The 121,575-nt window shown below is 44.0% G+C and overlaps 1 protein-coding gene across 9 annotated transcripts; it reads right to left on the reverse strand.

The window, feature by feature from the left end:
* Window positions 1-35,216: 35,216 nt before the first annotated feature.
* Window positions 35,217-107,913, reverse strand: SLC2A5 (solute carrier family 2 member 5). 9 transcript variants are annotated; one of them, XM_056542981.1, is made up of 13 exons: window positions 107,886-107,913; window positions 69,059-69,159; window positions 65,438-65,536; window positions 61,843-62,003; window positions 57,539-57,663; window positions 56,970-57,122; window positions 53,996-54,121; window positions 42,261-42,448; window positions 41,534-41,644; window positions 39,984-40,085; window positions 36,489-36,564; window positions 35,770-35,897; window positions 35,217-35,687 (listed from the first exon to the last, which is right to left on the reverse strand). In XM_056542981.1, exons 1-13 carry the CDS (start codon window positions 107,896-107,898, stop codon window positions 35,448-35,450), a joined length of 1,623 nt encoding a protein of 540 aa, XP_056398956.1. In that variant the 5' UTR covers window positions 107,899-107,913; the 3' UTR covers window positions 35,217-35,447. The 9 variants fall into 9 exon arrangements, with proteins under 9 accessions (XP_056398956.1, XP_056398958.1, XP_056398957.1 ...); XM_056542983.1 differs by lacking the exon at window positions 107,886-107,913 and adding an exon at window positions 106,104-106,324; XM_056542982.1 differs by lacking the exon at window positions 107,886-107,913 and adding an exon at window positions 105,732-105,838 and having other exon boundaries at window positions 57,024-57,122.
* Window positions 107,914-121,575: the final 13,662 nt, after the last annotated feature.

Below are 121,575 nucleotides of genomic sequence, written 5' to 3' on the forward strand. Positions count from 1 at the left end.
TCATCTAAGATGGCTTCCTCCTTCATCAGACTGGTCTGGCTCCGCCTCCTTCCTCTTAGCTTGGCTTGGCTTACATCAATGGTCTTGCTTCATGATGTCCTCCTCGTCCTCCATGGATGAGGCTTCCTTAATGATGATGCCTTAATGATGCTTCCATAATGATGCCTTAATGATCCTGCACCCTATTGACGCAGTCTTCTTAAATACCATACTTATGGGTGTGTTCTTTACATATGTGGGCGTGGTTATACTATGCCTTATATCCATAAATATACTTATCTCTATATATCTCCTCCTAGTGGGTTGGATTGAGTATATCTTTAACTAATGTGTGTATACATTATGTCACGCTTAACTTACATACTAATTGGACATTAGTACCCTTCCTAGAATAGTATAGTGTGTTATGCATACCTCAGCAATTCTATCTATAGTATCTAGCTATAGCTTAACTGTTCCTAAAGGTCATGGCATCCATTTTAGGTTTTGACTCTTGTCAGCCATCTTGTATACCCTTGCATAAGTTATATTGTATATTAATCATTTTAACACCATTCAGGAGAATGAAAAAGCTAGGTTAGAAATTGTCACCTAGCTTTTCTGGGCTCCTGAATGGCATATCTGCTTACCATAGAATAGACAGATATGACTAAAGGTTATAGGTAAATCTATCTATAATAGCTGAGCTATGATAAGCAGGCATGCCATTCAGGAACACAGAAAAGCTAAGTGACAATTTCTCACCTAGTTTTCCATGCTCCTGAATGGCATGAACGCCTATAATAACTGAGCTTTTATAAGCAGGCATGCCATTCGGGAGCATGGAAAAGCTAGGTGATAAATTGTCACATATCTTTTCTATGTACCTGAATGGCAAGTCAGTTCATGACTGGTGGTGGTACCTTTTTGGGGGACTTCAGAGGCAGAGAACAATGACCGCCGGCGGGACCTCAGCCACTTTCACATTTTTTGACGGGCGTGGGCCAGGCAGGAAAGCAGCACATACCATCCTCTGTCTGACAGGGGGGAGGAGCGTCCTACGATACCGTGACGTGAGTCCCGCTGGTCAGGAGGTTACCCAGCCCATGTGACCACGCAGACAGGGGCGGACTGACAACACTCAGGGCCCTCGGACCAAATAAAGTAAGGGCCCCCTGTGAGGCTCCGCCCATGGCCACATCTCTGCCACGCCTCTATCCCACCCAAATCCCTCCTAATGCCTCAACCTACACACAAAATAAAAGAAAATATATAACAAGTTAACATAGGTAAGATAATTTTCCATGACCAAGAATACCAGAATACAAGGAGGAAATATATACCATCACACAATAATACCAGTATACAAGGAGGAAATATATACCATCACACAATAATACCAGTATACAAGGAGGAAATATATACCATCACACAATAATACCAGTATACAAGGAGGAAATATATAGCATCACACAATAATACCAGTATACAAGGAGGAAATATATACCATCACACAATAATACCAGTATACAAGGAGGAAATATATACCATCACACAATAATACCAGTATACAAGGAGGAAATATATACATCACACAAGAATACCAGTATACAAGGAGGAAATATATACCATCACACAATAATACCAGTATACAAGGAGGAAATATATACCATCACACAATAATACCAGTATACAAGGAGGAAATATATACCATCACACAATAATACCAGTATACAAGGAGGAAATATATACATCACACAAGAATACCAGTATACAAGGAGGAAATATATACCATCACACAATAATACCAGTATACAAGGAGGAAATATATACCATCACACAATAATACCAGTATACAAGGAGGAAATATATACCATCACACAATAATACCAGTATACAAGGAGGAAATATATACCATCACACAATAATACCAGTATACAAGGAGGAAATATATACCACCACACAAGAATACCAGTATACAAGGAGGAAATATATACCACCACACAATAATACCAGTATACAAGGAGGAAATATATAGCATCACACAATAATACCAGTATACAAGGAGGAAATATATACCACCACACAATAATACCAGTATACAAGGAGGAAATATATACCACCACACAAGAATATCAGTATACAAGGAGGAAATATATACATCACACAATAATACCAGTATACAAGGAGGAAATATATACATCACACAATAATACCAGTATACAAGGAGGAAATATATACATCACACAATAATACCAGTATACAAGGAGGAAATATATACCATCACACAATAATACCAGTATACAAGGAGGAAATATATACCACCACACAATAATACCAGTATACAAGGAGGAAATATATAGCATCACACAATAATACCAGTATACAAGGAGGAAATATATACCACCACACAATAATACCACTATACAAGGAGGAAATATATACCACCACACAAGAATATCAGTATACAAGGAGGAAATATATACATCACACAATAATACCAGTATACAAGGAGGAAATATATACATCACACAATAATACCAGTATACAAGGAGGAAATATATACCATCACACAATAATACCAGTATACAAGGAGGAAATATATACCACCACACAATAATACCAGTATACAAGGAGGAAATATATACCATCACACAATAATACCAGTATACAAGGAGGAAATATATACCACCACACAATAATACCACTATACAAGGAGGAAATATATACCACCACACAATAATACCAGTATACAAGGAGGAAATATATACCACCACACAATAACTTGATAATACCGCCATACTGTACTGAATAAAACCACTATACACAGACTAGTATTCCCCCACACAGTGCCCATATAGCGAAAGTTACCAGCTGTACAAAGGGTCTGTATACCATATAAGTGATTATATACAAGACCAGGGCTGCCATCAGAAATGTTGGGGCCCCTTACACAACTCAAGGCCCACCCCCCCCCTCTGCCTACTAACTTCCACATTATCTATAAAAAAAAAATATATATTTGAAAACACAGGACAAGACAAACAAGAGCCCTTTAGTTTAATGAGGAAGAAAAGAGGAATATACCCAGACCCCAGTGACAGTATATACCCGGACCCCAGTGACAGTATATACCCGGATCCCAGTGACAGTATATACCCGGACCCCAGTGACAGTATATACCCGGACCCGAGTGACAGTATATGCCCCTGCCCATCAGGACTATCCAATATGTGGGGCAGAGGAGCAGCCGGTGCCCTGGGGAGAGTACACTGTATCACTGGGTACACTGGTATATTGGGTACACTGGTATATTGGGTACACTTGTTTATTGGGTATACTGGGTACACTGGATCACTGGGTACACTGGTATATTGGGTACACTGGTATATTGGGTACACTGTATCACTGGGTACACTGGTATATAGGGTACACTGGTATATTGGGTACACTGGTATATTGGGTACACTTGTATATTGGGTACACTGGTATACTGGGTACACTGGATCACTGGGTACACTGGTATATTGGGTACACAGGTATATTGGGTACACTGTATCACTGGGTACACTGGTATATTGGGTACACTGGTATATTGGGTACACTGTATCACTGGGTACACTGGTATATAGGGTACACTGGTATATTGGGTACACTGTATCACTGGGTACACTGGTATATTGGGTACACTGGTATATTGGGTACACTGCATCACTGGGTACACTGGTATATAGGGTACACTGGTATATTGGGTACACTGTATCACTGGTATATTGGGTACACTGGTATATTGGGTACACTGGTATACAGGGTACACTGGTATATTGGGTACACTGGTATATTGGGTATACTGGGTACACTGGTATACTGGGTACACTGGTATATTGGGTACACTGGATCACTGGGTACACTGGTATTTTGGAAACACTGAGATATAATATAGATATTAGATACATAGATAGATCAGTGTTTCCTAACCCGGGTGCCTCCAGCTGTTGCTAAACTATAACTTTCAGCATGCCTGGACAGCCACACGCATGCTGGGAGTTATAGTTTTGCAACAGCTGGAGGCACCATGGTCAGGAAACACTGAGATATAAGATAGAAATAAGAGAGATATGAGATAGATAGATAGATAGATAGATAGATATAAGATAGATAGATAGATATGATATAGATAGATAGAAGATAGATAGATAGATAGATATGAGATAGATAGATATAAGATAGATAGATAGATAGATAGATAGATATGAGATAGATATGAGATAGATAGATAGATATAAGACAGATAGATATGAGATAGATAGATATAAGATAGATAGATATGAGATAGATATAAGATAGATAGATAGATATGAGATAGATAGATATGAGATAGATATAAGATAGATAGATAGATAGATAGATATGAGATAGATAGATAGATATGAGATAAATAGATAGATAGATATGAGATTAGATAGATAAAGTGTTGCAAAACTAAAACTCCCAGCATGTCTGGACAGCCAAAGGCATGCTGGGAGTTGTAGTTTTAAAACTGCTGGAGGCCCCCTGTTCAGGAAACATTAAGAAATTGCCCATTTAACTCCCACTGACCCCCCAAACAGCAATTTTCCCTTCAACCTTTTCCTCCTGGAAAATTACCTGTTGTATGGAGGGCCGCAGCAGTGGGCAGGGGAAGTCTTCCTGTTCATCTTTGGTACAGGCGGGTGATGTAGTTAGCAATGGAGCAAGAGGCAAAGCACCTGCCTGCTCCAATAGGGCTGCAGCCTGTACACAGAGGAGTGTGGGGGGAGGGGGAGGAGCATCCCTCGGCTCTCTTCCCAGAGATGCATTGCAGCCACGGCCCCTGCACTCACCTTAAAGGGCCGGAGGCTAACTATTTAAAAAAAGGATATAGTGCTCTGCAGGCTGGCCCTGCTTCTTACTTACGGCCCTGGGTGACCCAGGGCCATAAGTAAGAAGCAGGGCCGGCTTGGGACAGTGCAGGGCCGGCCCTCTTTTTCTGTTAACATATTTATCATGGGCGCCGGGTGGCCTATGCGGGCCGCCTGTGCAGGCTGCTGGACCTATTTTCATGTAGGGGCCTGGAGCGGCAGCTCCATCCGCCCCTATGTTAATCCAGCCCTGCCCCCAACCCAAACCTGCTGTACACCAAAGTATATACTTATAGTGGATAAATAAAAAATACATTAAAATATAGAAAACAATATTTATTATAAAATAAATATTTGGTATAAATATGCTGAAACTTTCTGAGAAGATAGTTTGCTTGGTTGCACATTGCTATGAAGAGTATGGAAGGTGTCAGATGGGCGTCCTCTCCTGCACAATTCTGGATGAGGTAAAGTTTGGATGAGGTAACATCTGAACACCAGTATACAGTAAGTAGAAGAAACATAGGCAGAGCAGGCTCTCCATACAAACGAAGGTGATCCTTCCTGAAACATATGGTAAATAGGTATGAGAGCCATTAGTGGATAATCTATAGCGGCAACAAAAACAACTAAAATATTATCCAAACGTATGCCGACATACTACTGGCAGCATAAGCTTTCAGGAGGCAATTGGAAGAAGAGTCAGGAAGGGTAATATAGCAGGGCTCTGTGGTCAGTCCGGATATACCGAGAGGGAGAAAGAGGAACCGAGCAGGACAGGAGAGATGAGGACAAAAGAATAGCGGGAGGACAAGGGTATAGGAAAGAGGATAGGAAAGTGAGAGAAGGCACAAAGTGAGAGTACATACCTCGTGAGCTGAGCCAGCACGATCCACCTGGATGAGGTAACGTTTATCCCAAACTGGAATCTTGTGTTATATGGAGCCAGGACACCCGATGAGTCTTCATGAGATCCTCATATGTCAGGAACCTTAGATGGTATAGATGTCAGGAACCTCAGATGTCAGGAACCTCAGATGTCAGGAACCTCAGATGTCAGGAACCTCAGATAGTATAGATGTCAGGAACCTCAGATGTCAGGATCCTCAGTTGTCAGGAACCTCAGATGATATAGATGTCAGGAGTCTCAGATGTCAGGAACCTCAGATGGTTTAGATGTCAGGAACCTCAGATGTCAGGAACCTCAGATGTCAGGAACCTCAGATTGTAGACATGTCAGGAACCTCAGATGTCAGGAACCTCAGATGTCAGGAGCCTCAGATGGTTTAGATGTCAGGAGCCTCAGATGTTATAGATGTTATTGGGAAACTCTAGTGATGGTAATTGAGTTCCCAATAGATGTTAAAAAAAAAAAAAAAAAAAATGGAGATACAGCTTCCTCAGGCTCAAGAGACATCCCTCATCACACAGGACCCATCTGGCTCATACGTGAACTGCTCAGGATCAGGACTGACGTCCGTCATAATGCAGTCCCCGTCTTTGTCGAAGGTGAACTGTGGAGAGTTCAGCTGTTGCAGTCTTCTCGCCCTCAGCTGTATTCTCTTCTTCACCGCTCCGATGGTACGCCTCCCAGACTCCATTCTCGCCATCTTTTCGCCTCCTCTCTGACTCCCACAAGACTCCATAATTTTTCTCTTCATAGCGCCGCTATGAAGACTCCTCACACTCAAAATGAGCAACCCACACAGTTTTCAGGCAGCGCGGGCCCTTTTACCACGATGCTTCATTATGACATCACATGTGTGACATAACATGACATTACTGGCTGTGTTATGCCTCTAGTTGAAATCATGAATGTGTATATGTGTAAATGTAATATGAATTTATGGTAACTAAATTTCCATATTGGACGGGGCCCTTCATTCCTAGGTCTATAAGGGGCCCCTGATCACTTATAATGGATTATTCTTCCAGCTGTATGTGCTGTGTGTCCTGCACTGTTCGCTGGATTATATTGCCAACTATCATTTAGAGCCTGATGTAAATGATGTACAGCAGCCAAACCTCAGCTTCTTCTGCTGCTTTACTTTCATTTGTCAGAAATTGTCAGAAAATAAATAAGAAAAAAACAAAAACTTCTAGTTACACTTACAGTAAGGACATGCTGGCAGTTGTAGTCGTGCAGCGGGGGAAGGTGATGAGCTTGTCACCCGCCTGCACATCTCCTGCTCGTGCCGCATGACTACAACTTCCAACATGTCATGTGACACGGGAGGGAGATGTGCTTGTCTCCTGCCTCCGCTGCACGACTACAACTACCATGTCCTTACTGTAAGGGCATACTTCAGACAGGCCTATAACAGTCTCTAATTGGCCTCAACATATCCCCAACATATCCTCAATATATCCCCACACCTATTGTTTGAATAGTTATTGTGTAATATTATGTCTGATACTTGTCTTTGTACCCCATAATTGTAAGTTCTGCAGAATCTGTAGGCGCTATATAAAGAAATAAAATAAAATAAATAAAATATAAAGCAGATAGACCAATGTACTATAGTACAGTATTTTGTACACAGTCTTATTTAGAAAAAAACCTAGGCTCGCCCTATTGTAAGCAAAAAGAAATCCCTAAATCTCTTGAAATCTACATTTTTTTAAAAACATGTTTTTATTAACATTTTGTGAATATTACACATACGCAAACAGGGCATAAAAGGCCTTAAAAGGGTTCTCCGGTGCTTAGACATCTTATCCCCTATCCAAAGGATAGGGGATAAGATGCCTGATCGCGGGAGTCCTGCAGCTGGGGACGCCCGTGATCATGCACGCGGCACCCCGTTAGTAATCAGTCCCCGGAGCGTGTTCGCTCCGGGTCTGATTATGCTCGACCGCAGGGCCGGCGGCGTGTGACGTCACGCTCCGCCCCTCAATGCAAGCCGACGGGAGGGGGCGTGGTGCCGCGTGCATGATCACGGGCGTCCCCAGCTGCGGGACTCCAGCGATTAGGCATCTTATCCCCTATCCTTTGGATAGGGGATAAGATGTCTAAGCACCGGAGAACCCCTTTAATGCAAAAGGGAAGCATAACAAATATTCAGTAGGAAAACATAGTAGGATCCCTAGGTAACAGAACGACCCCCCCCCCCCAACAAGTTCTCAACACTGATCCCCTCCCCATCCACTCAACCCCCCTATCCATCCTCGCATTGGCAGAGCTGATTATAGCAAAGAACGGCCCCAATTCGTACCAATGTAGTGCACCCCTGCAGTGAATGGCGGGACCACGGGTGTTGCAGTGAGAGTGGTGGGATCAGATGTTTTTAACCCCAGGGGTCGGATGGTATTAACCCCTATGTGTTCATAACGCCAGTGTGGTTTTCGGGTTCCGGAGCACCACACGCCCGGATTCTCCGCTATCCCATGGGCTAGTAGTGAATAAAGAGTCCACAACCAGTTGATGGTAAACAGAGGCTTTACTGAATAGAAGACAGGTGTAATTATCTTCACAGCTATGGCCAGAATTCCCAGAGAGGTGGCCAGTACCCAGAGGACCTCGCAGCTTGCTGGACCAATACTTAATAATGGAGGAATAAACTTAACTTGTAATTAGACTTGACTTGTACTATGTGCAGGACTTGACTAACTTCAGTGACAGCAGACATAGACTTGTAGACTTACTGGAGAGTTGTAGCTTTGTGGTATTCCAGATGCTGAACACTTGACTCTAAGGCCTCTGGTAGCTGCTTCAGCAAACATAGTAACACAGGGGGAGACTTATCAATACCTGTGCAGAGGAAAAGTTGCCCATATCAACCAATCAGATAACTTCTTTCATTTTGCAGAGGCCTTGTTAAAATGAAATAAGAAATCTGATTGGTTGCTATGGGCAACTGGGCAACTTTCCTCTTCACAGGTTTTGATAAATCTCCCCCATAGTTCATAAGGTTGAAAAAAGACCAGAGTCCATCAAGTTCAACCTATACCCCTAATAAGTCCCTACTGAGTTGATCCAGAGGAAGGCAAAAAAAACCTCATACTAGAGGTAAAAATTCCTTCCTGACTCCAAATATGGCATCAGAATAAATCCCTGGATCAACATTCTGTCCCTATAAATCTAGTATACATAACCAGCGATGTTATTATTCTCCAAAAATGCATCCAGACCCTTTTTGAACTCTTTTACAGAGTTCACCATGACCACCTCCTCTGGCAGAGAATTCCACAGTCTCACTGCTCTTACAGTAAAGAACCCCCGTCTGTGCTGGTGTAGAAACCTTTTTTCCTCAAGACATAGAGGATGCCCCCTTGTTATAGATACAGTCCTGGGTATAAATAGATCATGGGAGAGATCTCTGTACTGTCCCCTGATATATTGATACATAGTTATTAGGTCGCCCCTAAGTCTTCTTTTTTCTAAACTAAATAACTCTAATTCTGATTATCTTTCTGGGCACTGTAGTCCTCCCATTCCCCGTATTACCCTGGTTGCCCGTCTTTGAACCCTCTCCAGCTCCACTATATCTTTCTTGTACACTGGTGCCCAGTACTGTACACAGTATTCTATGTGTGGTCTGAATAGTGATTTGTACAGCGGTAAAATTATTTCCTTGTAGTGGGCATCTATGCCCCTATTGATGCACCCCATGATTTTATTAGCCTTGGCAGCAGCTGCCTGACACAGTCACTACAGCTAAATTTACTGTTAACTAAGACTCCCAAGTCCTTTTCCATGTCAGTCGTCGCAAGTGTTCTCCCATTTAATACATAATCCCAGCCCGGATTTTTCTTCCCCATGTGCATTACCTTACATTTATCAGTGTTGAACCTCATCTGCCACCTCCCAGCCCAAACTTCCAACCTATCCAGATCCATTTGTAACAGTGCACTGTCCTCTATAGTGTTTACCGCTTTACAGAGTTTAATATCAGGGAGGCCTAATAACTATGTGTAAATATATCAGGGGACAGTACAAAGATCTTTCCCATGATCTATTTATACCCAGGACTGTATCTATAACAAGGGGGCATCCTCTTCGTTTAGAGGAAAGAAGGTTTCTACACCAGCACAGACACGGGTCCTTTACTGTAAGAGCAGTGAGACTGTGGAATTTTTTGAGAGTAAGAACATTGCTGGTTATGTAAATTAGAATTATAGGGACAGAACGTTGATCCAGGGATTTATTCTGACTGCCATATTTGGAGTCGGGAAGGAATTTTTTACCTCTAGTATGAGGGTTTTTTGCCTTCCTCTAGATTAACTCAGTAGGGACTCATTAGGGATATAGGTTGAACGTGATGGACTCTGGTCTTTTTTCAACCTTATGAACTATGTTACTATGTTATTATTCAACCCCTCTACAATGTCATTAATAAATACATTAAATAGAACAAGACCCAAGACTGACCCCTGTGGTACCCCACTAGTAACAGTCACCCAATCAGAATAAGTACCATTAATAACCACTCTCTGTTTCCTATCACTGAGCCAGTTACTTACCCACTTGCACACACTTTCCCCCAGTCCAATCCTTCTCATTTTATGCACCAACCTTTTATGTGGAACCGTATGAAATGCTTTGGAAAAATCCAGATATACGACATCCAGCGATTGCCCCTGGTGCAGTCTGGAGCTCACCTCCTCATAAAAGCTGATCAGGTTAGTTTGAAAGGACCAATCCCTCATAAAGCCATGCTGATATGGGGGTCATACATTTATTTTTATCAAGATATACCAAAATAGCATCTCTTAGAAAACCCTCAAACAACTTACCTACAACGGAGGTTAAACTGACAGGCCTATAATTCCCGGGGTCACCTTTTGACCCCTTTTTAAATATTGACACCACATTTGCCATGTGCCAGTCCTGGGGAACAGTCCCTGTCACTATAGAGTCCATGAATATTAAAAATAGGGGTTTGTCTATTAAATTACTTAATTCCTTTAGAACACAGGGGTGAATGCCATCTGGACCTGGTGATTTGTCTATTTAGATTTTTTGTGGCACTGTACTTCTTCCTGGTTAGACAGGTGACCTGTACTGCGGAGTTTACCTTATCTCGCTGTATTTCACCTGGCATTTCATTTTCCTCTGTGAATTCAGTGGAGAATTTGTTTAATATATTTGCTTTTTCCTGATCCCCGGTTATAATTTCTTCCTCATCATTTTTTAAAGGGCCTACACTTACATTTTTGACCTTTTTGCTATTTATATAGTTAAAGAACATTTTGGGGTTAGTTTTACACTCTTTGGCAATGAGTCGTTCTGTCTCTATTTTTGCAGCTTTTATCAGTTGTTTACATATTTTACATTTTTCTCTATAGCTTTTTAATGGTTCTTCACTGTTGTCCTGTTTTAGTAGTTTAAATGCTTTATTTTTGTCATTTATTGCCCCCATATTGGTTTTCTTATATTTCTGACCCTTTTATTCCCATAAGGTATATACATCTTACAGTGAGAATTTAAGATATTTTTAAAAGTCTCCCATTTAGTGTCAGTATTGTTATTATTGAGGACATTATCCCATTTTATATTGTTAAGGGCTTCTCTGAGTTGATTGGACTTTGCCTTCCTAAAGTTCATCGCTTTTGTGGCCCCTCGAGAGATTCCCTTATTGAAGAACAAGCTATAATGTATTATAATGCACAAAGAAGAAATAAACGGCACTCACAAATCTTCAGGTAATCTTTATTACTTCATAAATGGAGCCGCAGGCAGGTGGAACTCAGCAGTGGGCAGGGGGCATGTGTGTGGAACGTTTCGTGCGTGACGCACTTCCTCAGCCAACGCTAGCGATAATGATCACTATTTCCTAGGTGCCCTTCTACTTGCACATTAATTACTCTGTCAGGTAATATTAAGTCTAGTAGGGCGCCCCCTCTGGTCAGACCCTGCACCATTTGGGACAGATAATTGTCTTTAGCTATAGTCAGAAACCTGTTTCCTTTATGAGATTCACAGGTCTCAGTCTCCCAGTTTATATCAGGATAGTTAAAGTCCCCCATTATTATCACATCATTCTGATTTGCTGCCTTGTTTATTTGCCTCAATAATTGATCTTCTGGCTCTTCCATTATGTTTGGTGGCTTATAGCAGAAGAATTTTTTTATTTTTATCTCCATATATTTCTACCCATAGTGACTCCACATTATCATTTCCTTCCCAAATATCCTCCCGCAGTGCGGCCTTCAGACTGGACTTTACATAAAGACAAACTCCTCCCCCTTTCTGTTTTGTCCGATCCTTCCTGAATAGACAATAACCCTGTATGTTGACCGCCCAGTCACAGCTATCGTCCAACCAAGTCTCTGTTATATCCACTATGTCATAATCCTCAGAAATTTTCAACTCCAGTTTTGTTGGACAGACTTCTGGCATTAGTCAACATGCAATTCAATGGTGTATGTTTTTTTTCCTATGATGCCTATCCCTATTAACTATTCAAGCCCTTCCCTCCGTTCCACCCCCAGGTACATTATCAAGTCCCCCCCCCCCTCTATCTACACTATCTTCCCACTCTATGTTGTAGGTCCCCCCCCCCCCCCAGTCCCTAGTTTAAACACTCCTCCACCCTTCTAGCCATCTTCTCCCCAAGCACAGCTGCACCCTCCCCATTGAGGTGCAGCCCGTCCCTACAGTAGAGCCGGTATCTGACTCTTTCTCCATGAACCAAAACCCCTCCTTCCTACACCAGCTTCTGAGCCACTTGTTTACCTCCCTAATCTCCTGCTGCCTCTCTGGTGTGGCTCGTGGTACAGGTAATATTTCAGAAAATATTACCTTGGAGGTCCTTGCTTTAAGCTTGCGGCCTAAGTCCCTGAAATCATTTTTAAGGGCACTCCACCTACTTCCATCATTTTTAAAGAATTGGATGTACTCTCTGGGAGTACATGTTTCAACAAATCCTATATGCATAACATAACATGTGACAAGATTACTCACAGGTTCTTGAGTCCTCCACAGGTCCTGCATACTATCTAGACATTAGAATCCGCTCTTAAAGGTGCATACACTACATTTATTAAATTAACAAGAGAACAAGGGGAGCACCTGCAGGGGAGCCCCCAGGTCACTGAGGGACCCAACCTGACAGGACCTACAGGTAGTACAGGACCATGTACCTGTAGTGGGACATCACAATAACAAAATGAAAGGTCCCCTCAGGTGCAGCAATTGTACAAGAGCAGAATGCTCTATGATCAGAAAACCTCCCCCAATCTAAGGAGAGGAGAGTACCCTCAATCTACCCAGAGACCCCGATACGGCCCATGTGAGGTACCGGAATGTGGAAGTGAATGGCTGCATCAGTGATGTTAAAGGGGTTATCCCGGAAAACACTTTTTTATATATATCAACTGGCTCCAGAAAGTGAAACAGATTTGTAAATTACTTCTATTAAAAAAATCTTAATCCTTTTAGTACTTATGAGCTGCTGAAGTTGAATTGTTCTTTTCTGTCTAAGTGCTCTCTGAATACACCTGTCTCGGGAACTGTCCGGAGTAGAAGCAAATCCCCATAGCAGACCTCTTCTACTCTGTGCAGTTCCCGAGACAAGCAGAGATGTCAGCAGAGAGCACTGTTGCCAGACAGATAAGAACAACTCAACTTCAGCAGCTGATAATTATTGGAAGGATTAAGATTTTTTAATAGAAGTAATTTACAAATCTGTTTAGCTTTCAAGAGCCAGTTGATCTAAAATAAAAAATAAAAAATTCCTGGCATACCCCTTTAATTCAGCGTCAGTCAGGAATGCCAACATAAAAGTCCAGAGACATGTATCGCTTAACCTGGGAAATAACTTCCGAGGAGGATGGCATTTGTGCTGTTAGCCAGTGGGCCAATAGGCAGTGCTTGGCCTCCAGCAGGATGATATGTAAGAGCAGAGTAAGCGACACATTCTCAGGAGCAATGTGAAGAACAAGTGATGGAGAATCTGGCAGAGAAACCTTGAGTGTGCAGAAAAGAAGAAGAAATAGGCCAAACCAAAAGCTGTGGGATTTGGCACGTCACAAGCCCATGAAGTAGGTCAGTGCGTAGGGTGCCACAGTTCGGGCAGTGTTCCAGTCTGTCCGTTCGGTCAGGTGTTCTAAGGGTAAAACCATACGTCGCGGGGTGAAGGATATGGAGTTGAGTCTCCCTCCACCCCTCATTCACCACAGCTTTTCATACCTTGGCCCAGTCATCTAATATGGGAACCGTCAAATCCATCATGCCCAGTTTTTCTTCCCAATATTGAAATAGCGAGTTCTGCACGGTCTCACTCCCTTGCCGTTGTAGATGGCGATAGTGAGTGACAGGGGGAGGAGGAGGAAATAAGGCTGTCAAAGGAGGTGGTCACCCCTTCCCTCCAGAAGTCAGTTAAACAGGGATTAAGAAAAGCCATCAGTTGGCAATACGAGAGATAATGACCTCCATGCAGGCCATACCGTTCTCTCAGCTCCATAAAGAAAAGGTACGGCTGCTCAGACAGACTTGCATAATCCCCCGCCACTGTATAAACAATCTGCTGTCTTTCCCTAACAGGAACTGGGGATGGGACCATAAGGGCATGTGTTTGGAGAGGGAGAAAGGCCATTGCATTAGCCCCCGACATTGCTTACATAAAACTATGGTATCCCTAAGCGGGAAACTCCTGCGAACTGTGATAGGCAGGGATGCAAATTTAGTGTGCAAGATTCCTGCGGGGGACCATGGTGAGACTATATGGGGACTCTAAAGTTATATTGGAATACCCCGACTACTCCCTTAGCCAATCTATACAATGCCTATAAAGACAAGAGAGGTTATAATGTCGAACATCAGGGAAACCTACCCTGCCCTTATTCTTTGGTAGCAAAAGTTTGCTGAGAGCAATGTGCAGCCGTTTGTTAGCCCAAAGAAATTTAGAGAAAGCTGAATTAAGCAGCTGAATGTCAGACCATTTTAGAAGGACCAAGGTTGTCTGCATGGAATATAGTAGCTTCAAGAAGTTCAACATCTTGACCAGAGGACATCTGGCTAGCAAGAGTAGAGGTAGAGAGGTCCAGCGCCGAAGCTTATCAGCAGTCTTGTGCAGCAAAGGAGTGAAATTAAGGGAGTAAAAGTAAGATGGTGTTCGTCCTATCCAAATACCCAGATATTTAAAGGAGACCAGAGTGACAGTAATGGGCATCGGAAGATTCCTTTCAGAAAGAGTGGCAGCGGTAGGGGTGAGATCAAGGAGAACGCTTTTAGAGACATTCACCTTGAAACCCAAAACTTGTCTGAACTCATTTAGGCAGTCAAAAACTCGGGCCAAGTCTCTCCTGGGGTTAGCTAGGAAAAGGAGTAAGTCATCTGCGAATAACACATGAGAGACTTCGTGGCCCCTAACCCTAATTCCCTCCGTGTCTCTAGTTTCTAACAGTTGTCTGGACAACGGTTCAATTGCCAAGTTAAAAAGGAGGGGGGAAAGGGGACAGCCTTGGCGGATACCTTTCCATGGGAGGAAAGGGGAAGGGGTCAGAGAGGAAGCCAGGAGTGTGAAGATGGGCCACAGGTGAGGAATAAAAAGTTTTTAGATATGTCAAAAAGGGGCCCCCAGAGCCCATCGTACACAATTCCTCCCATAACCACCCCCAGAGAACATGGTCAAAGGCTTTTTCAGCGTTGATGGATAACATTGCCGCTGTGGGATGGTAGTCTGGGTGCAGATGGATGTAGTCCAGAACCGACAGGACCATCCTAATATGGGATACTGCAGATCTTCCTTTTATAAGTCCCACCTGAACCAGGGAAATCAACCGTGGCATAATGGTTGCCAATCTATCGGCTAAGATTTTAGAGTATAATTTAAGATCTACGTTGATCAGAGATATGGGCCTGTAGCCCCCGCAGTGTTAAAAGGTCTTTCCCAGGTTTGGGCAGGACTTTGATGTAAGCAGTATTAGAAGAGGCCAGAATAGGAGTGCCAGTCATGTACGAATTGAAGAGGGCAAGCAGGTGAGGAGAGATCTCAGATGAGAGGATTTTATAGAAATGCCAGGAAAACCCATCTGGGCCGGGTGCCTTGCAGGCTTGCAAACCCCGAATCATCCTAGCCAATTCCTCCTTCTGAATCGGTTGTCCCAAGAGATCCCTCTCCTCTGCTGTAAGAGAGGGTAGAGATCCTGGGCAAAGCCAAGGCCCGGTATCCTCCCTCACTTCTGGGGAATCTTCATATAGATCACGGAACTAGTGTGAGAGGATTTCAGTAATCCACTTGGGATTCCTGTATAACACATTCTTGGAATCCTTCAGAGCCGGGATATTTCAAGGTGGGAATGCTCCTTTGACTAATCTCGCTAACAAGCGCACAGGTTTATTGCCGAACCGAATTAGGGAGGCCTCAAAGTGAGACCTCTTTAAATTATCACGTCTTTCCAGCCAACCATCATAGGAGGACTTGGCGGCCACCCACTCCCTTCTTGATTGCTCATTCGAATGCGCAATTAACTTTGTGTAAGCCTACTAGAGAGTTGTGCCCAGTACCTTGAGTTGTGAGGAGATCTTTTTTTTCAGAGAACTGGTGTAGGCCAGAAAAGTTGGGGGTCATCCACATGGGCTGCATTATTATTAGAGAATTCCCACCACCAACCCTTTAGGAGAGCCTGGAATTGTTCATCCTTAGCTAGGCTAGAGGTGAACCTCCAGAAGAAATCGGAGCCAGGTGGTATAGTTGTCGGTCAGGTGAAGTAGTAAAGGGGCATGGTCGGAAATAACTAAGTGTTCTATGGAGATGCTGTCCACCCAGTACATTAAGGAGTCAGTCACAAAACAGTAGTCCAGTCTAGACCATGAATAATGACTAAAGTCCCTCTAATCAGGATGGAGAGCCCGCAAAGTGTCTGTCAATCTCCCTTATGCACTTTTATGAACTTTTGAATTAAAAACATGTTGTCAGGATTCGGCAGGCTGGAGGTGGAGCCTCTGTGTCAGAGAGGGATTGGCGTGGACCGTGTCGGTGGACCGGTTCTAAGTTGCTACTGGTTTTCACCAGAGCCCGCCGCAAAGCGGGATGGTCTTGCAGCGGCGGTAGCAACCAGGTCGTATCCACCGGCAACGGCTCAACCTCTCTGACTGCTGAGATAGGCGCGGTACAAGGGATTAGACAAGAGCAAGGTCAAACGTAGCAGAAGGTCAGGGCAGGCAGCAAGGATCGTAGTCAGGGGCAACGGCAAGAGGTCTGGAACACTGGCTAGGGATACACAAGGAACGCTTTCACTGGCACAATGGCAACAAGATCCGGCAAGGAAGTGCAGGGGAAGTGAGGTAATATAGGGAAGTGCACAGGTGAACACACTAATTAAAAACCATGCGCCAATCAGTGGCGCATCGGCCCTTTAAATTGCAAAGAACCGGCGCGCGCGCACCCTAGGGAGCGGGGCCGGGCGCGCCGGGACAGCACAGACGGGGAGCGAGTCTGGTAAGCGGGTCGGGATGCGCACCGCGAGCGGGCGCGTCCCGCATCGTGAATCGCATCCCGGCTAGGGACATTATCGCAGCGCACACGGTCAGCGGGTCTGACCAGGGCGCTGCGAACAGGAGAACGCTGTGAGCGCTCCGGGGAGGAGCGGGGACCCGGAGCGCTCGGCGTAACACATGTGTTGATGCCTGCGGATCAAAACATCCCTGGAAAACCCAATAATAGGGCTAAAAAAAATCACCATGAAAAATAGCTGTAAACTCTGAGTATGAATTCAGTCTTACAGCGGCCATGGGGCCAAAATCTCAAATAATTTTTTTCTAATTTATACACCCCCCCTCAGCCCACTCCTATTTAATTGGCAGGACACTGCATATGGCCCAGTCTTCCAGTCTTTTGACTGCGAGCGCATCGTAGGTGTGTTTCTTCATCTGTTTACACTGGTGGTGTGCAGCATCCATTGCTACTGTGGCCCAGAGTCCACGACCCAGAGCCTGGGACTCAGATGCCTGCACTGCTGCTCTGCAAATGGGCCATTCCACCTATGGGCACTGGCGTTGTGGCGATGATGGTTGACACTAGAGACAAGCGAATTTTTGAGTGTGGAGGCGGAAGCTGCGTGACCTGTCCAAGTTTCTGTTGTGGCTGTGCAGGAACCACATTCACCCAGTGGGCCATAAACGACATATTTTCCCTGACCATAGCTACAGCTCCCCACGTCAGCCCTGCCGTGCACTTTGGTACACACCGATAGGCTCAAGGACTGGCCCACCTTCACTTTCACAAAATTGTGCAGGGCTGGTACTGCCTTCTTTGCAAAGAAATGATATCTTGGGACTCCACCTCGGCTCGGCACAAGCCATCAGTTCTCTGAAAGGTGCAGAGTCCACCACTTGAAAAGGGAGGGACTGCAGCACCAGCAACTTAGGCAGGAGTACATTCAGCTTGTGCGCCGTTGGATGAGTGGGCACATACTGTTGTCTCTTGGACATGGCTTCACCGATGGATTGCTGGCGGAATGACTGAATTGAAGTAGGAGGAGCAGAAGCATCTGGAGTGACAGAAGATTGGTATGAAACACAGCTCCACGGTTGGCTGAGGTGATGGAGCCTTGGGTGGCTAAAACAGGGAGCAGCGTGCCACTGGGTGATGCAGCAGGCTGGACCACCATAATCGGAGCCACGATTCTCCCAGGCCGCTTTATGGTGATGCTGCATATGTTGACGCAGGGCCATGGTGCCAACATTGGGACCCTGTCCTCGCTTCACCTTCTGCTGACATGTGGCCATGTTAACCTCCTCCGGATGCTTGATGAAAAACTGCCACACTGCCGAGTATCTGATTTTCCCACCAACAGTCCACACTGACTGCTACTGCCGCTGACTCCAGGAACACCTGTTTCACTACATCCCGGGAAGCTAGGCTGCCGCAAAGCAGGTGGTCTACCCCGGGCACATTTGGCTCCAGACTTTCCACTTTTGCAACCATACTGACTGCCAACCATGCTATCACCTTGCTGGCTCAGCTGCTGCCTCACGGGCAACCTGCAACCCTCTTCTCCTGATTATGATGAAGCCCCTTCTGCACCCGGCTTCATAATCATCGAGTTGTGTCTGCATGTTACTGATTTCCTCCTCATGTTCCTTAACCGTGTCTGCTTCAGGAGCCTGAACGCTCTCAACACCACCTCCCATGCCACTCTCCTCATCACTACTTGTCCACCTAGCAGAGGAATCGACTGATGTCTCCTCCAATTCTTGGATGGGCAGTAGCTGCTGACTGTCCTCTGGATCGTCCTCACTAAATGGTGGAGTTGAACCCACAGCATAAGATACTTCTGTGGGGGAGGGAACAGCATAGGACTGAGGCAATGGGAGGACAGGGACTGCTCCCGGGCCATGCCAACTGAAGGTTGTGTCTGAGGAACCCACAGACTGTTGACTGGGGGTGTCTGATATCACTTGTGATGAAGTGGATGACCGTGTTAACCAATCGATGATGGAAGATGGGTTGCTGGTCGAGACACGACCGCTAGCTGATACCGGGAGCTCAGGCCTGTCGCTGTGACTCCTGCTGCCACTTGCCCCTAGTCTGCTGTGACCTCTGCCTGATGAATTTAGGCCTCTGCTACTCCTTTTTGCACATCCTCGCAATTCTCTGCCTGACATATTTAGTGCTTATATGAGGGGAGTACAATACGCTCCACTATGCTTAAAAAAGTATGTGTACAACATCAGCCAGTGAGTACTTTTGCCTGGCCTTTCACAGTATCTAGGCCCTTAAGACTTTAACTTGAACAAAATAGTACACCACTTAGATGTACGTATGTGGTATGCACTTATGAGGGGAGGACAATGCGCTCCAGTACACTTAAAAAAGTATTTGTGTACAACACTAGCAGTACAGACCAGTGCTGCAGCACACAGTTGCTGTACTACACCCACAAATTGCAGTTTCTCTCTCTATCTCACTACACTACACAAATTACACTTTCTCTTTCATTCTCACTCCCTTCCCTATCATCAAGCAGGATTTGTGCTTGAGCTGAATCGCTGCTGTTCTTGCAACCCACTGTGCAACACACTGCTCTCGGCCCCTCTCTGTAATACAACGCTGTAGTGACTGGGAAGTGAATTGCTGCTGGAAAAAAGCTTTTCTGGCCAACACATAGCACTGTCTGTTCCTCTCTCTCTCTGCAATGAAAGGCTGAAGTGACTGGCCACAATATGGCTGCCGATTATATAGGGCTGTGACATCACAGGGGTGACTGTCTGCTTATAGGCTGCATGCTGCATGTGATTCAAGGTCATCTCGCCTACTCTCGTTCCCGCCTTCCCAGTATTCCTTGCCCCAGAATTCCTTGCTCCTCACATGTGGATCTGACATTTTAGATGCCCTGGAGCCTGGACCACACTAAATGGAGTTTAACCCCTTGGGGATGGAGCCCATTATAACCCTAAGGACGGGAGCATTTTTTGCAAATCTGACCACTATCATTTTGATGAAAAAATTGAAAATGTTGCATTTTTTTTAACTTTGAAGCTCTCTGCTAATAAGGAAAATGAATATTCCAAATAAATTATATATTGATTCACATATACAATATGTCTACTTTATGTTTCCATCATAAATTTGACATGTTTTTACTTTTGGAAGACACCAGAGGGCTTCAAAGTATAGCAGCAATTTTCCAATTTTTCACAAAATTTTCAAAATCGAAATTTTTCAGTGACCAGTTCAGTTTTGAAGTGGATTTGAAGGGTCTTTATATTAGAAATACCCCTCAAATGACCCCATTATAAACACTGCACCCCTCAAAGTATTTAAAATGACATTCAAAAGGTTTCTTAACCCTTTAGGTGTTTCACAGGAATAGCAGCAAATTGAAGGAGAAAATTCAAAATCTTCATTTTTTTACACTGGCATGTTCTTGTAGACCCAGTTATCGAATTTTTACAAGGGATAAAAGGAGAGAAATCTTCCTGAAATGTGTAACCCAATTTCTCTCGAGTAAGGAAATACCTCATATGTGTATGTCAAGTGTTCAGCGGGCGCAGTAGAGGGCTCAGAAGGGAAGGAGCGACAGTGGGATTTTGGAGAGTGAGTTTTTCTGAAATGGTTTTTAGAGGGCATCTCGCATTTAGGAAGCCCCTATGCTGCCAGAACAGCAAAAAAAAAAAAACACATGGCATACTATTTTGGAAACTACACCCCTCAAGGCACGTAACAAGGGGTCCAGTGAGCCTTAACACCCCACAGGTGTTTGATGACTTTTTGTTAAAGGACAACTGCAGCACAATATACATTTATATACACTTACAGGATAGGGGATAAGTGTTTGATCGCGGGGGGTCCGACCACTGGGACCCCCCTCGATCTCCCTAACGGGGCGCCGCCATTAGCGCTCATAGTGAGCGCTGAAGGCGCGTAGCGTTGACCTAGAGGTCGACGGTGACGCCACGTCTCCTCCCCGTCCCAATACAGTTCTATGTGGGAGACGGGGAGGCAGGAACACTGCCTCCCCGCCTCTCCCATAGAGATGTATGGAGGAGGCGTGCCTGCCGCAACATCATGCTGGCACGCCCCCTGCACGGGAGAGCCACGGCATAGCCGCGGCCCCGTACAGGAGATCACAGGGGGTCCCAGCGGTCGGACCCCCCCGCGATCAAACACTTATCCCCTATCCTGTGGATAGGGGATAAGTGTTAATTACGCTGCAGATGTCCTTTAAAGTCGGATGTGTAAATGAAAAAAAAAATTCACTAAAATTATGGTTTTTCCTCAAATTTTACATTTTTACAAGGGGTAATAGGACAAAATGCCCCCCAAAATTTGTAACCCCATCTCTTCCGAGTATGGAAATACCCCATGTGTGGACGTCAAGTGCTCTGCTGGCCCACTACACTGCTCAGAATAGGAGCGCCATTGAGCTTTTGAAGACAGAATTTGGTTGGAATAGAAGTCGGGGGCCATGTGCGTTTACAAAGCCCCCCTTGGTGCCAGAAGAGTGGACCCTGCTCTGTGACCCCATTTTGGAAACTACACCTCTCACAGAATTTAATAAGGGGTGCAGCGAGTATTTACACCCCACTGGCGTTTGACAGATCTTTAGAACAGTGGGCTGTGCAAATGAAAAATTACCTTTTTCATTTTCACGGACCACTGTTCCAAAAATCTGTCAGACACCTGTGGGGCATAAATGCTCACTGTACCCCTTATTACATTACTTGAGGGGTGTAGTTTCCAAAATGGGGTCACATGTGGGGGTGGGGTCCATTGTTCTGGTACTATGGGGGCTTTGTAAACACACGTGGCCTTCAATTCCGGACAAATTTTCTCTTCAAAATCCCAATGGCGCTCCTTCTCTTCTGAGCACTGTAGTGTGCCAGCAGAGCACTTTACATCCACATATGGGATGGGGTTACAACTTTTGGGGGGCTTTTTTTTCCTATTTTCCCTTGTGAAAATGAAAAATTTTGGGTAACACAGGCATTTTAGGGAAAAACATTTTTTTTTTTCATTTTTCCATCCAACTTTGAAGAATTTTCATTAAACACCTGTGGGGTGTAAAGGCTCACTATATCTCTTTTTAAATTCCGTGAGGGGTGTAGTTTCCAAAATGGGGTCACATGTGGGTATTTCTTTTTTTACGTTTATGTCAAAACCACTGTAAGATCACCCACCACTGTGCAAATCACCAATTTAGGCCTCAAATGTACAGAGTGCGCTCTCACTCCTGAGCCTTGTTGTGCACCCACAGAGCATTTTACGCCCACATATGGGGTATTTCCGTACTCAGGAGAAATTGTGTTACACATTTTGGGGGTCTTTTTTCCCTTTTAACAGTCAAACAAAGAAGCTTTATTGTAAAGTACAAGACAGCCAGACATCATTCAGTACAATTCGATAGAAAAAGTACAAAAAATTACATCCTATCGGACGACGAACAACATAAACAGAGCAATCAAGTCTGCGCCAACAATACATAAGTGCACAAATGGGCTGCTTGCACAATAGAGCAGTAATAGGTACATAGAAATGGGCGACACTCCTCCATGTTAATACAGAGTAAAACAGTGTGACATCGAGGGGCAATAAGAAGAAGAGATCCACGGATCCCATACAGCCTCAAACCTTTCCACCGTATCTTCCCTAATGGCGGACAACTTTTCGTTTAACATGATAGTATTAATTCTATGAAGCACCGGAGATGATGACAAAGAGGGCTGCTTCCATTGCGAAGCAATATAAATGTGCGTGGCTAAGAGAATGTGCTGCGCTAATTTAAATACCTTGAACGGCATTTTTCTAGGTCTGTGACTAAGTAAACAGAACAAGGGATTGCGAGGGACATGACAAGGCAAAATATGTGTCATCATCTCCAGAACCTCAGACCACAATGACCTAACTACAGGACACCCCCACCAGGTGTGATACATAGTACCCCTCGCTCCACACTGGCGGAAGCAGTAGGGAAAGACTGAAGGGTATATAGAGTGTAGTCGGAACCATATAGGTTTGATGCAACACCTTCATGGATGTTTCAGACAAAGCAACTTGCAGGCTACCTTTGCTAATAGATTCCCAACATGCATGCCATTGGGACAGAGACAATTCAGAGCGGAGATCCGACACCCAGTCCAACATAAATTTTAGTTTCCTGTCTTTCGGTGTTGGTGTATTGAGGAGGGCGTATATCCTAGATAATATGTCTGGCATGCCGGGTGTATATAGGCAGTAAGCCTCAGAGGAAGTCGCATTCACCTTTTGGCCCCTAGATAGGCAGGAAGAGAAGAAAGAGAGTCTCCTTGACAGAAAGGTTTCGGGCCGCTCAGATCCTGAGTATTGGGAAATCAAAAGATCGATAGAGATCAAGCGTTTCTTGATCAGGAAATCCGTGAGACGCGTCAATTTGTTATCGATCCACCACCGAAACGCAATGGGGTGTGGACCGGGAGTAAACAGAGGCGTAGCTAGATAGGAAAGGAGAGGAGATATGGGAGATTGCAGTGATAGCTTAAAGCGTACCGTTCTCCACAAGGACAAGGCTTGTAAAGCAATCCAGGCGGAGGAGGGTAGTTAGGAAGTAATCGGATCAGGTGACCAAAAAAGGGAAGAGTAAGAGTAAGGCGAGAAAAGGGAAGATTCCAAAGATACCCAGCGCGGTGCACCCCGACCAGAATGAATCAACAACAATTGGGCCAGACAAGCAGCATAATAATATCTGACAAAGTGCAGGACAGATAAACCCCCCACTCTTTTATGGTAATGCATAAGGGAACGGCCAATCCTAGGACGGTTACCCGACCATATATATGTAAAGACATCCTTCTGAAGCTTACGAGATCACACAATGGGACTGGTATGGGTAAAGTGCGAAATAAATATAGTATATGTGGAAGCACCACCATTTTGACAACATTTATTCTACCAATCCAGGATAAGTACGGTAGATTAAATTTCCGTAAGTCTGATCTGATAGCTGTATATAATGGAGGATAATTAGCTTGATACAGCAAGAGACCTCGTGAGCTTGATCCCCAAATACGGGAGTCCGGCACTAGAATCCCTAAATCCAAAGTTCAAGTTGATCAGTTGCTGTGTATGGGCAGGTACATTACAGTAGAGTACCTCTGAATTAGCTACATTTACCCTAAGACCCGACTGCTCGCCAAATACAGATAGCAGTTTAAACAAGTTGGGAGGGGACACCATAGGGATCGTCAGGGTCAGTGACAGGTCGTCTGCAAACAAGCTCGTCTTGTAGACCGAAGGCCCCACCTCCAAACCAGTAACGTTGGGATTACTACGGATCAGGGATGCCAACGGTTCCATAACTAAAGCAAACAAAGCAGGGGACAGTGGGCAGCCCTGACGAGTGCACCTTTTGATGGCGATACGTCTGGTAGCGGAGGAAGGCAATTTAAAGTATGCCGTCAGGGAGTAAAAGAGAATAACAAAAGGGCCTGACATTCCAAATTTGGACAGAACGGCAAAAAGATCTTGTAATGTAACACTGTAACACTGTCGAACGCCTTCTCTATATCCAATGCCAGCACCAACATAGGGGTGGAGGTAGTATTGGAATGGTGAATAATGTCTAAAATCATGCGCACGTTATCAGGCGCCTGCCTGCCTGGAACAAAGCCCACCTGATCAAGATGCACCAACGCTGGGAGGAAACGATTAAGTCTAGAGGCAAGGATAGAAGTAAGCAGTTTAGAGTCGATATTGAGAAGGGAGATAGGTCGATAGCTAGCAGGGAGAGAGTGATCCTTATGAGGTTTAGGTAGAACAGTGATGAGAGCATCAAGAAAATCAGGCGATAAGGAGGTAGCAGAAAACAAGGAGTTGAAAAAAGTGGTAAGATGAGGGAGTAGAAGAGAAGAGAACTTTTTATAGTATGGGGCGGAGAGCCCGTCTGGTCCCGGTGACTTACCGGACTTCAAGTGATCAATAGCAGCTTGAACCTCCTCCTCCGATATTGGGCCGTTCAGGACCTCTCTGTCCTCCGGGGAAATGGAAGGCAATGAGATAGAGGAGAGAAAATCACGGATCTTAAGCTCATCAGCACTGGTATTACTGTGGGGGGGGGGGAGTATAAAGAAGCAAAAAAATCAAAAAAGGCATTATAAATTTTATCAGGGTGGGAGGAACGGAGACCAGGACGCAGCTGGACGCAGTGCACTCTATTGAAAGAAGTCGTCTTTCTAATAGGGACTAATTCAAACGCCATTTAAAGGGGGTAACAGTGCGTTGACCAAGATCAAATGCAGCCAAAACGAGGTCATGGTCTGACCAAGGCAGTGGTACATGTCGGGCAAAAAGAAGGTATTTCAGTGAGAGGGCATCGGTCAACACCCAGTCAATCCTGGTATAATGATGATGCACAGGTGACTAATATGTATAACCCCTAGAGATACCATTGTGTTCCCTCCAAACATCAGCCAAGCCTTGCGTGACAAACAGAGAGTAAACTAAACGTTGCTGGGACCCCGTTCTACGGAACTGTGCCATGTTGGAGCGATCAAGTTTGCCATTAAAGACAAAATTGAAGTCCCCGGACCAAAGCAGAGTGTCGTAGGAGAGACGTCCCAGTTTATCACATAACATAGAAAAAAAAGGTATGGGGTTGTCATTGGGAGCAAAAGAAGTAACTATGCATAATTTCTTATCCAGATAGTCCTCCAACAAGAAAAGAGAAGTCATCATGCAGCAATGTAAGTACCCCCCTACATTTAGAAGTAAAGAAAAATAACTTCTGCGGAAGGACTTATGGAAAAAAGACGGGTAACTATCCACGGTAAAATGCGTCTCCTGCATACATAAGACATCCGGTTTGTGACGACCATAGTCCCTGTACGCTTTCGCCCTCTTGCCAGGAGAGTTAAAACCAGTCACATTATGCGATATCAATCTACACATAGCAAGAGGAGAGATAGTGCTAAGGTAACTGGCAAGAGGTCGAATGCTCGTCTGGCATGACAACAACAGAGATCATGGAGGTGTATCACCTTTACAGCAAACAGGTACAACCCATGGTAAGGTGGAAGTAGTACTGTGTGGCTCGCAGATGTAGAAAAGAACAAAAAACAAATAAACAATAACAAAAGAAACAAAACCAGAACAAACAGGAAAGACAGTACACATAGCACAGTGCACTGTCGTACTTCCATCATCACACTAGGTGCAGTGGGAACACATATATCTGCACCACGCCTAGCCTCCTATCTAGGAGACCTGCGGATCCTGGATTTAAGGGTAGATAAAAGGGGGGAACAGGTGGAGGGAAATTAGATGGAGAAGTCCAGACCAAGGTCTGGGAGCAGAGGGAGAGGGAGGGGGGGGGGGGCCTGGAGAGATGGAAGGGGTAGTAGGGGAGAAGGCCCCCTGAGAATTGGTCAATGAAAAGGAGAACCATGATTGTAGATGCAACAATAATGCAGGTAGAGGAGAAGGGGAAGATCAGAGAAAGCAGAGATGGCTAAGAGAAGGATGCAAGAAAGAAAAAAGAAATAGGAGAAAGATGCAGAGTAAACCCTTCGCAAAGCACTCAGAAAAAGAGATAGCGCCTGTTGAGCCCCGTAGAGGAGGAAAATATCAGAGAGGGAGAGAGATAGAGAAGAAAACGGTAGAGCATAAGAGAAGAGAAGGGACAAGAGAAGGAGAGAGAAGAACAAAGTTGCAGAGAAAGTGTAGAAGGAGGAAAAGAAGAAGAAAACAAGAAAGAGGGAACAAGGACAATGAATAGAGAAGGGAGAGGGGGGTAGGGGGTAGGGGGAGGGGAAGAAGAGGGAGGGGGGGAAGGGGGGAAGGAAAGCAGAACCAAAATATAGACACAAGGTAGAGAAGGGAGGGGGAAAAGAAAAAGGTTCCAGTCATATCACAAGAATATAAACAGTCCCGGCATGAAAAAGAAAAAAGAAAAAGGGGAGTTACTGTCCAGACCCAGAGGGTACCAGCAAAAATACTAAAATATGGAAAAGCAGCAAGGGAAAAGCCGTGTAAAAAACAAAAGAGTCCCCAAAACAGAGCACTAGGGTCCTGGGAGTACAAGTAGAACAGCAATCATCCACTGTAAAGGGGATCAAGGTGGTAGAGTGTCCTCCCTAGTGTCTTCAGTCCGGCGGCGTCCCCTAGGAGCCAGAGTCCAGGAGCGTGCAGGCCTCGGAGCTCTCTGTGGCATAGAAGCAGAAGGGCCCAGGGGTATATTTTCCTTCTGTAGGGCAGCTTTGGCATCTGCCAGGGTGCGTACAGTATGAGAACGACCATTAACTTTAAATGTCAATGAAAAGGGGAACCCCCACCTGTACTTCAGTGGTGCCTGTTGCAAGGCTAGGGTCACGGGACGGAACTCCCTCCTACGGGCTAAAGTAGACGGAGCCAGGTCCGAGTACAGATAGACCGACGCTGGCATACCTGGCAGGACTTCCAGGTTCCTGGCCGCCGCCAGCAAAGTATCACATACCTCAGGATAATGCAATTTCAGAATAATGTCCCTCGGCAAGTCCGGGTTCCGCGGCGCTGCAAGGGCGCGATGGATGCGGTCAAACCGCAGCAGCTCCAGCTCCAGTTGTGGGGATAGTTCAAAGAATAGAGCGGTCACCACTTTAGCGAGATCCGTCTCGGATTCCGGCAGCCCCCTTATCCGTAGGTTCCCACTAAGGGACCTATTCTCTAGGTCATCAAGCTTGAGCTCCAATGCATTAAGCTGGTCAGTGTGGTCATCTAGATCTCTCCTATCCTCCTCTGCCGCATCTGCCAGCTCATCTATCTTCGCCTCCGTGTCGGACACTCGCTGGGCTAGCTCCTGGATCTGTGAGGTAAAGTCCGAGACCGCTTTTGCCAGAGCAGTGGGGAATAGGTCCTTGATATTCCTATACATGGAGGCCGGGGAGAGATCCTCTGGGCCCGCGGTATTGTCTCCATCAGAGAGGCCTGCAGGAGAGGAAGGGCGGGAGGCTGCCATCTTGGCCCTCGTGTTAGTCCCGAACAGTTCTGGAATGGACTGCGAAAGAGACCGGGAGGCTCTGCCAGAACCTCTCTTATGGCTCCGGGGCATGCTAGGGAACCTGAAGGTGGATCCGTAGCACTTGTGGAGCCAAAATTCGGCGCTAGAGGAGGCTAAATAGGTGCAGGCAGCACAGAGCTCACAGCAGACACGTCATCCTCAGTGAGCCGCGTGCATGCGCCCCCTTTTTTCTCTTTTAACACTTGTGAAAATAAGTATGGGGCAACAACAGCATGTTAGTGTAAAACAGACTGGTGTAGCCCCCAACTTTTCCTTTTCATAAGGGGTAAAAGGAGAAGAAGCCCCCCAAAATTTGTAGTGCAATTTCTCCTGAGTACGGAAATACCCCATATGTGGCCCTAAACTGTTTCCTTGAAATACAACAGGGCTCCGAATTGAGAGAGCGTCATGCGCATTTGAGGACTAAATTAGGGATTGCATAGGGGTGGACATAGGGGTATTCTACGCCAGTGATTCCCAAACAGGGTGCCTCCAGCTGTTGCTAAATTCCCAGCATGCCTGGACAGTTAGTGGCTGTCCGGAAATGCTGGGAGTTGTTGTTTTGCAACAGCTGGAGGCTCCGTTTTGGAAACACTGCCGTACAATACATTTTTCATTTTTATTGGGGGGGAGGGGGACAGTGTAAGGGGGTGTATATGTAGTGTTTTACCCTTTATTATGTGTTAGTGTAGTGTAGTGTAGTGTTTTTAAGGTACGTTCGCACTGGCAGAGGTTTACAGTGAGCTTCCCGCTAGCAATTTGTGCCGTGGCGAAAAATTTGCTGCAGCTCATACTTGAAGCAGGAAACTTACTGTAAACCTGCCTGTGTGAATGTACCCTGTGCGTTCACATGGGGGGGTCAAACCTCCAGCTGTTTCAAAACTACAACTCCCAGCATGTACTGACAGACCGTGCATGCTGGGAGTTGTACTTTTGCAACAGCTGGAGGCACACTGGTTGGAAAACCTTCAGTTAGGTTCTGTTACCTAACTCAGTATTTTCCAACCAGTGTGCCTCCAACTGTTGCAAAACTATAACTCCCAGCATGTACTGATGCTGGGAGATGTAGTTATGCAACAGATGGAGGTACGCAACTACAACTCCCAGCATACCGAGACAGCTGTTTGGGCATGCTGGGATTTGAAGTTTTGCAACATCTGGAGGGCTACAGTTAGAGACCACTGCACAGTGATCTCCAAATTGTGGACCTCCAGATGTTGCAAAACTACAAATCCAAGCATGCCCAGACAGCAAACAGCTGTGTGGGCATGCTAGGAGTTGTAGTTTTGCAAGATCTAGAGTGCTACAGTATAGAGATCACTGTGCAGTGGTCTCTAAACTGTAGCTCTCCAGCTGTTGAAAAACTGCAAATCCCAGCATGCCTAAACAGCTGTCTGGGCATGCTGGGAGTTGTAGTTTTGCAACATCTGGAGGGCTATAGTGTAGAGACCACTGTATAGTGGTCTCAGACTGTAGCCCTCCATATGTTGCTAGGCAACTCACCGGCTTCCGTCGGATCCAGAGAGCCGTCCTCTTCTGCCCGGTCCCTATTGGTTTCCCCGTCCTTCCCCGCCTATTGTGGGTGGGCAGGCCGGGGAAAACGAAAGTTAACCCCGTCGCCCCCGATCTGCTATTGGTCGTCGCTTTTGACGACCAATAGCAGGGATAGGAGGTAGGGCTGGACTGGGGATAAAAACCAGCCCTGGAAATTACTGCCTACCAGCCCCACTTGTCAATGGCCGCAGCCACAATGTAAATGACAGAAGGAATGGACCCATTTATTACTCTTAACCCCTTAAGGACCAAGCGTTTTTCTGTTTTTGCACTTTCGTTTTTTCCTCCATACCTTTAAAAAAAAATCACAGTTCTTTCAATTTTGCACCTAAAAATCCATACAATGGCTTATTTTTGCGCCACCAATTCTACTTTGTAATGACATCAGTAATTTTACCCAGAAATTTCCGGCGAAATGGAAAAAAAAATCATTGTGCGTTAAAATTGAAAAAAAAATGCCATTTTGTAACTTTTAGGGACTTCCGTTTCTACGCAGTAAATTTTTCGGCAAAAATGACACTTTATCTTTATTCTGTGGGTCCATACGGTTAAAATGATACCCTACTTATATAGGTTTGATTTTGTATTACTTCTGAAAAAAATCATAACTACATGCAGGAAAATTTATACGTTTAAAATTGTCATCTTCTGACCCCTATAACTTTTTATTTTTATGGGTACGGGGCGGTATGAGGGCTCATTTTTTGTGCCGTGATCTGATGTTTTTATTGGTACCACTTTTTGTTTTGATCAAACTTTTTGATCGCTTATTATTAATTTTTTTATGGTTTAAAAAGAGACCAAAAATTTGCTATTTTTTGTGAACAACACTCCATAAAATGGTTAAATAACACTTATACCAGAAAAGAACAATACCACTATAGGGACCAGTTAAGTTTAGAAGTGAATTTGAGGGGCTTTATGTTGGAAATCCCATATAATGGACCCCATTATGAAAACTGCACCCCTCAAAGTATTCAAAATGACATTCAAAAAGTTTAACCCTTTAGGTGTTTCACAGGAATAGCAGCAAAGTGGAGGAGAAAAATAAAAATGTTCCAATTTTTTTACACTAAAATATTATTGTAGCCCCATTTTTTTCCTTTTTACAAGGGGTAAAAGGTAAAACAGCCCCCCAAAACTTGTAATTCCTTTTCTCTCGAGTAAGGAAATACCTCATATCTGGATGTAAAGTGCTCTGTGGGTGCACTAGAGGGCTCAGAAGGGAAAGAGCAACAATGGCATTTTGGAGAGCTAATTTTGCTGAAATGGTTTTTGGGGGGCATGTCCCATTTTGGAAGCCCCCATGATGCCAGAACAGTATAAAAAAAAAATAACACATGGCATACAATTATGGAAACTACACCCCTCAAGGAACGTAACAAGGGGTACAGTGAGCCTTAACACCCCACAGGTGATTGACAAACTTTCGTTAAAGTGGGACGTGAAAATGAAAAATTAGATTTTTAACACTAAAATGCTGGTGTTACCCCAAACTTTTCATTTTCACAAGCAGTAACAGGAAAAAATGCCCCACAAAATTTGTAACCCTATTTCTCTCGAGTAAGGAAATACCTCATAAGTGGATGTAAAGTGATCTGCGGGTGCACTAGAGGGTTCAGAAGGGAAGGAGCGACATTGGGCTTTTGGAGAGCGAATTTTGCTGGAATGGTTTTTGGGGGCATGTCGCATTTAGGAAGCCCCCATGATGCCAGAACAGTAAAAAAATAAAAAATAAAAAAAAAAAACACATGGCATACTATTTTGGAAACTACACCCCTTAAGAAACGTAAGGGGTACAGTGAGCCTTAACACCCCACAGGTGATTGACGAACTTTCGTAAAATTGGGCCGTAAAAATGAAAAAAAAAAATTTCAATAAAATGCTGGTGTTATTCCAAATTTTTCATTATCACAAGGATTAATAGGAGAAAAATCCCCCCAAAACCCCATTTCTTCTGAGTATGGAAATACCCTATATGTGGATGTAAAGTGCTCTGCGGGCAAACTACAATTCTCAGAAGAGAAGGAGCACCATTGGGCTTTTGGAGAGAGAATTTGGTTGGAATGGAAGTCAGGGGCCATGTGCTTTTACAAAGCCCCCATGGTGCCAGAACAGTGGACCACCCCCCCACCACCCCACATGTGACCCCATTTTGGAAACTACACCCCTAACAGAATTTAATAAGGGGTGCAGTGAGCATTTACACCCCACTGGCATTAGACAGATCTTTGGAACAGTGGGCTGTGCAAATGAAAAATAAAATTTTTCATTTTCACGGACGACTGTTCAAAAAATCTTTCAGACACCTGTGGGGTGTAAATTCTCACTGCACACCTTGTTACATTCCGTAAGGGGTGTAGTTTCCAAAATTGGGTCACATGTGGAGGGGTCCACTGTTCTGTCGCCATGGGGGCTTTGGAAACACACATAGCCTTCAATTCCAGCCTAATTCTCTCTCAAAAAGCCCAATGGCGCCCCTTCTCTTAGCATTGTAGTTCGCCCGCAGAGCACTTTACATCTACATATGGGGTATTTCCATACTCAGAAGAAATGGGGTTACAAATTTTGGGGGGCTTTTTTCCTTATTACTCCTTGTGAAAATGAAAAATTTGGGGTAACACCAGCATTTCAGGGAATTTCCAAGACCTGTGGGTTGTTAAGGCTCACTATACCCCTTGTTACGGTTCTTGAGGGGTGTAGTTTCCAAAATGGGGTCACATGTGTTTTTTTTTTTTTTTGCGTTCATGTCAGAACCACTGTAACGATCATCCACCCCTGTGCAAATCACCAATTTAGGCCTCAAATGTACATGCACGCTCTCACTCCCAAGCCTTGTAGTTCATCCGCAGAGCATTTTATGCCCACATATGGGGTATTTCTGTATTTTTCTCCTTTTGCCTCTTGTGAAAATGAAAAGCATGGGGCAACACCAGCATGTTAGTGTAAATTTTTTAATTTTTTTACACTAACATGCTGGTGTAGCCCCCAACTTTACCTTTTCATAAGGGGTAAAAGGAGAAAAAGCCCCCCAAATTTGTAACGCAATTTCTCGGAAATACCCCATATGTGCCCCTAAACTGTTATTCGGCTTGTCTCCACCAAAACCCTACAGCAATGTTTCCCAAACAGGGTGCCTCCAGCTGTTGCAAGACTATGGCTATGACTAGGACTATGCAGTCTATGGCTGTCCAGCAATACTGGGAGTTGTTGTCTTGCAACAGCTGTAGGAAACACTGCCGTGATTGGGGGGGAGGGGGGGACAGTGTAAGGGGGTGTATATGTAGTGTTTTACTATTTATTCTTTGTTAGTGTAGTGTTTTTAGGGTACATTCACACGGGGGGGGGGGGGTTCACAATGCGTTTTCCGCTGGGAGTTTGAGCTACAGCGGAAAATTTGCCGCAGCTCAAACTTGTAGAAGGAAACCCACTGTAAACCCGCCCGCCCGTGTGAATGTACCCTGTACATTCACATGGGAGGGGGCGGCACCCCAAACCTTCAGCTGTGGAAAAACTACAACTCCCAGAATGCACTGACAGACCATACAGCTGTAAGCACACTGGTGGGGAACCACTGAGTTAGAAAACAGACTGTAGCTCAGTGATTCCAACCCGTGTGCCTCTAGCTGTTGCAAAACTACAACTCCCAGCATGTACAATCTGTCAGGGAGTTGTAGTTTTGCAACAGCTGGAGGCACACGGGTTGGAATCACTGAGTTAGGAAATAGACTCTAGCTCAGTGTTTCCCAACCAGTGTGCCTACAGCTGTTGCAATACTACAATTCCCAGCATGACCAGACAGTCAGGGATGCTGGGCATGTAGTTCTGCAATATCTGGCCCTTCAGATGTTGCAGGACTACAACTCCCAGAATGCCTGGATAGTCTGGGCATGCTAGAAGTTGTAGTTATGCAACAACTAGGGAAGAACAGTTTGGAGACCGCTAAGTAGTGGTCTACAAACTGTAGCCCTCCAGATGTTGCAAATCTACAACTCCAAGCATGCCCAGACTGTCCAGGCATGCTGGGAGTTTTAATTCTGCAACATCTGAAGGGCCAGATATTGCAGAACTACACGACTAGCATCCCTGACTGTCTGGCCATGCTGGGAACTGTACTTTGGCAACATCTGGAGGGCTACAGTTTGGAGACCACCGTATAGTGGTCTCCAAACTGTGCCACTTCAGATGTTGAAAAACTACAACTCCCAGCATGCCCAGACAGCCTTTGCCTGTCTGGGCATGCTGGGAGTTGTAGTTTTGCAGCTTTTAGAAGGCCACAGTGAAGATCACTTACCGTGATCTTCACTGCAGCCTCCTCCATGCCGCACTTTCTGGCATCACTCCTCCTGATGCCGCGGCTGCTCAAGGATACCGCCTCCATCAGTCCGGTAAGCAGGCCATGCTCCTCGTGCTTCCCCCCCGCTCAGCCCACCGATCGAAGTCCGGGCAGAAATGAACTCTAACCCCCCTCCCCGACCCCAACTTCCATTGGTCGTCAGCCTGATCGACCAATGGCAGGGGATAGGAGTGGGTGGCCACACTGCCACCTCGCTCCTGTACTTTAGGATGGTCAGAGCTGCCTCTGACAGCTCCGATCATTCTTATCTTCCGGCCGATCGGATCACCAGTGACCTGATTGGCCCAGATCGCCGCAAATCGCCGGTCTGACTTGACCGGCGATTTGCTGCAGTCGCTGACATGGGGGGGGGGGGGGGTGTCTCAGGACCCCCCTAGGCATTGCCACGGGATGCCTGCTGATAGATATCAGCAGTCATCCCTATCCGATCACCGCCCGGCGAGCAGCGGTGATCGGAAATACAGAGGGCGTACAGGTACGCCCTCCGTCCTTCAGTACCGGGACGCGAGGGCGTATCCATATGCCTTCCGTCCCCAACAGGTTAATGAAGCGATTTGCGCAATCGAATTATGCCGATATTCACATTCGTTGCAAATCAAACTTTTCCTGAAATTCGTAACAAATTCGGATTCATCAGATTCGATTCGCTAATCCCTAGTCGACGCCCATTTTATGCTAGGAACGTTAGGGACCCGCTGCTAGCGGGCTTGCACTTAATGATCATAATGTACACTATGGACCTGTCTGTTACATATATATTCGTGCAAGATGTAGGTGCGACCATCTATTTTTCTCCATTGATGTAGCAATTACATATATATACTGTCTGTGCCCCACTATACATAATATACATACTACTTCAGTGCTTGCTCCCATGCCGTCCTAACTAGGTGCCAAGCCATAGGGACTCATTAGGGTTATAGGTTGAACTTGATGGACTCTGGTCTTATTTCAACCTTATGAACTATGTTACTTTAGGCCTAGATCTGTTCTAGGTCGTAATGCATTAATTGGCACAAATTGCTTTAAAAAAAACACAAAACAAAAACATGTTTTATTACAACACCAGAGATGTACAAGTGGTAGAGAATGGGAACACCAACAAAATTAACACTGAGAATTTCTTACATCAATTGTTACTGGTTAAGTAAACATAAGTAAATAAAATTGCATTATGTTCTAAGCTATTTATAAAAAGTCTGGGTGGAATTGGTTCAAATGTGTGTATCAACACTTTAAACTAAGAGGCACACAAAATTAAAAAAAACTAACAAAAAAAATTACATTGCGGTGAAAACAGCATTATCTAGTTTCTCTTGTTTGGTGTCTTCCATTGGTGGGTTAAGATCCTGGAATTCCTTGGAGTCTGTTATCTCGTCAAGTCCATTTTTCTTTGCCATTATCTGACTGATCTCCAAGAATGTTTTACCCTTAGTTTCAGGAACCACAAAAAATATAAAGAAGAAAGTCGCTAGACAGATGGCACCAAATATGATGAAACAGTAGGCACCTAATCCTTTCTGCAAGGGAGAAACAAAGTCAGTGAAGTAGACCAAAATTGGTTCAATACATTTTAGAGGTGTTGTTAAACAGATCTCTTACCCTCATGTACTCAAAAATAAGACCAACAATAAAGTTGCACAACCAGTGTGTACTGCCGGCCACCATAAAGGCTGCAGGGCGAGAGGCCTGGCGAAACATCTCAGTGGTGATAACGTAGGGGATGGGACCTGGAGATGGACAGAAAATAGATAATTAATATTAAGACTAACCAGTGAAGGGGTAAATGGAGTTACCCACTGCAACCAGTCAGGTTCCATCTCATTTTTAAAATATCAAATGGGAGCAGCCAATATTAAAGGAATTCTCTGGGACTATAATGCTTGACCTTCAAGTGGCAGAACAGAAGCTTCTCAATAACTGGTGCTGAGCTCATTCATATAGTCCTGGAGAGCCCCTTTAATTCATGTAGTATTTTTATTCCAAACTTCTATATAGTAATAACCTTATTGAAAGCTTAATTGTGTATGAATCCTTCGAATCCAACAAAATTATCAATGCCAGATAAGGATAACTTTGAAGAATGGTCCCACAACTGGACCCTATGTTTTATCTCACATATTTATAGTTTCTGCATATGTTTCATCACTTTGAGGGGTTGTTCAGGACCAGAGAATACATGGCTGCTTTCTTCCTAAAACATGCCTATGGTCTAGTGCTAAAGCCTGGCTCCCCTAACGTGAATGGAGCTGAAATACTTCATGTAACCTAACACCTGTTAAATGGATTAATGGATTGAAATAAAAATTCCATCCACTTACTTGGTCCTATGGCATGACCTATAACATAGACGATGACACAAGCAATGCTAAGGTATGGCATCCAGCTCACGGTAGCCTGAAAACAAAGTATAATCTGATTAGTACCTTCAATAAATACAATCATTAATTCTACATTATTAACCAAAGATTTCATTTTATATTCTTTTTCAATTACAACCCTAAAAATGGAGCTGTGTAAAGCTTGAATATGTCACGATTAAAGGGGTATTCCAGGCTTAACTAACGTCTAACTATCCTGCCCATTATACATTTACTTGCTATACAGCTCTGCCGTGGTTCTCGTTCTTTTTCTTCTTTATATGGTCTAGCGTTTCCATTTAGGTATGGATGACATTCATCTCACAATCCTTTGCAGCTCGAGGCAGCAGCTAGTATGAGGGGGCTTGGCTATTTCTTGTATTTCCTCACAAGCCAACCCCCTGATGACGTTTGTGGTCCATCTGTACGTCCTGACATGCCGGCATTCCCTGCGTTCCCCCATTCTGCAGATTGACGAGATCACAGGACACTGGCACGTCAGGACGTACAGATGGCAAGATGGTATAGCAATTTAAAGGGGCACTCCACTGGAAAACTTTTTTTTTTTTATCAACCGGTGCCAGAAAGTTAAACAGATTTGTAAATTACTTCTATTAAAAAATCTTAATCCTTCCAGTACTTATCAGCTGCTATATGATCCACAGGAAGTTCTTTTCTTTTTGAATTTCCTTTCTGCCTGACCACAGTGCTCTCTGCTGACACCTCTGTCCATTTTAGGAACTGTCCAGAATATGAGCAAATCCCCATAGCAAACATCTTCTGCTCTGGACAGATCCTGACATGGACAGAGGTGTCAGCAGAGAGAATGTAGAACTACCTAATGTAGAACTAGCATAATTCTTCATAATGGGCAGGATAGTCAAAAGTTAGTTAAGCCCACAATACCCCTTTAAAGAGCCTAATTGTTGCTGTACACTTGGAGTGGCACTACTTCTGACCATTAAATAACATATATTTTTCATCAATTTCCACCTCTTCAGACACCATCTCCAATTTTCATTTGTCCCCGAGCTAGTGAGTGGAGGCTAGCTGCTATTATGTCTCCCATACACTACATACACACACACACGCACAAGGGAATTCTGCTCCACCCACATCTCTCAAGTATACCCTCACTCCTGTCTTCATAGACTAGTATAGGCAGCATGTAACCTGCTCCCTGAGTGAGTTGTTTGTTTTTCATGGTACATGTAAGTTTAGGAGGGGAGCGGTGGAAATGGGGCCTGATAAGAGGAGAAAAAAGCATATTTCTCTGACATTCGATTGTGCTGTTGATTTATGCAATGTTTGTTGAGCTGGTAATGTCTATTTTAAGATGTTTATATGCTTCATCAGAAATAATGTACATCATAGCTATGTGCTTAAACAGAGAGCTTGCTCATTCATGCCTTAGGGGGATGGCTATTCATTTGAATGGATAGCACCTGATGCTACATTTCCCTTGGGGCAGGTGCTGCAGAGGAAATGTTTGCCTTCCCTCAATGTTCACCAGGGGTGAGAGAAACCAGGAATCGGGGCGGTTGGGGGCGGTAGGTTGCTCCACAACTAAGGGAGGATTTAACCCCTTAACGACAATGGACGTAAATGTACATCAGGGTGCTGTGGTACTTAATGCACCATGACGTACATTTACACGCTGCCATGACTGCGAGCACCGGACCAGTGCTCGCGTCAGCCATCAGCAGCCAGGGACCCTCCAGTAATGGCGGACATCCGCGATCACGCTGATGTCCGCCATTAACCCCTCAAATGCCGTGACCAATACAGATCACGGCATTTGCGGCAGTGCGGTTCTTTAAATGGATGATCGGATTGCCCGCAGCGCTGCCGCAGTGATCCGATCATCCAGCATGGCGGCCGGAGGTCCCCTCACCTGGCTCCGACCGTCTCCTGGTGTCTTCTGCTCTGGTCTGAGATCGAGCAGACCAGAGCAGAAGATCACTGATACTGATCAGTGCTGTGCCCTATGCATAGCACTGAACAGTATTAGCAATCATACGATTGCTATATATAGTCCCCTATGGGAACTATTAAAGTGTAAAAATAAAAGTAAAAAAAGTTAAAGAAAAATTGAAAAATCCCCTCCCCCAATAAAAATTTAACATTTCCTTTTTTCCCATTTTACCCCTACAAAGTGTAAAAAATGTATTATTAATACACATATTTGGTATCACCACATACATAAATGTCTGAACTATTAAAATATAATGTTATTGATCCCATACGGTGAACGGCGTGAACGTTAAAAAAAAAAAAAAAAACGCAAAATTGCTACTTTTTTTGTCACATTTTATTCAAAAAAATATATAAAAAGATTAATAAAAGTTTTATAAACACAAATGTGGTATTAAAAAAAGTACAGGTCATGGCGCAAAAAATTAGCCCTCATACCGCTGTTTATACAGAAAAATGAAAAACATACTAATTTTGTTAAAAAGTTTGCGATTTTTTTTAAGCGCAACAATAATAGAAAAGTACATAATCATGGGTATCATCTTAATCATATTGATCCACAGAATAAAGAACACGTTATTTTTACCGTAAATTGTATGGCGTGAAAACAAAACCTTCCAAAATTTGCTAAATTGCGGTTTTCTTTTTAATTTCCCCACACAAATAGTATTTTTTTGGTTGCGCCATACATTTTATGGTAAAATGAGTGAGTCATTACGCAGGACATATGGTCATGCAAAAAACAAGCCCACATACTAGTCTGTGGATGAAAATATAAAAGAGTTACGATTTTTAGAAGACGAGGAGGAAAAAACTAAAATGCAAAAATAAAACTGGCCTGGTCCTTAAAGGAGATGTCCGGCGCGCACTTTTTTCATTTTATACCGTCCGGGCTGAAGAATAAAAGAAAACACACTTTCTCTTACCTGAAACAAGCCCCTGGAGCTCTGGTACACTCCGGTACAGGTGTTCGGTCCCCGGGCTGTATTCTTCTTACTTCCTGTTAGCCCAGCACGTCACACGGAGCTTCAGCCCATCACTGGCCGAGGCGGGACATCGCTGCGGCCGGTGATAGGCTGAAGCTCCGTGTGACGTGCTGGGCTAACAGGAAGTAAGAAGAATACAGCCCGGGGACCGAACACCTGTACCGGAGTGTACCGGAGCTCCTGGGGCTCGTTGGCAGGTAAGAGAAAGTGTGTTTTCTTTTATTTTGCAGCCCGGACGGGATAAAATGAAAAAAGTGCGCGCCGGACTACTCCTTTAAGGTTATAATGGGCTTGGTCCTTAAGGGGTTAAGGGGGTACTCCACTGGCCAGCTTTCGGAATGAAAGGGGCAAGGCCGTGATGTCACGAGGGGCGTGGTCAACCACAGCAGCGCGAAAACAGTGTTCGGAACATTTAGTTCCGAACGCTGGTCAGTGGAGCACCCCTTTAAGCAGTCACCACAGTCCTCCATACTCTATGAAGTCATAACTCTCCCACCTGATAAACAAGTGCAATAGTTAACACGACACAAGCGGTACAGCAAGTCCCAAATCCTAGCAGCAGTAGTAGTCTTCTCCCCCAAGAGTCTACAATGAAGGTCTAAAGAAAGAATAAGAAAAACATAAGACATATTTAATTATATACCATTAGTACACATAACTATTAAATTACATAAAATATGTAATTACATAAAAGTGTCTACATCAGTGATCTCCAAACTGTGGACCTCCAGATGTTGCAAAACTACAACTCGCATCATGCTAGGAGAGCTTTGCAACATATGAAGGTGCACAGTTTGGGGATCACTGGGCTACATAGTAGTAGTACTGCTACAGCAATGCTCCTATAAATGTGCCCGATACAACATTTCTATCTACTCCATGGTCCTGCGTTTTTTGCTATTGTCTGAGAAGCCAACCAACAGCCTTTTGGATGTAGCTACCTCTTTCTGTGGCAATCTTTATAATCACAGACAAAGAAAGGTCTGTTGGGCACAAGTGATCTATGATAATGTCAAGGCAGACGTATAGTACTCTAAGACAGCATAATAAGACCTTGAACGTCCCACTGAATTCTGTACACTTGTTTGTCATGGGGTTGTATAGTAAGAAGCCACAAGAAAAGGGCAATGAGCCACATATGGTGCCAAATTAGATGACTACCATGGAGAGGAGTATGGGGGAGATTTATCAAAACCTGTCCAGAGAAAAAGTTGCTGAGTTGCCCATAGCAACCAATCAGATCGCTTCTTTCATTTTTGAAAAGGCCGCTGAAAAATGAAAGAAGCAATCTGATTGGTTGCTATGGGCAACTCAGCAACTTTTTCTCTGGACGGGTTTTGATAAATCTCCCCCAATATGTAGAAAATATCAGTTCAGAGCTATGGAGATATGTTATTCCTCACGGGGATATTCAGCAACTTTTCCTCTGGACTGGTTTTGATAAATCTCCCCCAACGGGGGAGATTTATCAAAACCTGTCCAGAGGAAAAGTTGCCCAATTGCCCATAGCAACCAATCAGATCGATTCTTTCATTTTTAAAAAGGCCTGTGAAATGATTGGTTGCTATGGGAAACTTAGCAACCTTTCCTCTGGACAGGTTTTGTTAAGGGTGCGTTCCCACATGGCGTATACGCAGCGTATTTCACACTGGGCAAAATTTACTGCAGCAGCGGGAAATACGCTGCGTATTCCTTGCTCACTATACACGCAGGGCTTTCCGGCGGCAGCCCTATGCGTGTAGTGAGTTTTAGAGGCGGGGCCGTGTGCCGGCGTGACTGTGACGCGCGGCTCCCCCTCCAAAACTCACTGCACACATAGGGCTGCCGCCGGAAAGCCTTGTGTGTATAGTGAGCAAGGAATACGCAGCGTATTTCCCGCTGCTGCCGTAAATTTTGCGCAGTGTGAAATACGCTGCGTATACGCCATGTGGGAACGCACCCTAAATCTCGCCCCTATGTTCTTATAGAATTGTTTCACACTTGACCATGTTTAAGGCTAATTTCTGACCAGTAATAAGCTGTGTCTCCACTAAACATTGGACTCACCGCAGCCAAAGTCATCAGAACGTTGACAGCTCCTGTGGCCACCGTTACATACTGAACTGTCTCATCCGCAACTCCAGCTTGTCTATATATGGTGTCTGCATAGTAATAAACCTGTACAAGAAGGAGTATAGTACACATTGAAAAGAGGACTTCAGACAGATAAAAGATAGAGGTATTCATGGATAAGGAGATGGCCCTTACAGCACTAAACTGTATGTCGCTGTTCGTGAGGCAGCGTATAGCATGACTATTAGAACTCTGTATAGAGTATAATATTTAGGAGTGAATATAAACAGAAGGTATCAGGTAAGGGTGCATTCATACCACGGTTCGTACATACAGGTGCCGGATCCGGCGTGGGGAGGCAAACCGGGCGCTCCCGTACCCCGGCCGGATCAGCCCGTGACTCCATTTACTTTAATTATCCGACCGGAGTCAAACGATGACTCCGGTCGGCTCTGTTTTGACCCGTATGCGGTTTTGGACCGGACCTAAAACCGTAGTATACTACGGTTTTAGGTCCGGTCAGGAAACCGCATACCAATATAAAGCCACATTATCTTCAAAGTGAAGCCCCACACAAATGAGGTTGTCAAGATGTTCAGCAGTAGATGCAACACAAAAATTATGTAACCCCACTCGTCTCTGAAAGGCTAGAAAATGATGGTGTAGTACTGTTCATACTAAATTATATCAAAGATTAGAATAGGGCACAACTCCAGCTCACCGCATTTATCCCTGACAACTGTTGTCCCATGTTCATGACAACAATAGAAATAAGCTGCCAGCGAAGTGGACGGAAAGTGCACAGGTTCCTGACCGACAGGCGTCCTTCTGCCTTCTCAGATTGGTCTTCTTGATACATTTCCTTTATTTCATTTTCCACATCATCCCAGCCTCTCAAACGCTGCAATGCTTGGAGAAAGAAAATAAACTTCAGCTTCGAAGATACTAGTATTTACCAAGTGTTATCAATCGGCAACTTTTGGTTTACAGTAGGGGAACTTCAACTATAGAAGGACAGAGCACCCAATATCAAATACAGAACTTGGTGTCGCTTTTATTCCAGGTGGAGGGCTAAGGGGTCAGTATGTGACTTCTCTCTGTATGGTGCTTGTTGCATGTATCTAAGATCACATTCTGCATAATACAGAGAAGGCATGCAACTCTGCTTCTAGATACTGTGCACAAGTAACAGCTCTGGTTTTAGGGTTGTAGTTGACCAGTACGGGATGGTGTTTCCCTGTACCTCTCCTGCCCTGTCAGGCAGTGTCCCTTCATGTCCCCAGGGCCCCCCTCCAGTGTTACCCACAGTGTACATATGTTATACATTAAAAGTGTAATGTTTCTTTAATTACTATGACCATGTGATTGTTACCCAGGAGGCACTAGTGACCAGGTAACCCCCAAGTGACCTATGGGCTCCTTGAACAGCCCCCCTATATAACCAGGGGAAGGATTACAATCTCTCTCTTAGCTCATTGCTATTCCTGCTGAGGTCCAGTGCAGTCGTCTCAGAGCGTGTCCAGAGCATTGGAGGCCTCAAGCCTAAAGTCTGCAACTACAAGTCAGCTCAAGTAAGCTAATGTCATCGTCTTGTCAGTCACAAGCAGTGGCATACTAAGGGGAGGGCGGCCCGCCCCGGGTGCCGCTCACAAGGGGGGTGCCAGGGGCGGACTGACCCGACGTCACCACTACTGAGGATCCGGGACACTCGTCCCAGATCCCCAGCAGACAGCGCTACATTCTCCTGTATGCGCGATACACGCACATACAGGAGAAGGCGTACCCTCTGTGTGAGCCGCATCTGCAGCTTACACAGAGGAGATGTGACCTCCGCACCCACGCAGCACGCAGTACAGGCGCCGCTGACGTCACTCATCAGCGCCTGTACTGTGGACGGGAGAAGACGCGGGCCCTGCAGCTGAGGAGATCGCTGCGTGAGATATCAGGTGAGCATCCTTTATTTATTTATTTTCTCAACTCTGCATACACCTATGGGGAAGGGGGGGGTTACTCTACATATACCTATGGGGGAGGGGAGGGGGGGGGTTACTCTACATATACCTATGGGGGAGGGGAGGGGGGGGGGGTTACTCTACATATACCTATGGGGAAGGGGAGGGGGGGTTACTCTACATATACCTATGGGAAAGGGGAGGGGGGGGGTTACTCTACATATACCTATGGGGAAGGGGAGGGGGGTTACTCTACATATACCTATGGGGAAGGGGAGGGGGGTTACTCTACATATACCTATGGGGAAGGGGAGGGGGGGTTACTCTACATATACCTATGGGGAAGGGGAGGGGGGGGTTACTCTACATATACCTATGGGGAAGGGGAGGGGGGTTACTCTACATATACCTATGGGGAAGGGGAGGGGGGGTTACTCTACATATACCTATGGGGAAGGGGAGGAGTTACTCTACATATACCTATGGGGAAGGGGAGGGGGGTTACTCTACATATACCTATGGAGAAGGGGAGGGGGCGGTTACTCTACATATACCTATGGGGAAGGGGAGGGGGGGTTACTCTACACATATCTATGGGGAAGGGGAGGGGGGGTTACTCTACATATACCTATGGGGAAGGGGAGGGGGGGTTACTCTACATATACCTATGGGGAAGGGGAGGGGGAGGTTACTCTACATATACCTATGGGGAAGGGGAGGGGGGTTACTCTACATATACCTATGGGGAAGGGGAGGAGGGGGGTTACTCTACATATACCTATGGGGAAGGGGAGGAGTTACTTTACATATACCTATGGGGAAGGAGAGGCGGGGTTACTCTACATATACGTATGGGGAAGGGGAGGGGTTACTCTACATATACCTATGGGGAAGAGGGGGGGTGTAGCTGCATACACATGTGGGGAGGAGGGGGGTGTAACTGCATATACACCTATGGGAAAGGGGGGGTGTAACTGCATATACCTATGGGAAGGGGGGGGTGTAACTGCATATACCTATGGGAAAGGGGGGGGTGTAACTGCATATACCTATGGGAAAAAGGGGGGATGTAACTGCATATATCTATGGGAAAGGGGGGGGGGTGTAACTGCATATACCTATGGGAAAGAGGGGGGGTGTAACTGCATATACCTATGGGAAGGTGGGTGTAACTGCATATACCTATGGGAAAGAGGGGGGGATGTAACTGCATATACCTATGGGAAGGGGGGGGGTGTAACTGCATATACCTATGGGAAAGAGGGGGGTGTAACTGCATATACCTATGGGAAAGAGGGGGGGGGTGTAACTGCATATACCTATGGGAAAGAGGGGGGATGTAACTGCATATACCTATGGGAAAGGGGGGGATGTAACTGCATATACCTATGGGAAAGGGGGGTGTAACTGCATATACCTATGGGAAAGAGGGGGGGTGTAACTGCATATACCTATGGGAAAGGGGGGGATGTAACTGCATATACCTATGGGAAAGGGGGGGGTGTAACTGCATATACCTATGGGAAAGAGGGGGGGTGTAACTGCATACACCGAAGGGGGGTGTAACTGCATATACCTATGGGAAAGAGGGGAGATGTAACTGCATATACCTATGGGAAAGGGGGGTGTAACTGCATATACCTATGGGAAAGAGGGGGGGGGTGTAACTGCATATACCTATGGGAAAGGGGGGGTGTAACTGCATATACCTATGGGAAAGGGGGGGGGGGTGTAACTGCATATACCTATGGGAAAGGGGGGATGTAACTGCATATGCCTATGGGAAAGAGGGGGGGTGTAACTGCATATACCTATGTGAAAGAGGGGGGGGGGGTGTAACTGCATATACCTATGGGAAAGAGAGGAGGGGGTGTAACTGCTGTACCTATGGGAATGAGGGGGGAAGTGTAACTGCATATACCTATGGGAAAGAGGGGGAGGTGTAGCTCTGCTTATACCTATGGGAAAGAGCAATCACTTATATGGTATACACATCCTGTGTACAGCTGATATCTACCTCCATATGGTCCTGTATATAATCACTTATACAGATCCTTTATAATATACTGGTCTGTGTATAGTGGTTTTATTCAGTACAGTATGGCGGTATTATCCAGTTATTGTGTGGTGGTATATATTTACTCCTTGTATACCAGTATTATTAGTCATGGAAATTTACCTATGTTAAAGTGTTTATTATATATATATAAATTTCTGTTTATTGTGTGTGGGATTTAGGTGGAATAGGGGCATGGCAGAAGATTGACGAGCTGCAGAGCCTAGTATGGGCCCTTGCTTTTTTTTGGTCCGTGGGCCCCGAGCGTTGTCAATCCGCTCCTGGGAGGGGGTGTAATTAAGGGGGGGTGCCAAACAAAGGGTCCGCCCCGGGAGCCAAATGCTCTAGGTACGCCCCTGGTCACAAGTCAGTCATCAGTCAAGTCAACTGTCTAGTCACCGTGGCCTGCACTAAAGTGTCTCTACATACTGCAAGTCCCAGCCAGCCTGTGAGTTCCCCCTGAGTAACTGGTCACCTCCTTGGAATATTGGCTGTACTGCATAGACTGTGTCATCTGTCTAACCTCAGTAAAGCTACCGTCTGTCCGTAACTTGGTGTCGGTGTCTTCATTGCCTTTAGGTGGTTAAGGCTAAACCATGCCCTGGTGTAATGACAAGAAGGGGTTAATCAAATCTGCCCCTTGGGTTAACATCTACCCTGCATTGCACCCCGCTGACATCACAGGGTCATATCAGCTCAATTATTCCAAAGCCTACAGCCTTTTTGGTTGTGCAGACACTGTCAGTGTGAGTGCCACTTTAATCGTGGAGACTCATGATGCAGCACCAGGGGCGTAGCTAGAAACCGCAGGGCCCCGGTGCGAAAAATTGCCTTGGGCCCCTCAACCACCTGACGACCCGCTTCCCCAATCCCGGATGATCCGCTTACCAGGCCTTGGCCGCACAAAGATATCAATGACTACAGCACTGATGGGACACAGTCAAGAGAGTACACAACGATATAAGTGATTAACAGGCAGGGCTGGACTGGTATCAAAAATACACCCGGGCATAATAAGCAGACCATTTTGTTGGTGGAGGTCCAAATGCTGGGACCCCCACCAATCACCTTGGTTCCAGTTGGTCTCCAGCTGTTGTAAAGCTGTAACTCCCATCATGTCTGTAGAGCCTCAGGCATTATGGGAGTTGTACTTTTGCAACAGCTGGAGAGCCAAGCATGGGTACAACCATCATCACTGCAGACCTTACAAGTGATTCCAGCTGATGAGACAGTCAGAAGAATATACAAAGTGACCTGAGTGATGTCTTCTCTGTTGTCTTTCCTTTTCTTCTTCAATTGGTCCAGACGTCAGGACGACTTCCAGCTCCATCTTCTCTGCAGAGTCCACCCGGACATCATTGGTTGCTCACTTTGTCAGTAGATCCTCATCCTCCGTATAAAAACAAAATCCTTATAATCCTGCCAAATACTTTACCCCCTGAATATAATACTGCCACACACTATACCCCCTGAATATAATACTGCCACACACTATGCCCCCGAAATATAACCCTGCCACACACTATATCCCTGAATATAATACTGCCACACTCTGTACTCTCTGAATATAATAATACCACATACTGAGCCCTCTGAATATAATACTGCCACATACTGTACCCTCTGAATATAATACTGCCCCACACTGTACCCCCTGATTATAATACTGCCAAACTGTGCCCATGAATATAATACTACCACCACTGTAGCCCCTGAATATAATACTGCCACACACTGCCCCTTTATAAAAATCCACATGTCCTATGTCCTCAGACAGTTTCTTCTCAGTTTAGCTGAATCATACCTGTCCTCCTCCTGGCTCCTTTGTTCCACTCCCCCCCCCCTCTCAGACTTCTAAGTCCTCTCCAGGCTCCTTTAACCCCCCCCCCCCCATGTCCTCCTACATGCTCCTCTTCCCCTCTCCCTAGACCCCCAGATTCCACTCTAGGCTCCTCTGCCCCACTCCCCAGAGCCCAATATCCGACCTGTACCCAATCACCCCCTGGCCCCTCACCCCTCCGCATTGATGTACAGTGTATGTATTTATATATCATATATCTGTATGTGACTGGTGTATGGGTAGATTTGTATGTGTATGATGATAGATGTATGATACATCTACACATCATACACCCATATATCATACACATACAAATCTATCATACATACACACACCTATCATACATACACACATTTATCATTCATACATACATCTATCATACACACATTCATCATACATATATCTATCATACATACACACATCCGTCATACATCATACATACACACACATACATCATACATGCATCTATCATACATATACACATCTGTCATACATACATCATACATACACACATTCTACAATACATACACACATCCCCAACCTCTCACCCTCCTGGAGATCAGCACCATGGCCTGCCACTCACCAGGTGCCGGGGATGCAGCGAGGCAGAGGAGATTATACAGCTGGTGACTGTAGGGGATGGAGTGGAGCAGAGGCTGCTGCTTTTTCTGCAGATGCTGTGGATGTAGCGGCGGTTGCAGGCAGGGACTTGTCACGGGCTTGGAGCAGATGTGTTTACCTGCGTGGGGCATGTCTGCTCCCAGCAGCCCTTTGCTCTTAAGGGGGCAGTGTCCCTGCCCAATCTTACTGCGCTAACGGACGGCCCAGAGTGAGGCTCCTGCAGGGGGAAAAGCGGCCAGAGCTTGCCCTTAGCTTTTTTTTTTTATTATTATTATTTATTTTTAAGGGCCCAGCATTAAAATAAATAAGTGTGCTGACAGCAACAGGTCTCCCCTTCAGACCTGCAGCTGAAGTATTACACAAATCTATCAAGCATACATACAGACACATCAATCATACATGCATACATACTGACACATCAATCATACATGCATACATACAGACACATCAATCATACATGCATACATACTGACACACCAATCATACATGCATACATACTGACACATCAATCATACATGCATACATACTGACACATCAATCATACATGCATACATACTGACACAATAATCATACATGCATACATACAGACACATCAATCATACATGCATACATACTGACACATCAATCATACATGCATACATACTGACACATCAATCATACATGCATACATAAAGACACATCAATCATACATGCATACATACTGACACATCAATCATACATGCATACATACAGACACATCAATCATACATGCATACATACTGACACATCAATCATACATGCATACATACATACAGACACATCAATCATACATGCATACATACTGACACATCAATCATACATACAGACACATCAATCATACATGCATACATACAGACACATCAATCATACATGCATACATACAGACACATCAATAATACATGCATACATACAGACACATCTATCATACATGCATACATACAGACACATCTATCATACATGCATACATACAGACACATCTATCATACATGCATACATACAGACACATCAATCATACATACATGCATACATACAGACACATCTATCATACATGCATACATACTGACACATCTATCATACATGCATACATACTGACACATCTATCATACATGCATATATACAGACACATCAATCATACATGCATACATACTGACACATCAATCATACATGCATACATACACACATCTATCATACATACATGCATACATACAGACACATCAATCATACATGCATACATACTGACACATCAATCATACATGCATACATACAGACACATCAATCATACATGCATACATACTGACACATCAATCATACATGCATACATACTGACACATCAATCATACATGCATACATACTGACACATCAATCATACATGCATACATACTGACACAATAATCATACATGCATACATACAGACACATCAATCATACATGCATACATACTGACACATCAATCATACATGCATACATACAGACACATCAATCATACATGCATACATACAGACACATCAATCATACATGCATACATACTGACACATCAATCATACATGCATACATACAGACACATCAATCATACATGCATACAGACACATCAATCATACATGCATACATACAGACACATCAATCATACATGCATACATACTGACACATCAATCATACATACAGACACATCAATCATACATGCATACATACAGACACATCAATCATACATGCATACATACAGACACATCAATAATACATGCATACATACAGACACATCTATCATACATGCATACATACAGACACATCTATCATACATGCATACATACAGACACATCTATCATACATGCATACATACAGACACATCAATCATACATACATACATGCATACATACAGACACATCTATCATACATGCATACATACTGACACATCTATCATACATGCATACATACTGACACATCTATCATACATGCATATATACAGACACATCAATCATACATGCATACATACTGACACATCAATCATACATGCATACATACACACATCTATCATACATACATACATGCATACATACAGACACATCAATCATACATGCATACATACTGACACATCAATCATACATGCATACATACTGACACATCTATCATACATGCATACATACAGACACATCTATCATACATGCATACATACAGACACATCTATCATACATGCATACATACAGACACATCAATCATACATACATGCATAAATACAGACACATCTATCATACATGCATACATACTGACACATCTATCATACATGCATACATACTGACACATCTATCATACATGCATATATACAGACACATCAATCATACATGCATACATACTGACACATCAATCATGCATGCATACATACACACATCTATCATACATACATGCATACATACACATCAATCATACATGCATACATATTGACACATCAATCATACATGCATACATACTGACACATCAATCATACATGCATACATACTGACACATCTATCATACATGTATACATACTGACACATCTATCATATACACATACTGACACATCAATCATACATGCATACAGACACATCAATAATACATGCATACATACTGACACATCAATCATACATACATGCATACATACTGACACATCTATCATACATGCATACATACTGACACATCAATCATACATGCATACATACTGACACATCAATCATACATGCATACATACTGACACATCTATCATACATGCATACATACTGACACATCTATCATATACACATACTGACACATCAATCATACATGCATACAGACACATCAATAATACATGCATACATACAGACACATCAATCATACATGCATACATACTGACACATACATACATCATATACACATACACACCCATCCTCGGTATCTTCACCCCACAGTTCACTCACCCGGCTCCTGGGGATCACTACCGCGGCTTGCTGCTTACCAGGTGCCAGGGAAGTAGCGGGGTCGGCGCCAGAGGAGATCGCAGTGCAGGTAACCGCAGGGGATGTATGAGGCCGGGTTGCTGCTTCCATTTACAGTGTAATGTGGCAGGGTTGTGCGTGCCTGCGCGCGGCATGTAATCTCCCAGCAGTCCCTGCAATTATCTATGGGATATAATAGGGGCAGGGCGGCCGCAGCCGCACACATTAAAAATAAATGCTTTAAAGCAGGCAGATGACCTGATGGTCAGTCCGGTGTGAGGTGAAACACCGGCTCTGCTGCGCTCATTTTCTAAAGGACAGCATGAAGGAACTTGCTGCCAGCTACGCCCCCTTCCACCCCAGGCCCTGGCCCGTGCAGTGCCGACCTGTCAGCATTTAGTGTAGTGGCAGGGGGGGCCCCGCGGGCCCCCTTGGCTGTCGGGTCCGGCGACCTCTGCGACCTCTACGACCAGCACATTGGCTGGATTCTGCAATAGATCTTACTACATAACCGAATTGTCAAGGTGTCCAGGAGGAGAGAGAAAAAACAGCTATGTGGCATAATCCACCACCTGGACAGTGATAGTCAATATCATAAAAGTCTTTTTATTGTAGAACCACACACAGTGCATTTCTGGGCATAGTAGCCCCTTCTTCAGGTGTACTGGCATGCATCATGTTGTGTGTGGTTCTACAATAAACTACTTTATAAACTAAAGTTTTCGTGCACGCGCATGATTCTCTGGCATCACGGTATTTTGTTCCGGCGCACCGGGATTACGGAGATTGGTAGCTTGTAACCTGGCTGTCAATTGGACACACAATTAGGCGCTTAGGTGTGACATAGTATCATTAGTCTATATATATATATATCTATATATATATCGGGCCCTCCACATGGACAAGCTGTGTTGCAGAGGGGGCACATATCAGTGTTTTTAGAGCATGTCTATATATATATATATATATATATATATATATATACCTCATTATTGTGGGATTCCATACGTATCTCCCACCTAATCTTGATACTGAAAGTGGCTTGTCCACCTGCTGATTTAATAGGCTGGGCATGTGTGACATGTAATTTAACTCACGTTGAGCACCATTCAATTTCATTTTCACATTTTATATCATTTTCTAATAAAAGCTAAGTTTTAGGGCAATTCACTGTTATAGGGATATCTGTACCCCAGACATTGCGCTCTAGGGTAATTGTGCTTAGAATATTATTGAATCCCGGATTGCCTTTGGGGGTTATTGTGGTTGGTTCTACAATAAAAAGACTGTCATATAAAAAATCCCTGTGCGGTGTCCTGGTACTGGACTTGGTCCCGTACCTTTGGTTGTAAGTCCCCATAGTCAGAGTTCCTCATGCTGATAGGGCTCTCCTGATGGGATAGTCCCTAAGCGCCTCCTAGTGTTCTTAAAATTGTATATATTTAATATATTATAATGTAGTGTAAGTAATGTACAGGACCTTAGGTCACGTGATCAATGATATTTGTGTTGTATTGGAGGTTAAGGACCTTCGGGTCATGTGACTAGGTCATGTGTTATAACCTCAATCCTCTGTACTAGGACTGACAGGTTTGGGGAACCAATAAGCTTTGAGCCTGCCCTTTCAGATATAAGGGCGCTGTATCCAATGATCGCTCTCTTTCCTCCGGGATATGACAGCGAGCGGAGCTCTGTACAATTCTACAAGCAAATTAGGCCTGAAGCCTACCAATTTCAGCCGCATACTAAACCATGAGTTTATCCAACTCCATCCTAAAATCCTACGTGACTACTGAACCTAAAATATACCCCTAAATTCAGTGGAACAGCGTAAAGCAAGGATTCAAAGCTTATTCCCTACAAGGTCCCAGACAACCTGTGAGGAGTCTAAATTCCGGTCCTCTTGTAAAGACAGTTGTTAATTGCATCCTGCATAAAAGCTGCAGTAAAGTTATTTCAAGTTGAATACAATTCCGGCTGTGGACCATCCTTTATTCCTCCCTATCGTTCCTGGGACGGGTGGCGGTAGGACTTATATATACAGTGAGGAAATCCGCACCCTGGCATAACAACAATCAAGGGTTAATCCTATACCCAGCAACACTACACTGCAACACCCCTGTTCACCCCTCATCCCCGAGCACCACAACTGTTAAATTGGTGGATCATGCCGCATAGCCATTTTTTCACTCTCCTCCTGGACCTCCGCACTACTTGGTGGGCAAGTCTTCTCGCCGACACTTGGAAGGCTGCACTACCTGTTTTCTGCCTACATAGTGGTTCGGTCTAAATACACAACCACAAAAGGTGAGCACAACCCCATAGGAGTCTCCATTCATCTTCTATATTTCCTTATTCCATCAGATGTATTGCCCTATAAGAAGCTCTTTTATACCCTAGATATACCGTATACCAAATTGTCAAGGTGACACTGACATCACTTTTTGCTCTTTGTTTATTATTACCAACTTTAATCCTAAGGAACCTACTTCGACCCCCTAAGGTTATCCAAAACCCAGTTTGCAACGTACTCTACATTGATACACTTTGGAAAAGTAAGAAATCAAAGATTGGGATGTGTTTTGTGGATGTACAGCACGTGTATGTATTATTTATGTGTACATGGGCATGGATTATTTATGTCCCAAGTGTTGCAGTATTACTTACAGACAACAAGGCTTTATTGATATACCATTTTACCACAATTCTAATGTCTTTAAAGGGGTGATTCCCATAATTACTACCTCTGGGTAACCAGGGTTCATGGACCTATTTTGGTCAATTCCCGGATGCTACCTTCCTCATACACTTTATTAAAGTCTACAGGAGTTCTGGAAAGAGAACATGTACATAGTATATAGAGAATACAGCAGCCAGAATTTGGAAAAAAAAGAGGATGGGGGTAATTTCACTCATGCCCCTCCAGTAGTTGATTAGTACAATTTATTGTATTAAGGAGATTAGGCTTCATGCCACACTGAGGGATCTCTGTTTGCAATATGGCTGTCTGAATGTATTAAATTGCACTCACCTTTCTTGGCTTTATCCTCTTTTCCTTTCTGCAGCAATGTGTATCTTGGACTTTCAGGGAAGAAGGGCAGGAATATCAGCTGCATGACGGCCGGAATTCCAGTAAGTGCTAGCAGTATGGGCCAACCTGTCACAGAACCAACAGTATAAGGTTACTCCTCCCTTGCAAAAACAGTTCTTGGGCCCCTGTCCATTAAAAGCTCATCATAGAGCACCCCTTATATGTCATCCCAAATATAATAGTTAAAAATGCAAATATATTCAATAGACTGCAACTTCTGACAACCTTTTAAAGGAGATACCTTGCCTAGTAGCCAAGGGCGTTACGTCTTTTGCACACATTGTACATACGGTATGTCCACTCTAATGAATAATAACATCATTATGTCTGCTCATCAGATAGTGATCAAACAAAATGGGGTAATACTATTGAGTCTGGGGGGCCGATCTGGTAGTGTAGATTTTTCCTGTGTCACTGTCTAATGAGAGCATTCGGCATGGTGGCCCATTTAGGCCCCTGATGATGATAGTGAAGAATGAAACGTCACACACCAAGGCATACAATAAATGGAGGCAGTTCAAACTTAAGACAGCTGACACGCTTGTAATAAGGCAATAAATTCAAATTTTTTTTTACGGTAGATGACTTTAGCAAGGAAACGCCCTGAGATAAGTGTGAGTTGCTGTCTTCCTTCTGCTCAGTTCCTTAGCAAGTTTGAGCAATCACAGTCATTTCACGCTTTACGGGGTTAATTCACACCTATTGGCTCCTGATAGTGCGGAAATGCTTTAGAGAAGAGGAGGAATTGTTTGCAGCACATAGAAATGTCTGTTGCACTGCACCTTGCTATATGCTGCTTTAATAGAAATGGACTAAATAAAGTGGACATTTTTACTGCCAGTGCTGTGACATTTTTTATTTGGATTACTTGTACACCTTTTCCTCACTGACTATAGAAGATGTAGTCCTCTCGACTACTGGAACTCTTGACAAGGGATTAGAAGGTGTAGTCCTCTTGACTACTGGAAGAGGTGTACTGGTACTGGATGTACTGGTGAACCTGTGTGTCTGTAGACTTTGCTGGGGCTATGGCTCTGTGGGCCCATGGTGTCAAGAGGCCTAGACTATAGAAGAGGGAGCTAAACTGCCCCTGACCTCCTCTCACTTTCTTTCAGCTTGGCTTCTCCAGCTTCTTCTTCTTCTTATCTTCCCACTTAGGGACAGGAAATCTTTTCTCAGGCTCTCACACTTTCTAGGGTTTTCACTCTCAGTGTAAGGCTGGGTTCACACTACGATTTTCAAATACGGTAACCATATACGGTTTTCCACAAAAAAAACGTATACGACCGTATCCAAAACCGTATGCATAGAGAATGCATTGTAAACCGTATTCCAAATGTTGCCCATGGAGAAGCAAAAAGAAATATCGGCACTCACCAGCGTGGCTGTGAAGTCTTCTTTATTGAGACATACTCACAAGTAAGGATACAGAAGAGAGGGGTGGTGGGGGGACAAGTGGTGGCCATGACCGGACAAAGCACGCTAGGCGTGTGAAACAGGAGCTTGGTCGCCACCACTTGTCCCCCCACCACCCCTCTCTTCTGTATCCTTACTTGTGAGTATGTCTCAATAAAGAAGACTTCACAGCCACGCTGGTGAGTGCTGATATTTATTTTTGCTTCTCCATGGACACTGTCAATATTGTCTACCATATCTGAGCACCGCCTAAGGCAAAACAGCTACACCTGTTCCCACTCGCCAGACTTTCCCTAGCACACTCTATAACGCAGTGCCGCACCATCTTTAAAGTGTATTCCAAATGTTGTTTACGGTTGCATCCGTTTTGCCTCTGTTACGATTTTGCCGATTTTTCAACCGTAGGCAAAAACGCTGTCGACCACGTTTTTGCCTCCAGTTGGAAAACCGTAAGCGAACCGTATGCGGTTCTTTTAACATTGTTGTCTATGAGAACCGTACACAGAATTTCAGAATACAGTTGCACACGGTTTTTCTAATCCGTTTTTGGAGTTGACACATGCGCAGAAGGAATTTCAATAGAACAATAGTAACTTTATTAAATTGCTTGAAAACTAATTCATTCCAACAAAATAGCAAAACCGTTGGCAAAAACAGATGCAAACGGATAGAACCGCACATACGTTTTGGAACCGTATACGGGGAAAAAACTTATTTGGAGTCATACGGTTGTATAAGGTTGCATACGGGTTTTGCCATACGTTTTTTTTAAGCGAAAAACGTATACGGTAACTGTATTTGAAAAACGTGGTGTGAACCCAGCCTTAGCCTGTAGATCAGTAGTCTTGCAAAACTACAACTCCCAGCATGTTCGGACAGCCGTTGGTTGAGGTAAATGCTTAGAGTTGTAGTTTTGCAACAGCTGGAGGTCCACAGTTTGGAGACAACAGTTGTAGATATGTTTGAGTCACTTTCTCTTGGTCTTAATATAAGCCAACCACTAGGTGGCAGCAACATTCATAGGACATGAGAACATAAGTCAGACATTTTCAATTCAAAGGTAAAAACAACAAGACATAGGCCCAGATTTATCAAACTGTGTGAGAGAAAAAAATAGTGATTTTTCCCTCAGCAACCAATCACAGCTCAGGTTTCACTTTACCTCAGCTCATTAGCTGATCTGTGAATGGTTGCTGAGGGAAAATCTCTCTTTTTTTTTCTCTCACACAGTTTGATAAATCTGGGCCATAGAACAGAACAGTGCAAATTTGGGTCAAAAGGGTCAAACATGGACAACCACAAAGTACACGCAGTGGGACACTGCAATTTAGCATGGCAACCATCTATAGCATATAAGCATATCTACTACTAAATGACTCAAAAGATAAAACATTTCGATGGCCTTTTACTTCGGTGTGGGCTGCTGAATAATTCTGCCATCTAATGCACAATGATAACACATGACAATAAAAGCAATTTCTTATCTAGCATTTCCCACCATATGCATTTCCAAGAATGATGCGGATTCCAAATATTTGTGCCATAAGAATACCAATAGTGATCAGCAGTTGGGGCATTACACCAAGACCTCCACGAAGATTTTTAGGGGACATCTCACCGAGGTACATCGGGACAACATTGGAGGACAGACCTGTGGAATAAGAAGTACATTAGATATGGAACTACTGTTTGTTTATTATACAAACAACCATTTATATTATTGGCAGCCATGAATACTACATTTCCTCAATGGTAGCCAAGAAGTAAAACCAGCAGGAGCTTCACCTGCAGATAGGAGCTTATCACAGAGATCGCATCACATAGGAAGTCATAATGATTCAAATGGGCTATCCAGGATAAGAAAAATATACCTACTTTGTTCCAGAAATAGCACCACTCTTGGCCTCAGTTTGGGTGTGGTATTGCAGCTCATTTTCATTGACCTGAATGAAGCAGAGTTGTAATGCTGCACACAACCTGATGACAGGTGTGGTGCTGTTTTTCTGGATCACCCCTTAAGCTTCAAATTTATTTTCATATCTCTTATCTTTGTCACAGATTTCTTACCTGCACAGATGCCTATTATGAATCGACTGACAATGATGATTTCAAAAGACTTGGACAGGACGCTGGTTCCCATTAAAATAGCTGGGACAATGGAAAAGATGTTGTTCAGAAGCAAAGTGCCTTTTCTAAAGAAGACAGAGGTTATGTTCACTACATCAAACAGCCCAACTTTACACAAATACACAAAGAAGATCCACAGTACATCATTCATATCTGATCATACATGTATATAGTAGATCCACAGTACATCATATCTGAACATACATATATATAGTAGATCCACAGTACATCATATCTGATCACACATGTATATAGTAGATCCCAGTACACCATATCTGATTACACATGTATATAGTAGATCCACAGTACATATCTGATCACACATGTATATAGTAGATCCACAGTACATATCTGATCACACATGTATATAGTAGATCCCCAGTACACCATATCTGATCACACATGTATATAGTAGATCCACAGTACATCATATCTGATCACACATGTATATAGTAGATCCACTGTACATCATATCTCATCACACATGCATATAGTAGATCCACAGTACATCATATCTGATCACACATGTATATAGTAGATCCACTGTACATCATATCTGATCACACATGTATATAGTAGATCCACAGTCCACCATATCTGATCATACATGTATATAGTAGATCCACAGTACATCGTATCTGATCATACATGTATATAGTAGATCCACAGTACATCATATCTCATCACACATGCATATAGTAGATCCACAGTACATCATATCTGATCACACATGTATATAGTAGATCCACTGTACATCATATCTGATCACACATGTATATAGTAGATCCACAGTACATCATTCATATCTGATCACACATGTATATAGTAGATCCACTGTACATCATATCTCATCACACATGCATATAGTAGATCCACAGTACATCATATCTGATCACACATGTATATAGTAGATCCACAGTCCACCATATCTGATCACACATGTATATTGTAGATCCACAGTACATCATATCTGATCATACATGTATATAGTAGATCCACAGTACATCGTATCTGATCATACATGTATATAGTAGATCCACAGTACATCATATCTGATCACGCATGTATATAGTAGATCCACTGTACATCATATCTGATCACACATGTATATAGTAGATCCACAGTCCACCATATCTGATCACACATGTATATTGTAGATCCACAGTACATCATATCTGATCACACATGTATATTGTAGATCCACAGTACATCGTATCTGATCATACATGTATATAGTAGATCCACAGTACATCATATCTGATCACACATGTATATAGTAGATCCACAGTACATCATATCTGATCACACATGTATATAGTAGATCCACTGTACATCAGTCATATCTGATCACACATGTATATAGTAGATCCACAGTACATCATTCATATCTGATCACACATGTATATAGTAGATCCACAGTACACCATATCTGATCACACATGTATATAGTAGATCCACAGTACATCATATCTGATCACACATGTATATAGTAGATCCACAGTACATCATATCTCATCACACATGTATATAGTAGATCCACAGTACATCATATCTCATCACACATGTATATAGTAGATCCACTGTACATCATTCATATCTCATCACACATGTATATAGTAGATCCACAGTACACCATATCTGATCACACATGTATAAAGTAGATCCACAGTACATCATATCTGATCACACATGTATATAGTAGATCCACAGTACATCATATCTGATCACACATGTATATAGTAGATCCACAGTACATCATATCTGATCACACATGTATATAGTAGATCCACAGTACATCATATCTGATCACACATGTATATAGTAGATCCACAGTACATCATATCTGATCACACATGTATATAGTAGATCCACAGTACATCATATCTCATCACACATGCATATAGTAGATCCACAGTATATCATATCTGATCACACATCCATATAGCTAAATCAGGCTTATTTCAAGAATGTTTGTGCAAGTTGCATTGTCTAAGGGTGGGTTCACACTACGATTTGACGATACGCTCCCGTATCACAGCCAGACCAGGCCCCCTTCTCATTCATTTGAATGAGCCGACTGGAGTCAGATAGTGTCTCCGGTTGGCTCATTTTTGCCCCATGTCCGTTTTTGTGACCAGACTTAAAACTGCGGTATACCACGGTTCTAGGTCTGGTCGGAAAACCGGATATGGGGCAACAATGAAATAGACAATTTTAGTAAATCTTGGCTATCAACTAAATAACTTTTCTCCTTTCAATAAAGTAAATTAAGGCCAAGTCCAAATATGGAATTCTTTCTCCTAAGAAGTCTGTTCTACAGCAAAACAAATGAAAATTTTCAACCCTGTTTAAGACATGTCTGTATGAAAACCAGCCATAAAAACATTTAAAAACAAGCTGGAAATGCTGATGGCCTAAAACTGATCATGTTCTTTATTTTACAAGTAGTGTGAACATTGCCTAAAGCCATATGTTGTTAGAAGTCCAATGGTCTCCAAACTGTGGAACTCCAGATGTTGCAGAACTACAACTTGGGTGAAGAAATGAGGAAATGTTTTGCAACGAATAGGCTAAGTTCACACTAGCATAATATGGTCACATTTTTGGGTCTGTCTTAGGCTAGGTTTTCACACAGGTTTTTTCTGGCATTTTTTTTTTAGAAAACTACCACTGCAGTGTTTGAGCCAAAGTCAGAAGTGGATCCAGTAGTACGGTGTCCATTTTAGGACAGCATCAGCCGTCAGCTGTACCTCACTCATTCTTAAGCCAAAACACCGTCCCGCCTCCTCCCTCAGACAAATCGCTGTCAGTTTTCAGCCATACCTCCCTCATCCTTCAGCGAAAACTGCGTCCCGCCTCCTCCGTCAGGCGTCAGCCAAAACCTTTGTTAACCTAAACTCTCTCATACCTCAGATGAAAATGAAAGTGCTGAGTTAGCAGAGCAGAGCTTCGGCAGACCTGCTAGTACAGACAGTGTGTGATTGGCTGCCAGCACAGATATTGTGATTGGTTGATGGGAGTGCAGGTGTGTGCAGTCCTGCTCCACTGTTTAGACACACTTCTTTACAAACCCTAATCCTCTCATGTACCCAGCTTTTCCTGATTCCTGCAAAACAAACCTATGCTCTCAGCTTTTCCCCTATTCCTGCAAAACCTACAGTTATGTACTCAGCTTTTCCCGATTCCTGCAAAACCTACAGTTATGTATTCAGCTTTTAACAATTCCTGATAAACCTACAGCTGAGTACATAACTGTAGGTTTTGCAGGAATCGGGAAAAGCTGAGAGCGTAGGTTTGTTTTGCAGGAATCGGGAAAAGCTGGGTACATGAGAGGATTAGTGTTTGTAAAGAAGTGTGTCTAAACAGTGGAGCGGGACCGCACACACCTACGCTCCCATCGACCAATCACAGTATCTGTGCTGGCAGCCAATCACACACTGTCTGTACTAGCAGGTCTGCCAAAGCTCTGCTGACTCAGCACTTTCATTTTCATCTGAGGTATGACAGACTTAAGGATGACAAAGGTTTTGGCTGACGCCTGACAGAGGAGGGAGGAGGCGGGACGCTGTTTTGGCTGAAGGATGAGCGAGGTACAGCTGACGGCTGATGCTGTCCTAAAATGGACACCGTACAGTAGGAAGGAGAAGTATAAGTCCCTCCTTTATATTTCCCATTCCTTTTGAATACACTTCTGGTTTAGACTCAAAACAACTGCAATGTCAGTCCCCCCCTAACCCCCCCCCCCCCCCACCAAAAAAAAAACACCAGAAAAAACCCTGTGTGGAAACCTAGCCTTACAGCTGCATGTAAAATGATCGGGCTGGGACTTACAGCCAAGATAGGGATACAAAAATGCAACTGTATTGTGCTAGTGTAAACCCAGCCTTATAGAAATATACAGGGATACTGTGGTGGGGGGCACTGGGACTGGTATTCCTGTGAGCACAGTGCAACTGGTAATGTCAGTTGTGTAGGTGCATTGGGGTTGGCTTGTTATGGGGGCACCATGTTGGCACTGGGGCGCTATGGCAATGTTATAGAGTCAGAGTAATATTTAATAAATGCAAAATGTCTCAGTGTATGCAGGGTGTCTCAAATATCTGTGACTGTTTCCCATCTCTGAACGATATAACTATAGCAATAAATCCTGGTATTAAAGGCAAATTTTACCAACCATCCAGAACTATTATTGAATTAATTATGTATATGATACTTAGTGTCTTATAAACCACAAATACACTTACCTGCCAATTTTGGTGACCAAAGGCCCCACCAGTAAGGACCCAAAGAATCCACCCAGTGGATATAAAGAGACAGTGAGGGACCAGAGTATAGTATCTAGGTTATTAGTCATTGGGACGCCATATCGTTCAAGGTATGTTTCATTATAAAAACTTTGCATGAACTAAAAAAACAACAACAAAAAAAGAATATGCAGAAAAAGATTATTTTAAGAATATCCTCTAGATCAGTGGTCTTCAACCTGCAGACCCCCAGATGTTGCAAAACTACAACTCTATATAGCCAAAAACAAAGAGACCCACATTACTAATATTATTTCAAAAAGTATAACAATCTTTATTAGACAATAAAAAACAGTTTTAAAAAATTAGTAAAAGGCAGAGGATGACCTTACGCAGGAGACAACAGGTGCCAGTGGACCTGGTATGGGTAATGTAGGTATTCAGTCAAGAGCATACATAATATAAGGCTGGCGTAGCTGCATGCTTATAATATCGTAACAATAGATATAATATCTAACATACATTGAGGTAACATAGGGAGCAGCAATGCAATACAACAGACATAAATAGGAAATACCTAAAAAAGACTACCTGTCATATACCCAAAGGCCAGGAGCACCAAGCACCAACACCCCAACGCACGTTTCGCGTATGGGCTTCGTCAGGGGGCGTGACGAAGCCCATACGCGAAACGTGCGTTGGGGTGTTGGTGCTTGGTGCTCCTGGCCTTTGGGTATATGACAGGTAGTCTTTTTTAGGTATTTCCTATTTATGTCTGTTGTATTGCATTGCTGCTCCCTATGTTACCTCAATGTATGTTAGATATTATATCTATTGTTACGATATTATAAGCATGCAGCTACGCCAGCCTTATATTATGTATGCTCTTGACTGAATACCTACATTACCCATACCAGGTCCACTGGCACCTGTTGTCTCCTGCGTAAGGTCATCCTCTGCCTTTTACTAATTTTTTAAAACTGTTTTTTATTGTCTAATAAAGATTGTTATACTTTTTGAAATAATATTAGTATTGTGGGTCTCTTTGTTTTTGGCTATATATTGGTACCCCCGGGACCTACATACGGCATGTATTGTTTTGCCGTTTTTGTTGTTTGGCTAAATTAAAACTACAACTCCCAGCATGCCTGGACAGCCAACGGCTGTCCGGACATGCTGGGAGTTTTAGTTTTGCAACATCTGGAGGTCCGCAGGTTGAAGACCACTGCTCTAGATGGTGCTAATACTCTGTTTATATGTTATAGTTATAGCTGTGACTGCATCCGCAGCAAAACAGTCGTACATGGTCCATAATTTGGCCTGTTGCTAAGATCTAGCTTTTAACAGTATAAGGCCATGTTCCCATAGCGGAATTTCTGTGCGGAATTCTGTTAAAGAATTCAGCCTGAAATTCTGCAAAAATTTACTGCTCATTCACTCTAATTGGATTCCGCTGTCCCATTCGCACAGCGGATTTTTTGCATTTTGCGCAACACCTGTCTGTAAATTTTGCAGAATTGTGGGCGGAATCACCATTGAACTCAATGGGGCTTGTTTAGAGAACACAGAATTCTGCCAAATTCCGCCGCAATTTCGTCAGGATTCCAGAGGAATGCTGAGTGCGTCGAATTAATAGAACTGATCAGTAAATGTCTGTACAATCAGCTCATGTTCACACTGCGAAATTCCACACAAATTCCGTTTGGCAAAGGTTGCTGAACGGAATTTGTGAGGAATTGCGGAATTTCGCAGTGTGAACATGAGCTGATTGTATGGACATTTACTGATCAGTTCTAATAATTTGACGCATTCATCATAAGTACAGCTTCATAGTACCGTGTTATGTAAATGTCCCGGCCCAACGATGGGATTACTGACTCACAACGACATACGATACTCTGTAAATTTGTTTTTAATCTTGTAACCATTAGGGCTCCTAATATATGTGTTCAGTAATTGTTTGTGTTACTAATCCAAAATTGTAATAAAAATTAGAGCAAACAGTGGAGCTATATGTGCCATAAAAAAAATGTTTATACACTTGGTTATTAAAACTGTGATATTCTGCTCATCTTTGGGCAAAACATCAGTATGTGCTTTCTAAAATGCAAAAATCTGGGAGCTGCCTGTATCCAAATCATGGCCTAATAACCATCAGAGGAGCAGAGATGATCCAGAAGAATTGTGGAAAAAACAATGTTGGATAGACCCAATGATGTTAAAGGGGTAGTCCAGTGGTGAAAAACGTATCCCCTATCCTAAGGATAGGGGATAAGTTTGAGATTGCGGGGGTCCGACCGCTGGGGCCCCCTGCGATCTCTCTGTACGGGGGCCAGGCTCTCCGGCCAGATAGCGGGTGTCGACCACCGCACGAAGCGGCGGCCGACACGCCCCCTCAATACATCTCTATGGCAGAGGCGGAGATTGCTGAAGGTAGCGCTTCAGCTCTGCCATAGAGTTGTATTGAGGGGGCGTGTCGGCCGCCACTTTGTGCGGAGGTCGACACGCCCCCTTCCCGCGGGCTGTCGGGGCCCCGTACAGCGCAGCCCTTCCTTCAGCGGCAGAGCCGCAGCGTAAAATCCGCTGTAAATCCGCTCGTCTGAACGTACCCTAAAAGAAGATTTAAGATTTTTAAGATTTATGTCCTTCAGCAATTTGAATATTAAATTTAAAGGCGTACTCCACTGCTAGACATCTTATCCCCTATCCAAAGCATAGGGGATAAGATGTCAGATCGCAGGGGTCCCGCTGCTGGGGCCGCCGCGAACTCTCGCAGCAGCCGACGTTCTAAACAAATACCAGGTTCCTGCGGCAGTGGCTGCGATGCCACGGCCACGCCCCCTCATTATGTTACGCCCAGCCTCCACCATTCATGTCTATGGGAGGGGCATGTTGGCCGACACGCCCCCCCCCCAAAGACATGAATGGAGGGGGCATGACGGGACATCAGAACGCTGGAGCACCGGAGTACCCCTTTAAATAAAGCTTAGTTCATTAATGCATTAGTTTAAAAAAAAAAAAAAACATGGAAATGTACAATGTACAAGAGTTTTCAAAAGGGATGGAAAGTATAAAGAAATGAGTTGAGTCTTTTATTGAGGTACAGATTGATATATTTCCAATAAAATGTTTTTTTCTAATATAACAACAACAATAAAATCGCACCAGTGGATCTATTAAATGCTGGACACCAACTCCCCTTCAACAGATGCCATTGACTTTAATGGGGTTCATTAGCTTTTCGTTATGGTGTTTTGCACCTTACAAGCAAAATAGCACACATGCTGCCCTATTTTATCTGTTTTTTTTGTTTGTTTGTTTGTTTTTTTACAGACCCTATAGTAAAGGCACCAATGCAAGTGTGATCCCAAGCCTTGGATAGTTCTATATAGGATAATTATATAATCATAATAATTGTATAAATGTAACCACACCTGACATACATACATGAAGCAGCTATGGTCAATAGGCCAGTTTGATATTATAATTAACCATTTATGCCCCATCTAGACTTTTGCAGCTACCTCTAAAGCAATATTCCAAGGCAAGCCATTAAGTGATTTCCTGCAGTATCCCTTTAAGTATAGGTACTCACAGGAGCAGGAGAATTTACTGCAGCCACATTATATCCATACTGGAAAGATGATCCAATGGTGGCCACCAGGGTCACAAGAAGAAGGGTGGATGTCAGTTTCTGTGAATCAAATAGAAGACAAAATAATACAGAGCAATAACCAATATAACATAAGTAATAGGTGCACTGAAGATCTCAAAGATCTCACATTCAGCTACTGTTTATTCCAGCCAAGAGTGATATAAAGTCTTTTGCAGCATTAGGCAACTGCATAGAACATCCTTTCATGTCGTGGATAAACCTCGGGGGGCTAACTTATACAGGAGTGGTCTTCAGCTGAGCATACTCAATAGACCTTAGTCATTTGAATGCTTGTTTGGCCAACAGCTATGTCTCCCGATCCCACTATTCTCATTGGATGCACAATCTCACACCAGCCCAGACCACACTTTGAAATCTTAGATCTAAACTATTAAACCTTTTTATAATGAACAAGCAAACATGAAACAGGCAAACGTTGTAAAAAAATAACCTGATTTACACAGACAATGATAAATTCCCCTGTATGTGTCCTATAATGAGGGATTCCCTTCAGGGGGCTGAATAATTCTAAGACTGCAGGAGATGTCCCGTACGGACTATTCCTATTCCATCCTGCCCGGGCTGCAAAAAAAAAGAGAAAACAAACTTTCACTTACCTTCCTACATTCTCCCGGAGCTCCGCAACAGCTGATCGGTCGGCCGGGCTGTCTGCTTCCTACTTCCCTCAGCTCAGTACGTCACACGGCGCTTCAGCCTATCACCGGCAGAGGTGGGACAAAGCTGCGGCTGGTGATATGCTGAAGCGCCGTGTGACGTATCGGGCTAAGGGAAGTAGGTAGTAGATAGCCCGGCTGTTGCGGATTTCCGGGGAAACGTAGGAAGCTAAGGGAAAGTTTGTTTTCTCTTTTTTTGCAGCCCGGGCAGGATGGAATAGGAAAAGTCTGCACCGGGCATCTCCTTTAAGGCCAGGATCACACTACAGAATTTCCAAGCAGAATTTGGTTTTGAAATTCTTCTGAGAAATTCTGCTGCAGCAATGCTGGCAATGAGATTCCGCTGCACAGTGCACACTGCAGAGTTTTTGAGGTGGACTTTCCACGGATCTCTGCTCTACACACATTGCCATTTCTGCTCACTATAGCTGCCTACTATTGGAATCTCTGACCGGATTTCGTTCGGTCGGAGATTACACAGTGTGAAACCAGCTTTAAAATGTCATGTTTGTGTTGTAAAAACCCACTTGTTACACTCATGAAAAATATGCACCTGTCGTAGCCTGCTGAAGCTGTCTCACTATAAATACTCGATTGGCCATAAATCTGGTGACAGGCCAAGAAAGTTTTGCAATTTGGTGGAAACATTCCTGGGAAACTCATGCTGTGGGTGGGCAAGCGTTCTCCTGCTAAAAATGCCAACTCTACGCCCTGCCAGGATACAGGTGGGCATGGTTGTGTATGATATCCTGCAGCACATTAGCCGATAGATCCTGCACACTTATTGGTTGCAAAAGCTGGCATCCCAGCTGGTGACATATATGCTCAATTGGTGATAAATCGGCTACTGTTTAGACCAAGGAAATGTTGCAATCTGACAGAGATATTCCTGGGAAACTCTTGCTGTGGATGGGCAAGCTTTATCCTGCTAAGAAAATGCCAGAATGACTGTCATAAGCAATGACTTCCCAGATCATCCCCCTAGCAGCTAGGACAGCTTGTCTGAAAATCAAACAATCCTCTCTACTGGTGATCCATCTGGATTGTCGGGAACTTGATTTCCATGTGTGCGTGCACTCACATAACCACTGCTCCCAATATCTCCTGTCTTGGTCAGAACAGTCTAGCTTGAGCACAGTTAGTCAAAGCAACAATGCTGCTCTCTTAGTCCAGTGATGTGCCCCCCTGTCAAAGTCTTTCAACTGGGCAAAATGTCTTTCAATGCTTCATAGACGAATGTCTAGCAGTCAAGGATCTCTCAGCACGAGGTAAACTACCCAAAAGTAGCCTCTGAGAGCCTTTTTATAAGGCATCAGAGGTAGCAGTTTTATGCCTTCCTGTGGCAAGACCCATTGTCTAAACAGACCACACATGTAATAATTTATGTGGTAAGCCTTGTGGGGTGTAGGGTAGTTGGGATGTTGTAATAGATAAGGGGTTAATGTTAACCCTATAGTTCGTGACGCCAGGCTGAGAGCTAGTATGCTGAGGTAATTCTCCGGCCTATCGCCGCCCTTCCCAGAAATGATAGGTGCATGTAATAAAATGACTGAAGGTCCACAAGGTACTTGAACTTGAACAAACTTTACTTAAGTGCTTGCAGTACATCCAATGAACAATGACAGTCTCAGGCAAACAGTCTCTATATATCTCAATGACTGACAATTGTTGCGGACCTTGAATGATATTAAAAGTCTCTGAATTTAGGGTAGTTATTGCAGATCTGTCCAGATTTAGGAGATAGATAAGGTCCGGTGATCCTGCAGAGTGCGTGGGGATTGATACACTCAAAATTTAGAAGTTATCGACCATCGCCGCAACATTCAGGCCTAGACTCACTGATCTCAGCAGCGCAGATGCTTCTTGCTTGCTTGCACAGGAACAAGAGAGCGAGAACATGGCCACCGCTCCCTTATATGGGCAGGGGGCGGGGCTAATCTGATTGGTCCGAACATCCGTCATTCACTGTTACACAGTGTGATGGGATTGATTACGTCATAGGGACCTCCAAAGGTCCCCAAGCAGAAATACCATTAAATTCACTTGACTACGTGACCCGCAGGTCCTGCTACGCTATGGGCAGGTAATTAACTATTTATTTACATTTATACAATCTTATACATCCAAATCCTATGTGGTTACTGAACAATTACCAACTGGATGAGAGGTGACTAGGGGTGAACTAGACAATTGGGACCCCGACGTCCTAAGGATTCTGGCTATGGGGACCCACAATAAAAGGTACCGGCTAGGATACGGTACCAGGACACCACATATATATCTGCCGGAGACATATATGCATGCCCAGTATAGCAGCAGTCTGACATTTCTATCTTTCTATACATTTTTGCCAATAAGTGTATATTATTTGTGATGGCGCTTTAATGCAGTGCATATAACTGTGCTATCAACAGCGACAAGCGCTTGTATTCCCAATAACTGCCAGGGAGGTTACATGGAAGACAGCTCACACAAGTTCTGGAAAGAAGAAAGTATCGTATAGGCCGTGAAAGCAGAGCACCCACAGCAAACTGTAGGCTGTTAGCTAGAGTATGTGCCAAATATATGCTACCATTGCTGCTGCGGTGGTTACATAAATTAACATCTAGTCATCACTGCAGGACTGGTAATAAATAAAAGATGGTAAGGACCACCAGAGCATCTGCACTGGAGCTGCAGTGGATTTGACAGATAAGTAATGTTTGGTTTTCCATGTTATAACATTTCCTGCAGCTTTTATTATCTATCATCTTTAACAGCCCTATTTGTAGAGATAAGCTTAATATAAATATTTGCAGCTACAAAACTAGCTAAAAATTTAAGAACATGCAAATGTATGACATGTATCCTAGGAAGTGGGGTACCCATGTCCTGGATCATCACTCACCCCTTTTCTCTCCACGGCTTCTGCAGAATCCCCATAGTCTGTCTCCTGAGCCATCAGTGCTGTCGCCCCTGAGCGTTGGATTTGCACTGCTCGGTCCAATACTGTGGAATGAAGTAAGCGAAAAGAGACTTTGTTCTGAACCTTTGACCATGTTATCAAATCAAGGGAAATTAGTTGTTTTGTTTTGTAGGCTTTTTTTCTCACTGGAGACGCTGACAAAACTCTATAGTAAACAGTAACAGCTGTGATATCAGTGAAAAAGTGCAGTCATTTGGCTGCTGGAGTGTAATAATTGGCTATATAATTATATCTAGGATCATCTGTGGTTGTTAAACAGATTAAAGAGAACCTGCCCAATGAACCTGCAGTCCAATCTGCGAGGAAGAGGTCATAGGTAGCTGAGCTTACTAATAATATACTTTAAGGGAAAAGATATTAATTATTAAAAATATGTTACTTGTACTTTTTTTTAGATACATCGGAACTAAAATTGGCACACAGGTGGTCACACTACTTTACTCAATTAGAAAGCCCCCGGAATGTACAGTATGGGAGAGGAGGGGGCACATGACAGGGGGTGTAGGTAGCGAGAGAGTGGAGTAATGGTGGTAAGGGGTTAAGGTAGGAGGAGCTAGGCAGGCAAGGGCACGAGGGTTTGGAAGAACAGGAAGAGGAGGAGTCAGTCTGCTGGGAGAAGCCGTGTCCCGTCCGCCCCTTTTAGGTGACGATTTGGATATGTGGGAGTTTTGGGATTATGTGGGGGCTTGGCTTCGTTCTGTCACGGTGGCATGAGCTGGAGGGGGATTTGGAGACATGCTGGAAGGATGGTGGCGGCCCTGGTCATAATGGCGGGGGGGAGCTGGGTTGGTAGCCAGCTAATCATGGGGGTCCCTAGCGGAAGGGACAGAGTGGGTCTCCGAAGGTGGTGCCATTGGGTCCGGTGATGGTCAACCAAGGGCAAAGTAGGAGACAGTGCCTGGACGAGAAGCTTCCTTCAGGTCCCCTTCCAGAATTGTGAGGGTTATTTATATTTGTATGGGAGGGTATGTTAACCCTGTATGAGGTGTTTCAAATACTGTTATTTAATTTTGTTTATTATTTATTAAGAGAGTGTAAAGATGTTACATATTTGTTACTTGTTTAATAAAACTATTGGTCCGCTGTGGCCGTTACACCATACAAAGAGTCTGTGTTTCTTGGTGGGGATGGTGGTAAGTAAAGGGGGTGGTCAGGGTGCAAGGGGTAGCGTAACTCTACTCTCCCCTAGTCAAGACAGAGGCTCACCTAGTTAGGTTGTGTGAACACAACGACATTAGGGCATGTATAAATCTTCAATAAGGCTCATATAAATTGCACACTTGCACACTGAGGAGGATGCAGCTGAGTATCTAGCACCCCTACCCAACAGGGAGTGCAGGCAAACTTGAAATATATTCCTGAAACAGATACCTTCTTGTTAAAAATATGCTTCTATGCTTTTTTTCTCTAAACAGTAACATGTTTTGGGGCGTTCAGGCTGCGCACACATAGCCTTGTACATCAGTCTAGGAGGGGCTGGATGTTGAGGGCAAGCAAGGAGGCGTGACAGACAGTGGCACTTGAGCAGCACGGTTTTACCTCCTTGACACTTCGCTGAGAAATAAAAAGACAATTTTATAAGTTTGGCAACCATTAGCTCCAGGAAAGATACATTTTGCTTTTCTCAGCAATGCAATTCCCTATTTCTCCTCTTGTCTGTCTTTTTAAGGCTGGGTTCACACTACGTTTTGTCCCATACGGGACCTCATATAGCAGGGGGAGCTGAAAACTTGCGCTCCCGTATGCGGTCCTGTATGTAATTAATTTCAATGAGCTGACCGGAGTGAAACGCTGACTCCGCTCAGCTCATTTCTGCCCCGTATGCGGTTTTCCACCGGACCTAAAATCGTAATCGACCACGATTTTAGGTGTGGTGGGAAAACCGCATATGGGGCAAAAATTAGCTGACCGGAGTCAGCGTTTCACTCCAGTCAGCTCATTGAAATGAATTACATACGGGAGCGCAAATTTTCAGCTCCCCCTGCCGTATGCGGTCCCCCAGCCTAAGCACAACTGCTCCTTAGTCAGCCTGCCTGACTTATGGTGGTGCTCTTATTTGTTTTAATGCACCCTGCCTGTACACCACTAAGAATGGACAATAAAACCTAAACACTGAAGAATGGTAAGTTGCCGCATTATTTACTTCTATTCATGAATGTTAAAGTTTGCTTTTATACCATTACAGCTATTCAACAGTTTACGCAGCTCTTAGCAGCTGTTTTATTTTTCCATTGTCTTGTTCATGCAGTATATATATATATATATATATATATATATATTTGGATACAGGTTTGCATCCTATGTAGATAGCGGGATGCTTCATATTGAAGGAAAAGATCAAACAGGGTAGTCTTTGCACAAAGTTAGAAATGGTAGTACTGTCTTGTGCAATATTCCCCAATGTGTGGCTCTTCAGCTGTTTCAAAATTACAACTTTTACTTTGGGTTTAAAGGGGTACTCCACTGCTCAGTGTTTGGAATAAACTGTTCCGAAAGCTGGAGCCGGTGCCGGGAGCTCGTGACATCATAACCCTGCCCCCTCATGGTGTCACGCCCACCCCCTTAATGCAAGTCTATGGGAGGGGGCGTGACAGCAGCCACGCCCCCTTCCATAGACTTGCATTATGGGGGTGGACGTGACACCATGAGGGGGCAGGGTTATGATGTCACGAGCTCCCAGCACCGCCTCCAGCGTTCGGAACAGTTTATTCCAAACACTGAGCAGTGGAGTACCCCTTTAAGAAAATTGTAGTTTTGCAATAGCTGCAGAACCACACATTGGGGAATATTGCACAAGACAGAACCACCATTTCTTCTTACTTGCGCAAAGACTAACCTGTTCTATTTTTTCCTTCAGTACGGAGAATCCTGCTATTGTGGTGAGGTTTTACAAAGTTTATGGGTGCTGTGGTGCTTTCTAAATAGCATGTATACCTGTGTATAGTCAGTGATGAATCACCTTGTGTCAAAATATTAAATTAATAAAAAAAATAAAAAATAAAATAACCCTACAAATAGCAAGACAATCTTGGATAACTTGAATTCATCAATTTTTCTTCACTTCATGTTTATCCAATTGATCCTCCCAGTGTTCATTGTATTGTAAATCAAAAGACAGATTGATGAAATGTAAATTGAGAGCATATTTATGTTCATTAGGGAATTAAAAATAAATAATAAAACAACATATAACAAATTCTCTCTAAGTAATTTTGTGTATTCTGCATTCCTCGAAATGGTCAGTGACCATTGATTTACTTCTTTATCAAGATCTGATAGTGTTTCCTCTGAAGTGGAATATTACTCTATAAATGCATTTACTGAGATTGATCATGAATATGGTCCCCAATATATCTATCTATCTATCTATCTATCTATCTATCTATCTATCTATATATATATATATATATATATATAAAACTCAACGTGTGTATGTGTATGTTCCAGAATCGCGTCCAAACGGCTAAAGATATTAACATGAAACTTGGCACACATGTTACTTATATGTCAACAACAAACATAGGATAGGTGATTTAACCCTTACTCACCCCCATTGGTCGGGGTTTATGTCTATGGGAAATATATGTTACTGCATAACTTCCAAAGGGCTGTAGATATTTCGATAATACTTGGTCACATGTTACTTATATGTCCACTTAAAATATAGGATAGTTCATTTAACCCTTAACTACCCCCATTTGTGAGTGTCAGGGTTTTTGTTTATAGTCCCATGCAAATCAATGGGAAATGTATGTTCCAGCATAACTTCCGTACGGCTGGAGATATTGCAATACCTGGTACACATATTACGGGTTGGGATAGAAGGTCGGGATGGGAGGTCGGAATAGGAGGTCGGTATATGAGGACGGGATAGGAGGACCGGGATAGGAGGACCGGGATAGATGGTCGGGATAGGAGGTCGATATAGGAGGACGAGATAGGAGGACAAGATAGAAGGACAAGATAGGAGGACGAGATAGGAGGTCGGGATAGGAGGTTGGGATAGGAGGTTGGGATAGGAGGTTGGGATAGGAGGCCAGGATAGGAGGTCGAGATAGGAGGACGAGATATGAGGACGAGATATGAGGACGGGATAGGAGGTCGGGATAGGAGATCGGGATAGGAGGTCGAGATAGGAGGACGGGATAGGAGGACAGGATAGGAGGTCAGGATAGGAGGACGGGATAGGAGGTCCAGATATGAGGACGAGATATGAGGACGGGATATGAGATCGAGATATGATGACGGGATAGGAGGTCGGGATAGGAGATCGGGATATGAGGACGGGATATGGGGTTGGGATATGACAACAATATATGAGGATGGGATATGAAATCAAAAGCTTCCTCCTTTGTTTATTTTCCTCCCTAACAAGATTTAGGAAGGAAAAACCAGGCAATGCCGGGTATTAAGCTAGTATATACAAAAAAAAAGAAAAGAAAGGTAACCGCACCAGGTAGTACACGTGATAGTTTCAGAAATATTGACTTTGTTTTTAGAAATGGTAACATCAGGGCAGACTTTACTCTTCACCTGATAATAGTAACGGACTTACCTTCTCCTACATAATTAATTATAAGGCTGTTGTTTTTTATAGTAGTGGCAAAAAAAAAAAAAAAAAAACATATACAGTATCTCTCACCAGGAGAAGAATCCGGCCACAAGCAGGAGATTAGTGACATCACTTCACTCATAATGGCCTCAAATAAAAGAGAACTCCAGCAGAAAATGGCATTACAGAATAAATATCCATTAGGGCAGTGATTTCCTACCTGTAGCTTTCTATTAATTTTAAAACTACAACTCCCAGTATGTCCTGAAAGCCTGAGACAACAACCTTGCAAAAGCCACAGGTTTGTAGAAGGGTGGTCAAATAGTTCTCCTTTAAAGACACAGTTGCAGATCATGGGGGAGATTTATCAAAACTTGTGCAGAGAAAAAGTTGACCAGTTGCCCATAGCAACCAATCATATTGCTTCTCTCATATTCCAGAGGCCTTTCTAAAAATTAAAGAAGCCATCTTATTGGTTGCTATGGGCAACTGGTAAACTTTTTCTCTGCACAAGTTTTGATAAATCCCCCCCCCCCCCCCATGTTCTTTAAAAAACTGAATTTTTTTTTACATTTCTTTTCTTCACACACAATGGGATGCAATGATTTGTCGTTACAATTCTTATATGAGGTACAGAAGCTTGGTGGTTGTAGTTCACCCTAAGTGGCACTAAATGCTTTTCGGAAGCGTTTTGGAACACAGTTTGAATGATCTTTGTACCTCAGGCCTGCATAGATTACTCAAAGACCTTCCAAACCTTCCACATTCTACAGTTCAACTTAATAATTACTTGGATACATACACAAGAAGTGTCACTATTATTCCCAGCCTTATAAGAACCATTTCCCAAGGACTACTCTTATTTTGATAAGACCACTATACCACAGGTCTGAACTAAGCAGGTCCCACTACAGGCCTCACTCAGGGCAGCCAACCTTCTGCTACACAATGCTTACTGGTCCACGAGATAACCCATTGACATCTTCCCACCCCATTACAAAATAGGACATCTCGATTTGCAGGTCATTCCTACAACCCACTGTACTATCATGTTATGGTAAGTATAAGGCACAGAAGTTGTGCCAGGGCCCTCACCATTGGGTGTAATAGATCAACTCCAATCCCAACCTATTCATTCATCCTTTATCCCTTTGACAACCCCACAATGGCCCTCATTTACTAAGAAAATCGGGTTGTAAGTCTATGTTGCTTTCTTACCCGACTGCTTTTTTCCCCTGGTATTTATTATTATGTCGCATCCTGTTTGTCGCACGTGGGTTTTGTTGATTTTGGTTTCCAACTCCTCTGAGTTGTCGGGAAAAAATCCACAACAATTCAACAAATTCGGGTTGGAAACCTTAATAAATACGTGGAAAAGCTCAGAAATGTCGGGTAACGCCCCTTTTTCGGGTTTGGGAGAATCCACATCGGGTCCGTCGGGAAAAAATGTTGCATCGTGTCGCAGACTGGCGCACGATGTCTGCGACATGGCGCAGACAAAGATGCGACAAAAAAACCCGACAAAAGAGGTCGGGTTTAGAATAGTAAATAAGGGCCAATGTGTTTGCAAAGTGCTGATGAGTTTGGCATGGCCTTCAGGGGCCTAACAAACTTGCCATCTATATTTGCTTATCAGGTCCTGCCTATGGCAGTGCAAAAATGTCTGTCAGTAAAACACATAAAGGCATAAAATACACTGCATGTTCTATAAAATGAGTAGTGTTACAAATAAAAAAAACTAAAAAATTTGCAGAATTGTTGTTCTTTTCTAGGTAAAACGTATTCAATGAGAAAGAAACACCAAGATACAGTGATCGGCTACTGCCGAAAGGGAACACGACTCTCCTCGATGTGTACGGGAACCAACAGCAGCAGATACCTTTTAGCAGTCCCACTTTTTCCAAGCAGTTTTCCTGTGCTACAACCTCTCTACTGTCACACACAATATCCAGCAAGATAAGAACAAAAACAGAGGGAGCACTCACGGTTCAGAAGACTTGCAAGTGGTAGATTTATTCCTTAGACGGTGCATAAACATCAAACAGTGGGGCGCCAGGGTTCCGTGGACGGCTAGGTTAACAGCTGCTTTCGCACTGAACAAGCAGTGCTTCGTCAGACCCTAAAATGCTGGGGTTACCCAATTTTTTACATTTTAACAAGGGGTAATGGGAGAAATTTGGCTGCAAATTTTGGAGGGATGTTTCTCCTGACTATGGAAATACATCCACATATGGGGTAACGTGCTGGGCGGGAGACAACAAGGCTCAGAAGTCATAGAGGTCACTTTGTATTTGTGGCCTATGGCATATCAGTAGCTGATGGTTACATACATTCAGAGGAAAATACAAAAATGAAACACCCACATGTGACACCATTACAGAAAGTACTCACCCTGAGGAATGGGTATAGAGATAAAAAGGACATTTTGAACGCACAGGTGTTTCCTAAATTTTTTTTCCAGGAATAGAAGAAGGGTAGCTTTTGAAAATTGCAATTTTCAACCTATGCTCCGTTTCATCTTTCTGGGAACAACTAACATGTGACTCCGACATGTCGCCTGCAAATTTGCATTTGCGGCCAATGTTTCTTATGGACCTAACTGACAGTTCCATACATTCAGAGGAAAATACAAGAAAGGAACACCCACATGTGAGCCTATTACAAACAGTACACCCCCTAGGGAAGGTGTATAGGGGTGAAGTGGACATTTGGAACAGACGGGTGTTCCCTAAATTTATTTTCCAGGAATGGATCAAGTGTAGTTTGGGGAAAATGAAAATTGCTATTTTATTACTGATATGCCAATTAGATTCCCAGAATGATGACCCAGAGTATAGTTGAAAGTAAAAATGATGCCCATCCCAACCCCTGCTCTGAATCATCATTCTGGAAATGTGTGTGTGGCCGTCCCTAATCTGTTACCTCAAATGCGCAACCCGCTCAGGTGGGGAGAGAGCACTGTGCATTTGAGGAAACTGCAAACCCCCAATGCTGTTGACTCTGTGTCCCATGACCCATTTTTTTTTTTTGGTGGAAAAAAAAAAATATTATCAGGGGTATTGGGAAATAGGTCTATGTTTTTTTTTTTTTGGGGGCGGGGAGGTGTTAGGTTTTAAACTTTGGAAGACAATGTACTCTTAACTGGTACATTGGAGTGAAATTCTGGGGAATTAAAATTAGGGAAAGGATTACAAATGTAGTACTCCATGGAAGTGTGATACTCCCTGAAGCAATTTTTAACTCAGAGGCCCGGGGCAAGTGTCGCATTGAGTGGTGATGTCCTTCTGAATGCCCCTCTTGTGACACACTCTGTGTTGCCAGCATATTGGGAAAGTACAAAAGAGTTGTACATGGCAACCTGTACCATGTAGACCGCAACTTTTTTGTACCATACCCGTGTTTTCCGCATGGCATTATATGGCTTGAGAACTTAATCAGAGAGACCAACTCCCCCTATATACCGATTGTAGTCCAGAATACAATCAGGCTTGAGGACCGATCCAGCGGTACCTCGCACAGGGACAGGGGTACTGCCGTTCCCATGAATTGTGCTGAGCATAAGGACATCCCTCTTGTCCTTATACCGGACCAGCAACAGTTTTTCATAGAAAAAGGCACGGGACTCACCCCAGGGGATAGGAGTCTGCAGGGGATAGGAAGGAAGGCCTCTTTGATTCTTCCGGACTGTCCCACAAGCGAGCATGGATCTGGCGACGAGGGATGTGGAGAGAGGGATTCTAGTGTAAAAGTTATCCACGTAAGATTTCGGCTGAATGGCGGGAAGGATCCAGGTACGGTAAGCCAGGTACCACTGGTTAGTGCGGGGGGAGCAAGCTGACAGTTTTCCTTTAAGAATCGGGGATGCCCTGCATCCCCAAGAGGTTAAACATAATTTTTAATATTTGATTCCTTATGCCAAATAAATAACTTTTGTAATTGGCTTCCATAAGAAAAAAATAAAGTTTTATGTTAGTTTTTCTGCTGTATACTTCTGGCCAGCAGGGGTCTCCCTTCTTGGCCAGAACACATTCCGTCTGGTCAAAATCTCTGATTTTGGTCTCCTGCTTGTAATGGCAGGAGACCAAACTCAGAAAGTTTTCTCGGCACTAAACTTGATTGACAGCTGCAAAGAACCTCACTGAAAGCTGCAAAGGCTAAGCTGCACAGACTAAAAGCTGAACAGAGCCTCACTGAAAGATACACAGACTGAAAGCTGCTGCACAAAGCTTGAGGTATTCTATTCATCACAGAGCTGCAACCATGTGAGGGTGGAAGTGGTCCCCAGCAGGCTTCAGTGATGTCATGCCTACTGGGAAACATCCACTTTCTTCTGCTGCAAGATTTTACTATGTGAGCAAGACTAAAGGTATGATACAGAGCTTTTTAAAAGCTTTGAACATTTTTCTAAGGAGTGTTAGGAGTAGTTAGTGAACATAGCTGTAGTTAGTTTAAAAAAAGTTTATTTAGTGACAAGTACTCTTTAAAAAACAAGCCCTTTTATTAAAAAAAAGGGAAAATAGGAAAATAAAAAAGGTATGTTTCACCATAAAATATTTATAACACCTAAAAAGAAGTCTACCCGTGTATGAAAAGCTGAAAATGTATACATGCAAGAAGCTTGATGGGTTCCGGACTGTTAGGCCCCATTCACACAGTGGGATTTCTGAGTGGAATCTGGTGGTAAATTCTGCTCTAAAATTTCGCTGCAGCAGACTCCTGTGGAATTCTGCACTTTGCATATGGCAGAATTTCGCCGACTGAAACAACTGCCCCCCGGTAATTTAAATTCTGGACATGCAGAAAGTAGGAACATGTCAATGCATTCTGCAGAATCCGCCTGAACACACATTTCCAAGCAGTCCTAGCATTAGCTTGTTCTGCCGGTGCCTGCTGGCTGTGAAATGTAGGACCAGAATTTCTCCAGCTGAAAATCCCGCTATGTGAAAGGGTCCTTAGGCTCTATTTTTATCTATGTTGCAGGATTTATTAAAAATGGAATACTACATGAGGCTTTCTAATGTACTTGTATGATTTTATCATGTTGCTGGATTACTAAAAATTGTATTGTGGTACTATTACAGTCCCATTTTTCTTGTAGGTTTTTGTAATACTACACGCTATCTGCACACTCTTTTTCAGCATTGCTTTTGCCAAGCAGAAGTTTCACAAGCAATGCCAAGTTTTGTTTGAGTGCACGGTTCATTTGAGGCCACGTGGTTAGTTAAATATACATTGTTTGCATGGTCTGGTTAACTTTATATGCTATAGGAAGTTATGTCTGTGCCATCGGTAATCTATCTGTGCTTCAAATAGGGCTAAATTTTCCCCTAAATGGGGCATGTTATAAACATAGAAATAGTCTCTAAAAATAGATTATAGACATGACATAACAAATAATAGGTTATAAAGTATCAATTAACATGTCATTATATGTAAAACAACAAGTCATACTGCATAAACCTAAGTAATGGATAGTATGGGGTAAAATGTGATAACAACAGGGCTTGCTAAATATTAGTAGTTGTCACAGGAAGAATATGTTATTCTAAACATTTCACCCTAATGCTATATTTTTTACACAGATGCTGACATGTACATGTTTTTTTTTGTTTTTGTTTTTATTCAGCCATCCCCAGAAATAAGCTTGGTGCAAGAGGGTGTAAGTGACTCCTCCTGATTGTTTAAATCTTGAAACCAGTTTTAGGTTACCATATATACTTGAGTATTAGCCATTTTGAATATAAGCAGAGGCCCCTAATTTCACCCCAAAAGCCTAGGAAAACTTTTTGAGTATAAGCCTAGGGTGGGAAATACATCACCCCCCCTGTCATCATCCACCCCTCCCCTGTCATCATCCATCATCCCCCCACCTCTGTAATCATCCAGACCCCCCTGTACATATGATTCCATGTCAATATCCCCCCTGTCATCATCCAGACCCCCCTGTCAATATCCCCCCCCTGTCCATATGACCCCCTGTCATCACCTCCCCAGCTGTTGCTCTAGTAGCTGCAGAGACCATCCAGGGAGGGTGAGACAGGCCGTCCATCTTCACTACAGTGACCGTCCGCATTCCGGTGGGAGGGTGAGCCGGTACGGGCTGTCCATCTTCACTGGGCCATCCTCGGACTAGTGACGCTGCATTGATGCCACCACGCAGGGACATCCGTGCGCAGCAGACGTCTGTGTGCAGGGACGCCCCTGACGTCATATGTCTGCCCAGCATGGACATCCTTGTGCGGCAGCGTCAATGAAGCATCACTAGTCCGGGGACAGCCCGGAGCGGAAAAGAGTGCCTCCCGGTTAAGATGGACGGCCTGGACCAGCTCACCCTCCCCACTGGTCCCTGCAGTGAAAAGAATTCAGTGAAAAGACACCATAGTCTCAACATGCTGCATTTTATAAAAACTGCCACTGAGCTAAAAAATGCAGAAAAAGACCAAAGAGGAGTGAAAAGGCCAAAAAGAAAAATTCCATGTGGGTATTGTGTTTTGCAAATCCCTATTGACTTGCAGCTAACACCTGGCCGCAGCGTTTTTTCACAAAAAACACACTGTGGGACAGTTTGGGTGTGTTTTAGTTTATTTGCAAAAAAAACAAAACAAAAAAACAAGGAGAAACCTTTTTTTTGTACAACAAAAATGTTATGTTTTAAACATTGTTGTCATTGGTTTTTCTTGCACTAGAAGCCTGTACACTGCAGGGACCATGGATTGCCTTTATGGTGATTCTGCGGTCCATTTTCTGGCAAAGGTGGCAGTACACTTTATCCATCGGCCATTTATGGCAAAAACTTTTTTCTGGCTATATAGTCTATATAGTCTCATAGTTTGGCACCAAAGAAAGTGAGGAGAAACATTGTCAGGAACGCTGTCACAGAGCTGGAACAACAGAGCAACAAAATTCACAGTCCTGAGGATCCTGACAGTAATAAAGGGACAAGTTTGTGGACCTGTCCAATGCCAAGGAAGGTTGGCAGCAACTGAGGGCATCCAGGAGGGTTGAGCCTGAGGGAAACTGACTCTCTGTCTAACCCTGTACCACATCAGTAGGTAACATGAAAAGATTGAGTGAAAGAGCAAATAAGGTAGGCCCAAGTGCCATGGGAGAGCTACAAAATAGGATTTATGGACTATTTGCTGCAGTGGTTAGAGTCTGTGCTGCCCATATCCATTGTCTTGCGAGTCATGGTCTAGATACACCCAGTGGTGTTGGAGATTTACAAGCAGAGGCGGCTCTTTTTTTTTTTTTTTTATCTATATAATTTTTATTACGTTTTTCAATTTATAAAATACAACAGTGTACCGAGGCAACACACCTCAGAGAGAAGATATACATTATCTTGTCATAACCCGCAGAGGTATATGAATTCACAATGCAAGCAATAACACCATGAAGAACAAACACAATGTAAACACATCAATATTAACACCACTCACCCACCCTAACACCTGTAAGAGAAGAGTTGGGGTGCATTCACATCACGATTATACCATCCTACCATCCACAGTAGTCCAGGCAGAGCAGGGGAACCGTGATGTGAGCAGCGGCGGAGGTCCCTTACCGGGCAGCGGCAATCCTCCAGATTGTGCAGCATGCGGCAGGAGGTGAGTACTTGCCTAGCAACATCTGCAGGGCGACAGTTTGGAGATCACTATGTAGTAGTCTATAAACTGGTGCCCTCCAGATGTTGCAAAACTACAACTCGCAGCATGCCCAGCTGTTTGCTGTTTGGGCATGCTGGGATTTGTAGTTTTGCAAGACTTAGAGGGGTACAGTTTAGAGATCACTGTGCAGTGGTCTCTAGACTGTGGCCCTCTAGATCTTGCAAAACTACAACTCCCAAAATGCCCACACAGCAGTTTGCTGTCTGGGCATGCTGGGATTTGTAGTTTTGCAACATCTGCAGTCCCACAGTTTGGAGATCACTGTGCAGGAGTCTCTAAACTGTGGCCCTCTAAATCTTGCAAAACTACAACTCCCAGCATGCCCAAACAGCTGGAGGCACACTGGTTGGAAAATACTGAGTTAGGTAACAAAACCTAACTGAAGGTTTTCCAACAAGTGTGCCTCCAGCTGTTGCAAAAGTACAACTCTCAGCATGTACTGATCACAGAAGGGCATGCTGGGAAATGTAGTTATACAACAGCTGGAGGTACGCAACTACAACTCCCAGCATGCTGAGACAGCGGTTTGCTGTTTGTTCATGCTGGAAGTTGTAGTTTTGCAACAGCTGGAGGTTTGCCCTCCTCCATGTGAATGTACAGGGTACATTCACACGGGCGGGTTTACAGTGAGTTTCCTGCTTCAAGTTTGAGCTGTGGCAAATTTTCCGTCGCAGCTCAAACTCCCAGCGGGAAACTCACCGAAAATCCTGGCCCCTGTGAATGTAGCCTAAAGACACTACACTACACAAAATAAAAAGTAAAACACTACATATACACCCCCTTCCACTCCCCCCCCCCCATTAAAAATGAAAAACGTATCGTACAGCAATGTTTCCAAAACGGAGCCTCCAGCTTTTGCGAAACAACAACTCCCAGCATTCACAGACAGCCATTGACTGTCCAGGCATGCTAGGAGTTTAGCAACAGCTGGAGGCACCCTGGTTGGGAATCACTGGCGTAGAATATTTTTGATAGCGGAGCCAATTGTAATGCTTGCATCCGAGTCCACCCCTATGCAAATCCCAAATTTAGGCCTCAAATACGCATGATGCTCTCTCACATCAGAGCCCTGTCATATTTCTGTACTCGGGAGCAATTGCTGTACAAATTTTGGGGGGCTCTTTCTCTTTTTACCCCATATGAAAAGGAAAAGTTGGGGTCTACACCAGCCTGTTAGTGTAAAAAAAAAAAAAAAATTATTTACACTAACATGCTGGTGTTGCCCCATATTTTTCATTTTCACAAAAAAGACCCCAGAAGTTGTAACGCAATTTCCCCTAAATACGGAAATACCCCGTATGTGGACATAAAATGTTCTGCATGCGCACAACAAGGCTCAGGAGTGAGAGCGCACTATGTACATTTGAGGCCTAAATTGGTGATTCGCACAGGGGTGGCTGATTTTACAGCAGTTCTGACATAAAGGCAAAAAAATAAATACCCACGTGTGACTCCATTTTGGAAACTACACCCCTCACGGAATGTAACAAGGGGTATAGTGAGTCTTAACACCCCACAGGTGTTTGACGAATTTTCGTTAAGATTGATGGAAAATGAAAAAAAAAAAGGGAAAATAGGAAAAAAGCCCCGGAAATTTGTAACACCATTCCTTCTGAGTAAGAACATACCCCATATGTGGATGTAAAGTGCTCTGCTGGCGCACTACAATGCTCAGAAGAGGAGGAGCACCATTGGGATTTTGAAGAGAAAATTTGTCCGGAATTGAAGGCCACGTGTGTTTACAAAGCCCCCATAGTGCCAGAACAATGGACCCACAACCACATGTGACCCCATTTTGGAAACTACACCCCTCACGTAATGTAATAAGGGGTACATTGAGCATTTACGGCCCACAAGTGTCTGACAAGATTTTTGGAACAGTGGACTGTGAAAATGAAAAATTTTATTTTTCATTTGCACAGCCCACTGTTCCAAAGATCTGTCGAATGCCAGTGGGGTGTAAATGCTCACTGCACCCCTTATTAAATTCTGTGAGGGGAGTATCTTTAAAAATGGGGTCACATGTGGGGGGGGGGTCCGCTGTTCTGACACCATGGGGCTTTTGTAAACGTACATGGCCCCTGAATTCCATTCCAAACAAATTCTCTCTCCAAAAGCCCAATGGCGCTCCTTCTCTTCTGAGCATTGTAGTTCGCCTGCAGAGCACTTTACATCCCCATATGGGGTATTTCCATACTCATAAAAATGAGTCTGATTATGGTCGACCGCAGGGCCAGCGGCATGTGACGTCACGCATCCACCCCCGTGTGACGTCACGCTATGCCCCTCAATGCAAGCCTACGGGAGGGGGCGTGACAGCTATCACGCCCCCTCCCGTAGGCTTGCATTGAGGGGCGGAGCATGACGTCACATGGGGGCGGAGGCGTGACGTCACATGCCGCCGGCCCTGCGGTCGCCAGTAATCAGACCCGGAGCGAACACGCTCCGGGGACTGATTACAAACGGGGTGCCGCGTGCATGATCACGGGCGTCCCCAGCTGCGGGACTCCCGCGATCAGGCATCTTATCCCCTATCCTTTGGATAGGGGATAAGATGTGTAACCACCGGAGTACCCCTTTAACTCCTTCCCTAATAAATGTTTGAATCACTCCCCTTTTCCCATAAAAAAAAAAAAAAAAAGAAAATGTTAAAATAAAAATAAACATCTGTGGTATCACCGCATGTGGAAATGTCTGAATTATAAAAATATATTGTTAATTAAACCGCACGGTCAATGGCGTACGCGCAAAAAAATTCCAAAGTCCAAAATAGTGCATTTTTGGTCACTTTTTATGTCATGAAAAAATGAATAAAAAGCGATCAATACAAAAATGGTACCGCTGAAAACTTACACATCACAGTGCATAAAATTAGCCCTCATACCGCCCCATACGCGGAAAAATAAAAAGTTGTAGGGGTCAGAAGATAACAATTTTAAAGGTATACATTTTCGTACATGTAGTTATGATTTTTTCCAGAAGTGCGACAAAATCAAACCTATATAAGTAGGGGATCATTTTAATCATATGGACCTACAGAATAAAGATAAGGTATCATTTTTACCGAAAAATGTACGGCGTAGAAACGGAAGCCCCCAAAAGTAACAAAATGGCGTTTTTTTCGTAAATTTTGTTGCACAATGATTTTTTTCCCGTTTCGCCGTAGTTTTTTGGGTAAAATGACTGCTGTTAATGGGTTAAAGGCATCTGCGCTCCATAATATGCTCACAGGCCCCTATGTTTTGCTGATGGGTAAAGATGCCAGTGGTTAGATCTCCACTCATGACAACTAGTCTGATACATTGTATATCAAGCACCTTTTATAATATCTTTTAGCCACAAATAACTGATACACACTATAAAGCAATGTTTCCCAACCAGGGTGCCTCCAGCTGTTGCAAAGCTACAACTCCTAGCATGCCTGAACAGACAAGGGGTTTCCGGGCATGCTGGGAATTGTAGTTTTGCAACAGCTGGAGGCACCCTGGTTGGGAAACCCTGACATAAAGAAATAGACACCCTTTTGCTTATAGTCACTAGACTTGCTTCAGGAAATTGCTGACATGCTGCTTTCGGGTCACAATGAAACACACATTTTGCTAATTTCTTAGTAAGATAATCAAATCCGTATCAACCAATAAAGGAAGGAGCAATGTGTTGACATTAAGCATGAAGCATAGCATGCACTGATCACTAGCAGGTCACCACTGCCAAGTGTGGAAATTAAGTTAAGGGAGAGGCTGGTGCACGTGATGTAATAGTGAAGCAATATATATGTTAATATAATGTTTAGAATTGGACTGTATGAGTGTGAAGAAACCCAAACTCGTGGGTCAGACATCTTATCCCCTATCCTCCTAGGTAATATGATGTCTAGGGGCGGAGTACCACTTTAAGGAAACAGCCCATTTTCATTTTTGTGTTTTTCTTCTCCTCGCCTTATTTTTCCATCTACAGACCCATGGAGGGCTTGTTTTTGGCGCCACCAATTTTACATTGTAATAACACATTTTATTTTACCATTAAATGTACAGAACAACAACAACAACAACAACAACAAAAAAAACTATTTCGGGGGGGAATTGAAAAGAAAACCATCATTTTGTTAATTTGTTTTCACGCAGTGCACTTTATGGTAAAAAAAGACCAGTACTCTCTATTCAGTGGGTCACCATGAATAAAATGATACCCATGTTTACATGCTTTTTTTTTTTTTTTACAAAATACATTTTCATAATATTTCCATATTCTGATATTTTTATTTTCCCATATACAGGCTATATTTTAGGCTCATTTCTTTGCGTTGTGATCTGTAGTTTTCACTGATACCATTTTTGCCTATATGTGACATTTTGACCACTTTTTATTGAATTTTTCTGGGATGTGATTTAACAAAAAAAAAATTAACAATTTGGACTACAAAACTACAACTCCCAGCAAAGGCTGCCTGGGCATTATAGGCAGTTGGCTACAGGTCCTCTTTAAAGGAAAATGGTCACCCGTTCTATAACCCGATACACCGGGTTATAGTGCGGGTGAACAGGAGACCGATGCAGGGTCTCGTACTGCTATACCTGCCTGCAGTCCAGAATCCCGATCCTCCAAAAGTCCCCCTCTTTCAGCACTGACTTGCGCTCTGGATTAGGGCCCGCCGGCTAGGTTTAAATATTCATAAGCGCTGGTCACGTGAGTGCTTAGTAGGCACGAACGCTCCCGTGACCAGCGCTTAGGAATATTTAAATCCAGCCGGTGGGCCCGCCTCCAGAGCGCAAGTCAGCGCTGAAAGAGGGGGACTTTTGGAGGATCGGGATTCTGGACTGCAGGCAGATATAGCAGTCCGAGACCCCACATCGGTCTCCTGTTCACCCGCACTATAATCCAGTGTATCAGGTTATAGTGTAGGTGAACGGGTGACTGCTTTCCTTTAACCTGTTGAGGACGGAGGGCGTACAGGAACGTCCTCACGTCCTGGTACTTAAGGACAGAGGGTGAACCTGTACGCCCTCCGTATTTCGGATCACCGCCGCTCGCCGGGCGGTGATCGGACCAGGATGACTGCTGATATCTATCAGCAAGCATGCCGTGACATTGCCCAGGGTGGTCCTGAGACCCATCCATAACGGTGATCGCTGTGATTCGCCAGTCAATTCTGACCGGCACATCATGTTTTTTCCAGGCTGATCGGGTCTTGGTGACCTGAATACCCGGAAAATAAGGGTGATCGGAGCTGTCAGAGACAGTCCCTATCATCTTAAAGGATAGGAGCGAGGGGTGCTACCTCCTCCCCTGCTTGTTCAGCCATTGGTCGGTCAATGGCAGTTGGGGGCGGAGGGTTAAAGTTCATTTCCCCCGCTCTGCCCACCAATGGAAGTCCGGGCAGAGCGGGGGGAACAACTGCGGTGGGGGGGAGCATGGCCGGATTACCGGAGCAGCGGCGGCGGTACAGACGTCGATCGGCAGCAGAGACTGCAGGCTGGAAACTGTGGCGGTGGAGGAGGCAGCAATGAAGATCGCTGGTAAGTGATCTTCTCTGTGGCCTTCTACAAGTTGCAAAACTACAACTCCCAGCCTGTCCAGACAGCCAAAGGCCATCTGGGCATGCTGGGAGTTGTAGTTTTGCGACATCTGATGGGCCACAGTTTGAAGACCACTGTGTAATGGTCTCCAAACTGTGCCCCTTCAGATGTTGTAAAACTACAATTCCCAGCATGCTCAGACAGTCCAGACATGCTGGGAGTTGTAGTTCTGTAACATCTGGCCCTTTGGATGCTGGAGAACTACAACTTCCAGCATGTCTGGACAGTCTGGGCATGCTGGTAGTTGTAGTTTTACTCACTGTAAACCCCCACCCATGTGAATGTACCCTAAAAAACACTACACTACAAAGTAAAACACTACATACACCCCCTTACACTGTGACCCCAATTTGGAAACTACACCCCTCAATGAACGTAATAATTGCTACAGTGAGCCTTAACATCCCCCAGGTCTTTGACAAATTTTCGTTAAAGTTGTTTTTTTCCCTAAAGTGGTGTTACCCAAAATTTTTCATTTTCACAAGGGGTAATAGGAAAAAAGCCCCCCAAAATTTATAACCACATTTCTTCTGAGTATATAAATACCACATATGTAGATGTAAAGTTCTCTGCCGGCGCACTACAGGGCTCAGAAGAGAAGGAGTGCCATTGGGCTTTTGGAGAGAGAATTTGGCTGGAATTGAAGGCCATGTGTGTTTACAAAGCCCCCATAGTGCCAGAACAATGGACCCCCCCACGTGACCCCCTTTTGGAAACTACACCCCTCAAAGAATGTAACAAGGGGTGTAGTGAGCATTTACACCTCACAGGTGTCTGACAGATTTTTTTGAACATTTGTCCCACTGTTCCAAAGATCTGTCAAACATCATTGGGGTGTAAATGCTTACTATACCCCTTATTACATTCTGTGAGGGGTGTAGTTTCCAAAATGGGGTCACATGTGGCAGGGAGGGGGTCCACTGTTCTGGCACCATGGAGGCTTTGTAAACACACATGGCCTCCAACTTCTATTACAACAAAATTCCCTCTCCAAAAACTCAATTGCGCTCCTTCTCATCTGAGCATTGTAGTGTGCCCGCAGAGCACTTTACATCCACATATGAGGTATTTCCATACCATACACAGAAGAAATGTGGTTACAAATTTTGGGGGGCTTTTTCTCCTATTACCCCTTGTGAAAATTTGGGGTAACACCAGCATTTTAGTGAAAAAAAAATCTAGATTTTTTTTTACGTCCCACTTTAACCCCTTAAGGACTCATTTGGACCTTAAGGACTAAGACAATTTTATTTTTACGTTTTCGTTTTTTCCTCTTCCCCTTCAAAAAATCATAACTCTTTTATATTTTCATCCACAGACTAGTATGAGGGCTTGTTTTTTGTCCGTTGTAATGCCATTACTCATTTTACCATAAAATGTATGGCGCAACCAAAAAAATACTATTTGTGTGGGGAAATTAAAAAGAAAACCGCAATTTTGCAAATTTTGGAAGGTTTTGTTTTCACGCCGTACAATTTATGGTAAAAATGACATGTGTTTTTTATTCTCTGGGTCAATACGGTTAAAATGATACCCATGATTATAACTTTTCTATTACTGTTGCGCTTAAAAAAAAATCGCAAACTTTTAAACCAAATTAGTACGTTTAAAATCCCCCTATTTTGAAGACGTATAACTTTTTCATTTTTCCGTATAAGCGGCGGTATGAGGGCTAATTTTTTGCGACGTGATCTGTTCTTTTTATTAATACCATATTTGCTTATACAAAACTTTTATTACATTTTTTATTAATTTTTTTTAAATAAAATGTTATAAAAAAAGCAGCTATTTTGGACTTTTTTTTTTTTTACGTTCACGTCGTTCACCGTTCGGGATCATTTACATTTTATTTTAATAGTTCGGATATTTACGCACGCGGCGATACCAAATATGTATATAAAATAATTTTTTTACACTTATTGGGGGTAAAATAGGGAAAATGGGACAATTTACGTTTTTATTGGGGGAGGGGGTTTTTCCAATTTTTTTAACTTTATTTTTTTACTTTTTTTACTTTTATATTTACACTCTTATATTCCCCATAGGGGACTATTTAAAGCAATCACTCGATTGCTAATGCTGTTCAGTGCTATGTATAGGACATAGCACTGATCAGGGTTATCGGTGATCTTCTGCTCTGGTCTGCGGGAAGGCAGATCAGAGCAGAACGCTCCCGGAAGGCAGCGGAGCCAGGTGAGGGGACCTCCGTCTGCCGTGCAGGATGATCGGATCACCACGCTAGCGCTGCGGGCGATCCGATCATCCTGATAAGTGACTGCGATGCTGCAGATGCTGTGATCGGTATTGATCACGGCATCTGAGGGGTTAATGGCGGACATCCGCGGGATCGTGGGTGTCCGCCATTACCGGCGGGTCTCTGGCTGCGATCCACAGCCAGGACCTGTCGGGCATGATGCCGGCATCGCTCCGATGCCTGCGGTTATGCTCAGGCCGTTTCAGCAAAATTCGCTCTCCAAAATCCCATTGTCACTCCTTCCCTTCTGAGCCCTCTAGTGCACCCACAGAGCACTTTACATCCACCTATGAGGTATTTCCTTATTTGAGAGAAATAGATTTACAAGCTTTAGGTGCCTTGTAAAAATGAAGAAAAAAAATGGGACTACAATAAAATGTTAGTGTAAAAAATGGAGATTTAGATTTTTCTACTCCACTTTGCTGCTATTCCTGTGAAACACCTAAAGGGTTAACAAACTTTCTGAATATCATTTTGAATACTTGCAGGGGTGCAGTTTTTATAATGGGGTAATTTAGGGGGTATTTCTAATTTGAAGGTCCTTCAAATCCAGTTCAAAACTGAACTGGTCCCTGAAAAATTCTGAATTTGAAATTTTCGCGGGAAATTCGAAAATTGCTGCTGTACTTTGAAGCCCTCTGATGTCTTCCAAAAGTAAAAACATGTCAACATTATGATGCAAACATAAAGTATACATATTGTATATGTGAATCAATATGTAATTTATTTGACATATCCTTTTTCCTTACAAGCAGAGTTTCAAATTTTGAAAAATGCTACATTTTCAAATTTTTCCTAAATGATGCAAGTATCGACAAAAATTTACCACTAACATAAAGTAGAATATTTTACGAAAAAACAATCTCGGAATCAAATTTATAAGTAAAAGCCTCCCAGAGTTATTAATGCATAAAGTAATAGTGGTAAGATTTGCAAAAAATGCTCTCGTACTTAGGGTCAAAATGGGCTTCGTCCCCAAGGAGTTAAAGTACCATAGACCAACTGGTACAGAAGCACAGAGGTGGGACCCCTGCGATCATACATCTTGTCCCCTATCCTTTGGATAGGGGATAAGATGTATAAACCCGGAATACCCCTTTAAGAGGGTTTTCCCCTAGAATAAACTGGAATGAACAAGTCTGGGCAGAGAGAAAAATAGCAACGTACTGTAGATCTATATGGGGCAATAAGAACACAGCATTATAACAAAATACGAGCTTATATAACAACTGGCTGCACAGCTGTTCAACTACACAGGTACAGGTTGCCCAAAACCAAAGAAAAGTGAGGCATAAGCCTACCATAAGGCTAGGTTTACACATGTAGTACCAGAGGCAGCACAAAAGAGATGGTTACATGGGAAAATATTCAACAAGTTACCTCTTAAATTATGACTGGATTGAGTATATCAGGCCATAGTGATCACTATCTTCACCAGTAGTAAATGGCCATTATAATGGGTCCACTGGGTAGGATCTTTCTTTGATACAATATAGAAGATTTTTACATTCAGCATCATTCTGAGAGATTTTAATACAGATAATACTATTAGTGTTATTGGTCATAACTCACAGTTGTCATCATCATATAAATTGAGTAGTAAACTATTGCCTGTCATACCCAGTCCCCTCATATAAAACTTGTGTTGCCCGTAAGCATCTGTGCGTACTCACCTACAACTCCTCTCCTCGAGCCACGTTCTCACCTGTATCTCTGAGTAAATAACATACTGACAGCAATCCTTATTATGCCAGAATACCAACCCGCCCCTTTGGCTTCAATGCAGGATCATAGGTGGCATGCCAGCCGTACATGACTTGGTATTATTCCAACATACGTATGGTAGTAAATTTGTATAATTGAGTTTAACATGGCAGAGATACCTTACAATATAATTTCCATATACAGTCATGGCCGTAAATGTTGGCACCCCTGAAATTTTTCAAGAAAATGAAGTATTTCTCACAGATGGAGGAGGATTGCAGTAACACATGTTTTGCTATACACATGTTTATTCCCTTTGTGTGCATTGGAACTAAACCAAAAAAGGGAGGGAAAAAAGCAAAAGCACACCAAACTCCAAAAACGGTCTGGACAAAATGATTGGCACCCTTTCAAAATTGTGGATAAATAAGATTGTTTCAAGCATATGATGGCAAGTAACAGGTGTGGGCAATATAAAAATCCCACCTGAAAGCAGATGAAAAGGAGAGAAGTTCACTTAGTCTTTGCATTGTGTGTGCCACAGTAAGAATGGACAACAGAAAGAGGAGAAGAGAACTGTTTGGGGACTTGAGAACCAAAATTGTGGAAAAATATCAACAATCTCAAGGTTACAAGTCCATCACCAGAGATCTGAATTTGCCTTTGTCCACAGTGCGCAAGATTATCAAGAAGTTTGCAACCCATGGCACTGTAGCTAATCTCCCATGGACAGAAGAGAAAAATCGATGAAAGGTGTCAACGCAGGATAGTCCGGATGGTGGATAACCAGCCCCAAACAAGTTCCAAAGTTATTAAAGCTGTCCTGCAGGCTTAGGGAGCATCAGTGTCAGTGTGAACTATCCATCAACATTTATATGGAATGAAACGCTATGGCAGGAGACCCAGGAGGACCCCACTGCTGACACAGAGACATAAAAAAGCAAAACTACATTTTACCTAAATGAACTTGAGTAAGCTAAAATCCTTCTGGGAAAATGTCTCTGGCACTGGGTGCCTTGAATGTGTGCAAGGAATCATGAAATCTGAGGATTAAAATCTGAGGAGATCTTAAAATTGCTGTTGGGAAAAGGCGCCTTCCAATAAGAGAGACCTGGAGCAGTTTGCAAAGGAAGAGTGGTCCAATATTCTGGAGCAGAGGTGTAAGAAGCTTATTGATGGTTATAGGAAGCAACTGATTTCAGTTATTTTTTCCAAAGGGTTTGCACCCAAATAATAAGTTAAGGGTGCCAATTATTTTTTCCAGACCATTTTTGGAGTTTGGTGTTACATTATGTCAAATTAGCTTTTTTCCTCCCTTTTTTGGTTTAGTTCCACTAAAGGGAATAAACAAAGGGAATAAACAGGTGTCTAGCAAAACATGTGTTACTGCAATCCTTTTCTGTGTGAAATACTTAATTTTCTAGAAAAATGTCAGGGGTGCCAACATTTACAGCCATGACTGTATATATAACATTACCATTCATTCTTGGTAGATGTGTTTGCCTCCTCTTGGTAGGACAAAATGGGGTTTAGAATTTAGAAACTTTGTAAATGAATTTCATCAGCAAATATGTGTAGCATTTATGGCAGTGTTTCCCAATCTTTTTCAGCTCAGGGAAAAAAAAATTTATTTACCGCTGGGCAGACCTACTCCTCCATATTCAGTTTTCCCCCTGTAGGAAGGACTATTGTGTAGGTGGTTTGTCTGTGTAGGACCCCCCTGTAGGTAGTCCCACACTGTATGTAGGACCAAGAGCACTTATACTGCACCCCATCTGCAGCCCCGTTGTCTGTAAAAATGTAGCTCCACACCCCTGTTCTCTCACTCCCGTATGCTGGCAGGCCGGCTTTCCCATCCATAAAATGGCTTCTTATGGGGGAGCATGTAGGAGTTTGCTGTTAAAATACTGCAGAAGATCAACAGAATTTCTGTTACATGTGGCCATACACAAAAGGTGCATATATATATATATATGTCACGATGCCGGCTGGCAGGAGGTGGATCCTCTGTGCCAGAGAGGGATTGGCGTGGACCGTGCTAGTGGACCGGTTCTAAGTCACTACTGGTTTTCACCAGAGCCCGCCGCAAAGCGGGATGGTCTTGCTGCGGCGGTAGTGACCAGGTCGTATCCACTAGCAACGGCTCAACCTCTCTGGCTGCTGAAGATAGGCGCGGTACAAGGGAGTAGACAGAAGCAAGGTCGGACGTAGCAGAAGGTCGGAGCAGGCAGCAAGGATCGTAGTCAGGGGCAACGGCAGGAGGTCTGGAACACAGGCTAGGAACACACAAGGAAACGCTTTCACTGGCACAATGGCAACAAGATCCGGCGAGGGAGTGCAGGGGAAGTGAGGTATAAATAGGGAGTGCACAGGTGAACACACTAATTGGAACCACTGCGCCAATCAGCGGCGCAGTGGCCCTTTAAATCGCAGAGACCCGGCGCGCGCGCGCCCTAGGGAGCGGGGCCGCGCGCGCCGGGACAGGACAGACGGAGAGCGAGTCAGGTACGGGAGCCGGGATGCGCATCGCGAACGGGCGCCACCCGCATCGCGAATCGCATCCCGGCTGGAGACGGTATCGCAGCGCACCGGGTCAGTGGAGCTGACCGGAGCGCTGCGGTAGCGAGAGTGAAGCGAGCGCTCCGGGGAGGAGCGGGGACCCGGAGCGCTCGGCGTAACAGTACCCCCCCCCTTGGGTCTCCCCCTCTTCTTAGAGCCTGAGAACCTGAGGAGCAGACTTTTATCTAGGATATTGTCCTCAGGTTCCCAGGATCTCTCTTCAGGACCACAACCCTCCCAATCGACCAGAAAAAAGGTTTTCCCTCTGACCTTCTTGGAGGCCAGTATCTCTTTTACAGAGAAGATGTCCGAGGAGCCGGAAACAGGAGTGGGAGAAACAAGTTTGGGAGAGAAACGGTTGATGATAAGTGGTTTAAGAAGAGAAACGTGAAAGGCATTAGGAATACGAAGAGAAGGAGGAAGAAGAAGTTTGTAAGAGACAGGATTAATCTGGCACAAGATTTTGAAAGGACCAAGATAGCGTGGTCCCAATTTGTAGCTAGGGACACGGAAGCGGACATATTTAGCGGAGAGCCATACCTTGTCTCCAGGAGAAAAAATGGGGGGAGCTCTTCTTTTTCTATCAGCAAACTTCTTCATGCGTGATGAAGCCTGTAAAAGAGAATTTTGGGTCTCTTTCCATATGGTGGAAAGATCACGAGATATTTCATCCACAGCGGGCAAACCAGAGGGCAAGGGAGTAGGGAGGGGGGGAAGAGGGTGACGGCCGTACACCACAAAAAATGGGGATTTGGAGGAAGATTCAGAGACTCTGAAGTTATACGAGAATTCGGCCCATGGTAGAAGATCTGCCCAGTCATCCTGGCGGGAGGAAACAAAATGACGTAAATAATCACCCAGGACCTGGTTAATTCTTTCTACTTGCCCATTGGATTGAGGATGATATGCAGAGGAAAAGTTTAATTTAATCTTGAGTTGTTTACAGAGAGCCCTCCAGAATTTTGACACGAATTGGACGCCTCTATCCGAGACGATCTGCGTGGGCAACCCGTGAAGACGAAAAATGTGTACAAAAAATTGTTTTGCCAACTGAGGCGCTGAAGGAAGACCAGGAAGAGGGATGAAATGTGCCATCTTGGAGAATCGATCAACGACCACCCAAACAACAGTGTTGCCACGGGATGGGGGTAAGTCTGTAATAAAGTCCATACCAATCAGAGACCAAGGCTGTTCGGGGACAGGCAGAGGGTGAAGAAGACCAGCGGGCTTCTGGCGAGGAGTCTTATCCCGGGCACAAACAGTGCAGGCTCGTACAAAATCCACAACATCCGTCTCCAGAGTCGGCCACCAATAGAAACGAGAGATGAGTTGCACGGATTTCTTGATACCCGCATGACCTGCGAGATGGGAGGAGTGACCCCATTTGAGGATTTCGAGGCGTTGGCGTGGAGAAACGAAGGTCTTCCCTGGAGGAGTTTGCCTGATGGAGGCTGGAGAAGTGGAGATCAGGCAGTCAGGGGGAATGATGTGTTGCGGAGAGAGCTCTACTTCCGAGGCATCCGAGGAACGAGAGAGAGCATCGGCCCTAATGTTCTTATCGGCAGGCCGAAAGTGAATTTCAAAATTAAATCGGGCAAAGAACAGAGACCACCTGGCCTGGCGAGGATTCAGCCGTTGGGCAGACTGGAGATAGGAGAGGTTCTTGTGATCGGTGTAAATAATAACTGGAAATCTTGATCCCTCCAACAGATGCCTCCATTCCTCAAGTGCTAATTTAATGGCTAGAAGCTCTCGGTCCCCGATGGAGTAGTTCCTCTCAGCCGGAGAGAAGGTCCTAGAAAAAAAAACACAAGTAACAGCATGCCCGGAAGAATTTTTCTGTTGAAGGACCGCTCCAGCTCCTACAGAGGAGGCATCAACCTCCAATAGGAAGGGTTTAGATGGGTCAGGTCTGGAGAGCACGGGAGCCGAAGAAAAGGCAGACTTGAGCTGTTTAAAGGCGTCTTCCGCTTGAGGAGGCCATGACTTAGGATTGGCATTCTTTTTTGTTAAAGCCACGATAGGAGCCACAATGGTGGAAAAATGTGGAATGAATTGTCTGTAATAATTGGCGAACCCCAAAAAACGTTGGATAGCACGGAGTCCGGAGGGGCGTGGCCAATCTAAGACGGCAGAGAGTTTGTCTGGATCCATTTGTAGTCCCTGGCCAGAGACCAAGTATCCTAGGAAAGGAAGAGATTGACATTCAAACAGACATTTCTCCATTTTGGCATAAAGTTGATTGTCACGAAGTCTCTGAAGAACCATGCGGACATGCTGGCGGTGTTCTTCTAGGTTGGCAGAAAAAATCAGGATATCGTCCAGATATACAACAACACAGGAATATAAGAGATCACGAAAAATTTCATTAACAAAGTCTTGGAAGACGGCAGGGGCGTTGCACAGGCCAAAGGGCATGACCAGATACTCAAAGTGTCCATCTCTAGTGTTAAATGCCGTTTTCCATTCATCCCCCTCTCTGATGCGGATGAGATTATAGGCACCTCTTAGGTCCAGTTTGGTAAAGATGTGGGCACCTTGGAGGCGATCAAAGAGTTCAGAGATGAGAGGTAGGGGGTAGCGGTTTTTTACAGTGATTTTATTAAGACCGCGGTAGTCAATGCAAGGACGTAGAGAGCCATCTTTTTTGGACACAAAGAAAAATCCGGCTCCGGCAGGAGAGGAAGATTTGCGGATAAAGCCCTTCTTTAAATTTTCCTGGATATACTCGGACATAGCAAGAGTCTCTGGGACAGAGAGAGGATAAATTCTGCCCCGGGGTGGAGTAGTGCCCGGGAGGAGGTCAATGGGACAGTCATAAGGCCTGTGAGGAGGTAAAGTCTCAGCTTGTTTTTTGCAAAAAACATCCGCAAAGTCCATATAGGCCTTAGGGAGACCGGTTACAGGGGGGACCACAGGGTCACGGCAAGGAGTACTGGGAACCGGTTTAAGGCAGTCCTTGGAACAAGAGGGACCCCAACTCTTGATCTCCCCAGTGGACCAATCCAGGGTAGGGGAGTGGTGTTGAAGCCAGGGTAGTCCAAGGAGAATTTCGGAAGTGCAATTGGGAAGGACCAAAAACTCAATTTTCTCATGGTGAGGTCCGATGCACATTAGGAGGGGCTCCGTGCGGAAACGTATGGTACAGTCCAATCTTTCATTGTTAGCACAATTGATGTAGAGAGGTCTGGCGAGACTGGTCAGCGGGATGTTGAACCTGTTGATGAGAGAGGCCAAAATAAAATTTCCTGCAGATCCGGAATCCAAGAAGGCCATAGTAGAGAAGGAGAAGGTAGAGGCAGATACCCGCACAGGCACAGTAAGACGCGGAGAAGCAGAGTTGACATCAAGGGCTGTCTCACCTTTGTGCGGAGTCAGCGTACGTCTTTCCAGGCGGGGAGGACGGATAGGACAATCCTTCAGGAAGTGTTCGGTACCGGCACAGTATAGGCAGAGATTCTCCATGCGGCGTCGTGTCCTCTCTTGAGGTGTCAGGCGAGACCGGTCAACCTGCATAGCCTCCACGGCGGGAGGCACAGGAACGGATTGCAGGGGACCAGAGGAGAGAGGAGCCGGGGAGAAAAAACGCCTCGTGCGAACAAAGTCCATATCCTGGCGGAGCTCCTGACGCCTTTCGGAAAAACGCATGTCAATGCGAGTGGCTAGATGAGTGAGTTCATGTAGGTTAGCAGGGATTTCTCGTGCGGCCAGAACATCTTTAATGTTGCTGGATAGGCCTTTTTTAAAGGTCGCGCAGAGGGCCTCATTATTCCAGGATAGTTCTGAAGCAAGAGTACGGAATTGTACGGCGTACTCGCCAACGGAAGAATTACCCTGGACCAGGTTCAACAGGGCAGTCTCAGCAGAAGAGGCTCGGGCAGGTTCCTCAAAGACACTTCGAATTTCCGAGAAGAAGGAGTGTACAGAGGCAGTGACGGGGTCATTGCGGTCCCAGAGCGGTGTAGCCCACGACAGAGCTTTTCCAGACAGAAGGCTGACTACGAAAGCCACCTTAGACCTTTCAGTAGGAAACTGGTCCGACATCATCTCCAAGTGCAGGGAACATTGAGAAAGGAAGCCACGGCAAAATTTAGAGTCCCCATCAAATTTATCCGGCAAGGATAGTCGTAGGCCTGAAGCGGCCACTCGCTGCGGAGGAGGAGCAGGAGCTGGCGGAGGAGATGGTTGCTGAAGCTGAGGTAGTAGCTGCTGTAGCATCACGGTCAGTTGAGACAGCTGGTGGCCTTGTTGCGCTATCTGTTGTGACTGCTGGGCGACCACCGTGGTGAGGTCGGCGACAACTGGCAGAGGAACTTCAGCGGGATCCATGGCCGGATCTACTGTCACGATGCCGGCTGGCAGGAGGTGGATCCTCTGTGCCAGAGAGGGATTGGCGTGGACCGTGCTAGTGGACCGGTTCTAAGTCACTACTGGTTTTCACCAGAGCCCGCCGCAAAGCGGGATGGTCTTGCTGCGGCGGTAGTGACCAGGTCGTATCCACTAGCAACGGCTCAACCTCTCTGGCTGCTGAAGATAGGCGCGGTACAAGGGAGTAGACAAGAGCAAGGTCGGACGTAGCAGAAGGTCGGGGCAGGCAGCAAGGATCGTAGTCAGGGGCAACGGCAGGAGGTCTGGAACACAGGCTAGGAACACACAAGGAAACGCTTTCACTGGCACAATGGCAACAAGATCCGGCGAGGGAGTGCAGGGGAAGTGAGGTATAAATAGGGAGTGCACAGGTGAACACACTAATTGGAACCACTGCGCCAATCAGCGGCGCAGTGGCCCTTTAAATCGCAGAGACCCGGCGCGCGCGCGCCCTAGGGAGCGGGGCCGCGCGCGCCGGGACAGGACAGACGGAGAGCGAGTCAGGTACGGGAGCCGGGATGCGCATCGCGAACGGGCGCCACCCGCATCGCGAATCGCATCCCGGCTGGAGACGGTATCGCAGCGCACCGGGTCAGTGGAGCTGACCGGAGCGCTGCGGTAGCGAGAGTGAAGCGAGCGCTCCGGGGAGGAGCGGGGACCCGGAGCGCTCGGCGTAACAATATATATATATATATATATATATATATATATATTGAAGTTGTCTAAAATTATTGACCAGATATTTCTTATTAAATTTTTTAGTTAGTCTTACAAGAAATAAAGATGCTCGGCCATAGAAACAAATACATAACAATTAAACTAAAAGATAGTAGCAAGGTTGTCCAACATTGATGGTCATTTCATAAAGTCTGGGGTTTATGCTACCAAATTATGTGAAAGGAAAGAAAATCAAATAAAGTTTAACTCAGATTAAAAATTTAGGTTTGGATAAAATTTTTATCAACTTCAATCTTTATGTAGGATACACAGGTTTGTGTGCCACTTTTTCAGTTTTTAACTCAAAGCCAAAAGCAGATCGATAACAAAATGCTGTGTGCAAAATCTAAATCATCTAAATCTTTCCTTGCCTGTGGTCTTTGTCAGAAATCCTTATATTGCATGCTTATACTCTAAGGGTACGTTCACATGTACGAATTTTCTGCTGCAGATCTGCTGCAGATTTGCTTCAGCAGATTTCGTTGCCCATTAAAGTCAATGGGCAGCAAAATCTGCAGCAAAAATAAGCACATGTGGACGCACCTTAAAGGCATTAAACAGTGGAGATAGTTTATTAATGGGTTAACTCCTTTGATTTAAAGTTTTCACTTATCCAATGGATAGGGGATAACTGGATAAATAGAGGGGGTCTAACCACTGGGAACCCCACCAATCACGAGTATGGAGTTCCAGTGCATATGGACAAGTGCTGTACTCTGTTACCTTTGGCAGTCCCATAGTGAGAAAATGGAGCTGTGGCCAAGTATGCCCACTGAGACTCCATTCACTTGGGGGGAAAAAAAGTGACCAGTGTTTAATGGGAAGGAACATGTCCTACTGAGGCCCAACAGATTTACTATACTTTAAACCACAAACTGAGATTAAAGTTACTGAGGTTTAACTGCAATACCAAGCAAAGTCCATGTACATGCATGCTGCTACTTTAGAAGACAGGGGCAAGGTTTTCCTAATTTAATCAAACCCCTTTAAAGCATACAGTTCCTAAGGTCATCACTAGAGGGAGCACACAATTTGGTTGAATACTTTGAAATACATTGGGGGATATTTATCAAAGGATTTAGACTGGTTTTTCCTGTCTAAATTTGTCGCACAGAAAGTCGCAGTCTAAATATGTTCGACTTTTCTGCGACTTTTGCTTTAGAGGATTTTTAGAACATGATGCATTCTAGTCTATTTTAGACGGAAAAATGCATTGGTGCTGAATTTATCAAAAGCGACTTTTCGGCGACAAGTCGCATCGGCTGAAAGTACGCCAAAATGTCAGACCATGCTGGAGAAGGTTTAAATACAGTCTAAAGTATAGATCACAAGTCCGTGCGCAGAATTTATCAAGACCCGTGCGACTTTTGATAAATTAGGCGCACAATAGACCAGCCTAACCCTCTGTAGTTTGGTCTATATTGATGCGGGACATAGACAACTTTGATAAATCTCCCCCATTGAGCTTTTAAATCTATGTCAATTAGGGGATGTGGACCTTTGTATGGGGGAGGGGGGGAAGCTCTCACTACTATCAAGGCATAAAAAATAAAAACTATCATAGAATTTTGGAATTAAATGTAACACCATGATACAGATAGATTCACTTGATGGAGGATGTTAAATAACTACAAGACGTTTAATACAAGTACATAAGCGTGTGAACGTTTAGATATGTGGCACATGAGATGACCACTCTTCTGGCAACCAGCGCGGGGTAGGACACCACAGGGACCCAGAAGCAAAATTCAGGTATGGGGGACATGAGAAAAGCTTAGTTTATTGCAGACAAGGATGATTCCAACCAGCATTTGGCAACAATACCACCAAAGACTGTTCATAAACATAACTCTGCTTCTATGAAGGCAAATCTACAACAGGACCGTATTGATAGCTCATGCTCCATAGGCACTGGGACTGACTACACCCCATTAGGGTGATTCCACAAGGGGGGGATTGCTTCATACAGATCTGTTACATATATGCAGCAAAAATTGTATGCAATAAATAAAATTGTTTCTTCTAATCCAGGCTACAGCATGGCAGCAACAATTACAACAAAAGCATTATATATTTTTTACTCACTCAAGTGCTATCCCTTTCAACACTGCTTCCCTAGGCACAGGCATGAGATCTCGTGCAAAAGAGGGAGATGAAGAAAATGTATTAGGGGCATTCATCATGGACTAGCCAGAACACAGGACCAGTGCAGCAAGGGGCTAGGGAACATCTCAAGCACACTGAAGTACTATCTCGGGAACAGCACAACGTATAAATAAAACAGTATAAAGCATTCTGATCAGCTTCCCCCACCTGTACCAGCAGGCTAGTGCGGGGGACACTGGTGTCACTTTTACTTTAACCTGTTAAAGGGGTACTCCGCCCCTAGACATCTTATCCCCTATCCAAAGGATAGGGGATAAGATGTCAGATTGCCGGGGTCCCGCTGCTGGGGACCCCCGGGATCGCCGCTGCGGCACCCCGCTGTCATTACTGCACAGAGCGAGTTCGCTCTGTGCGTAATGATGGGCAATACAGGGGCCGGAGGATCGTTACATCACGGCTCCGCCCCTCGTGACGTCATGGCCCGTCCCATAGACATGCATTAAGGGGACGGGCCGTGATGTCACGAGGGGCGGAGCCATGACGTCACACTGTTCCGTCCCCTGTATCGCCCGTCATTACGCACAGAGCAAACTCGCTCTGTGCAGTAATGATAGCAGGGTGCCGCAGCGACGATCCCCAGCAGCGGGACCGCCGCGATCTGACATCTTATCCCCTATCCTTTGGATAGGGGATAACATGGGGCAAAAATGTAGGCCCTTGATCCCTGGGATTAAACACACCAGGATGTAAATGTACTTAGAGCATTAGGTGACTTTGAAGCGGGTACATAGTGGGGAGTGTTGGCTGCTATCTGTAGCCAGACATTCATTGCTAATGTCAGAGTGGCAATCCCGCAGTTCCCCATCATTAACCCTTTAGATGTGGTGATCAATGGCGATCACGGCATCTATAGCCTTAAATCATAGATGACGGTTAGCTGAGGGGGCGAACACGGTGGGCCGATGAGCTAAAATGGTGGCATGACAGAGGGTCCCCTTACCTGCCTCCAGAATGCAGATTTACTTGCAGTGGAGCACAAATCTCACTGTATAATGCTATGCAATAGGCAAAGCAGTATACAGTGACTGCAATCCAGTGATTGTATATAAAAATCTCCTAGGAGGATTTAAAAAGTGTGAAATAAAAAATAAAAAAAGTTTTTAAATAATTAGAGCCCCTCCCCTAATAAAAAATAAAATAAGCCTTCTTTTCCGATCCCCAAAGAAATTTATAAAAACAATAAACATATTTGGTATCACTGCGTGCATAATTGTCCAAGCTATTAATGTTTCCCGCGTAGAAATAACAAACGCCAAAAATACAGATTTTTGGTCACATCATATATCAGAAAAAAATTGATAAAAAAAAGATAAAAAAGTAAAATGGGGTTGTCATATCAATTTCACCACACATACAATCATTATTTTTTTTTTTTTTTAGTTTCAAACGAAAATGCAAAAATGAAAATCAGCTGTGTCTATAAGGCCAAAATGGGCTGTGTACTTAAAGGGGTAGTCCAGTGGTGAAAAACTTATCCCCTATCCTAAGGAAAAGGGATAAGTTTGAGATCGCGGGGGGTCCGACCGTTGGGGCCCCCTGCGATCTCTCTGTACGGGGGCCAGGCTCTCCAGCCAGATAGTGGGTGTCGACCTCCGCACGAAGCGACGGCTGACACGCCCCCTCAATACATCTCTATGGCAGAGCCGGAGATTGCTGAAGGCAGCGCTTCGGCTCTGCGATAGAGTTGTATTGAGGGGGCGTGTCGGCCGCCGCTTCGTGCGGAGGTCGACACGCCCCCTTCCCGCGGGCTGTCGGGGCTCCGTACAGGAGATCGCAGGGGGCCCCAGCGGTCAGACCCCCCGCGATCTTAAACTTATCCCCTATCCTTAGGATAGGGGATAAGTTGTTCACCACTGGACTACTCCTTTAAAGGGGTATTCCACTGGCCAGCGTTTGGAACATTTAGTTCCAAACACTGTGTGCACGTGCTGTGGGGGTCGGCCACGCCCCCTCGTGACGACACACCATGCCCCCCCATGCAAGTCTATGGGAAGGGAGGGGCACACCCCCTCCAATAGACCTGCATTGAGGGGACAAGGCTGACCCCTGCAGCATTTACAAAGCGTTCAGAATGTAATGATCTGATTCCACAGAATAATTTCCCCTTCCCGTACGGGGTCCCGGCATTGCCGTGGTTCTGCGTGGCTAATGCTTGTGTCGTCGCCCTCACTGAGGTCAGCGACACGCCCCCTCTATACAGCTATATGGGAGAGAAGGGTATGCATGAACGCTGCATCTCAGCCTCTCCCATAGAAATACATGGAGGGGGCGTGTCCCGGTCGTGGCATCATGCTGCGGCCATCATGCCTCCTGCACAGGAGAGCCGCGGCAGGGCCAGGGCCCCGTACAGGAGATCACAAGCGCGATCAGACACTTATCCCCGATCCTGCAGATAGGGGATAAATGTCTACGGCAGCAGATTTCCTTTAAGGGGTTAAGTATTTTGCAAGAACTAATGTAACATGGGTAGCAGTAACCCAGCAATTGTGTGTCTTGTATAAATAAGAGATAGCTTCCTGCTGCGGAGTGCCAGGCCGAGCACACCTGTGTACACGAGGCTTCTGCATGTTCTATAATTAGTGGCCTGGAATGTTTTATGGATCCCTCCTTGGATGCGGAACTTCGCTACCCAACCCTTGTAATTTGTTACAAATATTATCAGCAGAAAATAGACATCAGTAGTAATGGGGCAATAATCTAGTGGGTCAGGTTATGTAAGGTACTAAGCATGTCTCCTGTAGTATTGGAAGATATCATTTAATGATACAGATGTGTAACCAACAATATAAGAAAACCCGATATTATTAAAGCAGACACGACAACAAGGGTCACCAAGAGAATTTACCAGCGGCAATGCTAATGGCACAGCAAGGATTACATACCTTCCATTGTAGATATTTCCAGCTATGACTTGTGAGGGACTTCAACACACAAGCTTTATGCGCAAGGGTATCCCCGACCCAGAACATGCCGATATGTATTCCTATAGACCAGTGTTTCCCAACCAGCGTGCCTCCAGCTGTTGCAAATCTACAACTCCCAGCATGCCCGGACAGCCTTTGGCTGTCCGGGCATGTTGGGAGTTGTAGTTTTGCAGCACCTTGGTTGGAAAACACTGCAATAGAGAAATGCGTCGTGCCATATTTTCATACAGTGGCATTACAGCTTGGCCCCTCAGTTGGTGGATATTATTAATGGCTATATGGTGGGATATATGGCACTTTCTAAATTCACCTTCATGCCAGCGCGTCCTGAGCACCGGGAATAACTGGAGTTAATGTTCACCTCCACTTGGCTGCCATATCGTCGCAAGCCCGGAGGCCCTATCCACTGTATTCCTCCATAGACCTCAGGACCGGCAGCCTATTTGCCAGGGCATGTGTATGGGAACTAAAACCATCCTTATAGGTACCCAGCACCATCTATCTAAACAATATAATGCCAAGTATAGGTCATCTCAGCTATAAGCTCAGCTAAAAGTCCACCTAAAATACGATATATCTCTATGGACTACCTGCATAAAGTGATCAACATATACATATGATTCCTCCTCATGATAGGGGAATCTTGAAACACATGCTATACCTCCCTGCTGTACACCTAGCTTTACACTAACATGGAAGAAGAGAGAGAGGCACTTATCTACTGTGTACCCCTACTTCTCTAACCTGAATTCCCTGATGAGTTGTGCCGCAGAGTAATGGACACAACGAACTGCGTTGGATGTTGATCATTTAATTGTTTATACCAATTGGTCTATGTTACGTTTATACCATTTTTGTGTTGTATGCACCTGACTCACGCGGTGATTAGTGTTGAGCGGCATAGGCCATATTCGAATTCGCGAATATTCGCAAATATATGGACGAATATTCGTCATATATTCGCGAATATTCGCATATTCGTAATATTCTCGATTTATTTGCGCATATGCGAAAATTAACATATGCGAAAATTAGCATATACCTTAATTAACATAAGTGAAAATGCGCATATGCGAAAATTAGTAAAACTTTGCACGCCGATCTCACAAAGTAGTATTAGAGCCTTCTTTACACCACACAAGCTGGAAGCAGAAAGGGATGATCACTGTGATGTGTACTGTGAAAAAAAATAATAAAGTAAAAAAAATAGTGCTATATTCGCGAATAAAATTTGCATTGCGAATATTCGCGAGCAACACTAGCGGTGATCTCTGGAGGTATTGTCTAACAGATATCTGCCACAGTGCATCATTCCCCATACCTACCTCTATCCCATCCTTAAAGGGGTACTCGGTCCCTAGACATCTTATCCCCTATCCAAAGGATAGGGGATAAGATGTCAGATTGTCGGGGTCCCGCTGCTGGGGACCCCGGGGATCGCTGCTGCAGCACCCCGCTATCATTACTGCGCAGAGCAAGATCTCTCTGCACGTAATGACGGGGAATACAGGGGCCGGAGCATCGTTACGTCACGGCCCCCCCCCGTCAATACAAGTCTATGGGAGGGGGCGTGACGCCCCCTGCCATAGACTTGCATTAAGGGGACGGGCCGTGGTGTCATGAGGGGCGGAGCCATGACATCACCCTGCTCTGGCCTCTGTATCGCCCGTCATTATGCACAGAGCGAACTCGCTCTGTCCAGTAATGATGGCGGGGTGCCGCAGCGGCAATCCCCGGGGTCCCCAGCAGCGGGACCGCGGCGATCTAACATCTTATCCCCTATCCTTTGGATAGGGGATAAGATGCCAGGGGCGGAGTACCCCTTTAAGACATAGGGTGAGATAGGAGGATCCGGATGTGGGCGGGCTCTCTGTAGGAAGGCCTCCCTGCATTAATAGATAGGGGGTCTGTTGACCAGCAGGGTCAGCTCTCTAGGCAAGCATAAGTGGGCCAATATCCAGGCTAACCGCTTAATGATTGTTTATCTATTATAAATTGTTTATGTTCATTTTATTGTATCTTTAATAAAAGCTATGTTTTATGAAATCTGCGGAGCTCCTATTATACTATAAATTAGTTACACAGATCCCACATTCACCAATACTTACCTATGCCACTAAATTCACTTTGGGGAGATTTACTAAGCATTGTGGGAGATTTATCTGACCTTGTGCAAAGGAATAGCGGTGCAGTTGCCCATAGCAACCAGATTACAGTTTTCATATTTACAAAGGCCTTTTTTTAAAAACGAAAGCTGCAATCTGATTGGTTGCTATGGGCAACAGCTTCACTGTTCCTATCATAAGGTTTGGTAAATCTCCCCCATTGTCCCAGGCGTATGGGGCAAATAAAATGACGTGCAATGCGCCAAATTATCTGTGTTTAAGATATCTTTTATACCTCCCTTGGTACTTTCAAACAGTATACAGAGGTAAGGGGCATGAGGTGTACAACGTGACAGATTTATTCAAGATACATACCATTGTTTTGGTTGAAAATAATGAGGAAGTCAAAGGCAACCAAGAGTGAGTGTAAGGGAAAGTGTGCAAGGTGGCTAGCAAGATGCCCCAAATATATCACACACCGTGCCTCCGTGCGAAATGTCACGCTAAATTTAAAGTGGACCCGTCAGCAGCTGAGAGAGGTAAAACTATTCTGCCTGCTTGAATATTACTCTAGTTGATGTGATGCTCCATTGTTATTAACCATTATACGGCTCTTATGTGGTTCTATTTACTATGAAGTTGATTTTGCTTCTTTTTGCTGTTATTGATGTGCCTTTTCTTCATTGTTTGGATTTCTGTTTATGATAAATACTTTTACAAAAATTTACAGTTGAAGAAAAAAAATGAAAAAAATAAAAGAGAGAGGTAAAACTAAGCCTATGGGCAAATAGGGCTTTGATAATGACCAAACCCCAGGGCTGAAGCCCGGGGTAAAACACCCCTATAGAGAAAACCCCTAAAACGTAACTTTTAATGTGGTCACTGTTAAAAGGTTTTGTTCCCAGAAAAAGATATATAAAACTGATGCCAGAACGGAACTAGATATCACAATATATATATATATATATATATATATATATATATATTCTGTATGGAACTGCAGTTGCCTCTATATTGCTATTCCATTCTGGAAATAACTTAAAACACTCTATTGCCGCCCTCTACATGTTTTGCCGATACAAGGGCGTCATCAGAGGGCCCCTTACTGCCCTTGGGTAATTGCGTTTTACAAATTGGGCTTTCAAGCGCCAAGAAACAAGCCTGTTTATTGAAGGGGTTATCAAGGATTAGAAAGATACTAAGATAAAATGATATAAAAATATATAGTTCACACCAGTGCCTCAAAGGTATACGAGATGTGAGAATATAGGGTGAAAAAATTGGAGATAGAATGAGTAGTCCTATATGGCCTTTTTAACCCTTTTCAGCCACCAGACATCCCCAATGTGAACTGTTCTCTATCCTTATATCAAGCCCATCACAAGGACGCTACTACGATCCATTTTCTGCTGAACCACATCCACCACTCAATATATTGGACCGCATTTTGGCCATCCACACATCTGTTCTATCCGATACAAGCTGAGCAGCCCTCGCTCCAGGAATTCTTCACCACTCATGCAGCTACGTCAAAAGTCTGCCAGCTGCGCTGCCGGCGCGACTACCCGGTGATCATCTCTCACTTTCAACTCATCTCTGAAACCGCTCACGCGGTTACTGCGCTGGGGGCGCACACCATCGTGTCTTGCTGACAATCCTTCTTGCACGAACAGGCCGGCCGAGAGGCTGGAGCCGAGCTCCTAGGTCTGAGCTCTATATCGCATACATCTCCCTGGATCACAGCACTGTTCATGTGACTATTATTCCTATTGACTTTTAACACTATCGAAAGTGGTTTACAGCATATGGGCGCTTTATTATAATGGCATATGGACACTTAACTCTGATATTACCATTGGGGAAACAGTACAGTGGTCCCTCAAGTTACAATATTAATCGGTTCCAGGATGACCATTGTATGTTGAAGCCATTGTATGTTGAGACCATAACTCTATGGAAACCTGGTAATTGGTTCTAAAGGCCCAAAATGTCATCCAAAAATAAGAAAAAGTGAGGATTAAAGAAAAATAAGTAGATAACTAATACAGATAAAGCAAGTTCTTAAAGGGTAGCTCCCACCATCCTATTTTTTTTTTGCTAGCCCGTTCGCGCCCCCCCCCCCCTGCTACGGCACTAGCCCGTTCCCGTCCCGCATACCCTGTTCTCTCATTACACTTGTAGTTACTGCAGAGTCCGGCAGCGGGCGTGCAGGGACAGCGGCGGCGGCGATGTGCGGGAGGAGTGGCCTCCCAGCCAGTGGCCGGGGAGCCAATGCGCTCGCTCCCCACTGTCTGATTGACAGGCAGGGAGCGAGTGCAGCCTAACTGAAAAAGGACTGATTGCCACTCCAAAATCAGTCCTTTTTCAGTAGCCGGTTTTTAAATGTAAATTAAACCTTTTTAATGAAAAAAAAAATAATAAAAGTATATTAGAGATATGTTGTAGTACATAAGTACTACAACATATCAAAAAATAAAGTTGGTGACAGTTCCCATTTAAATATAAAAGTAAGAAAGATCTGCTGGGAGCTGTAAATCACTGTCTATGTCAGTGTTTCCCAAGCAGGGAGCCTCCAGCAGTTGCAAAACTACAACTCCCAGCATGCCCGGACAGCCTTTGGCTGTCCGGGCATGCTGGGAGTTGTAGTTTTGCAACAGCTGGGGGCACCCTGCTTGGGAAACACTGGTCTATGTAGAGGACAGGAGCTTCTTCAGGGTCCTGTACAGTATACAGTGTCCTAAAAAAGTAACATGGAGCTGCCCTCACCTGGTGTCCAAAGGAGCAGTTAACCCTGGTACAGGTAAAGAGTAGTACAGGACATGTAATACCCCCCTGTACTGTAGGGGGTGCTACCAAACAGTCAGTCAGTGCATACGCTTCAGTAACACAGGTGTTTTACCAGTGAAATATACATTCTGATTGGTCAGTTCTTCCAGCTATTGACACGTTTCACAGATCTGGACTGTCTGTAGAATTGTATGTTGAGTCTGGTTTCAACTTACAATGGTCCAGAAAAGACCATTGTATGTTGAAACTATTGTATGTTGAGGCCATTGTAGGTTGAGGGATCACTGTATTGAGGTGGTCACATTCCATTTTATTTTAATTTGTGCTATTTATTTATTTATTTTTTGAGTCTGCCGCAAGGGCCCTACGACAGTTCTCATATTATGCATTATATATATTATTCAATATTAAAATATTATTTTTATACATTTATTCTGATGATTCATATTAGCCTACTCATCTATTTTTTCACACTATATTCTCACATCTCATACACCTTTGAGGCACTGGTTTAAATTATATATTTTATATAATTTTATCTCTTATATATTTTATCTCGTATATTATAGACCTATTGAGGTTGTAGGTAACACCAGCTACCTTGGGTATATCTTTCACCACAGTGAGCTACACTATTCCTTTTTTTTGTTTCCAGGATTAGAAAAATGCCTGCTTAAGAAGTACCTGTCACCAAATAAACTTTTCTAAACACTTCTCCCACCCTTAAAAAAAATTTTCGGAGCTATAAAAATCTCTGGATTATGCCTTTATTCTTGCTCACATAGTGCAATCTCCCAGCAAGAGAAAGTGGGCGTTTTACAGCAGGCATGATGACATCACTAAAGCCTGCTGGGGGACCACTTCCGCCCTCACATCGTTGCAGCGCTGTGATAAATAGAAGACCTCAGGCTCTGTGCAGCAGCTTTCAGTCTGTGTATCTTTCAGTGAGGCTGTATGCATGTTTCAGTGAGGCTCTGTGCAGCTGTCAATCAAGCTCAGTGTAGAGAAGCACTTCCTGAGTTTCGTCTTATGCGAGGCCGGGACAAGGCCAAACTCACTGTATTAATTGTGGCAGGGAACAGAACAGAGCCACCTAGTGACCATTTTTTCTATTACATTTTAAACATATTTATGTTGATAATTTTAAAAGCAAGTGGGGAAAATGTCTGCTAATTATACAAGGAACACTATATTAAAAGTTTTATTTGGTGACAGGTACTCTTTAACATGTTAACGACCATGGACGTGTATACACGTCCAGGGGGATGCATGTTCACGCACCGGAATGAGTATACACGTCCATGGTTCTCCTGGGTACTGCCCAGTGTATCCACAAAATCGTGGCAGGGACTCGGCTGTAACACACAGTAAACTCAAGTAAAATTCGGTCCTGGTAGTTTAACCCTTACAGCCCGGTCAGAGGTGACAGCGGGCTGTAAGTGTTTTGACAGAGGGAAGGAGCTCCCTCTGTCTTCCCTGTAGCACCCCTCAGAGCGCTCTCGGGGTGCTGTGTGTGATCCCCGGTGGGAGAGGGCCTGCTGCACTGTAGTTTAACCCTTACAGCCGCGGTCGGAAGCGACCGTGAGTTGTAAGGACTTTGACAGAGGGCGGGGGCTCCCTCTGTCTCTCTCCTGTAGCACCCCGCAACGATCGCGGGGTGCTGCTAGTTACCTGGGTAGCCGGGGTTCTTACAAGGACCCCCAGGTCTGCCCCGGTTATTGCCTGTCAAGACGTGCCAGAGGCACATCCTGATATGCTGCCGACCAGTGTAAAACTGTCAGGCAGCATATAACTGCAAAACTTTGGGATACTAAGTATTCCAAAGCATTAAAAAAAGTGTACAAAAAAAATATAAAATAAATAAAAGTGTGTAAAAAAAAAAATAATAAAAGTAAACATAAATTTATTAAATAAATATAATGATAAATGCATAAATGTGTAGGATCACACGGCGCACATCCGCAGCGTTTTACATGCTGCAGATGCCTGCCAGTAGAGTTGAGCGAACTTACAGTAAATTCGATTTGTCACAAACTTCTCGGCTCGGCAGTTGATGACTTATCCTGCGTAAATTAGTTCAGCTTTCAGGTGCTCCGATGGGCTGGAAAAGGTGGATACATTCCTAGGAAAGAGTCTCCTAGGACTGTATCCACCTTTTGCAGCCCACCGGAGCACCTGAAAGCTGAACTAATTTATGCAGGAAAAGTCATCAACTGCCGAGCCGAGAAGTTTGTGACGAATCAAATTTACTGTAAGTTCGCTCATCTCTACCTGCCAGCAGTTACAATAATGAGCTAACTGCTACGGGTGGGTAGCTTTGTGTGTTCAGTTATAGCGGCGGATTTCCCACCATCAGTCATGAGCGGACAAACTGAGCTACCCAGCTGCAGCAGTGATCTCACCCTTGTGACTGCCGAGGGGCATCCGCGGTGTGAAATATGCTGCAGATGCCCTCTATGTGACCCTACACTGAGTCTCGTTCATACGCCTTTCAGCAGTATGTTAGAGGTATCCGTCAGCATCAAGTCAAAAAAAAGTGATCCTGATGTATACTGTAGCAGCTTCATTCAAAAAAAGTTTTTCTCATGATTTTTTATTTTTATTTTTTTTTAACGCCCAGTGATGGATATATTGGTCATGAGTGCATGCTTATTCCTACAACATGATGGATATATCCATTAGGAACTTTAACTGTCACAGACAGCCATGCATCACTGCTTGCCGACCAAGGACCGATCAGATAAGCAGGGGTATTACCGAACATGGGACAAACAGCGTAATAAAATATGGGGCGCATTTATTAATTTTTAGATACAATGTACAAAAAATATGTCCCACAAATGATGCATTTGTGGGGGAAAAAAAGCAAATTAAAATTTTTCCACTGATTTTGTAACCATTCCAGCCACACAAAAAGGACTCAAAGTACTCACTTTTAGTCTAGATTAATACTTTAGGGGGTGTAGTTTCCAAAATGGGGTTACTTGTGGGGGTTCTGTATGGTTCTGGCAGCTAAGACCCTTTGCAGGCATGAAGTGTGGCCTATAATCCATTTGGCCTAAAATGATGCCCTGAAAGCCAAATGGCGCTCCTCTCCTTCTGGGTCCTACCATGTGGCCAAGGAACCAAATATGGCCTAAGCGGGGGTATTTCCAAACAGGGGCCAAGCAGCTCAATAAAATATAGGGTGAATTTCTTTCAATATCAGAAGCGATGTACAAAATACATGTCCCAAAATGATGCAAAATACCATGGTGTTAAAATACTCACTGTACCCCCTAGCGAATACATTGAGGGGTCTAGTTTTTAAAATGGGGTCATTTGAACATCCTATGTTCTACCACCTTCAAATTTCTGCAAACTTAACAAAGCACATAAAAAAATATGTACTTTTAAAATTTTGAAAATTTCAAGTAAAATTGTTAGGCTTCTAATTTATTTAAAATGTTAATTAAAAAAAAGAAATGCTTTAAAAATAAAGTAGACATCTGAAAGTATAAGTTTCATAAACAATTTGGTCAGTAAGTATAAATATGTGCAACCTATTCGTGTTAAAATAGCAAAAAATCTACATGTTTTTATTTCATGATTTTTTGCATTGTAAAAAAAAATAAATAAATAAAAAACACATGATATCGCCTTACTTTTATGTGTGCATGAATGACAGCTTTATGTACATGAAGGCCAACTTGTGACATAAAAAAACAATGTCAGAATTATCGTGATTGGCAAAACGTCACCAGAGTTATTCTCTGATAAAGTCAGACATTCCCAATTTGAAAAAACAGGCCTGGTCTTTAACCCCTTAAGGACCGAGCCCTTTTTCACCTTAAGGACCAGAGCATTTTTTGCAATTCTGACCACTGTCACTTTAAACATTAATAACTCTGGAATGCTTTTAGTTATCATTCTGATTCCGAGATTGTTTTTTCGTGACATATTCTACTTTAACTTAGTGGTAAAATTTTGTGGTATCTTGCATCCTTTCTTGGTGAAAAATCCCCAAATTTGATGAAAAAAAATGAAAATTTTGCATTTTTCTAACTTTGAAGCTCTCTGCTTGTAAGGAAAATGGATATTCAAAATAATTTTTTTTTGGGTTCACATATACAATATGTCTACTTTATGTTTGCATCATAAAATTTATGAATTTTAACTTTTGGAAGACACCAGAGGGCTTCAAAGTTCAGCAGCAATTTTGAAATTTTTCACAAAATTTTCAAACTCGCTATTTTTCATGGACCGGTTCAGGTTTGAAGTGGATTTGAAGGGTCTTCATATTAGAAATACCCCATAAAAGACCCCATTATAAAAACTACACCCCCTAAAGTATTCAAAATGACATTCAGTAAGTGTATTAACCCTTTAGGTGTTTCACAGGAATAGCAGCAAAGTGAAGGAGAAAATTCAAAATCTTCATTTTTTACATTCGCATGTTCTTGTAGACCCAATTTTTGAATTTTTGCAAGGGGTAAAAAGGAGAAAATTTTTACTTGTATTTGAAACCCAATTTCTCTCGAGTAAGGACATACCTCATATGTCTATGTTAATTGTTCAGCGGGAGCAGTATAGGGCTCAGAAGGGAAGGAGCGACAAATGGTTTTTGGGGGGCATGTCACCTTTAGGAAGCCCCTATGGTGCCAGGACAGCAAAAAAAAAAACATGGCATACCATTTTGGAAACTAGACCCCTCAGGGAACGTAACTAGGGATAAAGTGAACCTTAATACCCTACAGGTGTTTCACAACTTTTGCATATGTAAAAAAAATATTTTTTTTTTTACCTAAAATGCTTGGTTTCCCAAAAATTTTACATTTTTAAAAAGGGTAATAGCAGAAAATACCCCCCAAAATTTTAAGCACAATTTCTCCCAATTCAGAAAACACCCCATATGGGGGTGAAAAGTGCTCTGCTGGCGCACTACAGGTCTCAGAAGAGAAGGAGTCACATTTGGCTTTTTGAAAGCAAATTTTGCTCTGGGGGCATGTCGCATTTAGGAAGCCCCTATGGTGCCAGAACAGCAAAAAAAAAAAAAACACATGGCATACCATTTTGGAAACTAGACCCCTCGGGGAACGTAACAAGGGGTAATGTGAACCTTAATACCCTACAGGTGTTTCACGACTTTTGCATATGTGAAAACATTTTTTTTTTTTACCTAAAATGCTTGGTTTCCCAAAATTTTTACATTTTTAAAAAGGGTAATAGCAGAAAACACCCCCCAAAATTTCAAGCCCAATTTCTCCCGATTCAGAAAACACCCCATATGGGGGTGAAAAGTGCTCTGCTGGCGCACTACAGGTCTCAGAAGAGAAGGAGTCACATTTGGCTTTTTGAAAGCAAATTTTGCTCTGGGGGCATGCCGCATTTAGGAAGCCCCTATGGTGCCAGGACAGCAAAAAAAAAAACACATGGCATACCATTTTGGAAACTAGACCCCTCGGGGAACGTAACAAGGGGTTAAGTGAACCTATATACCCCACAGGTGTTTTTTTTTTTTTTACCTAAAATGCTTGTTTTCCCAAAAATTTTACATTTTTAAAAAGGGTAATAGCAGAAAATACCCCCCGAAATTTGAAGCCCAATTTCTCCCGAGTACGGCGATACCCCATATGTGACCCTAAACTGTTGCCTTGAAATACGACAGGGCTTCGAAGTGAGAGCGCCATGCGCATTTGAGGCCTAAATTAGGGACTTGCATAGGGGTGGACATAGGGGTATTCTACGCCAGTGATTCCCAAACAGGGTGCCTCCAGCTGTTGTAAAACTCCCAGCATGCCTGGACAGTCAGTGGCTATCTGGCAATACTGGGAGTAGTTGTTTTGCAACAGCTGGAGGCTCCGTTCTGGAAACAGTGGCGTACCAGACGTTTTTCATTTTTATTGGGGAGGGGGGCTGTGTAGGGGTATGTGTATATGTAGTGTTTTTTACTTTTTATTTTGTGTTAGTGTAGTGTTTTTAGGGTACAGTCGTACGGGCGGGGGTTCACAGTAGTTTCTCGCTGGCAGTTTGAGCAGCGGCGGAAAATTTGCCCAGCTCAAACTTGCAGCCGGATACTTACTGTAATCCTCCGCCCATGTGAGTGTACCCTGTACGTTCACATGGGGGGGGGGGGGGGGGGGGAAATACCTCCAGCTGTTGCAAAACTACAACTCCCAGCATGTACGGTCTATCAGTGCATGCTGGGAGTTGTAGTTTTGCAACAGCTGGAGACACACAGGTTGTGAAACACCGAGTTTGGTAACAAACTGTGTTTTGCAACCAGTGTGCCTTCAGCTGTTGCAAAAGCTACAACCCCCAGCATGTACGGACAGCAGAAGGGCATGCTGGGTCTTGTAGTTATGCAACAGCCGGAGGCATACTACATTGGCTGGGGATGCTGGGGATTGTAGTTATGCAACAGCTGGAGACACACTGGTTTGCTACTTAACTCAGTGTGCCTTCAGCTGTTGCACACTACAACTCTCAGCAGTCACCGAAAGCCAACGGGCATGCTGGGAGTTGTAGTTATGCAACCACCAGATGCACCACTACAACTCCCAGCATGCACTTTAGCTGATTGTGCAAGCTGGGAGTTGTAGTTATACAACAGCTGAAGGTACACTTTTCCATAGAAAGAATGTGCCTCCAGCTGTTGCTAAACTACAAGTCCCAGCATGCCCATAAGGGCATGCTGGGAGTTGTGGTGGTCTGCCTCCTGCTGTTGCATAACTACAGCTCCCAGCATGCCCTTTTTGCATGCTGGGAGCTGTTGCTAAGCAACAGCAGGAGGCTGTCACTCACCTCCTGCTGCTGCTCCACGATGCCGCCGCACAGGTCAGTCCCTCGCCGCGGCCGTCGCTCCTGGGGCCCCGATCCCAACAGGGACGCCGGGAATCGGGGTCCCCAGCACCGGGGGTCGTCTTCCCGCACCCGCTCACGTCCTCCGGAAGAGGGGCGGAGCGGGTTGCGGGAGTGACACCCGCAGCAGGCGCCCTGATTGCTCGGCCGGTAATCCGGCCGACGAATCAGGGCGATCGTGAGGCTCTGGCTGTTCGGGCCATCAGAGACGGCCCCGATCAGCCAGTAATTCCGGGTCATCGGGTCACTGGAGACCCGATTGACCCGGAATCCGACGAAGATCGCTGGACTGAATTGTCCAGCGATCTGCGGCAATCGCCGGCATGGGGGGACATAATGACCCCCTGGGCGATATGCCGGGATGCCTGCTGAACGATTTCAGCAGGCATCCGGCCCCGGCTCCCCTCCGGCTAGCGGCGGGGGCCGGAAATGCTCAGGGCGTATCCATACGCCCTCGGTCCTTAAGGACTTGGAAACGGGGGCGTATGGATACGCCCTATGTCCTTAAGGGGTTAAGGGGCGTACAGACCTACCTAATTGACTTGGTCCTTAAGGGGTTAAATATGCCTATATGGGCTCTTCGCATGGTGGGAAACGCCCCCAGGACACTTGAGACTAATTTACATAATAACATAAAAGCTAATATCTCGGTGCTGGGAAGGACTATGGAGATAAAACAAAGGTATGTCTGGAATTCTGATGACCAGCTCTATCTGCGCATGGTATACATTCAAAGAACTGGAGACTATAAAAAGGCTTATCAGCACAAAAATGTACTTTATTATTCATTATTTAACATAATAAAATTGGTGGTAACATAAGTATGTTGTCTTTTATTGTTATCATAAGGTGATTCTTTGCCTTTTTTTTTTGTATATCCACTGCTGTGATAGCTGCTATATTGAAAATATGGTCCATGTTGTGTGTGATGTGAGAACATCCTACTTTTTTAGGCATTTACTGCGGGACACAGAGTGTCACCCTATTGTTTTTATTCCCTTCTAGGTGAAATACCTCCAATTGTATTATGTTAATTATTGTACTATTAAGCATTTGTACACTCCAGTTCTTAAAATGTATATACTATGCCTTGGGAGGTAATATAGCAATTTGTATATGAGGTAATTTATTGTTTTTCATATAAGGGAGTTTTTTTTCTTTTTTTAATATACTCAATTATACATATCTTACCTCAAGTGTCAGGTTGTATGGGCATAGGTTTACCTTTCTTTTTAATTTCAAATAGTTTTTATTTTGAATACCGGTATATTAGAAACAGAACAAGTACAGAAAGTACAAGGCAACCATAATATCAAGGTTAAAACATCAGGAACAAATTCCAAAAAAGAAGCATTTACAGTAGGAAAAATGCTAAACACTCCTAAAGTGAATGACTACTGGAGAGAAAAAGTTATGGATAACTCCAAAGGTAGCATGTGGTATAACGAAAGTCAGGTATTGATAACTTGACAAAAAAGGTACATGAACCTTAAAGGGGTACTCCTCCCCTAGACATTTTATCCCCTATCCAAGGATAGTGGATAAGATGTCTGATCTCGGCCCCTGCACAAAAGACATCTGATGAACGGAGTGAACTTCGCTCCATGCTGGATGACTGGTGATGCGAGGCGGAGGCTCGTGACGTCATAGTCGCGCCCCTCTCGTAACGTCACGGTCATGCCCCCTCCCATAGACTTGCATTGAGGGGGCGTGGCCGCGTCATCACAAGCCTCCGGAGCTGCCCCCGAATGTCTCAATTTTAACATCAGTGTTGAGGGACAGCCAATGTCATTGTATACATCTACCACAGTAGTGCATCCATATTCTTGTATTGTATTGTTCTAATTGTTACACATCCACACTATCTGGTGTAGGATTCTATTGTGGCACTTGTAGTCCGCTGCAGGCATCCTCCATTGTATGCATTTTTATGCTGGGGATCGCCCCTAGCAACGGACTACAAGGGCAGGATCTGCTCCCCCAGTATAAATGCACAACTGCATTTGGGGTTGAGCACCTCCAGCCATTTGAGACCACGTTTTTTGTTGTTTGTTTACATTTTATACTTGGAGGTGTGTAAACTCCATAGTTAATGCGCCTTGAATATCTTCCAGGCAGCATTAGGGTAGCACCTGGGAGGCCATGCACCTATATTAGCCAACTCAGGTGGGGCTTGCAGCTTGCCTCCCTCCTCTCATTGTATGTGTGCTCAGTCATGCTGGAGGGTACCTGTGAGTCGACCGAATGCTGCCGTAATTGCCCACTGGCCCCTGTTTTGCTTATCACGCACCGGTAGGTTAGCGTTAGGTCCCGCGCCATTTTGAGAAACCTTGGCGTTGGTGTGCGGGCTCTGGTGTGTCCTTCATATGAGGATATACTGGCGAATGTCTCAATTTTAACATCAGTGTTGAGGGATAGCCAATGTCATTGTACACATCTAACACAGTAGTGCACCCATATTCCTGTATTGTATAGATCGCGTGGGTCCCCAGCGACTGGAACCCTGTGAACAGATATCTTAACCCCTATTCTTTGGATAGTGGATAAGATGTCTAGGGGCGGAGGACCCCTTTGAGCTGCTGACAGTTTCCTAACTTGTCCGTACCTCGGAGACACAACCTGTGCTGTGCACCTAGCCTAAGACTGAATAAATAAACTTCACTTGCTTGCTTTCAGTGAAAGGAAATATTCCTGATTAGATTCCAAGGCTGAAATTCCCTATAAACTTTATCTACTGGATTCAATCTCCCAGCTGTAAAGCAGACAATGCTCTGTGAACTACAACCCCTGGCACAAGATATGGAATCACCAGAAAAAACAGATGCTTACTATGTAGCATAGAAGTTTTTTCCAGAAGTTAGAAAACTCTCATACTGGCCAGAATCGCCCATCTGTAGTCACCCACCAGTAGACAGCTGTTTAGGGGTTAGCTGCCCCTTATCGGTATAGAGCAGGGTGCTGACTGGATGGAGAGATGCCTTATACCAGCCTTAGGAGTGTGTTTTAAACAATAAACCTTGTACCACAGCTTGGTATATGATGTCTTTAGAGACTTTTTGTTTTTACATAAATACCCCACACACTGTTTATTTATAAATATGAAAAAGTTTATTTTAGTTTTACAAATAGTTTCAAGTAACAGTGCTTCATTGGAACAAAAGCCAAAGTTATGCTGCATCCACAATTAGGATTTAAAGGGGTACTCCACTGCTCAGCGTTTGGAACAAACTGTTCAGAACGCTGGAGCAGGCAGCTCGTGACGTCATAGCCCCGCCCCCTCAACGCAAGTCTATGGGAGGGGGCCTGATGGCTGTCACACCCCTCCCATAGACTTACATTGAGGAGGCGGGCGTGATGTCATGAGGGGGGGGCTATGATGTCACAAGCTCCCGGCACCAGCTCCAGCGTTTGGAACAGTTTGTTCCAAACACTGAGCAGCGGAGTACCCCTTTAAAGATCCAGCAGAAGAATTTTAAAACCTACGTATCTATGCTGTAACCTATTGATTTCAAGGAGCAGCCTGGAGTCAGACTGGAGTTTTTTTTTTAACCGAACCCTGGTCTGCTGTACTTTTAAGTCCGGTTGAAAAACCGGATACATTAGGCAGATAAGCAAACCGACACTTTCTGACTTTGGGCGGCTCATTGACATCAATGGAGTACAGCATGGATCTGGCAGTGATACAGCAGGAGGCGTTTTGGAAATTATCCCACCATATTCAGCTGCAGGATCCACCATTCCCAGATGTGGATGCACCCATGGAAGTAAACTGCGTATCCAAAACTGCCTAAACAAGAGCTGGACATAGACATGAGACACAAACCTGGCACGTCTTACTTATAAGCCTTATTTATGTGGTTTTACCATGATACTTGTGTGCTGATCTATTCTTACTACTAAAGCATTTTATTCACCTGAACACCCACATTCAGCAACAACACGAGCCCCAAGAAACAAACCTTCCTCATCTGCGACTGCACATTACATATCTGATGTTAGACAATGACTCTGGTATCTTCCAACAACCTTATGTCTAGGACCACCTTAGAGTGTTTGCCTGTAATTTACAAATTGCAGGATACAACTTACACACTGAGTGTCTCTTTACTAGAAAATCACAAAAAAGAAGACAATCATATAGCAAAATCCACCAAGGGTACATTGACACATGCATATTTTGCTGCTGATCATTTTGCTGCAGATTTTCGTCTAGAAAGAGTTTATTCTTTTGGCGGGTCTGGAATCCTGGATAATTCCACCATTATTAGACCAGTATTAGATTCATGAAAAGGAATTTCCAATTCTGCAAGAGATTAGTGACGATCTGCGGCAGAAAATCCACCGTATAAGATCTGCTGCAGAAAACATGCATCAATATACTCATGTGTGAACTAACCTAAAGGTTATATCCCTCTTTAGTCCAATCTAAAATAAAATGTAAAGCAACTTGTTTAAAGAGACCGTTTAAGGTCTGCAGCTCCTATGCAGATCAATGTGTCTCCATAATGACAGAGAAACAAACCGATCCTGTGTGGTCTGATCTTGCAGTCCTACTTCCATCTATACTTTTCCTGCCAAGTTACATATAGTAGGTAGAGAGTGGAGGAAGGCACCAAATGCATTCGGTATCTTAAGAGTTAATAGTGTCAGCTAAGCACTAAGCAAAAGCTAGACCATCAGATTAGCCAGGTGGTGGTGCTGGAAAAGATATATAGAACAACTAGTAATATCATATGTAGCAAAGAAGACGTTGGGTGCGCTCGGAGGCTATAACCGATCGTTTCGCGCATTCGCGATTCATCTGGCATCGATTCGCGCTAGAGGCCGGATGTAGCGCGAATGCGCGAAATAACCAGTTATAGCCTCTGAGCGCACCCAAAGTCTCTGCAGTCCTCGTCCGCTTATGAACTCCAGCTAGGAGCAGCTATTACCTGTTCCGGTGGCGAGTGTGGATAATATTTCTTCTTCTTTGCTACATATGATATTACATATAGTAGGTTTCAAGTAGTTGGTCAGGGAACATGCAGGATCAGACTACATAGGACAGTGTTTTCCAAACAATGTGACTACTGCTGTTGCAAAACTTCAACTCCCAGCATGCCCGGAAAGCCAACTGTCCAGGCAGGCTGGAGGTTGTAGTTTTGCAACAGCTGGAGACACAATGATTGGAAAACACTGCCTTAAGGTTTATGTGTATTCTGTTACAATGAAAACACATAGATCTGCACGGTAGCTATAGTAAAGAAATAGCTGGATATTTTTCAACCAAGACTATTTACAAAGTTGTGTTTATTTTAGATGACTCCCCTATGACAGTACCATTTGGTAAACACTGGATCAGAGATAGGTTATTATATATATATATATATATATATATATATATATATATATATATATATATATAACCTAACACTGGCTCCCAAACAACATTCCTCCAGCGGTTGCAAAACTACAACTCCTAGCATGCCCGGACAGCCATTGGCTGTCCGGGCATGCTGGGAGTTGTAGCTTTGCAACAGCTGGAGGCACGCTGGTTGGGAAACACTGGTGTAATCAATGAACATAGCATTCAAAACCACATCTTAAAAGGTGAGAATAACCTAACAATTAGTCAGATCTCCTAGGATGGGGGAATACAGTTACAAGACCGCTCAAACATGAAATAAATAGTTTAAAGGGGTACTCCCAGGGAAAACATTTTTTCTTTTTTTAAATCAACTGGTGCCAGAAAGTTAAACAGATTTGTAAATCAATTCTATTAAAAAATCTTAATCCTTCCAGTACTTTTTAGGAGCTGTATACTAAAGAGAAATCCAAAAAAGAAATGCATTTCCGCTGATGTCATCACCACAGTGCTCTCTGCTGACCTCTGCTGTCCATTTTAGGAACTGTCCAGAGTAGGAGAAAATCCCCATAGCAAACATATGCTGCTCTGGACAGTTCCTAAAATGGACAGAAGAGGTCAGCAGAGAGCACTGTGGTCATGACATCAGAGGAAATGCATTTCTTTTTTGGATTTCTCTTTAGTATACAGCCCCTAAAAAGTACTAGAAGGATTAAGATTTTTTTTAATAGAAGAGATTTACAAATCTGTTTAACTTTCTGGCACCAGTTGATTAAAAAAAAAAAAAAAGTTTTCCACGGGAGTACCCCTTTAAAGACACTGTGATGTCTGCAGTTTCTAGTATTACCAGCATGTCCATAATACAAAATGAACACT

This window comes from Hyla sarda, chromosome 10 (assembly GCF_029499605.1).
Source record: "Hyla sarda isolate aHylSar1 chromosome 10, aHylSar1.hap1, whole genome shotgun sequence".
Taxonomy (NCBI): Eukaryota; Metazoa; Chordata; class Amphibia; order Anura; family Hylidae; genus Hyla; species Hyla sarda.

Bases quoted from the DNA above. Each gene is read 5' to 3' on its own strand.
- SLC2A5 (XM_056542979.1), bottom strand. From the start codon at position 105,771: ATGCTTAGTAAATCTCCCCAAAGTGAATTTAGTGGCATAG. The intron at 57,123-57,538 runs GTAAGAAATCTG...CTTATTCCACAG, and splicing joins CATAATAGGCATCTGTGCAG to GTCTGTCCTCCAATGTTGTC. The intron at 36,565-39,983 runs GTGGGAGAGTTA...CTTTGTTTTCAG, and splicing joins CTATTGCACTTGTTTATCAG to GCTACCGTGAGCTGGATGCC.